This window comes from Bombina bombina, chromosome 5, assembly GCF_027579735.1.
Source record: "Bombina bombina isolate aBomBom1 chromosome 5, aBomBom1.pri, whole genome shotgun sequence".
NCBI lineage: Eukaryota > Metazoa > Chordata > Amphibia > Anura > Bombinatoridae > Bombina > Bombina bombina.
The window spans coordinates 23510806-23654984 of NC_069503.1; the positions used below are offsets into that span (position 1 = coordinate 23510806).

At 42.5% G+C, this 144179-nt stretch overlaps 1 protein-coding gene across 1 annotated transcript; it reads right to left on the reverse strand.

The window, feature by feature from the left end:
- Window positions 1-28412: 28412 nt before the first annotated feature.
- Window positions 28413-100477, reverse strand: EME2 (essential meiotic structure-specific endonuclease subunit 2). Its single transcript, XM_053713288.1, has 9 exons — window positions 100297-100477; window positions 95426-96028; window positions 93862-93998; window positions 66507-66599; window positions 66270-66394; window positions 65815-65920; window positions 61118-61233; window positions 32760-32949; window positions 28413-28768 (listed from the first exon to the last, which is right to left on the reverse strand). The coding sequence occupies exons 2-9, from the start codon at window positions 95988-95990 to the stop codon at window positions 28547-28549; spliced, it is 1554 nt and encodes a 517-aa protein (XP_053569263.1). The 5' UTR covers window positions 95991-96028; window positions 100297-100477; the 3' UTR covers window positions 28413-28546.
- Window positions 100478-144179: the final 43702 nt, after the last annotated feature.

Sequence of the window (144179 nt, forward strand, 5' to 3'; positions counted from 1 at the left end):
TGCAGTTATAGATTAGTCTTAATTGATATGATAAACATTAGAATGAAAATAAAATAATTATATTATATTAAGATAAAATAAACCACATTACATATTGTCCATAAATTCTCGATAGTATAAACGCGAGAGAAGCTGCACAGTAATTGTGATGGTTATGGCTAAGTGTCACTTCATATAAAATGCACTAGAGTCTCAAAACTACTAAAGTGCAACAAGTATCATACATACAGATAAACATAAAATATACCTCTATCTAATCAACCTCCCCTTAGTCTTAAATTGATATGAGGCTTTATGTTTGTGCTGTCCCCCCACTGCACGCTGCCACTGATGTTTTTATGTTTAAGGCATTTCATATTTTTTTTGCCCCCTCTCCATAATGCTCTAAAATTACACAGAGCACTTAATACCTGCTATCATGTACAAACATACGAAAAACACTGAACAAAACAAAAAAGTAGCAGCTTTAATTTGTTAACCACAAAGCGTCCCCCTAGTAACAAAAGTCAGTTATCAGAGAGCTTATACTTTAATTTTTTTTTTTTTATGTTCTGCCACTTGTTAAGCCCACTCCCCAGACCCCATCCCTGCTCCTGCCCACCACATATCACACTTTTGCTCAGTGAGGGGGGGGGGGGGTGTCCCTCTTTTGAAATTTGAAATGTTGATGATATTATGACCCTACATGCAGCCTTATAATATCCTTCTTCCCAGTACACTCATGTTCAGTATAACATGGCGGTTCTCCTTTAGATTTAGTCACTAGCATAGAAAAAGATAGCACAAGGTGATGCCATAGCCAAGGGAACAGCCGGCGCTCTGTGTGACTTGTGCATAGCAGGACCTGACCTCTCTGTCTGTCAGGGTTTTACCCTACTTTCGTTTGCTATTTGCTGCTGGCTGCCATCTTTACTCACCTGTTTCTCTCTGAATCTGCTCACTCACCTATCTATCTATCTATCTATCTATCTATCTATCTATCTATCTATCTATTGGGTACTTATAGAGCGCAAACTAATCACCCGTGAGGGTCTCAAGGCGCTAAGGGAAGGTAGATAGGAGGAAAGGGGGGAGGGGATGGGCGTTCAGTCGAAGAGCCAGGTTTTGAGGTCCTTTCTGAACTTTATAAGGGAGGTGGATTGTCTGAGGTGCAGCGGGAGGGTGTTCCATGTCTTTGCTGCTATGTGGGAGAAGGATCTTCCGCCCGCTGTGGCTTTGCTGATGCGGGGGATGACTGCAAGTGCTTGGTCGGCCGATCGTAGTTGTCTGGCGGGGGTGTAGAAATTTACGCGGTGGTTTATGTATTCGGGTCCGATGTTGTGTAGGGCCTTGAACGCGTGGGTAAGGAGCTTGAAGGTGATTCTCTTGTTGATGGGGAGCCAGTGAAGGTTCCTTAGGTGTTCTGTGATGTGGCATTGGAGGGGGATGTCGAAGATGAGTCTGGCTGAGGCGTTCTGGATACGTTGGAGTCTCTTTTGGAGTTTGATGGTGGAGCCGGCGTAGAGTACATTGCCATAGTCCAACCGGCTGCTGACAAGGGCGTGGGTGACTGTTTTCCTGGTTTCGGTAGGGATCCACTTGAAGATTTTTCGTAGCAGGTGGAGGATGTGGAAACATGTTGAGGTGATGGCATTGATTTGTTGGTTCATGGAGAGTGATGAGTCCAGGATGAAGCCTAGATTTCGGGCGTGGTCGGTTGGGGTTGGAGGGTGACCGAGGGCTGTGGGCCACCAGGAGTCATCCCATGCGGATTTATTGGGTCCGAGGAGGAGGACTTCAGTTTTGCCTGTGTTTAGTTTGAGCCGGTTGTCATTCATCCAGGCGGTGACTGCTGTGAGGCCTTTGTGGACGTTCTTTTTGGCGGTGGTGGGATCTCGGGTGAGTGAGATGATTAACTGGGTGTCGTCGGCATAGGAGACGATGTTGAGGTCGTGGCATCGGACGATGGCTGCGAGAGGGGCCATGTAGATGTTGAAGAGGGTGGGGCTAGGTGCCCTCTTATGGCCAAACTGTCCAAAGCTAAACGTTTGTTGCTCCGACATGCCAAATGGGCGCTATTTTTGTCTCGGTTCAATTATATGGCCTCCTACCTGCCTGGTAGTAAGAATGTTAGGGCTGATGCCCTCTCTTGACAATTTTCATCTCTGTCCATGGAGGATTCTGTACCCACTCCAGTTATACCTCCTGACCATATTTTGGCCACCATACGTAAAAATTTGACTTCTCCCTTGGGAGAGGAGATCCTGGCTTCACAAACCAATGCCCCTCCAGAGAAACCTGGTGGCAAGTGCTTTGTACCCGAGTATGTTATTACACACTTACCATTATCCTAAAGCTTCAGGTCACCTGGGCAAGAACCAAATGATTTGGTCTGTCACTCAACAATTCTGGTGGCCAGGTTTACATTCCGATGTTACTGCATATGTTGCCTCCTGCTCAGTCTGTGCGCAAAATATGACTCTTCAACGTCTTCCTGTGGATCTTTTTCAACCTATTGCTAATGGTGAGCGTCCTTGGATTCATCTATCCATGGACTATTGTCGACTTTCCTCTTTCCAATGGCAATACTGATATCCTTATGGTTGTTGACCGTTTTTCTAAAATGTCACATTGCATTCCCTTGAATAAACTGCCTACCGCTCAGGAGCTTGCTTCAATTTTTGCCTGTGAGGTCTTTCATTTACATGGATTACCCAAGGAGATAGTCTTGGACCGGGGTAGCCAGTTTGGCTCCAGATTTTGATGCTCCTTTTGTGCCCAAATGGGGATTCAGCTTTCCTTCTACTCGACCTATCATCCTCAATCCAATGGGGCTGCGGAACGGTCTAATCAAGCTCTGGAACTGTTCCTCCATTGCTGTCTCAGATCACCACAATAACTGGTCTGACCTGTTACCTTGGGCGGAGTTCGCTCGTAATAGTGCTATTAATGCTTCCTAACCAGTTGTCCCCGTTCATGCGAACTATGAGTTTCAAACATCCTTGTTGCCAAATTCGTTCATGTCTCAAGGTATTCCGGCTTAGGAGGAGCATCTCCGGCAACTCCGTTCCACTTGGGTGCAGATTCAGGATTGCCTTCGTCGGTCTATGCAGCGTCAAAAGTTCCAGGCTGTTCGTAGGCGTGTACCCGCACCTTCCTACCAGGTTGGGGAGAGGGTTTGGCTGCCTTTCAACAACTTGAACCTTTGTGTGCCATCCAATAAACTGGATCCCCGTTATGTTGGTCCTATTCGAATACTTTGACGGGTCAATCCTGTAGCCTATGCTCTCGACCTTCCTCCTGCAATGCGCATTTCCAATGTTTTTCACGTCTCCCTCTTGAAACCGTTGGTTTGTAATTGTTTTACCACTGTGTTGCCTCTTCCCCGTCCCATTTCTGTTGATAACCATGAAGAATATGAGGTCAGCAGCATTATTGACTATTGTATGTCCATGTGTAGCGTACAGTATTTGGTTCACTGGAGGGGTTTACGGTCCGGAGGAGCGTTCATGGGTTCCCTCCTCTATTGTTCATGCTCCCGCCCTCTTCCGTGCCCGGTTCCCCAATAAGCCTTTTGTCCTCCCGCGGGGGAGGGGTCGATGAGGGGGAGGATACAGTCAGGGTTTTACCCTGCTTTCGTTTGCAATTTGCTGCTGGCTGCTATCTTTACTAACCTGTTTCTCTCCGAATCTGCTGCAGAGTGTGTAACACTGCTCACTCACCTAGGCACCCTCTTATGGCCAAACTGGAGAACATCATCAGTGAGAGACATGTCGCAGTCTCAGCATTATGATGTCATCATTCCCTATTAAGTGCCTGGGTTCAGTCTGCCTTTGCCCTTGCAATTTTCAGACTTATTTGTAAGTTCCTGTGTATTACCTGGCTTGTCTGATGTCCCTTTGAGTTCCTGATCCCTGGCTCATTCCTGACTCTGCTGTTCTCTTAGTTCCTGATCCTGGCTCGTCTGACTACTCACTTTGGTTCCTGACCCGGCGCGTCTGACTACCAGCTCTGACTCCTGGCTTGTTGTTTGGCTTTTGGACTTATTTTTTGCTATTATTAATAAAGGTGTGATCATTTTTGTATTTCACGTCTCAGTCTGATTCCTGGTAACCTTACACTCTCTTTGTCTGCACGGTATTCTTGGACTTTTAGATCCCAGCCATGCGGCCTAGAAAGGATCCAGCTGCATCGGCCTAGATTTTAGGTGTGTCTGGCAGCCGTAAACAGTGTGGGGATGGATAAGTGGAGGCACGCACCCATGGATGTCCTGGGGGCTCCAAATCATGGTTTGTCGAGCCTGCTCTAATAATAAATGTGCACAGAGCTACTGACGTAGCAGGCAGAAGAGGGACCATTTGGGACTATGGGATATTTCACCGGGACAGACAGCAAAATTCAGGATAGTCCCACACAAATCGGGACAGTTTGGAGGTATGTCACTGGTGAAATAGTTCATTTCTATACAAGGAGCCATCTGAAGCAGATAGAATCTGTAAATCTAATAATAACGGCACTAAACATACTCACCAATCAGGTGACAGGCAATTATAAGCCAATTAGCAGATGCTAGGAGCAGTTAGAGAGCTATATAAACACTAGGGCCTCCATTACATATGCAGCGTCGCCCGCAAAATCCTCCGCCACTGGATTTTACGCGATTTTGGTATCACATATATGGCATAGCATACAAGTTACACGCATATATTTCTCCCTTTGGCCGTAATTTTTATCCCCATAGACTAACATAGAACAGCCGCGCAATTTGGTATCCAATATGCAGCGTAAGGACTTACGCGCGCAGAATTCAGAAAATCTACTCCATTCTCATCTCGCCACTTATTGCAGGCGCAGCAACCCTTGCACTGACTAAAAAAGAAACGTAACTCCCTGGAAGCCTTAACAAACACATACATTTAAGCAGCATCTCAAGGTTAAAGGGACAGTATACTATGATATTGGTTTTTTTAAGGTTTATTTGTGTATTTGAAATAGTTTGAGGCCACAACATAATCAAATGGATTGAGCTTGTAGGTACTTTATCACATTGTGGACATATACTTGCTTATTTACTTTAAATTTGTTCTCAAAACAATCAACAATACTTGGAGGAGAGAACAATGGGAAATCATAATTGTATTACCTTCATCTCTTTAGAACCCACTGGAGTGTAATTTATTCTAATGTTAAGACAGCTTGGCATTGATGCCAAAATATATAAAGGGACAGTCAAGTCCACAGAAAACCTTGTTTTAAATAGGGCATGTTATTTCAAACTACTTTCAGATTTAATTCTAACACTTGCTTTGTTTTCTTGGTATTTTTAGTTGAAAGCTAAACCTAGGATGGCTCATATGATAATTTCTAAGACCTTCTTGAAGGCCGCCTCTTTGCAATTGTGTCAAACCAATCACAAACAACACAACCTCACACCTTCATCCTTAAAACACCTGATAATGCCCACCCTATCAGTAACATCAGTATTATATATACCCATGTGTCAATTGATATTGGATGTGAGATACATTGATTTACATCTTAGAAGTGAATATTACTATATGTACCCTTCATAAACCACTATTGTGGATGTGAGTTATAGTACAAGAATATGTCATAAACAGGATAATATTACCTTTTTTTGCCATTTCCACACAGGTCATATTATATGTTTTAACAATATTAGTGCAATAAAACACACCTTACATGGATGTGTATGACAATTATATGGTAAATAACAGAGGACAAGATTTATGGTGAACTATAACAATATTTATTTATTTTTTGGCTTCTTGGATGAGGGAGCTAAGGTGACTGTAGTGGATTTCCTTGTTCTCCTGGTTTGAGAAGATTCTGGTGTTTCTGCTGGTGTGCTGGCCACAGATGATAGGCTGGAGGCAGTGTCCTGCTGGTGTGTAAAGTGCTCAACCAACACACCCAAGATTTTGTTCTCGCCATCTATTGTCCATTTGCATCTGCATATCAGACAGAATTCGCATCATCTGTGACTGGTTCTGAACACTTGCACTTAACGATGCTGCCATGTCCCTCTGTAGCTTGATATATGCACGCTATGTTTTATAAATATTATGATTAAGGGTCACACTTTTGATATGAACTACATATCCTAAATTGATTGCCATGTTTGTGTACACTTAATATTGTGTGGATATTATCATCTATTTGCAATTATTTGCTGATTTTTACTAAGGGTTGTGATTGATTGCAGGGGATATGGGAGGGTCCTGTATTTCCATTTAAGCACTGTTTTGTTCACTTTTAATTGTCTGAGAAAGGAGTGAATGCTCCGAAAACGTTCACATTAAAGTTTGCTGTGAGTTAAACCCAGAGAGTGCAATCATTGGACTATATATATATATATATATATATATACATATACATATATACATATATATATATATATATGAACAAGTGCGCATGGGCACGAAACGCGTCTGCGTGGAGATCAGCTCTAACACCTGATTGTTGTTGCTGCTGGCTCTTGTTGTTTGGATGTCTGTTTTACCATCCGTTTTAAAGAATACATTTTGATATTTTTTTAAGTAAGCCTTGCCTGGAGTCTACTATTCATCATACCCCTTCAGAGGGTGCTTCGTAATCCTAAATGGTATGAGCGCTATTCTTCGCTGTGTGATGTGTCTATTTCATTGGGGCGTGCTTAGCAGTTCCGCCCGGAGCAGCAGCCTATCGTAGGATCGTATTGTTATGGTTTGAGTACAAATGTATATCCTTAATTGCAGGACCACTCAGTCTCACACCAAACCTTAGGTTCATAAGATTAAACAAGAACCTTGTTTTTGCTCATTGATCTGAGGGTCACTGCTGCATGGATACAGAGTGATTGATTTACTTAGTAAGATGGTATAACGGTTAGCTGTTGCAACACTGGGGTGCATACACAGCCATATAATGTAATGGAGAAGTGCTGCACAATGGTTTTGTAGGGGAATGTAGTCAAGATGGTACATAGATGAATATCAGCCTATAGGTGATTACTGTTGCATCCTGTGAGTGTTCACACTTTAGGCAGACGTATATGTTTAACAAGGAATTAGTTCATATAACAATGCAGTTGAGTAACAAGACAGTTAGTATAACAATGCAGGTTATGTAACAAGACAGTTCATCAACTCAAGTTATTGCAAGATGACAGGCAGGTAATGGTTAATAACACTACAAGCTCAATTGTTGTGCTGCAGAGGTTAAACAGAGCGTGGAGTAGACAAAAGCAGCCACAGCATCAGAAATTAGTAACGGAAATAGAGGAAGTTCACAAGGATGCGGTAACTATTTTAAGCAGATATTATACTGTATGCAGGAGAAATAGCGCACTGTACGTTACCGCCTTGGTTGAGGAGAGAGACCGGAGCTTCAGAGAGAGAGGTCCGACAACACGCCCGTGCTGTATGTTTGTACACAGTGAATCCGGAGTGTGGAGATGACGTCAGACGCCACTAACGGCTACAGGTTGTAAAGCCGAATGCGTCTCAGATCCGTGTACATGCGCTGCACTAAACTGATGATGAGAGATCCAAGTTAACTTCACAAGCGAGGTAGAATTATTCTGTAAGAGCAGGAAGACAGGATACTTTGTAGTAGGGAGATCGTGGAAATCCAGTAACATGGATAGGAGCAAGGTGTCTTCGCTAGATCTTAGCCTGAGCCAAGTATACACAAATTACCAAGCATAGGTAGACAGGAGGAGGGTCCTTAAATAGGGATGTCAGGACTTGATCAGATGCAGTTAAAGGAACAGGAACGTACAGGAACATAACACGTATCAAGGGGGGGTGTCCCCGCCCACGCTCTATCGTGACGGTTCCCTGATCTCGCACCGGACTTACAGGGTCTCTGTGTAACTATATATATATATATATATATATATATATATATATATATATATATTGTTCAATGACCAATGAAAGAAGAACAAAATTTGCTATTTCTCTTGCAAGATGTATCGAGTCCACGGATTCATCCAATACTTGTGGGATATTCTCCGTCCCAACAGGAAGTGGCAAAGAGAGCACCCACAGCAGAGCTGTCTATATAGCTCCTCCCCTAACTCCACCCCCCAGTCATTCTCTTTGCCGGCTCTAAGCAATAAGGAAGGGTAAAGTGATTGTGGTGACAAAAATGTTCGTTTTTATTTTCTCAAGCAAGAGTTTGTTATTTTAAATGGTACTGGTGTGTACTATTTACTCTCAAGCAGAAAAGAGATGAAGATTTCTGCATGGAGGATGATGATCTTAGCATTTTTGTAACTAAGATCCACTGCTGTTCCCACAGAGGCTGACAGTATCCCCATGAGGGGAAGGGTAAGCTGTATTCAGAGACTTAGTGTGGAATTACCAGCTTGCATAAGGGCTAAATTAATCCTGGTTGACACTTATTTGGTTAAGAAGGCTAACATTTTTATTAGGAGTATTGGAAAACGTTTTTTGAGGGACTGTTGGAGGTTCATTTGGCTTATTTAAGGTTTTTTAACCCACATGGCTAGCTTGAAACACTTTAGTGTGTTTCTTTAAGGACCCACAGACATCGAGTGAGGTGGAAAGGGCCTAATTTCGCGCCTCAGATGCGCAGTTGTTTTTTCATTGCAAGTCATCAAGCTGCTACACCGGAGGATCCTGCTGTAATTTAAGGGCCAAAAAGAAGTATTTTTCCCACAAAATCAACCCCTAAGGGCAGGTAGGCGCCACAGCAGAGCTGTGGCAAGGAGCTGACTGTTTTTTTCCGGTTTTTGACGTTTGTCAATCCGGTTTTTACATTAAGGGGTTAAATGTTTATTTTGCTGGTGGGGCAATCTTACTAAAGCTTTATGAATACACTGTAAAAATTTCGAAAAGTTTGCTGCATTTTTAGACTGTTTTGCAGAACGTGTGCACTTTTTTTCTCTTAAAGGCACAGTACCGTTTTTTCTAACTGTTGTTTTTACTTTGAATAAAGTGTTTTCCAAGCTTGCTTGTTTCATTACTAGCCTGTTAAACATGTCTGACATCAAGGAAACTCCTTGTTCAATATGTTTAGAAGCCATTGTGGAACCCCCTCTTAGAATGTGTCCCACTTGTACTGATATGTCTATAATTTTTAAAGAGCATATTGTAGCCCTTAAAAATGTAGCGCTAGAGGATTCTCAGACAGAAAGAAATGAGGTTATGCCATCTAGTTCTCCCCAAGTGTCACAACCCGTAACGCCCGCACAAGTGACGCCAAGTACCTCTAGTGCGTCTAATTCATTTACCTTACAAGACATGGCAGCAGTTATGAATTCTACCCTCACAGAGGTTTTATCTAAACTGCCTGGGTTGCAAGGGAAGCGTGATAGCTCTGGGTTAAGAACAAATGCAGAGCTTTCTGACGCTTTAGTAGCCGTATCCGATATTCCCTTATAATGTTCTGAGGTAGGGATGAGGGATTTGCTGTCTGAGGGAGAGATTTCTGATTCAGGAAAGACGCTCCCTCAGACAGACTCTGATATGACGGCCTTTAAATTCAAGCTAGAACACCTCCGCTTGTTGCTCAGGGAGGTATTGGCGACTCTGGATGATTGTGACCCTATTGTGGTTCCAGAGAAATTGTGTAAAATGGACAAATACTTAGAGGTTCCTGTTTACACTGATGTTTTTCCGGTCCCTAAGAGGATTGCGGATATTGTTTCTAAGGAGTGGGATAGACCAGGTATACCGTTCGCTCCCCCTCCTACTTTTAAGAAAATGTTTCCCATATCTGACACCATGTGGGACTCGTGGCAGACGGTCCCTAAGGTGGAGGGAGCTGTTTCTACACTAGCTAAGCGTACAACTATACCTATTGAAGACAGTTGTGCTTTCAAAGATCCTACGGATAAAAAATTAGAGGGTCTCCTAAAGAAAATTTTTGTTCATCAAGGTTTTCTTCTCCAACCTATTGCATGCATTGTTCCTGTAACTACTGCAGCTGCTTTTTGGTTTGAGGCTCTAGAAGAGGCTCTCCAGGAGACCACCCCATTAGATGATATTCTGGATAGAATTAAGGCTCTTAAGCTGGCTAATTCTTTCATTACAGATGCCGCTTTTCAACTGGCTAAATTAGCGGTAAAAAATTCAGGGTTTGCCATTTTAGCGTGTAGAGCGTTATGGCTCAAGTCCTGGTCAGCTGATGTGTCATCAAAATCAAAGCTTTTGACCATCCCTTTCAAAGGAAAGACCCTATTCAGGCCTGAACTGAAGGAAATTATTTCAGACATCACTGGAGGGAAGGGCCATAACCTCCCTCAGGATAAAACAAATAAAATAAAGACCAAACAAAATAATTTTCGTTCCTTTCGAAACTTCAAGAGTGGTCCCGCTTCAGCTTCCCCTGCTGCAAAGCAAGAGGGAAATTTTGCTCAATCCAAGTCAGTCTGGAGACCTAACCAGGCTTGGAATAAGGGTAAACAGGCCAAGAAGCCTGCAGTTGCCTCCAAGACAGCATGAAGGGGTAGCCCCCGATCCGGGACCGGATCTAGTAGGGGGCAGACTCTCTCTCTTCGCTCAGGCTTGGGCAAGAGATGTTCACAATTCCTGGGCTTTAGAAATTGTTTCCCAGGGATATCTTCTGGACTTCAAAGATTCCCCCCCAAGGGGGAGATTTCACATTTCTCAATTGTCTGCAAACCAGATAAAAAGAGAGGCGTTCTTACGCTGTGTAGAAGACCTACATACCATGGGATTGATTCACCCGGTTCCAAGAGCGGAACAGGGGCAAGAGTTTGGAGGTATGTCACTGGTGAAATAGTTCATTTCTATACAAGGAGCCATCTGAAGCAGATAGAATCTGTAAATCTAATAATAACGGCACTAAACATACTCACCAATCAGGTGACAGGCAATTATAAGCCAATTAGCAGATGCTAGGAGCAGTTAGAGAGCTATATAAACACTAGGGCCTCCATTACATATGCAGCGTCGCCCGCAAAATCCTCCGCCACTGGATTTTACGCGATTTTGGTATTACATATATGGCATAGCATACAAGTTACACGCATATATTTCTCCCTTCGGCCGTAATTTTTATCCCCATAGACTAACATAGAACAGCCGCGCAATTTGGTATCCAATATGCAGCGTAAGGACTTACGCGCGCAGAATTCAGAAAATCTACTCCATTCTCATCTCGCCACTTATTGCAGGCGCAGCAACCCTTGCACTGACTAAAAAAGAAACGTAACTCCCTGGAAGCCTTAACAAACACATACATTTAAGCAGCATCTCAAGGTTAAAGGGACAGTATACTATGATATTGGTTTTTTTAAGGTTTATTTGTGTATTTGAAATAGTTTGAGGCCACAACATAATCAAATGGATTGAGCTTGTAGGTACTTTATCACATTGTGGACATATACTTGCTTATTTACTTTAAATTTGTTCTCAAAACAATCAACAATACTTGGAGGAGAGAACAATGGGAAATCATAATTGTATTACCTTCATCTCTTTAGAACCCACTGGAGTGTAATTTATTCTAATGTTAAGACAGCTTGGCATTGATGCCAAAATATATAAAGGGACAGTCAAGTCCACAGAAAACCTTGTTTTAAATAGGGCATGTTATTTCAAACTACTTTCAGATTTAATTCTAACACTTGCTTTGTTTTCTTGGTATTTTTAGTTGAAAGCTAAACCTAGGATGGCTCATATGATAATTTCTAAGACCTTCTTGAAGGCCGCCTCTTTGCAATTGTGTCAAACCAATCACAAACAACACAACCTCACACATTCATCCTTAAAACACCTGATAATGCCCACCCTATCAGTAACATCAGTATTATATATACCCATGTGTCAATTGATATTGGATGTGAGATACATTGATTTACATCTTAGAAGTGAATATTACTATATGTACCCTTCATAAACCACTATTGTGGATGTGAGTTATAGTACAAGAATATGTCATAAACAGGATAATATTACCTTTTTTTGCCATTTCCACACAGGTCATATTATATGTTTTAACAATATTAGTGCAATAAAACACACCTTACATGGATGTGTATGACAATTATATGGTAAATAACAGAGGACAAGATTTATGGTGAACTATAACAATATTTATTTATTTTTTGGCTTCTTGGATGAGGGAGCTAAGGTGACTGTAGTGGATTTCCTTGTTCTCCTGGTTTGAGAAGATTCTGGTGTTTCTGCTGGTGTGCTGGCCACAGATGATAGGCTGGAGGCAGTGTCCTGCTGGTGTGTAAAGTGCTCAACCAACACACCCAAGATTTTGTTCTCGCCATCTATTGTCCATTTGCATCTGCATATCAGACAGAATTCGCATCATCTGTGACTGGTTCTGAACACTTGCACTTAACGATGCTGCCATGTCCCTCTGTAGCTTGATATATGCACGCTATGTTTTATAAATATTATGATTAAGGGTCACACTTTTGATATGAACTACATATCCTAAATTGATTGCCATGTTTGTGTACACTTAATATTGTGTGGATATTATCATCTATTTGCAATTATTTGCTGATTTTTACTAAGGGTTGTGATTGATTGCAGGGGATATGGGAGGGTCCTGTATTTCCATTTAAGCACTGTTTTGTTCACTTTTAATTGTCTGAGAAAGGAGTGAATGCTCCGAAAACGTTCACATTAAAGTTTGCTGTGAGTTAAACCCAGAGAGTGCAATCATTGGACTATATATATATATATATATATATACATATACATATATATATATACATATATATATATATATGAACAAGTGCGCATGGGCACGAAACGCGTCTGCGTGGAGATCAGCTCTAACACCTGATTGTTGTTGCTGCTGGCTCTTGTTGTTTGGATGTCTGTTTTACCATCCGTTTTAAAGAATACATTTTGATATTTTTTTAAGTAAGCCTTGCCTGGAGTCTACTATTCATCATACCCCTTCAGAGGGTGCTTCGTAATCCTAAATGGTATGAGCGCTATTCTTCGCTGTGTGATGTGTCTATTTCATTGGGGCGTGCTTGGCAGTTCCGCCCGGAGCAGCAGCCTATCGTAGGATCGTATTGTTATGGTTTGAGTACAAATGTATATCCTTAATTGCAGGACCACTCAGTCTCACACCAAACCTTAGGTTCATAAGATTAAACAAGAACCTTGTTTTTGCTCATTGATCTGAGGGTCACTGCTGCATGGATACAGAGTGATTGATTTACTTAGTAAGATGGTATAACGGTTAGCTGTTGCAACACTGGGGTGCATACACAGCCATATAATGTAATGGAGAAGTGCTGCACAATGGTTTTGTAGGGGAATGTAGTCAAGATGGTACATAGATGAATATCAGCCTATAGGTGATTACTGTTGCATCCTGTGAGTGTTCACACTTTAGGCAGACGTATATGTTTAACAAGGAATTAGTTCATATAACAATGCAGTTGAGTAACAAGACAGTTAGTATAACAATGCAGGTTATGTAACAAGACAGTTCATCAACTCAAGTTATTGCAAGATGACAGGCAGGTAATGGTTAATAACACTACAAGCTCAATTGTTGTGCTGCAGAGGTTAAACAGAGCGTGGAGTAGACAAAAGCAGCCACAGCATCAGAAATTAGTAACGGAAATAGAGGAAGTTCACAAGGATGCGGTAACTATTTTAAGCAGATATACTGTATGCAGGAGAAATAGCGCACTGTACGTTACCGCCTTGGTTGAGGAGAGAGACCGGAGCTTCAGAGAGAGAGGTCCGACAACACGCCCGTGCTGTATGTTTGTACACAGTGAATCCGGAGTGTGGAGATGACGTCAGACGCCACTAACGGCTACAGGTTGTAAAGCCGAATGCGTCTCAAATCCGTGTACATGCGCTGCACTAAACTGATGATGAGAGATCCAAGTTAACTTCACAAGCGAGGTAGAATTATTCTGTAAGAGCAGGAAGACAGGATACTTTGTAGTAGGGAGATTGTGGAAATCCAGTAACATGGATAGGAGCAAGGTGTCTTCGCTAGATCTTAGCCTGAGCCAAGTATACACAAATTACCAAGCATAGGTAGACAGGAGGAGGGTCCTTAAATAGGGATGTCAGGACTTGATCAGCTGCAGTTAAAGGAACAGGAACGTACAGGAACATAACACGTATCAAGGGGGGTGTCACCGCCCACGCTCTATCGTGACGGTTCCCTGGTCTCGCACCGGACTTACAGGGTCTCTGTGTAACTATATATATATATATATATATATATATATTGTTCAATGACCAATGAAAGAAGAACAAAATTTGCTATTTCTCTTGCAAGATGTATCGAGTCCACGGATTCATCCAATACTTGTGGGATATTCTCCTTCCCAACAGGAAGTGGCAAAGAGAGCACCCACAGCAGAGCTGTCTATATAGCTCCTCCCCTAACTCCACCCCCCAGTCATTCTCTTTGCCGGCTCTAAGCAATAAGGAAGGGTAAAGTGATTGTGGTGACAAAAATGTTCGTTTTTATTTTCTCAAGCAAGAGTTTGTTATTTTAAATGGTACTGGTGTGTACTATTTACTCTCAAGCAGAAAAGAGATGAAGATTTCTGCATGGAGGATGATGATCTTAGCATTTTTGTAACTAAGATCCACTGCTGTTCCCACAGAGGCTGACAGTATCCCCATGAGGGGAAGGGGAAGCTGTATTCAGAGACTTAGTGTGGAATTACCAGCTTGCATAAGGGCTAAATTAATCCTGGTTGACACTTATTTGGTTAAGAAGGCTAACATTTTTATTAGGAGTATTGGAAAACGTTTTTTGAGGGACTGTTGGAGGTTCATTTGGCTTATTTAAGGTTTTTTAACCCACATGGCTAGCTTGAAACACTTTAGTGTGTTTCTTTAAGGACCCACAGACATCGAGTGAGGTGGAAAGGGCCTAATTTCGCGCCTCAGATGCGCAGTTGTTTTTTCATTGCAAGTCATCAAGCTGCTACACCGGAGGATCCTGCTGTAATTTAAGGGCCAAAAAGAAGTATTTTTCCCACAAAATCAACCCCTAAGGGCAGGTAGGCGCCACAGCAGAGCTGTGGCAAGGAGCTGACTGTTTTTTTCCGGTTTTTGACGTTTGTCAATCCGGTTTTTACATTAAGGGGTTAAATGTTTATTTTGCTGGTGGGGCAATCTTACTAAAGCTTTATGAATACACTGTAAAAATTTCGAAAAGTTTGCTGCATTTTTAGACTGTTTTGCAGAACGTGTGCACTTTTTTTCTCTTAAAGGCACAGTACCGTTTTTTCTAACTGTTGTTTTTACTTTGAATAAAGTGTTTTCCAAGCTTGCTTGTTTCATTACTAGCCTGTTAAACATGTCTGACATCAAGGAAACTCCTTGTTCAATATGTTTAGAAGCCATTGTGGAACCCCCTCTTAGAATGTGTCCCACTTGTACTGATATGTCTATAATTTTTAAAGAGCATATTGTAGCCCTTAAAAATGTAGCGCTAGAGGATTCTCAGACAGAAAGAAATGAGGTTATGCCATCTAGTTCTCCCCAAGTGTCACAACCCGTAACGCCCGCACAAGTGACGCCAAGTACCTCTAGTGCGTCTAATTCATTTACCTTACAAGACATGGCAGCAGTTATGAATTCTACCCTCACAGAGGTTTTATCTAAACTGCCTGGGTTGCAAGGGAAGCGTGATAGCTCTGGGTTAAGAACAAATGCAGAGCTTTCTGACGCTTTAGTAGCCGTATCCGATATTCCCTTATAATGTTCTGAGGTAGGGATGAGGGATTTGCTGTCTGAGGGAGAGATTTCTGATTCAGGAAAGACGCTCCCTCAGACAGACTCTGATATGACGGCCTTTAAATTCAAGCTAGAACACCTCCGCTTGTTGCTCAGGGAGGTATTGGCGACTCTGGATGATTGTGACCCTATTGTGGTTCCAGAGAAATTGTGTAAAATGGACAAATACTTAGAGGTTCCTGTTTACACTGATGTTTTTCCGGTCCCTAAGAGGATTGCGGATATTGTTTCTAAGGAGTGGGATAGACCAGGTATACCGTTCGCTCCCCCTCCTACTTTTAAGAAAATGTTTCCCATATCTGACACCATGTGGGACTTGTGGCAGACGGTCCCTAAGGTGGAGGGAGCTGTTTCTACACTAGCTAAGCGTACAACTATACCTATTGAAGACAGTTGTGCTTTCAAAGATCCTACGGATAAAAAATTAGAGGGTCTCCTAAAGAAAATTTTTGTTCATCAAGGTTTTCTTCTCCAACCTATTGCATGCATTGTTCCTGTAACTACTGCAGCTGCTTTTTGGTTTGAGGCTCTAGAAGAGGCTCTCCAGGAGACCACCCCATTAGATGATATTCTGGATAGAATTAAGGCTCTTAAGCTGGCTAATTCTTTCATTACAGATGCCGCTTTTCAACTGGCTAAATTAGCGGTAAAAAATTCAGGGTTTGCCATTTTAGCGTGTAGAGCGTTATGGCTCAAGTCCTGGTCAGCTGATGTGTCATCAAAATCAAAGCTTTTGACCATCCCTTTCAAAGGAAAGACCCTATTCAGGCCTGAACTGAAGGAAATTATTTCAGACATCACTGGAGGGAAGGGCCATAACCTCCCTCAGGATAAAACAAATAAAATAAAGACCAAACAAAATAATTTTCGTTCCTTTCGAAACTTCAAGAGTGGTCCCGCTTCAGCTTCCCCTGCTGCAAAGCAAGAGGGAAATTTTGCTCAATCCAAGTCAGTCTGGAGACCTAACCAGGCTTGGAATAAGGGTAAACAGGCCAAGAAGCCTGCAGTTGCCTCCAAGACAGCATGAAGGGGTAGCCCCCGATCCGGGACCGGATCTAGTAGGGGGCAGACTCTCTCTCTTCGCTCAGGCTTGGGCAAGAGATGTTCACAATTCCTGGGCTTTAGAAATTGTTTCCCAGGGATATCTTCTGGACTTCAAAGATTCCCCCCCAAGGGGGAGATTTCACATTTCTCAATTGTCTGCAAACCAGATAAAAAGAGAGGCGTTCTTACGCTGTGTAGAAGACCTACATACCATGGGATTGATTCACCCGGTTCCAAGAGCGGAACAGGGGCAAGAGTTTTACTCCAACCTGTTTGTGGTTCCCAAAAAAGAAGGAACTTTCAGACCAATCTTGGATCTCAAGAGTCCCGTCTTTCAAGATGGAGATTATTCTGCCACTGATCCAGGAGGGTCAATATATGACCACCGTGGACTTAAAGGATGCATATCTGCACATCCCTATCCACAGAGATCATCACCGTTTTCTCAGGTTCGCCTTTCTGGACAGACATTACCAGTTCGTGGCCCTTCCCTTCGGGTTGGCCACGGCTCCCAGAATTTTCACAAAAGTGCTAGGGTCCCTTCTAGCGGTTCTAAGACCGCGGGGCATAGCAGTGGCGCCTTATCTAGACGACATCTTAATTCAAGAGTCAACTTTCCAACTAGCCAAGTCTCACACGGACATCGTGTTGACTTTTCTGAGATCTCATGGGTGGAAGGTGAACATAAAAAAGCGTTCTCTCTTCCCTCTCACAAGAGTTTCCTTCCTAGGAACTCTGATAGACTCGGTAGAAATGAAAATATTTCTGACGGAGGTCAGGAAATTAAAACACGTAAACACCTGCCGAGCCCTTCATTCCATTCCTCGGCCGTCAGTGGCTCAGTGTATGGAGGTAATCGGACTAATGGTAGCGGCAATGGACATAGTTCCGTTTGCTCGCTTACGCCTCAGACCACTTCAACTACGCATGCTCGAACAGTGAAATGGGGATTATGCAGATTTATCTCCTCAGATAGATCTGGATCAGGAGACAAGTGATTCTCTTCTCTGGTGGTTATCACAGGTTCACCTGTCTCAGGGAATGTGTTTCCGCAGACCAGAGTGGGTCATAGTTACGACAGATGCCAGCCTGCTGGGCTGGGGTGCAGTCTGGAACTCCCTGAAAGCTCAGGGGTTATGGTCTCAGGAGGAGACTCTCCTCCCGATAAACATTCTGGAACTGAGAGCGAAATTCAATGCGCTTCAGGCGTGGCCTCAACTGGCTGCGGCCAAATTCATCAGATTTCATTCGGACATCACGACTGTTGCTTATGTCAATCATCAAGGGGGAACAAGGAGTTCTCTAGCGATGACAGAGGTTTCCAAAATAATCCGATGGGCAGAGACTCACTCTTGCCATCTTTCAGCAATCCACAGCCCAGTGGTAGAGAACTGGGAAGCGGATTTCCTAAGTCATCAGACGTTTCATCCAGGGGAGTGGGAGCTCCATCCGGAGGTGTTTGCCGAACTGATTCGGCTATGGGGCACACCAGAATTGGATCTGATGGCGTCTCGTCAGAACGCCAAGCTTCCTTGTTACGGGTCCAGGTCAAGGGATCCCAAGGCAGTGCTGATAGATGCTCTAGCAGTGCCCTGGTCCTTCAACCTGGCCTATGTGTTTCCACCATTTCCTCTCCTTCCTCGTCTGATTGCCAGAATCAAGCAGGAGAGAGCTTTGGTGATTTTAATAGCACCTGCGTGGCCATGCAGGACTTGGTATGCAGACCTGGTGGACATGTCATCCGTCCCACCATGGACTCTGCCGCTGAGGCAAGACCTTCTGATTCAAGGTCCATTCAAGCATCCAAACCTACTTTCTCTGCGTCTGACTGCTTGGAGATTGAACACTTGATTTTAGCAAAGCGTGGTTTCTCTGAATCGGTCATTGATACCTTGATTCAGGCTCGAAAGCCTGTCACCAGGAAAATCTATCATAAGATTTGGCGTAAATATCTTTACTGGTGTGATTCCAAGGGTTACTCATGGAGTAAGATCAGGATTCCTAGGCTATTATCTTTTCTCCAAGAAGGATTGGAGAAGGGATTATCAGCTGGTTCCTTAAAGGGACAAATATCTGCTTTGTCTATCCTTTTACACAAGCGTCTGGCGGATGTTCCAGATGTTCAGGCGTTTTGTCAGGCTTTAGTTAGAATCAAGCCTGTGTTTAAACCTGTTGCTCCGCCATGGAGTTTAAATTTGGTTCTTAAAGTTCTTCAAGGGGTTCCGTTTGAACCTATGCATTCCATAGATATTAAGCTCTTATCTTGGAAAGTTCTGTTTTTAGTAGCTATCTCTTCGGCTCGAAGAGTTTCTGAGTTATCTGCTTTACAGTGTTACTCACCTTATCTTGTTTTCCATGCGCATAAGGTGGTTTTGCGTACCAAACCTGGATTTCTTTCTAAGGTTGTTTCTAATAGGAATATCAATCAGGAAATTGTTGTTCCTTCTCTGTGTCCTAATCCTTCTTCCAAGAAGGAGCGTCTGTTGCACAACCTAGATGTGGTTCGTGCTTTAAAGTTCTACTTACAAGCAACTAAGGATTTCCGTCAAACATCTTCATTGTTTGTTGTCTATTCTGGACAGCGGAGAGGTCAAAAGGCTACGGCAACCTCTCTTTCTTTTTAGCTGAAAAGCATCATCCATTTGGCTTATGAGACTGCTGGCCAGCAGCCTCCTGAAAGGATTACAGCTCACTCTACTAGAGCGGTGGCTTCCACATGGGCTTTTAAAAATGAGGCTTCTGTTGAACAGATTTGTAAGGCGGCGACTTGGTCTTCGCTTCATAGTTTTTCCAAATTTTACAAATTTGATACTTTTGCTTCTTTGGAGGCTAATTTTTGGGAGAAAGGTTCTACAAGCAGTGGTGCCTTCCGTTTAGGTACCTGTCTTGTCCCTCCCTTCATCCGTGTCCTAAAGCTTTGGTATTGGTATCCCACAAGTATTGGATGAATCCGTGGACTCGATACATCTTGCAAGAGAAAACAAAATTTATGCTTACCTGATAAATTTAATTCTCTTGCAATGTATCGAGTCCACGGCCCGCCCTGTCTATTTAAGACAGGTAGTATTTTTTATTATAAAACTTCAGTCACCTCTGCACCCTATAGTTTCTCCTTTTTCTTCCTAGCCGTCGGTCGAATGACTGGGGGGTGGAGTTAGGGGAGGAGCTATATAGACAGCTCTGCTGTGGGTGCTCTCTTTGCCACTTCCTGTTGGGAAGGAGAATATCCCACAAGTATTGGATGAATCCGTGGACTCGATACATCGCAAGAGAAAGAAATTTATCAGGTAAGAATAAATTTTGTTTTTGTACTCTTTTTGTTTATGCAGTAAATGAGTATAAAAAATCTGTTAAAATTACATAAAATTTGGATTTTTCAAAGGGGAAGATAAGCCCAATGCGGCAATGTATGTAGGTTCCTACCCCTGTCCAAACTCTACCAGACAGATCAGAGTTACTTCAGTGACATTGTCATGTAGAGTGTAATAAGGCTGGGAATCTGACACGTGCAATGTAGTCTGTATATCTGGGCACTAATGATATCAATCACATGAGACCAAGCACACAAAACCAATCACATGATATCAATCACACGAGACGGTCGAGACCAATCACATGAGACCAATCACATGAGACCAATCACATGATATCAATCACATGCGACCAATCACATGCGACCAATCACACAAGACCAATAACACACATTTAGTTTTCTATTCTGACTTATTGTTTCAGTAAAACGACTGCCAGTTTATGTGCTGATTTTATATTTAGAAGTAGGTGATAAAATCAGGGATGTCTTTCACACCGGCCACAGAAAACATTTTTATAAATTCTTCTGACAATACATTTATATAAATAATACTCTTATGAGCGATTCTTTAGCAAAAGCGAATATTCTTATTGAACAATTATACCCTGGTTCACACACCTTATCTTTTCATTTGGAGAAGTTTGGGGTAGATATAATGTATTGGGGGCAGACTGTGGCCCCTGCTCTTGGGTTGGACAAATGCAGTGCGATGTAAAAAATGAAGATCTTATTGTATGTAATAATAAGAATATCAGGTAAATCCAAATCAATCCCCCACACCGTAAACTGTGTTTTATCTTTTCTGATGAACTTACATTACATGAGGCCAGTATGGCTTTGGACAAACACAATCCCTGCCTGCTCTGTGCAAGACAGGAGACATAGGCCCCCATTTAACAAAGCCTGGATGGACGGGCTTTGCTTCCGTGAACCTGTCCGCCGGGGATCACAGAAAGCAATACACTTGTGCAATGCCCCCCCCTGCTCACACTAGCCCCGGGTGAACATGACCAAGGTGACATTTAATCCCCCAGCTAACGACCGACTGATGAACTATGCTTCTTAACTGTTGGCTGCAGGCTCGCTCATATGCAGCTTGATAAATTAAGCCAATAATCACTACTGTGTCAGCCTCCTCTGTAGCACGGAGCAGACAGGAAGAGCTGATTACACCTCTAAATGACAACGACAGACACCATCATTTCTTATTAGTAATGCTTAAAGGGACAGTCTACACCTTGAACATCTTAAAGGCTTACCTTACATTAAGCTGCAAACAGCCTCCTGCCCCCTTTCTATGTCATGCAGCAGGAACGGTAAAAAAGTTATTGAAAAAACATAACTTATGTAAGAACATACCTGATAAATTCATTTCTTTCATATTGGCAAGAGTCCATGAGCTAGTGACGTATGGGATATACAATCCTACCAGGAGGGGCAAAGTTTCCCAAACCTCAAAATGCCTATAAATACACCCCTCACCACACCCACAATTCAGTTTAACGAATAGCCAAGCAGTGGGGTGATAAAGAAAGGAGTAGAAAGCATCAACAAAAGAAATTTGGAAATAATTGTGCTTTATACAAAAAATTATAACCACCATAAAAAGGGTGGGCCTCATGGACTCTTGCCAATATGAAAGAAATTAATTTATCAGGTAAGTTCTTACATAAATTATGTTTTCTTTCATGTAATTGGCAAGAGTCCATGAGCTAGTGACGTATGGGATAGCAATACCCAAGATGTGGAACTCCACACAAGAGTCACTAGAGAGGGAGGGATACAAATAAAAACAGCCATTTTCCGCTGAAAAAATTAATCCACAACCCAAAAAAATAAGTTTATTCTCATAAATGAAAGAAAAAAAATTAAAGCAAAAGCAAAAGCATCAAACTGAAACAGCTGCCTGAAGAACTTTTCTACCAAAAACTGCTTCTGAAGAAGCAAATACATCAAAACGGTAGAATTTAGTAAATGTATGCAAAGAGGACCAAGTTGCCGCTTTGCAAATCTGATCAACTGAAGCTTCATTCTTAAAAGCCCACGAAGTGGAGACTGATCTAGTAGAATGAGCTGTAATTCTCTGAGGCGGGGCCTGACCCGATTCCAAATAAGCTTGATGAATCAAAAGTTTCAACCAAGAAGCCAAGGATATAGCAGAAGCCTTCTGACCTTTCCTAGGACCAGAAAATAAAACAAATACACTGGAAGTCTTCCTGAAATCTTTAGTAGCTTCCACATAATATTTCAAAGCTCTTACCACATCCAAAGAATGTAAGGATCTTTCCAAAGAATTCTTTGGATTAGGACACAAGGAAGGGACAACAATTTCTCTATTAATGTTGTTAGAATTCACAACCTTAGGTAAAAATTGAAAAGAAGTCCGTAAAACTGCCTTATCCTGATGAAAAATCAGAAAAGGAGACTCACAAGAAAGAGCAGATAGCTCAGAAACTCTTCTAGCAGAAGAGATAGCCAAAAGGAACAACACTTTCCAAGAAAGTATTTTAATGTCCAAAGAATGCATAGGCTCAAATGGAGGAGCCTGTAAAGCTTTCAGAACCAAATTAAGACTCCAAGGAGGAGAAATTGATTTAATGACAGGTTTAATACGGACTAAAGCCTGTACAAAACAGTGAATATCAGGAAGTATAGCAATCTTTCTGTGAAATAAAACAGAAAGAGCAGAGATTTGTCCCTTCAAGGAACTTGCAGACAAACCCTTATCCAAACCATCCTGAAGAAACTGTAAAATTCTAGGAATTCTAAAAGAATGCCAAGAGAATTTATGAGAAGAACACCATGAAATGTAAGTCTTCCAAACTCTATAATAAATCTTTCTAGAGACAGATTTACGAGCTTGTAACATAGTATTAATCACTGAGTCAGAGAAACCTATATGACTTAGTACTAAGAGTTCAATTTCCATACCTTCAAATTTAATGATTTGAGATCCTGATGGAAAAATGGACCTTGAGACAGTAGGTCCGGCCTTAACGGAAGTGGCCAAGGCTGGCAACTGGACATCCGAACCAGATCCACATACCAAAACCTGTGTGGCCATGCTGGAGCCACCAGCAACACAAACGATTGTTCCATGATGATTTTGGAGATCACTCTTGGAAGGAGAATTAGAGGCGGGAAAATGTAAGCAGGATGATAACACCAAGGAAGTGTCAGCGCATCCACTGCTTCCGCCTGAACATCCCTGGACCTGGACAGGTATCTGGGAAGTTTCTTGTTTAGATGAGAGGCCATGAGATCTATCTCTGGAAGACCCCACATCTGAACAATCTGAGAAAACACATCTGGATGGAGAGACCACTCCCCTGGACGTAAAGTCTGACGGCTGAGATAATCCGCCTCCCAATTGTCTACACCTGGGATATGCACCACAGAGATTAGACAGGAGCTGGATTCTGCCCAAGCAAGTATCTGAGATACTTCTTTCATAGCTTGGGGAGTGTGAGTCCCACCCTGATGATTGACATATGCCACTGTTGTGATATTGTCTGTCTGAAAACAAATGAACGGTTCTCTCTTTAACAGAGGCCAAAACTGAAGAGCTCTGAGAATTGCACGGAGTTCTAAAATATTTATTGGTAATCTCGCCTCTTGAGATTTCCAAACCCCTTGTGCTGTCAGAGATGCCCAAACAGCTCCCCAATCTGAAAGACTCACATCTGTTGTGATCACAGTCCAGGTTGGCCGAACAAAAGAAGCCCCTTGAACTAAACGATGGTGAGCTATCCACCACGTCAGAGAGTGTCGTACATTGGGATTTAAGGATATTAATTGTGATATCTTTGTATAATCCCTGCACCATTGGTTCAGCATACAAAGCTGTAGAGGTCTCATGTGAAAATGAGCAAAGGGGATCGCGTCCGATGCTGCAGTCATGAGACCTAAAACTTCCATGCACATAGCCACTGAAGGGAATGACTGAGACTGAAGGTGCCGGCATGCTGCGACCAATTTTAAACCTCTCTTGTCTGTTAGAGACAGAGTCATGGACACTGAATATATCTGGAAGCCTAAAAAGGTGACCCTTGTCTGAGGAATCAAGAAACTTTTTGGTAAATTGATCCTCCAACCATGTTTCCGAAGAAACAACACTAGTTGATTTGTGTGAGATTCTGCAGAACGTAAAGACTGAGCTAGTACCAAGATATCGTCCAAATACCCTGTTCTCTGATTACAGAGAGTAGGGCACCTAGAACCTTTGAAAAGATTCTTGGAGCTGTTGCTAGGCCAAATGGAAGAGCAACAAATTGGTAATGCTTGTCTAGAAAAGAGAATCTCAGAAACTGATAATGTTCTGGATGAATCGGAATATGAAGGTATGCATCCTGCAAGTCTATTGTGGACATATAATGTCCTCGCTGAACAAAAGGCAGAATAATCCTTATAGTCACCATCTTGAAAGTTGGTACTCTTACATAACGATTCAAAATTTTCAGATCCAGAACTGGTCTGAATAAATTTTCCTTCTTTGGGACAAGGAATAGATTTGAATAAAACCCCAAACCTTGTTCCTGAAAAGGAACTGGCATGATTACCCCTGAAGATTCCAGGTCTGAAACACACTTCAGGAAAGCCTGAGCTTTTACTGGATTTGCTGGGATACGTGAGAGAAAAAAAATCTTCTCAGAGGAGGTCGTACTCTGAATCCTATTCGATACCCTTGAGAGACAATGCTCTGAATCCATTGATTTTGGACAGAATTTATCCAAATATGCTTGAAAAACCTTAATCTGCCCCCTACCAGCTGAGCTGGAATGAGGGCCACACCTTCATGCGGACTTAGGGGCTGACTTTGGTTTCTTAAATGGCTTGGATTTATTCCAATTGGAGGAAGGCTTCCAATTGGAAACAGATTCCTTGGGGGAAGGATTGAGTTTATGTTCCTTATTTTGATGAAAGGAACGAAAACGGTTAGAAGCCTTAGATTTACCCTTAGGTTTTTTAGCCTGAGGCAGAAAAACTCCCTTTCCCCCAGTGACAGTTGAAATAATAGAATCCAACTGAGAACCAAATAAATTATTACCTTGGAGAGAGATAGTAATCTAGATTTAGATGTCATATCAGCATTCCAAGATTTAAGCCACAAAGCTCTTCTAGCTAATATAGCTAAAGACATGGATCTAACATAAATTTTGATAATATCAAAAATGGCATCACAAATAAAATGATTAGCATATTGCAGTAAGCGAATAATACTAGATATGTCAGAATCCAATTCTTGTTGCGCTAAATTCTCCAACCAGAAAGTTGATGCAGCCGCAACATCAGCCAAAGAGATTGCAGGTCTGAGAAGATGACCTGAATATAAATAGGCCTTCCTTAGATAAAATTCAAGCTTCCTATCTAAATGATCCTTAAAGAAAGTACTATCTTCCATAGGAATAGTGGAACGTTTAGCAAGAGTAGAAATAGCCCCATCAACTTTGGGGATTTTTTCCCAAAACTCTATAGAATTTGCTTGTAAAGGATACAATTTTTTAAACCTTGAAGGAATAAAAGAAGTACCTGGCTTATTCCATTCCTTAGAAATCATATCAGAAATAGCCTCAGGAACAGGAAAAACCTCTGGAAAAACCACAGGAGGTTTAAAAACAGCATTTAAACGTTTATTAGACTGAACGTCAAGAGGACTGGTTACCTCAATATCCAAAGTAATTAACACTTCTTTTAATAAAGAACACATATACTCTATTTTAAATAAATAAGTAGATTTGTCAGTGTCAATGTCTGAGGAAGGATCTTCTGTATCAGATAGATCCTCATCAGAAGAGGATAAATTATTATGTTGTTGGTCATTTGAAATTTCATCAACTGAATGAGAAGTTTTAAAAGACCTTTTACGTTTATTAGAAGGTGGAAACGCAGACAAAGCCTTCTGGATAGAATCAGAAACAAATTCTTTAAAATTCATAGGTATATCATGTACATTAGAAGTTGAAGGAACTGCAACTGGCAATGTACTATTACTGATGGACACACTATCTGCATGTAAAAGTTTATCATGACAACTATTACAAATGACATTCGGCGAAATAATTTCCACAATCTTACAACAAATGCACTTAGCTTTGGTAGAACCGATGTCAGGCAGCAATGTTCCAGCAGAAACTACTGAGGCAGGATCAGATTGAGACATCTTGCAAAATGTAAAAGAAAAAACAACATATAAAGCAAAATGATCAATTTCCTTATATGACCGTTTCAGGAATGGGAAAAAAATGCAAATAGTATAGCCCTCTGATAGAGAAAAAGGCAAGAGGCAAACATCAATGGGGTATTAAAATAATGAAAAAGTTTGGCGCCAAGTATGACGCACAACGTAACTGAAAACTTTTTTGGCGCCAATAATAACCGGAAATGACACACTCGCGTCATTAATGACGCAACCGTGTGTAAGGCTTCGGCGTCAACTATGATGCCGGAAATGACAAAGTTGCGTCATAGACAGATTTTTCGCGCAAAAAAATTCTCACGCCAAGAATGACGCAATAAAGTTTAGCATTTGGCGCACCCGCGGGCCTAATACCGCCCGCAATTTGCAAGAAGTAGTCAATTGAAAAAAAGACTAAACCCCAGGTAAGAAAAAAAGTTCTTAAAAAATGTTTATATTCCCCAAATATGAAACTGACAGTCTGCAGAAGGAAATACATGAACCTGACTCATGGCAAATATAAGTACAATACATATATTTAGAACTTTATATAAATGCATAAAGTGCCAAACCATAGCTGGGGTAAAAAAACATACTTACCAAAAGACACCCATCCACATATAGCAGATAGCCAAACCAGTACTAAAACAGTTATCAGTAGAGGTAATGGTAAATTGAGAGTATATCGTCGATCTGAAAAGGGAGGTAGGAGATTAATCTCTACGACCGATAACAGAGAACCTATGAAATAGACCCCCGTTAGGGAAATCATCGTATTCAATAAGCTATACTTCCTTCACGTCCCTCTGACATTCGCTGTACGCCGAGAGGAATTGGGCTTCAACAATGCTGAGAAGCGCATATCAACGTAGAAATCTTAGCACAAACTTACTTCACCACCTCCATAGGAGGCAAAGTTTGTAAAACTGAATTGTGGGTGTGGTGAGGGGTGTATTTATAGGCATTTTGAGGTTTGGGAAACTTTGCCCCTCCTGGTAGGATTGTATATCCCATACGTCACTAGCTCATGGACTCTTGCCAATTACATGAAAGAAAAGTATATTGTCTCTGGCCACTTTGAAATGGCTGCCAAGCTCCGCCACTGATGACATAACAATCTGGGCTGCATATGGCAACCAATCACAAAAGGCTCACTAGTTGGATTCAGTAGACTGTTAATGCGGTTCAGCAGAGTGCATAGATGCAGCCCAGATCATGATGTCATCAGTGGTCGGAGCTTGGCAGCCATTTCAAAGTGGCCAGAAACAATATTCATTATAAAATAACTTTTTTACTGTTCCTGCTGCCTGATATAAAAAGGGGTGCAGGGGGGCTAATTGCAGATTAATCTAAGGTATGGCTTTAAGATGACTAAAGTGTAGACTGTCCCTTTAATGTTGAGCTTTGATACAATTTTCACTTTTCATAGTTTTTAAAAAGGTGAAAGGGACAGGAAACCCCAACATTTTATTTCATGATTCAGATACAACAAACAACTTTCCAATTAACTTCTATTATCAAATTTGCTTCATTCTCTTGTTATCCTTTGTTGAAGGAACAGCATTGCACTACTGAACACATCTAGTTAGCCAATCACAAGAGACAAATGTGTGCAGGCACCAATCAGCAGCAGCTCCCACTGGTGTAGGATATGTGCGTATTCTTTATTAACAAGGGACACCAAGAGAACAAAGCACATCTGAAAATAGAAGTGAATTTAAGCGTCTTAAAATGACCGGCTCTATCTCAATCGTAAAAGTTTAAGTTTGACTTTCCTATCCCTTTAAAAAGACAGTAAAGTGAGAACTAAACGTCATGATTTGGATAGAACATTACTTCTATTATGCAATGTGCTTTGTTCTCACAGTATCCTTTGTTGAGTAAATCTAGGTAGTTTGATATAATCTCAGGAGCGTGCATGTGTCTTTAGAGCACTATGACAGCAGTGTTTGCAACATTATTTATCGAAAGACACGTGCATGCTCCTGAACCTACCTACGTATGCTCTTAAACAAAGCATATCCAGACAATGGAGCAAATTTGATAATAGAAGTAAACTGGGAAATGTTATAAAATTGCTGCTCTGATTTATAAATATTTAATTTTACTGCCCCTTAAATATAAAATCTGAATAGTGAAAGCTACAATCTGAGGTTATAATTTATATTTAAAAGAACATTGTGTTATTATAAACAATAAACAGGAAGTCGTGTTCAGTGTGCAAGGACAGGAAGTGATATCATAACTTAAGGAATCATGTCGATGTCCCTTTAAAACAACCCTCTATGAAGAGCTGAGATCCAACACAAGCTCTGGGTTTGTACTCGTCATACACAACCAAACGCGGCGAGACAAGTCCGGGCCGATGCGCCTCTTCTTGTCGCGGTCATCGTCTCTGCAGTGCTCCTCGCTGTCCTCTCCTGTCCCTGGGTCACATTCTCGTGGGATTTGTAGGTCAGCGAGGAGAAGCATTCGCTCACGTTCTGTGTTACAGGCTGCGTACGCCTAGGGGTGCAGAGGGGTGGAAGTGAGGAAGCACAGAAAGGGAGGGAATCAGTCTTTATTCTACTTACAGTGTCTAGAAATGTTTAGTTAACAATTTATCTACAAATTCACCATCAAAGTCTATGGGAATCTTATTTATTTTTTTAAATACAAGCTTTACTGAGGTATTCAAAAGTACACAACAGAGTATGGAATGACAACATCAGAATGTATGGAATGACAACATCAGAAGTATAGAATGACAACATCAGAAGTATAGAATGACAAAATCAGAATGTATGGAATGACAACATCAGAATGTATGGAATGACAACATCAGAATGTATGGAATGACAACATCAGAATGTATGGAATGAACACATCAGAATGTATGGAATGACAACATCAGAATGTATGGAATGCCAACATCAGAATGTATGGAATGACAACATCAGAGTGTATGGAATGACAACATCAGAAGTATAGAATGCCAACATCAGAAGTATAGAATGACAACATCAGAATTTATGGAATGACAACATCAGAAGTATGGAATGACAACGTCAGAATGTATGGAATGACAACGTCAGAAGTATAGAATGACAACATCAGAATGTATGGAATGACAACATCAGAAGTATAGAATGACAACATCAGAATGTATGGAATGACAACATCAGAAGTATGGAATGACAACATCAGAAGTATGGAATGACAACATCAGAAGTATGGAATGACAACATCAGAATGTATGGAATGACAACATCAGAAGTATAGAATGACAACATCAGAATGTATGGAATGACAACATCAGAAGTATAGAATGACAACATCAGGATGTATGGAATGACAACATCAGAATGTATGGAATGACAACATCAGAATGTATGGAATGACAACATCAGAAGTATAGAATGACAACATCAGAAGTATAGAATGACAACATCAGAATGTATGGAATGACAACATCAGAAGTATGGAATGAGAACATCAGAAGTATGGAATGACAACATCAGAATGTATGGAATGACAACATCAGAAGTATAGAATGACAACATCAGAATGTATGGAATGACAACATCAGAAGTATAGAATGACAACATCAGAATGTATGGAATGACAACATCAGAATGTATGGAATGACAACATCAGAAGTATGGAATGAGAACATCAGAAGTATGGAATGACAACATCAGAATGTATGGAATGACAACATCAGAAGTATAGAATGACAACATCAGAATGTATGGAATGACAACATCAGAATGTATGGAATGACAACATCAGAAGTATAGAATGACAACATCAGAATGTATGGAATGACAACATCAGAATGTATGGAATGACAACATCAGAATGTATGGAATGACAACATCAGAAGTATGGAATGACAACATCAGAAGTATGGAATGACAACATCAGAATGTATGGAATGACAACATCAGAAGTATGGAATGACAACATCAGAAGTATGGAATGACAACATCAGAATGTATGGAATGACAACATCAGAATGTATGGAATGACAACATCAGAATGTATGGAATGACAACATCAGAAGTATGGAATGACAACATCAGAATGTATGGAATGACAACATCAGAAGTATGGAATGACAACATCAGAAGTATGGAATGACAACATCAGAAGTATGGAATGACAACATCAGAAGTATAGAATGCCAACATCAGAAGTATAGAATGACAACATCAGAATTTATGGAATGACAACATCAGAAGTATGGAATGACAACGTCAGAATGTATGGAATGACAACGTCAGAAGTATAGAATGACAACATCAGAATGTATGGAATGACAACATCAGAAGTATAGAATGACAACATCAGAATGTATGGAATGACAACATCAGAAGTATGGAATGACAACATCAGAAGTATGGAATGACAACATCAGAAGTATGGAATGACAACATCAGAATGTATGGAATGACAACATCAGAAGTATAGAATGACAACATCAGAATGTATGGAATGACAACATCAGAAGTATAGAATGACAACATCAGGATGTATGGAATGACAACATCAGAATGTATGGAATGACAACATCAGAATGTATGGAATGACAACATCAGAAGTATAGAATGACAACATCAGAAGTATAGAATGACAACATCAGAATGTATGGAATGACAACATCAGAAGTATGGAATGAGAACATCAGAAGTATGGAATGACAACATCAGAATGTATGGAATGACAACATCAGAAGTATAGAATGACAACATCAGAATGTATGGAATGACAACATCAGAAGTATAGAATGACAACATCAGAATGTATGGAATGACAACATCAGAATGTATGGAATGACAACATCAGAAGTATGGAATGAGAACATCAGAAGTATGGAATGACAACATCAGAATGTATGGAATGACAACATCAGAAGTATAGAATGACAACATCAGAATGTATGGAATGACAACATCAGAATGTATGGAATGACAACATCAGAAGTATAGAATGACAACATCAGAATGTATGGAATGACAACATCAGAATGTATGGAATGACAACATCAGAATGTATGGAATGACAACATCAGAAGTATGGAATGACAACATCAGAAGTATGGAATGACAACATCAGAATGTATGGAATGACAACATCAGAAGTATGGAATGACAACATCAGAAGTATGGAATGACAACATCAGAATGTATGGAATGACAACATCAGAATGTATGGAATGACAACATCAGAATGTATGGAATGACAACATCAGAAGTATGGAATGACAACATCAGAATGTATGGAATGACAACATCAGAAGTATGGAATGACAACATCAGAAGTATGGAATGACAACATCAGAAGTATGGAATGACAACATCAGAATGTATGGAATGACAACATCAGAATGTATGGAATGACAACATCAGAAGTATAGAATGACAACATCAGAATGTATGGAATGACAACATCAGAAGTATGGAATGACAACATCAGAAGTATGGAATGACAACATCAGAATGTATAGAATGACAACATCAGAAGTATGGAATGACAACATCAGAATGTATAGAATGACAACATCAGAATGTATGGAATGACAACATCAGAATGTATGGAATGACAACATCAGAAGTATGGAATGACAACATCAGAAGTATGGAATGACAACATCAGAATGTATGGAATGACAACATCAGAATGTATGGAATGACAACATCAGAATGTATGGAATGACAACATCAGAATGTATGGAATGACAACATCAGAATGTATGGAATGACAACATCAGAATGTAACTAACCATATTGTATCTACATAAAGAAAAACATAAGAAAAAGGAACATATTGAAGAGTTCATCATATCTGAATCATTTTAATGGGGTCAGAACGGGCCAAGGACACTGCTGAATGGTTAAACGACTGAATCATGACTTTTTGTTTAATGAGTCGTTAGGGGACTGTTTAATAGAACACATTTCTAACGTATTCAAAAACAAAAATAGTAAAAATATAGCATTTGTCTAAAAACAAAGTGACGTCTCCTAAACACAGACATTTAATAGCTATAAATACAAGTCTTAATGGGAAGACACAAAACTATTTCCTAGTCTGACACCCTCCTGTAAATCATACGTAATATATGTACTGCAAAGGATATGCACACAAAAATAGCAAAACTGGTATTTTAGAAAACGTTGCCTTATTTTGCAAGGGCATAAATATATTTATCTTATCTGCTCTGTGGCAGCCAATTACAGAAAGATATAAATGATAAAGCAAACACGGAGCAATCTCACCATCCCCTCTGGGGCAGAGTAAAACAACTAATTATATTATAAAGCTAAGTGATAACTCATGCCAGTGCATTGTATGGTGATTTTATTGTGCATGATTATGACTAATGGTGGAATTAATTTAATGGCCTTTTGTTCGGCCTTGCTGGATGGTCACTGCTGGCTACAGAAACCATTAACCATTTCACCCATACCGTAAGTGGGAGCCGGGCAATAACCCCAAGCAGTACATTACTGACCTGCAGGAGCAGCTGCGGAGACGGGTAGGCTTGTGCCACTGCTGCCGCCATTGCTGGGCTGACTCTGTTCAACTGCTGGATCTGTCTTCTCCATGTCAAAGGCAAACCTGAGATAGAGCCTTTAGGGCCCCAGCCTCGCCAGCTCCCTACTGAGGTGCAGAAGGAGAATGTCTGGGCTTCACAATGATTCCTGCACAGAAAGCAAAGGAGACAGATAATGTCCTAAAGGGACTCTCACAAAACATATTTAACATGATCACATTTTTTATTACACTACAACACACAGAAAAGCCACATCCCCCTCCTACAGTAATCTAAATACTCTGGGGTCACTTACTGATATGGGCGCTGGGCTAGGCTTTTAGTCACTGCACACACATCCCCCTCCTACACTAATCTGTATACGATTATACTCTGGGGTCACTTACTGATATGGGCGCTGAGTTACACATTTAGTCACTGCACACACATCCCCTCCTACACTAATCTGTATACGATTATACTCTGGGGTCACTTACTGATATGGGGCTGAGTTACACATTTAGTCACTGCACACACATCCCCTCCTACACTAATCTGTATACGATTATACTCTGGGGTCACTTACTGATATGGGGCTGAGTTACACATTTAGTCACTGCACACACATCCCCTCCTACACTAATCTGTATACGATTATACTCTGGGGTCACTTACTGATATGGGGCTGAGTTACACATTTAGTCACTGCACACACATCCCCTCCTACACTAATCTGTATACGATTATACTCTGGGGTCACTTACTGATATGGGGCTGAGTTACACATTTAGTCACTGCACACACATCCCCTCCTACACTAATCTGTATATGATTATACTCTGGGGTCACTTACTGATATGGGGCTGAGTTACACATTTAGTCACTGCACACACATCCCCTCCTACACTAATCTGTATACGATTATACTCTGGGGTCACTTACTGATATGGCGCTGAGTTACACATTTAGTCACTGCACACACATCCCCTCCTACACTAATCTGTATACGATTATACTCTGGGGTCACTTACTGATATGGGGCTGAGTTACACATTTAGTCACTGCACACACATCCCCTCCTACACTAATCTGTATACGATTATACTCTGGGGTCACTTACTAATACGGCGCTGAGTTACACATTTAGTCACTGCACACACATCCCCTCCTACACTAATCTGTATACGATTATACTCTGGGGTCACTTACTGATATGGGCGCTGGACTAGGCTTTTAGTCACTGCACACACATCCCCTCCTACACTAATCTGTATACGATTATACTCTGGGGTCACTTACTGATATGGGCGCTGGACTAGGCTTTTAGTCACTGCACACACATCCCCTCCTACACTAATCTGTATACGATTATACTCTGGGGTCACTTACTGATATGGGCGCTGGACTAGGCTTTTAGTCACTGCACACACATCCCCCTCCTACACTAATCTGTATACGATTATACTCTGGGGTCACTTACTGATATGGGGCTGAGTTACACATTTAGTCACTGCACACACATCCCCTCCTACACTAATCTGTATACGATTATACTCTGGGGTCACTTACTGATATGGGCGCTGAGTTACACATTTAGTCACTGCACACACATCCCCCTCCTACACTAATCTGTATGAGATTATACTCTGGGGTCACTTACTGATACGGCGCTGAGTTACACATTTAGTCACTGCACACACATCCCCCTCCTACACTAATCTGTATACGATTATACTCTGGGGTCACTTACTGATATGGGGCTGAGTTACACATTTAGTCACTGCACACACATCCCCTCCTACACTAATCTGTATACGATTATACTCTGGGGTCACTTACCGATATAGCACAGAGCTACACATTTAGTCACTGCACACACATCCCCTCCTACACTAATCTGTATACGATTATACTCTGGGGTCACTTACCGATATAGCACAGAGCTACACATTTAGTCACTGCACACACATCCCCTCCTACACTAATCTGTATACGATTATACTCTGGGGTCACTTACTGATATGGGGCTGAGTTACACATTTAGTCACTGCACACACATCCCCTCCTACACTAATCTGTATACGATTATACTCTGGGGTCACTTACTGATATGGCGCTGAGTTACACATTTAGTCACTGCACACACATCCCCTCCTACACTAATCTGTATACGATTATACTCTGGGGTCACTTACTGATATGGGGCTGAGTTACACATTTAGTCACTGCACACACATCCCCTCCTACACTAATCTGTATACGATTATACTCTGGGGTCACTTACTGATATGGGGCTGAGTTACACATTTAGTCACTGCACACACATCCCCTCCTACACTAATCTGTATACGATTATACTCTGGGGTCACTTACTGATATGGCGCCTGAGTTACACATTTAGTCACTGCACACACATCCCCTCCTACACTAATCTGTATACGATTATACTCTGGGGTCACTTACTGATTGGGCGCTGAGTTACACATTTAGTCACTGCACACACATCCCTCCTACACTAATCTGTATACGATTATACTCTGGGGTCACTTACCGATATGGGCGCTGAGTTACACATTTAGTCACTGCACACACATCCCCTCCTACACTAATCTGTATTAGATTATACTCTGGGGTCACTTACTGATATGGGGCTGAGTTACACATTTAGTCACTGCACACTACATCCCCTCCTACACTAATCTGTATACGATTATACTCTGGGGTCACTTACTGATATTGGGGCTGAGTTACACATTTAGTCACTGCTACACACATCCCCTCCAACACCTAATCTGTATACGATTATACTCTGGGGTCACTTACTGATATGGGCCTGAGTTACACAATTAGTCACAGCACACACATCCCCTCCTACACTAATCATGTATACGATTATACTCTGGGGTCACTTACTGATATGGGGCTGAGTTACACATTTAGTCACTGCACACACATCCCCCTCCTACACTAATCTGTATACGATTATACTCTGGGGTCACTTACTGATATGGCGCTGAGTTACACATTTAGTCACTGCAACACACATCCCACCTCCTACACTAATCTGTATACGATTATACTCTGGGGTCACTTACTGATATGGGGGCTGAGTTACACATTTAGTCACTGCACACACATCCCCTCCTACACTAATCTGTATACGATTATACTCTGGGGTCACTTACTGATATGGGCGCTGAGTTACACATTTAGTCACTGCACACACATCCCCTCCTACACTAATCTGTATACGATTATACTCTGGGGTCACTTACTGATATGGCGCTGAGTTACACATTTAGTCACTGCACACACATCCCCTCCTACACTAATCTGTATACAGATTATACTCTGGGGTCACTTACTGATATGGGGCCTGAGTTACACATTTAGTCACTGCACACACATCCCCTCCTACACTAATCTGTATACGATTATACTCTGGGGTCACTTACTGATATGGGCGCTGGGCTAGGCTTTTAGTCACTGCACACACATCCCCTCCTACACTAATCTGTATACGATTATACTCTGGGGTCACTTACTGATATGGGGCTGAGTTACACATTTAGTCACTGCACACACATCCCCTCCTACACTAATCTGTATACGATTATACTCTGGGGTCACTTACTGATATGGGGCTGAGTTACACATTTAGTCACTGCACACACATCCCCTCCTACAACTAATCTGTATACGATTATACTCTGGGGTCACTTACTGATATGGGGCTGAGTTACACATTTAGTCACTGCACACAATCCCCCCCTCCTACACTAATCTGTATACGATTATACTCTGGGGTCACTTACTGATATGGGGCTGAGTTACACATTTAGGTCACTGCACACACATCCCCTCCTACACTAATCTGTATACGATTATACTCTGGGGGTCACTTACTGATATGGGCGCTGAGTTACACATTTAGTCACAGCACACACATCCCCTCCTACACTAATCTGTATACGATTATACTCTGGGGTCCACTTACTGATATGGGGCTGAGTTACACCTTTAGTCAACAGCACACACATCCCCTCCTACACTAATCTGCTATACGATTATACTCTGGGGCTCACTTACTGATATGGGGCTGAGTTACACATTTAGTCACTGCACACACATCCCCCTCCTACACTAATCTGTATACGATTATACTCTGGGGTCACTTACTGATATGGGGCTGAGTTACACAATTTAGTCACTGCACACACATCAATCTACCCTAATCTGTATACGATTCTACTTGGGAGTCACTTATGATATGGGGACTGATTACACATTTAGTCACCTGCACACAAGCTTCCCCTCCTACACTAATCTGTATTCGATTAACTCTGGGGTCACTTACTGATTTATGGGCGCTGGTTACACTTTTAGTCACTGAACAAACATCCCTCCTACACTAATCTGTATTCGATTTTACTCTGGGGTCATTACTGATATGGGGCTGAGTTACCACATTTAGTCACTGACACACATCCCCTCCTACACATAATCTGTTATACGATTATACTCTGGGGTCATCTTACTCGATATGGGCGCTGAGTTACTCTTTCAGTCACTGCACTCACATCCCCTCTATCACCTAATCTGTATACGATTATACTCTGGGGTCACTTACTGATATGGGCGCTGAGTTACACATTTAGTCACTGCACACACATCCCCTCCTACACTAATCTGTATACGATTATACTCTGGGGTCACTTACTGATATGGGGCTGAGTTACACATTTAGTCACTGCACACACATCCCCTCCTACACTAATCTGTATACGATTATACTCTGGGGTCACTTACTGATATGGGCGCTGAGTTACACATTTAGTCACTGCACACACATCCCCTCCTACACTAATCTGTATACGATTATACTCTGGGGTCACTTACTGATATGGGGCTGAGTTACACATTTAGTCACTGCACACACATCCCCTCCTACACTAATCTGTATACGATTATACTCTGGGGTCACTTACTGATATGGGGCTGAGTTACACATTTAGTCACAGCACACACATCCCCTCCTACACTAATCTGTATACGATTATACTCTGAGGTCACTTACTGATATGGCGCTGAGTTACACATTTAGTCACTGCACACATCCATCCTCTACACTACTTGTATACTATTACTACTATGCGGGTCCACTTACAGATCATGCGGCTGAGTTACACATTTAGTCTACTGCACCACACATCCCTACTACACTAATCTGTATCCGCATTAATACTCTGGGGTCACTTAATGATATGGGCTGAGTTACCACATTTAGTCACTGCCACACACATCCTCCCTACACTCATCTGTATACGATTTTTTACTCTGGGGTCACTTACTGATATGGGTCTGAGTACACATTTAGTCACTGCACACACATATCCCCCCTACTACATACTCTGTATACGGATTATACTCTGGGGCTCACCTATACTGATATGGGACTTTGGGAAAAAGTACAACATTTAGTCACAGCACACACATCCCCCTCCTACACTAATCTGCTATCGAAGTATACATCGGGGTCACTTACTGAAATGGGCGCTGAGTTACACACTTTAGTCACTGCCACAACATCCCTCCTACACTAATCTGTATACGACTTATACTCTGGGGTCACTTACTGATATGGGCGCTGAGTTACACATTTAGTCACTGCACACACATCCCCTCCTACACTAATCTGTATACGATTATACTCTGGGGTCACTTACTGATATGGGGCTGAGTTACACATTTAGTCACTGCACACACATCCCCTCCTACACTAATCTGTATACGATTATACTCTGGGGTCACTTACTGATATGGGGCTGAGTTACACATTTAGTCACTGCACACACATCCCCTCCTACACTAATCTGTATACGATTATACTCTGGGGTCACTTACTGATATGGGGCTGAGTTACACATTTAGTCACTGCACACACATCCCCTCCTACACTAATCTGTATACGATTATACTCTGGGGTCACTTACTGATATGGGCGCTGAGTTACACATTTAGTCACAGCACACACATCCCCTCCTACACTAATCTGTATACGATTATACTCTGGGGTCACTTACTGATATGGGGCTGAGTTACACATTTAGTCACTGCACACACATCCCCTCCTACACTAATCTGTATACGATTATACTCTGGGGTCACTTACCGATATGGGCGCTGAGTTACACATTTAGTCACTGCACACACATCACCTCCTACACTAATCTGTATACGATTATACTCTGGGGTCACTTACTGATATGGGCGCTGAGTTACACATTTAGTCACTGCACACACATCACCTCCTACACTAATCTGTATACGATTATACTCTGGGGTCACTTACTGATATGGGGCTGAGTTACACATTTAGTCACTGCACACACATCACCTCCTACACTAATCTGTATACGATTATACTCTGGGGTCACTTACTGATATGGGGCTGAGTTACACATTTAGTCACTGCACACACATCCCCCTCCTACACTAATCTGTATACGATTATACTCTGGGGTCACTTACTGATATGGGGCTGAGTTACACATTTAGTCACTGCACACACATCCCCTCCTACACTAATCTGTATACGATTATACTCTGGGGTCACTTACTGATATGGGGCTGAGTTACACATTTAGTCACTGCACACACATCCCCTCCTACACTAATCTGTATACGATTATACTCTGGGGTCACTTACTGATATGGGGCTGAGTTACACATTTAGTCACTGCACACACATCCCCTCCTACACTAATCTGTATACGATTATACTCTGGGGTCACTTACTGATATGGGGCTGAGTTACACATTTAGTCACTGCACACACATCCCCTCCTACACTAATCTGTATACGATTATACTCTGGGGTCACTTACTGATATGGGCGCTGAGTTACACATTTAGTCACTGCTCACACATCCCCCTCCTACACTAATCTGTATACGATTATACTCTGGGGTCACTTACTGATATGGCGCTGAGTTACACATTTAGTCACTGCACACACATCCCCCTCCTACACTAATCTGTATACGATTATACTCTGGGGTCACTTACTGATATGGCGCTGAGTTACACATTTAGTCACTGCACACACATCCCCTCCTACACTAATCTGTATACGATTATACTCTGGGGTCACTTACTGATATGGGCGCTGAGTTACACATTTAGTCACTGCACACACATCCCCCTCCTACACTAATCTGTATACGATTATACTCTGGGGTCACTTACTGATATGGCGCTGAGTTACACATTTAGTCACTGCACACACATCCCCTCCTACACTAATCTGTATACGATTATACTCTGGGGTCACTTACTGATATGGGCGCTGAGTTACACATTTAGTCACTGCACACACATCCCCTCCTACACTAATCTGTATACGATTATACTCTGGGGTCACTTACCTGATATGGGGCTGAGTTACACATTTAGTCACTGCACACACATCCCCTCCTACACTAATCTGTATACGATTATACTCTGGGGTCACTTACTGATATGGGGCTGAGTTACACATTTAGTCACTGCACACACATCCCCTCCTACACTAATCTGTATACGATTATACTCTGGGGTCACTTACTGATATGGGGCTGAGTTACACATTTAGTCACAGCACACACATCCCCTCCTACACTAATCTGTATACGATTATACTCTGGGGTCACTTACTGATATGGGGCTGAGTTACACATTTAGTCACTGCACACACATCCCCTCCTACACTAATCTGTATACGATTATACTCTGGGGTCACTTACTGATATGGGCGCTGAGTTACACATTTAGTCACTGCACACACATCCCCCTCCTACACTAATCTGTATACGATTATACTCTGGGGTCACTTACTGATATGGGGCTGAGTTACACATTTAGTCACTGCACACACATCCCCTCCTACACTAATCTGTATACGATTATACTCTGGGGTCACTTACTGATATGGGGCTGAGTTACACATTTAGTCACTGCACACACATCCCCTCCTACACTAATCTGTATACGATTATACTCTGGGGTCACTTACGATATGGGCCTGAGTTACACATTTAGTCACTGCACACACATCCCCTCCTACACTAATCTGTATACGATTATACTCTGGGGTCACTTACTGATATGGGGCTGAGTTACACATTTAGTCACTGCACACACATCCCCTCCTACACTAATCTGTATACGATTATACTCTGGGGTCACTTACTGATATGGGGCTGAGTTACACATTTAGTCACAGCACACACATCCCCTCCTACACTAATCTGTATACGATTATACTCTGGGGTCACTTACTGATATGGGGCTGAGTTACACATTTAGTCACTGCACACACATCCCCTCCTACACTAATCTGTATACGATTATACTCTGGGGTCACTTACTGATATGGGCGCTGAGTTACACATTTAGTCACTGCACACACATCCCCTCCTACACTAATCTGTATACGATTATACTCTGGGGTCACTTACTGATATGGGGCTGAGTTACACATTTAGTCACTGCACACACATCCCCTCCTACACTAATCTGTATACGATTATACCTCTGGGGTCACTTACTGATATGGGCGCTGAGTTACACATTTAGTCACTGCACACACATCACCCTCCTACACTAATCTGTATACGATTATACTCCTGGGGTCACTTACTGATATGGGACTTGAGTTACACATTTAGTCACTCGCACACACATCCCCCTCCTACACTAATCTGTATACGATTATACTCTGGGGGTCACTTACTGATAGTGGGGCTGAGGTTACACATTTAGTCATCACTGCACACACATCCCCTCCGTACACTAATCTGTATACGATTCATACTACTGGGGCTCACTTACTGATATGGGGTCTGAGTTACACATTTAGTCACTGCGACACACATCCCCCTCTACACTAATCTGTATACGATTATACTCCTGGGGTCACTTACTGATATGGGGCGCTGAGTTAACACATTTAGTCACTGCCACACATCCCCTCATACACTAATCTGTATACGATTATACTCTGGGGTCACTTACTGATATGGGCCTGAGTTACACATTTAGTCACTGCACACACATCCCCTCATACACTAATCTGTATACGATTGTATACTCTGGGGTCACTTACTGATATTGGGCTGAGTTACACTTTAGTCACTGCACACACATCCCCCTCCTACACTAATCTGTATACGATTATACTCCTGGGGTCACTTAACTGATATGGGGCTGAGTTACACATTTAGTCACTGCACACACACTCCCCTCCTACACTAATTCTGTATACGATTATACTCTGGGGTCACTTACTGATATGGGCGCTGAGTTACACATTTAGTCACTGCACACACATCCCCTCCTACACTAATCTGTATACGATTATACTCTGGGGTCACTTCTACTGATATGGGCGTGAGTTACACATTTAGTCACTGCACACACATCCCCTCCTACACTAATCTGTATACGATTATACTCTGGGGGTCACTTACTGATATGGGGCCTGAGCTACACCATTTAGTCACTGCACACACATCCCCCTCCTACACCTAATTCTGTATACGATTATACTACTCTGGGGTCACTTACTGATATGGGCGCTGAGTTACACATTTAGTCACTGCACACACCATCCCCTCCAACACTAATCTGTATACGATTATACTCTGGGGTCCACTTACTGATATGGGGCTGAGTTACACATTTAGTCACTGCACACACATCCCCCTCCTACACTAATCTGTATACGATTATACTCTGGGGTCACTTACTGATATGGGCGCTGAGTTACACATTTAGTCACTGCACACACATCCCCTCCTACACTAATCTGTATACGATTATACCTCTGGGGTCACTTACTGATATGGGGCTGAGTTACACATTTAGTCACTGCACACACATCCCCTCCTACACTAATCTGTATACGATTATACTCTGGGGTCACTTACTGATATGGGGCTGAGTTACACATTTAGTCACTGCACACACATCCCCTCCTACACTAATCTGTATTATATTATACTCTGGGGTCACTTACTGATATGGGCTGAGTTACACATTTAGTCACTGCACACACATCCCCTCCTACACTAATCTGTATACGATTATACTCTGGGGTCACTTACTGATATGGGGCTGAGTTACACATTTACGTCACTGACACACAATCCCCTCCTACCACTAATCTGTATACGATTTATACTCTGGGGTCACTTTACTGATATGGGGCTGAGTTACACATTTTAGTCACTGCACACACATCCCCTCTACCCTACACTAATCTGTATACGATTATACTATGGGGTCACTTACTGATATGGGGCTGACGTTACACATCATTAGTTACCTGCACACACATCCCTCCTACACTAATCTGTATACGATTATACTCTGGGGTCACTTACTGGATAGGGGGCTGAGTTACACATTTAGTCACTGCACACACATCCCCTCCTACACTAATCTGTATACGATTATATCTGGGGTCACTTACTGATAGGGGGCTGAGTTACACCATTTAGTCACTGCACACACTCATCTCCCCTCCTACACTAATCATGTATACGATTATACTATGGGGTCACTTACTGATATGGCGCTGAGTTACACAATTTAGGTCACTGCACACCACCATCCCCTCATACACTAATCTGTATACGATTATACTCTGGGGTCACTTACTGATATGGGGCTGAGTTACACATTTAGTCACTGCACACACATCCCCTCCTACACTAATCTGTATACGATTATACTCTGGGGTCACTTACTGATATGGGCGCTGAGTTACACATTTAGTCACTGCACACACATCCCCTCCTACACTAATCTGTAATACGATTATACTCTGGGGTCACTTACTGATATGGGCGCTGAGTTACACATTTAGTCACTGCACACACATCCCCTCCTACACTAATCTGTATACGATTATACTCTGGGGTCACTTACTGATACGGCGCTGAGTTACACATTTAGTCACTGCACACACATCCCCTCCTACACTAATCTGTATACGATTATACTCTGGGGTCACTTACCGATATGGGCGCTGGGCTAGGCTTTTAGTCACTGCACACACATCCCCTCCTACACTAATCTGTATACGATTATACTCTGGGGTCACTTACTGATATGGGGCTGAGTTACACATTTAGTCACTGCACACACATCCCCTCCTACACTAATCTGTATACGATTATACTCTGGGGTCACTTACCGATATGGGCGCTGGGCTAGGCTTTTAGTCACTGCACACACATCCCCTCCTACACTAATCTGTATACGATTATACTCTGGGGTCCCTTACCGATATGGGCGCTGAGTTACACATTTAGTCACTGCACACACATCCCCTCCTACACTAATCTGTATACGATTATACTCTGGGGTCACTTACTGATATGGGCGCTGAGTTACACATTTAGTCACTGCACACACATCCCCTCCTACACTAATCTGTATACGATTATACTCTGGGGTCACTTACTGATATGGGCGCTGAGTTACACATTTAGTCACTGCACACACATCCCCTCCTACACTAATCTGTATACGATTATACTCTGGGGTCACTTACTGATATGGGGCTGAGTTACACATTTAGTCACTGCACACACGTCCCCTCCTACACTAATCTGTATACGATTATACTCTGGGGTCACTTACTGATATGGGCGCTGAGTTACACATTCTAGTCACTGCACACACATCCCCTCCCTACACTAATCTGTATACGATTATTACTCTGGGGTCACTTTACTGATATGGGGCTTGAGTTACACATTTCAGTCCACTGCACACACACCCCCTCCTACACTAATCTGTATACGATTTACTCTGGGGGTCACTTACTGATATGGGGGCTGAGTTACACATTTAGTCACAGCAACCCACTCCCCCTCCTACACTAATCTGTATACGATTATACTCTGGGGTCACTTACTGATATGGGCGCTGAGTTACACATTTAGTCACTGCACCACATCCCTCCTACACTAATCTGTCATACGATTATACTCTGGGGTCACTTACTGATATGGGCGCTGAGTTACACATTCTAGTCATCAGCACACACATCCCCTCCTACACTAATCTGTATACATTTATACTCTGGGGTCACTTACTGATATCGGGGCCTGAGTTACACATTTAGTCACTGCACACACATCCCCCTCCTACACTAATCTGTATACGATTATACTCTGGGGTCACTTACTGATATGGGGGCTGAGTTACACATTTAGTCACTGCACCTACACATCCCCTCCTACACTAATCTGTATACGATTATACTCTGGGGTCAACTTACTGATTTGGGGCTGACGTTACACATTTAGTCACTGCACACACATCCCCTCCTACACTAATCTGTATACGATTAATACTCTGGGGTCACTTACTGATCAATGGGGCCTGAGTTACACATTTAGTCACTGCACACACATCCCCTCCTACACTAATCTGTTTACGATTATACTCTGGGGTCACTTACTGATATGGGCGCTGAGTTACACATTTAGTCACTGCACACACATCCCCTCCCTACACTAATCTGTATACGATATACTCTGGGGTTCACTTACTGATATGGGCTCTGAGTTACACATTTAGTCACTGCACACACATCCCATCCTACACTAATCTGTATACGATTATACTCTGGGGTCACTTACTGATATGGGGCTGAGTTACACATTTAGTCACTGCACACACATCCCCTCCTACACTAATCTGTATACGATTATACTCTGGGGTCACTTACTGATATGGGGCTGAGTTACACATTTAGTCACTGCACACACATCCCCTCCTACACTAATCTGTATACGATTATACTCTGGGGTCACTTACTGATATGGGCGCTGAGTTACACATTTAGTCACTGCACACACATCCCCCTCCTACACTAATCTGTATACGATTATACTCTGGGGTCACTTACTGATATGGGGCTGAGTTACACATTTAGTCACTGCACACACATCCCCTCCTACACTAATCTGTATACGATTATACTCTGGGGTCACTTACTGATATGGGGCTGAGTTACACATTTAGTCACAGCACACACATCCCCTCCTACACTAATCTGTATACGATTATACTCTGGGGTCACTTACTGATATGGGGCTGAGTTACACATTTAGTCACTGCACACACATCCCCTCCTACACTAATCTGTATACGATTATACTCTGGGGTCACTTACTGATATGGGCGCTGAGTTACACATTTAGTCACTGCACACACATCCCCCTCCTACACTAATCTGTATACGATTATACTCTGGGGTCACTTACTGATATGGGGCTGAGTTACACATTTAGTCACTGCACACACATCCCCTCCTACACTAATCTGTATACGATTATACTCTGGGGTCACTTACTGATATGGCGCTGAGTTACACATTTAGTCACTGCACACACATCCCCTCCTACACTAATCTGTATACGATTATACTCTGGGGTCACTTACTGATACGGCGCTGAGTTACACATTTAGTCACTGCACACACATCCACCTCCTACAACTAATCTGTATACGATTATACTCTGGGGTCACTTACTGATATGGGCGCCTGAGTTACACATTTAGTCACTGCACACACATCCCCCTCCTACACTAATCCTGTATACGATTATACTCTGGGGTCACTTACTGATATGGGGCTGAGTTACAACATTTAGTCACTGCACACAACATCCCCCTTCCTACACTAATCTGTATATGATTATACTCTGGGGGTCACTTACTGATATGGCGCTGAGTTACACTTTTAGTCACTGCACACACATCCCCCTCCTACACTAATCTGTATACGATTATACTCTGGGGTCACTTACTGATATGGGCGCTGGGCTAGGCTTTTAGTCACTGCCACACCACGTCCCCTCCTACACTAATCTGTATACGATTATACTCTGGGGTCAATTACTGATATGGGGCTGAGTTACACATTTAGTCACTGCACACAAATCCCCCTCCTACACTAATCTGTATACGATTATACTCTGGGGTCACTTACTGATATGGGCGCTGAGTTACACATTTAGTCACTGCACACACATCCCCTCCTACACTAATCTGTATACGATTATACTCTGGGGTCACTTACTGATATGGGGCTGAGCTACACATTTAGTCACTGCACACACATCCCCTCCTACACTAATCTGTATACGATTATACTCTGGGGTCACTTACTGATATGGCGCTGAGTTACACATTTAGTCACTGCACACACATCCCCTCCTACACTAATCTGTATACGATTATACTCTGGGGTCACTTACTGATATGGCGCTGAGTTACACATTTAGTCACTGCACACACATCCCCTCCTACACTAATCTGTATACGATTATACTCTGGGGTCACTTACTGATATGGGGCTGAGTTACACATTTAGTCACTGCACACACATCCCCCTCCTACACTAATCTGTATACGATTATACTCTGGGGTCACTTACTGATATGGGCGCTGAGTTACACATTTAGTCACAGCACACACATCCCCTCCTACACTAATCTGTATACGATTATACTCTGGGGTCACTTACTGATATGGGGCTGAGTTACACATTTAGTCACTGCACACACATCCCCTCCTACACTAATCTGTATACGATTATACTCTGGGGTCACTTACTGATATGGGGCTGAGTTACACATTTAGTCACTGCACACACATCCCCTCCTACACTAATCTGTATACGATTATACTCTGGGTGTCACTTACTGATATGGGGACTGAGTTACACATTTAGTCACTGCACACACATCCCCCTCCTACACTAATCTGTATACGATGTATACTCTCGGGGTCACTTATCTGATATGGGGCTGAGTTACACATTTAGTCACTGCACACACACATCCCCTCCTACACTAATCTGTATACGATTATACTCTGGGGTCACTTACTGATATGGTGTGCTGAGTTACACATTTAGTCACAGCCACACACATCCCCTCCTACAACTAATCTGTATACGATTATACTCTGGGGTCACTTACTGATATGGGGACTGAGTTACACATTTAGTCTATGCACACACTCCCCCTCCTACACTAATCTGTATACGATTATACTCTGGGGTCACTTACTGATATGGGGCTGAGTTACAATTTAGTCCACTGCAACACATCCCCTCCTACTAAATCTGTACTACGATATTATACCTCTGGGGTCACCTTACTGTATGGGCGCTGAGTTTACACATTTAGTCACTGCACACACATCCCCTCCTACACTAATCTGTATACGATTATACTCTGGGGTCACTTACTGATATGGGGCTGAGTTACACATTTAGTCCACTGCACACACATCCCCTCTACACTAATCTGTATACGATCTATACTCTGGGGTCACTTACTGATATGGGGCTGAGTTACACATTTAGTCACTGCACACACATCCCCCTCCTACACTAATCTGTATACGATTATACTCTGGGGGTCACTTACTGACCTATGGCGCTGAGTTACACATTTAGTCACTGCACACACATCCCCCTCCTTACACTAATCTGTAATACGATTATACTCTGGGGTCTCACTTATGATATGGGGCTGAGTTACACATTTAGTCACTGCACATCATCCCCTCCTACACTAATCTGTTTACGATTATTACTCTGGGGATCACTTACTGATATGGCCGCCTGAGTTACACATTTAGTCACTGCACACACATCCCCTCCTACACTAATCTGTATACGATTATACTCTGGGGTCACTTACTGATACGGCGCTGAGTTACACATTTAGTCACTGCACACACATCCCCTCCTACACTAATCTGTATACGATTATACTCTGGGGTCACTTACTGATATGGCGCTGAGTTACACATTTAGTCACTGCACACACATCACCTCCTACACTAATCTGTATACGATTATACTCTGGGGTCACTTACTGATATGGGCGCTGAGTTACACATTTAGTCACTGCACACACATCACCTCCTACACTAATCTGTATACGATTATACTCTGGGGTCACTTACCGATATGGGCGCTGGGCTAGGCTTTTAGTCACTGCACACACATCCCCTCCTACACTAATCTGTATACGATTATACTCTGGGGTCACTTACTGATATGGGGCTGAGTTACACATTTAGTCACTGCACACACATCCCCCTCCTACACTAATCTGTATACGATTATACTCTGGGGTCACTTACTGATATGGGGCTGTGTTTAACATTTAGTCACTGCACACACATCCCCTCCTACACTAATCTGTATACGATTATACTCTGGGGTCACTTACTGATCATGGGCGCTGGGCTAGGCTTTTAGTCACTGCACACACATCCCCTCCTACACTAATCTGTATCGATTATACTCTGGGGTCACTCTACTGATATGGCGCTGAGTTACACATTTAGTCACTGCACACACATCCCCTCCTACACTAATCTGTATACGATTATACTCTGGGGTCACTTACTGATATGGGCGCTGAGTTAGTCATTTAGTCACTGCACACACATCCCCTCCTACACTAATCTGTATACGATTATACTCTGGGGTCACTTACAGATATGGGGCTGAGCTAGCACATTTAGTCACTGCACACACATCCCCCTCCTAACACTAATCTGTATACGATTATACTCTGGGTCACTTACTGATATGGGCGCTGAGTTACACATTTAGTCACTGCACACACATCCCCCTCCTACACTAATCTGTATACGATTATACTCTGGGGTCACTTACTGATATGGGGCTGAGTTACACATTTAGTCACTGCACACACATCCCCTCCTACACTAATCTGTATACGATTATACTCTGGGGTCACTTACTGATATGGGCGCTGAGTTACACATTTAGTCACTGCACACACATCCCCTCCTACACTAATCTGTATACGATTATACTCTGGGGTCACTTACTGATATGGGGCTGAGTTACACATTTAGTCACTGCACACACATCCCCCTCCTACACTAATCTGTATACGATTATACTCTGGGGTCACTTACTGATATGGGGCTGAGTTACACATTTAGTCACTGCACACACATCCCCTCCTACACTAATCTGTATACGATTATACTCTGGGGTCACTTACTGATATGGGGCTGAGTTACACATTTAGTCACTGCACACACATCCCCTCCTACACTAATCTGTATACGATTATACTCTGGGGTCACTTACTGATATGGGCGCTGAGTTACACATTTAGTCACTGCACACACATCCCCCTCCTACACTAATCTGTATACGATTATACTCTGGGGTCACTTACTGATATGGCGCTGAGTTACACATTTAGTCACTGCACACACACCTCCCCCTCCTACACTAATCTGTATACGATTATACTCTGGGGTCACTTACTGATATGGGGCTGAGTTACACATTTAGTCACTGCACACACATCCCCTCCTACACTAATCTGTATACGATTATACTCTGGGGGTCACTTACTGATATGGGCGCTGAGTTACACATTTAGTCACTGCACACACATCCCCTCCTACACTAATCTGTATACGATTATACTCTGGGGTCACTTACTGATATGGCGCTGAGTTACACATTTAGTCACTGCACACACACATCCCCCTCCTACACTAATCTGTATACGATTATACTCTGGGGTCACTTACTGATATGGGGCTGAGTTACACATTTAGTCACTGCACACACATCCCCTCCTACACTAATCTGTATACGACTTATACTCTGGGGTCACTTACTGATATGGGGCTGAGTAGTTACCACATTTAGTCCCTGCACACACATCCCTCCTACACTAATCTGTATACGAATTAATACTCTGGGGGTCACTTACTGATATGGGGCTGAGTTACACATTTAGTCATCTGCAACACCACATCCCCCTCCTACACTACTCTGTATACGACTATTACTCTGGGCGTCACACTTACTGATATGGGGCTGCAGTTACACATTTAGTCCACTGCCACACACATCCCCCTCCTACCACTAATCTGTATACGATTATACTCTGGGGTCACTTACTGATACTGGCGTCCTGAGTTACACATTTAGGTCACTGCACACACATCCCTCCTACACTAATCTGTATACGATTATACTCTGGGGTCCCTTACTGATACTGGGGCTGAGTTACACATTATTCCTGCACATACATCCCCTCCTACACTAATCTGTATACGATTATACTCTGGGGACACTTACTGATATGGGCGCTGAGTTACCACATTTAGTACACTGCACCACACATCCCCCTCCTACACTAATCTGTATACAGATTATACTCTGGGGTCACTTACTGATATGGGGCTGAGTTACACATTTAGTCACTGCACACACATCCCCTCCTACACTAATCTGTATACGATTATACTCTGGGGTCACTTACTGATATGGGGCTGAGTTACACATTTAGTCACTGCACACACATCCCCTCCTACACTAATCTGTATACGATTATACTCTGGGGTCCACTTACTGATATGGGGCTGGAGTTACACATTTAGTCACTGCACACACATCCCCTCCTACACTAATCTGTATACGATTATACTCTGGGGTCACTTACTGATATGGGCGCTGAGTTACACATTTAGTCACTGCACACACATCCCCTCCTACACTAAATCTGTATACGATTATACTCTGGGGTCACTTACTGATATGGGCGCTGAGTTACACATTTAGTCACTGCACACACATCCCCTCCTACACTAATCTGTATACGATTATACTCTGGGGTCACTTACTGATATGGGGCTGAGTTACACATTTAGTCACTGCACACACATCCCCCTCCTACACTAATCTGTATACGATTATACTCTGGGGTCACTTACTGATATGGGGCTGAGTTACAATTTAGTCACTGCACACACATCCCCTCCTACACTAATCTGTATACGATTATACTCTGGGGTCACTTACTGATATGGGCGCTGAGTTACACATTTAGTCACTGCACACACATCCCCCTCCTACACTAATCGTATACAGATTATACTCTGGGGTCACTTACTGATATGGGGCTGAGTTACACATTTAGTCACTGCACACACATCCCCCTCCTACACTAATCTGTATACGATTATACTCTGGGGTCACTTACTGATATGGGCGCTGAGTTACACATTTAGTCACTGCACACACATCCCCTCCTACACTAATCTGTATACCGATTATTCTCTGGGGTCACTTACTGATATGGCGCTGAGTTACACATTTAGTCACTGCACACACATCCCCTCCTACACTAATCTGTATACGATTATACTCTGGGGTCACTTACTGATATGGGGCTGAGTTACACATTTAGTCACTGCACACACATCCCCCTCCTACACTAATCTGTATACGATTATACTCTGGGGTCACTTACTGATATGGGGCTGAGTTACACATTTAGTCACTGCACACACATCCCCTCCTACACTAATCTGTATACGATTATACTCTGGGGTCACTTACTGATATGGGGCCGGAGTTACACATTAGTCACAGCACACACATCCCCTCCTACACTAATCTGTATACGATTATACTCTGGGGTCACTTACTGATATGGGGCTGAGTTACACATTTAGTCACTGCACACACATCCCCTCCTACACTAATCTGTATACGATTATACTCTGGGGTCACTTACTGATATGGGGCTGAGTTACATTTAGTCACAGCACACACATCCCCTCCTACACTAATCTGTATACGATTATACTCTGGGGTCACTTACTGATATGGGGCTGAGTTACACATTTAGTCACTGCACACACATCCCCTCCTACACTAATCTGTATACGATTATACTCTGGGGTCACTTACTGATATGGGCTGAGTTACACATTTAGTCACAGCACACACATCCCCTCCTACACTAATCTGTATACGATTATACTCTGGGGTCACTTACTGATATGGGGGCTGAGTTACACATTTAGTCACTGCACACACATCCCTCCTACACTAATCTGTATACGATTATACTCTGGGGTCACTTACTGATATGGCGCTGAGTTACACATTTAGTCACTGAACACACATCCCCTCCTACACTAATCTGTATACGATTATACTCTGGGGTCACTTACTGATATGGGTCTGAGTTACACATTTAGTCACGGCACACACATCCCCTCCTACACTATCTGTATACGATGTATACTCTGGGGTCACTTACTGATATGGGCGCTGAGTTACACATTTAGTCACTGCACACACATCCCCCTCCTACACTAATCTGTATACGATTATACTCTGGGGTCACTTACTGATATGGGGCTGAGTTACACATTTAGTCACTGCACAACATCCCCTCCTACACTAATCTGTATACGATTATACTCTGGGGTCACTTACTGATATGGGCGCTGAGTTACACATTTAGTCACTGCACACACATCCCCTCCTACACTAATCTGTATACGATTTATACTCTGGGGTCACTTCTGATATGGGGGCTGAGTTACACATTTAGTCACTGCACACACATCCCCTCCTACACTAATCTGTATACGATTATACTCTGGGGTCAACTTACTGATATGGGCGCTGAGTTACCATTTAGTCACTGCACACACATCCCCTCCTACACTATTCTGTATACGATTTTACTCTGGGGTCACTTACTGATACGGGCGCTGAGTTACACATTTAGTCACTGCACACACATCCCCTCCTACACTAATCTGTATACGATTATACTCTGGGGTCACTTACTGATATGGGGCTGAGTTACACATTTAGTCACTGCACACACATCCCCTCCTACACTAATCTGTATACGATTATACTCTGGGGTCACTTACTGATATGGGGCTGAGTTACACATTTAGTCACTGCACACACATCCCCTCCTACACTAATCTGTATACGATTATACTCTGGGGTCACTTACTGATATGGGCGCTGAGTTACACATTTAGTCACTGCACACACATCCCCCTCCTACACTAATCTGTATACGATTATACTCTGGGGTCACTTACTGATATGGGCGCTGAGTTACACATTTAGTCACTGCACACACATCCCTCCTACACTAATCTGTATACGATTATACTCTGGGGTCACTTACTGATATGGGGCTGAGTTACACATTTAGTCACTGCACACACATCCCCTCCTACACTAATCTGTATACGATTATACTCTGGGGTCACTTACTGATATGGGCGCTGAGTTACACATTTAGTCACTGCACACACATCCCCTCCTACACTAATCTGTATACGATTATACTCTGGGGTCACTTACTGATATGGGGCTGAGTTACACTTTAGTCACTGCACACACATCCCCCTCCTACACTAATCTGTATACGATTATACTCTGGGGTCACTTACTGATATGGGCGCTGAGTTACACATTTAGTCACTGCACACACATCCCCTCCTACACTAATCTGTATACGATTATACTCTGGGGTCACTTACTGATATGGGCGCTGAGTTACACATTTAGTCACTGCACACACATCCCCCTCCTACACTAATCTGTATACGATTATACTCTGGGGTCACTTACTGATATGGGGCTGAGTTACACATTTAGTCACTGCACACACATCCCCCTCCTACACTAATCTGTATACGATTATACTCTGGGGTCACTTACTGATATGGCGCTGAGTTACACATTTAGTCACTGCACACACATCCCCTCCTACACTAATCTGTATACGATTATACTCTGGGGTCACTTACTGATATGGGGCTGAGTTACACATTTAGTCACTGCACACACATCCCCTCCTACACTAATCTGTATACGATTATACTCTGGGGTCACTTACTGATATGGGCGCTGAGTTACACATTTAGTCACTGCACACACATCCCCCTCCTACACTAATCTGTATACGATTATACTCTGGGGTCACTTACTGATATGGGCGCTGAGTTACACATTTAGTCACTGCACACACATCCCCTCCTACACTAATCGTATACAGATTATACTCTGGGGTCACTTACTGATATGGCGCTGAGTTACACATTTAGTCACTGCACACACATCCCCTCCTACACTAATCTGTATACGATTATACTCTGGGGTCACTTACTGATATGGGCGCTGGGCTAGGCTTTTAGTCACTGCACACACGTCCCCTCCTACACTAATCTGTATACGATTATACTCTGGGGTCACTTACTGATATGGGCGCTGAGTTACACATTTAGTCACTGCACACACATCCCCCTCCTACACTAATCTGTATACGATTATACTCTGGGGTCACTTACTGATATGGGCGCTGAGTTACACATTTAGTCACAGCACACACATCCCCTCCTACACTAATCTGTATACGATTATACTCTGGGGTCACTTACTGATATGGGGCTGAGCTACACATTTAGTCACTGCACACACATCCCCTCCTACACTAATCTGTATACGATTATACTCTGGGGTCACTTACTGATATGGCGCTGAGTTACACATTTAGTCACTGCACACACATCCCCTCCTACACTAATCTGTATACGATTATACTCTGGGGTCACTTACTGATATGGCGCTGAGTTACACATTTAGTCACTGCACACACATCCCCTCCTACACTAATCTGTATACGATTATACTCTGGGGTCACTTACTGATATGGGGCTGAGTTACACATTTAGTCACTGCACACACATCCCCTCCTACACTAATCTGTATACGATTATACTCTGGGGTCACTTACTGATTTTGGCGCTGAGTTACACATTTAGTCACTGCACACACATCCCCTCCTACACTAATCTGTATACGATTATACTCTGGGGTCACTTACTGATACGGCGCTGAGTTACACATTTAGTCACTGCACACACATCCCCTCCTACACTAATCTGTATACGATTATACTCTGGGGTCACTTACTGATACGGCGTGAGTTACACATTTAGTCACTGCACACACATCCCTCTCCTACACTAATCTGTATACGATTATACTCTGGGGTCACTAACTGATATGGGGCTGAGTTACACATTTAGTCACTGCACACACATCCCCTCCTACACTAATCTGTATACGATTATACTCTGGGGTCACTTACTGATATGGGGCTGAGTTACACATTTAGTCACTGCACACACATCCCCTCCTACACTAATCTGTATACGATTATACTCTGGGGTCACTTACTGATATGGGCGCTGGGCTAGGCTTTTAGTCACTGCACACACATCCCCCTCCTACACTAATCTGTATACGATTATACTCTGGGGTCACTTACTGATATGGGGCTGAGTTACACATTTAGTCACTGCACACACATCCCCCTCCTACACTAATCTGTATACGATTATACTCTGGGGTCACTTACTGATATGGGGCTGAGTTACACATTTAGTCACTGCACACACATCCCCTCCTACACTAATCTGTATACGATTATACTCTGGGGTCACTTACTGATATGGGCGCTGAGTTACACATTTAGTCACAGCACACACATCCCCTCCTACACTAATCTGTATACGATTATACTCTGGGGTCACTTACTGATATGGGGCTGAGTTACACATTTAGTCACTGCACACACATCCCCTCCTACACTAATCTGTATACGATTATACTCTGGGGTCACTTACTGATATGGGGCTGAGTTACACATTTAGTCACTGCACACACATCCCCTCCTACACTAATCTGTATACGATTATACTCTGGGGTCACTTACTGATATGGCGCTGAGTTACACATTTAGTCACCTGCACACACATCCCCTCCTACACTAATCTGTATACGATTATACTCTGGGGTCACTTACTGATATGGGGCTGAGTTACACATTTAGTCACTGCACACACATCCCCTCCTACACTAATCTGTATACGATTATACTCTGGGGTCACTTACTGATATGGGCGCTGAGTTACACATTTAGTCACTGCACACACATCCCCCTCCTACACTAATCTGTATACGATTATACTCTGGGGTCACTTACTGATATGGGCGCTGAGTTACACATTTAGTCACTGCACACACATCCCCTCCTACACTAATCTGTATACGATTATACTCTGGGGTCACTTACTGATATTGGGCGCTGAGTTACACATTTAGTCACTGCACACACATCCCCTCCTACACTAATCTGTATACGATTATACTCTGGGGTCACTTACTGATATGGCGCTGAGTTACACATTTAGTCACTGCACACACATCCCCTCCTACACTAATCTGTATACGATTATACTCTGGGGTCACTTACTGATATGGGCGCTGAGTTACACATTTAGTCACTGCACACACATCCCCTCCTACACTAATCTGTATACGATTATACTCTGGGGTCACTTACTGATATGGGCGCTGAGTTACACATTTAGTCACTGCACACACATCCCCTCCTACACTAATCTGTATACGATTATACTCTGGGGTCACTTACTGATATGGGGCTGAGTTACACATTTAGTCACTGCACACACATCCCCCTCCTACACTAATCTGTATACGATTATACTCTGGGGTCACTTACTGATATGGGGCTGAGTTACACATTTAGTCACTGCACACACATCCCCTCCTACACTAATCTGTATACGATTATACTCTGGGGTCACTTACTGATATGGGCGCTGAGTAAAACATTTAGTCACTGCACACACATCCCCTCCTACACTAATCTGTATACGATTATACTCTGGGGTCACTTACTGATATGGGCGCTGAGTTACACATTTAGTCACTGCACACACATCCCCTCCTACACTAATCTGTATACGATTATACTCTGGGGTCACTTACCGATATGGGCGCTGGGCTAGGCTTTTAGTCACTGCACACACATCCCCTCCTACACTAATCTGTATACGATTATACTCTGGGGTCACTTACTGATATGGGCGCTGGGCTAGGCTTTTATTCACTGCACACACATCCCCTCCTACACTAATCTGTATATGATTATACTCTGGGGTCACTTACTGATATGGGCGCTGAGTTACACATTTAGTCACTGCACACACATCCCCTCCTACACTAATCTGTATACGATTATACTCTGGGGTCACTTACTGATATGGGGCTGAGTTACACATTTAGTCACTGCACACACATCCCCTCCTACACTAATCTGTATACGATTATACTCTGGGGTCACTTACTGATATGGCGCTGAGTTACACATTTAGTCACTGCACACACATCCCCTCCTACACTAATCTGTATACGATTATACTCTGGGGTCACTTACTGATATGGGGCTGAGTTACACATTTAGTCACTGCACACACATCCCCTCCTACACTAATCTGTATACGATTATACTCTGGGGTCACTTACTGATATGGGGCTGAGTTACACATTTAGTCACTGCACACACATCCCCTCCTACACTAATCTGTATACGATTATACTCTGGGGTCACTTACTGATACGGCGCTGAGTTACACATTTAGTCACTGCACACACATCCCCTCCTACACTAATCTGTATACGATTATACTCTGGGGTCACTTACTGATATGGGGCTGAGTTACACATTTAGTCACTGCACACACATCCCCTCCTACACTAATCTGTATACGATTATACTCTGGGGTCACTTACTGATATGGGGCTGAGTTACACATTTAGTCACAGCACACACATCCCCTCCTACACTAATCTGTATACGATTATACTCTGGGGTCACTTACTGATATGGGGCTGAGTTACACATTTAGTCACTGCACACACATCCCCTCCTACACTAATCTGTATACGATTATACTCTGGGGTCACTTACTGATATGGGGCTGAGTTACACATTTAGTCACTGCACACACATCCCCTCCTACACTAATCTGTATACGATTATACTCTGGGGTCACTTACCGATATGGGGCTGAGTTACACATTTAGTCACTGCACACACATCCCCTCCTACACTAATCTGTATACGATTATACTCTGGGGTCACTTACTGATATGGGGCTGAGTTACACATTTAGTCACTGCACACACATCCCCTCCTACACTAATCTGTATACGATTATACTCTGGGGTCACTTACTGATATGGCGCTGAGTTACACATTTAGTCACTGCACACACATCCCCTCCTACACTAATCTGTATACGATTATACTCTGGGGTCACTTACTGATATGGGGCTGAGTTACACATTTAGTCACTGCACACACATCCCCTCCTACACTAATCTGTATACGATTATACTCTGGGGTCACTTACTGATATGGGGCTGAGTTACACATTTAGTCACTGCACACACATCCCCTCCTACACTAATCTGTATACGATTATACTCTGGGGTCACTTACTGATATGGGGCTGAGTTACACATTTAGTCACTGCACATACATCCCCTCCTACACTAATCTGTATACGATTATACTCTGGGGTCACTTACTGATATGGCGCTGAGTTACACATTTAGTCACTGCACACACATCCCCTCCTACACTAATCTGTATACGATTATACTCTGGGGTCACTTACTGATATGGCGCTGAGTTACACATTTAGTCACTGCACACACATCCCCCTCCTACACTAATCTGTATACGATTATACTCTGGGGTCACTTACTGATATGGGCGCTGGGCTAGGCTTTTAGTCACTGCACACACGTCCCCTCCTACACTAATCTGTATACGATTATACTCTGGGGTCACTTACTGATATGGGGCTGAGTTACACATTTAGTCACTGCACACACATCCCCTCCTACACTAATCTGTATACGATTATACTCTGGGGTCACTTACTGATATGGGGCTGAGTTACACATTTAGTCACTGCACACACATCCCCTCCTACACTAATCTGTATACGATTATACTCTGGGGTCACTTACTGATATGGCGCTGAGTTACACATTTAGTCACTGCACACACATCCCCTCCTACACTAATCTGTATACGATTATACTCTGGGGTCACTTACTGATATGGCGCTGAGTTACACATTTAGTCACTGCACACACATCCCCCTCCTACACTAATCTGTATACGATTATACTCTGGGGTCACTTACTGATATGGGGCTGAGTTACACATTTAGTCACTGCACACACATCCCCTCCTACACTAATCTGTATACGATTATACTCTGGGGTCACTTACTGATATGGGGCTGAGTTACACATTTAGTCACTGCACACACATCCCCTCCTACACTAATCTGTATACGATTATACTCTGGGGTCACTTACTGATATGGGCGCTGAGTTACACATTTAGTCACTGCACACACATCACCTCCTACACTAATCTGTATACGATTATACTCTGGGGTCACTTACTGATATGGCGCTGAGTTACACATTTAGTCACTGCACACACATCCCCCTCCTACACTAATCTGTATACGATTATACTCTGGGGTCACTTACTGATATGGGGCTGAGTTACACATTTAGTCACTGCACATACATCCCCTCCTACACTAATCTGTATACGATTATACTCTGGGGTCACTTACTGATATGGGGCTGAGTTACACATTTAGTCACTGCACACACATCCCCTCCTACACTAATCTGTATACGATTATACTCTGGGGTCACTTACTGATATGGGGCTGAGTTACACATTTAGTCACTGCACACACATCCCCTCCTACACTAATCTGTATACGATTATACTCTGGGGTCACTTACTGATATGGCGCTGAGTTACACATTTAGTCACTGCACACACATCCCCCTCCTACACTAATCTGTATACGATTATACTCTGGGGTCACTTACTGATATGGGGCTGAGTTACACATTTAGTCACTGCACACACATCCCCTCCTACACTAATCTGTATACGATTATACTCTGGGGTCACTTACTGATATGGCGCTGAGTTACACATTTAGTCACTGCACACACATCCCCTCCTACACTAATCTGTATACGATTATACTCTGGGGTCACTTACTGATATGGGGCTGAGTTACACATTTAGTCACTGCACACACATCCCCTCCTACACTAATCTGTATACGATTATACTCTGGGGTCACTTACTGATATGGGGCTGAGTTACACATTTAGTCACTGCACACACATCCCCTCCTACACTAATCTGTATACGATTATACTCTGGGGTCACTTACTGATATGGGCGCTGAGTTACACATTTAGTCACAGCACACACATCCCCTCCTACACTAATCTGTATACGATTATACTCTGGGGTCACTTACTGATATGGGCGCTGAGTTACACATTTAGTCACTGCACACACATCCCCTCCTACACTAATCTGTATACGATTATACTCTGGGGTCACTTACTGATATGGGGCTGAGTTACACATTTAGTCACTGCACACACATCCCCTCCTACACTAATCTGTATACGATTATACTCTGGGGTCCCTTACCGATATGGGCGCTGGGCTAGGCTTTTAGTCACTGCACACACGTGCTGCCCCAGCTCCTTCCACGTATCCAGAAATAAGACTTCAGTGTTGAAGAAAAGCTGTACGTAGACCAGAGCCTGGAAATAACCACAAACTAATTACAGAGGATTAGTGCACATGCAACTCAAGGGCACAATATGTTTTCTTTTATATACAAAGCACGTGGTTAATCTTACAATAAATTTGTTTATCTAACTGTCCCGCAGAATAGAACAACGTTGGCAAGTCACCTTGCAGCCCCTTAAAGGGACAGGAATCTTTCATGATTTGGATAGAACGTACAATTTAAAACAATTTTCCACTTTACTTCCATTATCAAATTTGCTTTGTTCTCTTGTTATCGTTTGCTGAAGGAACAGCATTGCACTACTGACAGGAAGCTGAACACATCTAGTCAGCCAATCACAAGAGACAATTGTGTTCAGGCACCAATCAGCAGCAGCTCCCACTAGTGTAGGATAAGTGCGTATTGTTTTTCAACAAGGGATACCAAGAGAACAAAGCACATTTAAAAATAGAATTTAATTTAAAAGTGTCTTAAAATGACCGGATCTGTCTGAATCATGCAAGTTTAATTTTGACTTTCCTATCCCTTTAAAGGGACATTAAAGCCAACATTTTTCTTTTATGATTTGGATAGAGAAAAGAACAACTGTTTCCTTCTATTATCTAATTTGCTTTAGTCTCTTGGTTGAATAAGCAGTTATGCACTACTGGGAGCTAGCTAAACACACTGGGTGAGCCAATGACATGAGGCCTATATGTCCAGCCACCAATCAGCAGCTCCTGAGCCTACCTAGGTATCATATTTAACAAAGGATACCAAGAGATCTAAATTAAACAATAACAGAAGTAAATTGGAAAGATGTTTAAAATCACAAGCTCTGTCTGAATCATGAAAGAATAAATTTGGGTTTCCTGCCTCTTTCAGGCCGGTGTGGCAGTACGTCTGAAGATTAACTACATGCTTGTGCACAGTATAGCCACATTCTTGTCCCCTGCTAGTAACTATACACGGTCTAAATGTTCAGCCTTGTAGCTCACCTTACCATCCCCTGCTAGTAACTATACACGGTCTATATGTTCAGCCTTGTAGCTCACCTTACCATCCCCTGCTAGTAACTATACACGGTCTATATGTTCAGCCTTGTAGCTCACCTTACCATCCCCTGCTAGTAACTATACACGGTATATATGTTCAGCCTTGTAGCTCACCTTACCATCCCCTGCTAGTAACTATACACAGTCTATATGTTCAGCCTTGTAGCTCACCTTACCATCCCCTGCTAGTAACTATACACGGTCTATATGTTCAGCCTTGTAGCTTACATTACCATCCCCTGCTAGTAACTATACACGGTCTATATGTTCAGCCTTGTAGCTCACCTTACCATCCCCTGCTAGTAACTATACACGGTCTATATGTTCAGCCTTGTAGCTCACCTTACCATCCCCTGCTAGTAACTATACACGGTCTATATGTTCAGCCTTGTAGCTCACCTTACCATCCCCTGCTAGTAACTATACACGGTCTATATGTTCAGCCTTGTAGCTCACCTTACCATCCCCTGCTAGTAACTATACACAGTCTATATGTTCAGCCTTGTAGCTCACCTTACCATCCCCTGCTAGTAACTATATACGGTCTAAATGTTCAGCCTTGTAGCTCACCTTACCATCCCCTGCTAGTAACTATACACGTTCTATATGTTCAGCCTTGTAGCTCACCTTACCATCCCCTGCTAGTAACTATACACGGTCTAAATGTTCAGCCTTGTAGCTCACCTTACCATCCCCTGCTAGTAACTATACACGGTCTATATGTTCAGCCTTGTAGCTCACCTTACCATCCCCTGCTAGTAACTATATACGGTCTAAATGTTCAGCCTTGTAGCTCACCTTACCGTCCCCTGCTAGTAACTATACACGGTCTATATATTCAGCACTGTAGCTCACCTTACCATCCCCTGCTAGTAACTATACACGGTCTAAATGTTCAGCCTTGTAGCTCACCTTACCGTCCCCTGCTAGTAACTATACACGGTCTATATATTCAGCACTGTAGCTCACCTTACCATCCCCTGCTAGTAACTATACACGGTCTATATGTTCAGCCTTGTAGCTCACCTTACCATCCCCTGCTAGTAACTATATACGGTCTAAATGTTCAGCCTTGTAGCTCACCTTACCATCCCCTGCTAGTAACTATACACGTTCTATATGTTCAGCCTTGTAGCTCACCTTACCATCCCCTGCTAGTAACTATACACGGTCTAAATGTTCAGCCTTGTAGCTCACCTTACCATCCCCTGCTAGTAACTATACACGGTCTATATGTTCAGCCTTGTAGCTCACCTTACCATCCCCTGCTAGTAACTATATACGGTCTAAATGTTCAGCCTTGTAGCTCACCTTACCGTCCCCTGCTAGTAACTATACACGGTCTATATATTCAGCACTGTAGCTCACCTTACCATCCCCTGCTAGTAACTATACACGGTCTATATGTTCAGCCTTGTAGCTCACCTTACCATCCCCTGCTAGTAACTATACACGGTCTATATGTTCAGCCTTGTAGCTCACCTTACCATCCCCTGCTAGTAACTATACACGGTCTATATGTTCAGCCCTGTAGCTCACCTTACCATCCCCTGCTAGTAACTATACACGGTCTATATGTTCAGCCTTGTAGCTCACCTTACCATCCCCTGCTAGTAACTATACACGGTCTATATGTTCAGCCTTGTAGCTCACCTTACCATCCCCTGCTAGTAACTATACACGGTCTAAATGTTCAGCCTTGTAGCTCACCTTACCATCCCATGCTAGTAACTATACACAGTCTATATGTTCAGCCTTGTAGCTCACCTTACCATCCCCTGCTAGTAACTATACACGGTCTATATATTCAGCCCTGTAGCTCAACTTACCATCCCCTGCTGGTAACTATACACGGTCTATATGTTCAGCCTTGTAGCTCACCTTACCATCCCCTGCTAGTAACTATACACAGTCTATATGTTCAGCCTTGTAGCTCACCTTACCATCCCATGCTAGTAACTATACACAGTCTATATGTTCAGCCTTGTAGCTCACCTTACCATCCCATGCTAGTATACAGTCTATATGTTCAGCCTTGTAGCTCACCTTACCATTCCCTGCTAGTATCTATACACAGTCTATATGATCAGCCTTGTAGCTCACCTTACCATCCCATGCTAGTAACTATACACAGTCTATATGTTCAGCCTTGTAGCTCACCTTACCATTCCCTGCTAGTATCTATACACAGTCTATATGATCAGCCTTGTAGCTCACCTTACCATCCCCTGCTAGTAACTATACACGGTCTATATGTTCAGCCTTGTAGCTCACCTTAACATCCCCTGCTAGTAACTATACACGGTCTATATGTTCAGCCTTGTAGCTCACCTTACCATCCCCTGCTAGTAACTATACACAGTATATATGTTCAGCCTTGTAGCTTACATTACCATCCCCTGCTAGTAACTATACAAATCTATATGTTCAGCCTTGTAGCTCACCTTACCATCCCCTGCTAGTAACTATACACAGTATATAATGTTCAGCCTTGTAGCTCACCTTACCATCCCCTGCTAGTAACTATACACAGTATATATGTTCAGCCTTGTAGCTCACCTTCCCATCCCCTGCTAGTAACTATACAAAGTCTATATGTTCAGCCTTGTAGCTCACCTTACCATCCCCTGCTAGTAACTATACACAGTCTATATGTTCAGCCTTGTAGTTCACCTTACCACCCTCTGCTACTAACTATACACAGTCTATATGTTCAGCCTTGTAGCTCACCTTACCATCCCCTGCTAGGAACTATACACGGTCTATATGTTCAGCCTTGTAGCTCACCTTACCATCCCCTGCTAGTAACTATACACAGTATATATGTTCAGCCTTGTAGCTCACCTTCCCATCCCCTGCTAGTAACTATACAAAGTCTATATGTTCAGCCTTGTAGCTCACCTTACCATCCCCTGCTAGTAACTATACACAGTCTATATGTTCAGCCTTGTAGCTCACCTTACCATCCCCTGCTAGTAACTATACACGGTCTATATGTTCAGCCTTATAGCTCACCTTACCATCCCCTGCTAGTTACTATACACGGTCTATATGTTCATGTCAGGGTTTTTTCCCTGTTGTGTTTGCCATGTGCTGCTGGCAGCCATTTTATTCACCTCTCTTCCTGACTATGGTGCATTGTGGGGGATGCTGCTCAATTCCTGCACTTCCTTTTATGGCCAGACTGGTGTGCATCATCCATGTGAGACAGGATTCAGTCTCAGAATTGTGATGTCATCAATTATTATTTAAAGGGCCTCTGTTCAGTATGCTTTGCCTTTGCGTTGTCTCAGACCTGTTTGTGAGAGTTCCTGTGTATTACCTGGCTGCCTGACGTCCTTCCTGGTTCCTAATCCCTGGCATGGTCCTGACTCTGCAGTTTTCCTTGATCCTGATTCCGGCTCGTCTGACTATTCGTATATATGTTCAGCCTTGTAGCTCACCTTACCATCCCCTGCTAGTAACTATACACAGTATATATGTTCAGCCTTGTAGCTCACCTTACCATCCCCTGCTAGTTACTATACACAGTCTATATGTTCAGCCTTGTAGCTCACCTCTGCAATCTGATGTCTGCTCACATAATTATCTGATCTGCTTCTTTCGCTGCCATATTCCTCTGCCTGCCCTAAAGACTCCATGTGATGGGACAACTTCTGACACCTGCAGGTACAGAGACAGAAACATATCTTAATTTACAGACACAGCACTCATCAATGTCATATCATGAGATGCTGTAGACTGAACCCCAAAGCAATTCCCTCTAGGGCAAAGAAGACTAATTAGCGCTGCGGAATCTGTTGGCGCTCTACAAATAACCGATAATAATAATAATAATAATAATCTGGACACCCCTGATGTTTCAGAACTACATTTCCCATGATGCTCAAATAGACTGCAGAGTGCCTCATGGGAAATGTAGTTCCAAAACATCTGGATTGCCAAGCTTAGCCATCAATCACTGCTCTATGGTTTTAAAGTTACAATCAGTTTTAAAGCTGTTACTACTCACAATCGGTAATCATGGAATCCCAAGACCACTACGGTAACTTTCTTTTCAGACAGTTGAGCTGAAATTCCAAAAACAGACTCTATGGTCTCCCTGCTCTGTTGACCAATGCGAGAGCTTCTCGGTACCTAAGTTACAGAAAGACGCAGCAGCAAATAAAGTAACAAACAGTAGTGTGATTTTGTGTGATCCGTCAAGAGAAGTTATTACACATCTACCAGTTGCACCTATGAATAATACCTGAGCAAAAGATCTGATGTTTCTCAAGAAATCATTCGGCTCTACCAAAAGGATCAACTCATCTTCTTCTCCCTGTTGCAACTCAACTCCCTCCTGCAATAAACACAAGATGGCTCCAGTGTGAGATCAAACACACAAGGTGGTCTCATGTTGATATAAATCTAGTTTTAGTGTGCAAAAAAGCAGTTAAGACCTAACATCTCATCAAAATATCTATAATTGTTTATAGTGGGTCCCATATTAAGTTCCTGACACATTTTTTTCCCAAAAATATTTTTGTTGGATCAGAAAAAAAATGACAACTACTTGGATAGTTCCAGTACTTTCATAGGACATTTGTAGATTGTGTCATTTAAACTCAATACATTTAGATCAGTCACAGGCAGCACGTTTTATTATAAGTGCTGTATTTGAGTCCGTGGAATACTAAAACCATCTGAACTGTACCTTAAGGGTAAAGCTTTCTATACCTTACCCACTAGGCGATGACCATACTCTTAACAACCCAATAAACCCAAATAAAAACTCAGACACCAGTTATGGGAGAAAAACCCCTTCCCCATCCGGGAACAAGGGTTGTATTTATTTAAAAAAGTAACTTAATCTTAACTTAAATAACTTAATAAATTAACGTTGGTTGGCAAGATCTTCCCTGTCCTACAACTCCTAATAAAGGGATGTGACTGCCCTAAAGGAATGGGGGCGCCCCATTCCGGCAGCCTGGAGGGCTTTTTAGGAGGGATCGTGCAGGGAGCCACTGAGCGTCAGTCTTTGAATGTGCTCACGTGTCCCCCTCCTCTTTCACCCTGTGTAAAGGTCTTACCTGGTTTGGACTCTGTAGCAGAGATATATGCTCACCCTTACAGGTATCACAGCCCAAAGTGATCAGGTAAGAAAACCACCTGGGCTGTAAATAAATGCACGGGGGCTGTGTGCAAAAAACAAGGATCTGAGTATGCTGTACAAACAAGGGTAAAGCCAAGAGAGTAGTCAAGGTATTGCAGAGATCAAAGGAAGCCAGAGGTGCAGGTAAACTATGAACAGAGCCGGGGTCACAAGCCAGGGTCTGTCTTGGGGATTCAGGAGCAAAGACACCTAAACAGTAAACAACAAACTGACCCTGAGTACAGAAATAGGCAGGGTTATATAGCCAGATAATGAGCTGCTAATTGGTAGGAAGTCCCAGGTAAGCCTGACTGACAATTATAAATGAGCACAGGTGATCCAGGCAAAGCAATATCCAGAGTCCAGTCCCAGTGCTGCAGGCAGGATAAGGAAAGGTAATGAAAGGTTTACACACACACAAATAGAGAGAAGCAGCCGTGGCTTAGAGGCAAGAGAACAAGCCTAGGATAAGAGAGGTCCCAGGTTCAAGTCCCTCGCTGAAGGGGCAACCACGCCTGGCTGTCTGCATGGAACAGTGGGAACCGTTCCATGCAGACGGCCCCACGGGCGTGAAAAGGCTGGGTACAGACCACTTTGAGTTTGGGAGTAAAGTCAACCTCATCATCGGACATGTCAAGGATGTCATCTGGCAGGATGGCGACTCTCGCATAGGTATCCAGACCTAAAAGTTGGTCATCTACATTACTGGGAAACACTGTACCAATAGTGGCCTTGGCAGCTTTATTCCTATTCTTTTTGTTTTTGGCTGCTGTCGAAGTACTTGCAGCTTGTAATTTTTTCTCGAACATCACAAGATCGTGCTTGCAAACAAGAGTACCAATCGAGGCATAAGTGCAGTCAGGTGGCAGTACTTTGTCAGGACAGAATGTAATGCTGGTGCTTGCCGGTACAGAAGTGATGATAGTTTCAGGATTAGGCAAATCATCAGAAAGTTGATAAGACGCTTCAGGAGCAAGAGGTAGAGGCCTAACCGAGGTCTCAGGGACTTCAGGACTAGCAAGAGCAGGTTCCGTAGGTCTACAGGAAATAACAGTTTTAGAGGTTAGTAGACTCTTCTGAACAGCAAAAATGGACAGCCATGAAAGCAACCTTGGCACCTCACAGAATTGCATGTAGAACAAAGAGGGTGAACAAAAACAGTGCCCGTTTGGAGAGCTGGAGGCCGAGGTGGGCGAATAGGGCAATTGGAGATTAAGTGCCCTCTTTCCCCACAGTAAAAGCAAGGGACATGGCTCCTCCTTCTTGCTCTTTCTTGGGAAGCCTGCCTATTACGGATTACCCCTATCTATATAGACTCCTCAATGTCCTGGGAACGAGTATATGATTCATCAGGAGCATCAAGGTTTGCCGGTGAATACTGGTAAAAAGCATCTGTCAGTGTGCCAGGAATCAGACTGAGATGAGAAGTGCAAAAATAATCACACCTTTATTAACAGCAAAAAAATAATAAAAAGTCCATAAAACAAATAATAAGCCAGGAATCAAAACCAGAGCTGGTATTCAGATGAGCCGAGTCAGGAGCCAAAGCGAATAGTCAGACACGCCGAGTCAGGAGCCAAAGCGTGTAGTCAGACGAGCCGGAATCAGGAACAAGGAGAACAACAGAGTCAGGAACAAGCCAGGGATCAGGAACCAGGAGGGACGTCAGACAGCCAGGTAATACACAGGAGCTCTCACAAACAGGTCTGAGACAACGCAAGGGCAAAGCATACTGAACAGAGGCCCTTTAAATAATAAGTGATAACATCACAATTCTGAGACTGCATCCTGTCTCACACTGATGATGAACACCAGTCTGGCCATAAAAGGAAGTGCAGGAAATGAGCAGCATCACACAGTATGCACCAGAGTAGCAAGAGAGGTGAGTAAAATGCAGCACATGGCAAACAAAAGAGGGAAAAAACCCTGACAGCATCCCAGTCACGAGGAAGCTGTGATCTGTGTGAACGTGGAACAGTCCTAGGAACCTTAGTTTGCCTTGTGGTAGTACACCGAGTGGCCATGGCTGTTATGAAAGCCCCCCACAGGACTCTTAGCCATGAGCATCTGGTGTGCCCATTTTTTGATCTGCCCAGAAAGCAGGTTGATGGCTGAGTGGACCATAATGAAGTCAGTTGCATACATATGAGGCTTTAAGGCAAACAACAGCTTACAATCTACCTTAAAGACCAAGAAGAAGGAACAGCTACCATCAAATCTCTCGGGTAATAATACAAAAGGTTTACGATACGCTGGTTCTGGGACTAGGTGTACCGTACCTTTAAGAGCACAAAAGTCCCGCTGCAAATCCAAAACAGTCTGAGACAAGTTGGATACCTGCTGGGTCAGGGCAGTGAGCATCCTGTTTATCTATGCAGGCTCCATAATGGTCATTATGTAAAGGTCTTACCTGGTTTGGAGTCTGTAGCACAGATATGTGCTCACCCTTACAGGTATCATAGCCCAAAGTGATCAGGTAAAACCACCTGGGCTGTAAATAAATGCACGGGGGCTGTGTGCAAAAACCAAGGATCTGAGTATGCTGTACAAACAAGGGTAAATCCAATACCAAACACACACATACACAAACACACACATACATACATATACACATGTATACACACACAAACACACACATTTATACACACACACATACACACAAACATACACATGTATACATACACACACACACACACACATACATACACACACACATGCATGCATACACATGTATACATACACACATGTATACATACACACACACATACACACACATACATACACATACATACAGAGAAGCAGCCGTGGCTTAGAGGCAAAAGAACAAGCCTAGGATAAGAGAGGACCCAGGTTAAAGTCCCTCGCTTGCCCCCAAAGGGGCGACCACACCTGTCTGTCTGCATGGAACGGTGGGAACCGTGACACCCTGCCAGGCTGAGCCTACCGCAGATTTGAAGCACCCCGCTGCAACAGGATGCATGACGCCATCCTCCTAGAAGTAAGACTGGAGTTGAGGGACCCCCAAACTGCTAAGACAACGGTTCCTCGGTCAAAAGACTGTTAGTTCCAAAGGAGGGTCCCTAAGAGCACAATAACAGCACTTTGGTTTTATTAAGGTTCGAATGAATATTCAGCCCCCAGCCAAAGTGAGACTATTGCCGGCATCTCTGTAGTCTGCTGTCAACCAAGACGTGGCTACTGGCTCAGTACTGTATTAGAATGGGCCAAGGGACAAGAACAGGTTAGTGGCCCTACTTCCTGCCTGCAGACACTAATATAGGGTCTGCAACATCAGCTAATACACTTACTCAGACAAAAGTTAACCCTTAAAGGGCCATGATACCCAAATGTTGAAACACTTTGAAAGTGATGCAGGATAGCTGTAAAAAGCTAACTAGAAAATATCACCTGAACATCTCTATGTAAAAAAGAAAGATATTTTACCTCAAAAGTTCCTCAGTAGCCACATCCCATTGTAAAGGACATTAAGCAGCAAATCAGTATGTCTGTCCCGGGACAGCCAAGGGAGTGAGCTTCGTGCACACTCATGTTATTTCCCTATTCAGTTTAAGGAAGTTTACTATGAAATCTCATGATATTAAGTGAAATCAACTGATGCTGATTGGTTGCTGTTCACTTCTTCATTTTTTAAAAAAAATTTCACCTGCAGTTGAAGTATAACTTTTTACACAGAACTTTATCTGGTGAGCTAAGGAAATTGTGAGGTAAAATATTTTCTTTTTTTACATAGAGATGCTCAGGTTATATTTTCCTGTCAGTGTTTTACAGTTATACTGCATCAGTTTCAAGTCATTTAGCATTATGTCCCTTTAAGTTGCTCTCCACTTTCCTTAACCCTACGTGGAACCAACATCACTGTGTTAGGGGGGTGGGGGAGCGTGGATTAAGAGGAATAGAGAGTTAGTGCAGGTGTTCTGTGCGCTAAAGTAGCAGAAGACAACGACCTGCAGACAGACTTGAGAGATTACTTCCGAGGACAGAATGGGGCCACATGAGACGTTGCCATTTTCCCGGCAGAGAAAAGGATGAGACTGCATGAGACGTGGCTACTGGCTCAGTACTGTATTAGAATGGGCTCTGACATTTTAAAGGGACAATTTACACCTTTAATTTGCTTCATTCCCATGATATTCTGTGTTGAAGAGATACCTAGGTAGGCATCTGGAGCACTATATGACAGGAAATAGTGCTGCCCTCTAGTGCTACAGAAATGGGCTGTCTCCTAAGCATATGTCCCTGCTTTTCAACAAAAGATACAAAGAGAATAAAGTAAAATTGATTATTCTAGAAGTAAACTAGAAAGAGGTTTATAATTGCTCTATCTGAATCTCACCCCTTTAAGTATAGGCTGCTGAAAAGCTGTGTAAACACAGTCAGAAGAAAAAAATACACTCTCATTGGGGTTATGAGAGATACGTAATGTTAATAAGTGTGCTGAAATTTCCTATACAAAAATAAACATAAATAAGTCATTTCTTGTACATTTTATGCTCTGCAGCTAATCATTGGAAGCACATTAAGTGAAAACTGTTTTTGTAATGCTCGTGGGATAATCCACTATCAGACCGAACTCGGCCAGTAGTCTACTTATCCCGGCGTCAAACCGGAATGATAGGGAATATCCCAGAGCAGAGAAAGTTCGCAAGATGAGGTAAGCTGCACTCACCACAGGCAGGATGGTCTTCAGCGGTAACAGGCAGGGAGTCAAAGAAGACAGTTCGGGGGTACACCACAAGAAGGGTCAGGCAGGCAGGATTTGACAACGGTAAAGCAGTCCAAGGGTAAACCACTAGAGTGGTCAGGACAGGCAGGATTTGACAACGGTAAAGCAGTCCAAGGGTAAACCACTAGAGTGGTCAGGCAGGCAGGGTTTGGCAACAGTGAGGCTATCCAGAACAATAGGGGTTAATCAAGCAGAGTGGTCAGACCAGCAGAGTTCAGCAGCAGTATATCAATCCAGCAATATTGGGGTTAACAGGTAGAGTGGTCAGACAAGCAGAGTTCAGCAGCAGTATATCAATCCAGCAATATAGGGGTTAACAGGTAGAGTGGCCAGACAAGCAGAGTTCAGCAGCAGTATATGAATCCAGCAATTTAGGGGTTAACAGGCAGAGTAGTCAGACAGCCAGAGTTCAGCAGCAGTATCAATCCAGCAATTTAGGGGTTAACAGGCAGAGTAGTCAGACAGCCAGAGTTCAGCAGCAGTATATCAATCCAGCAATTTAGGGGTTAACAGGCAGAGTTCAGCAGCAGTACCAATCCAGCAATATAGGGGTTAACAGGAAGAGTTCACCAGCAGTATATCAATAATATAATCAGAGAAGCACACAAAGTAACACCTATACTTGGGCAGTGATTGATCGTTTTTGAGAAACTTACATAGACGCAGGATTCGCGCCACAGGTGTCCGATCAGCATCAGAGAGAGAGATGAGCATGCAGCGATGACATCAGCGTTGCACGCATCCGAACCCGACACAGCCCCTGGCAACAAGCAGGGAAGGAGACGCCGCGCCCCTAGCCACGGCTAGAGCGGCGTGACAGTTTTACAGTACACTGTACCTTGAAACAGCTACTAAATGTCCAATACACTTTATGGAAACATATTTTCACTGTTGAGCTTTACTAAACATGAGAGAACTTGATAGATTTAAATAAAATTGGTCCCAGAATATGTTTGTAATACGTTTGTAATTTCATGGGCTAGTAGTATTTAGAGAACAAACCGTTGGTAGTTGCAATATCATAAGGCCAACGATATATGTTCATAAAAAACATAATTTATGCTTACCTGATAAATTCCTTTCTCCTGTAGTGTAGTCAGTCCACGGGTCATCCATTACTTATGGGATTATATCTCCTCCCTAACAGGAAGTGCAAGAGGATCACCCAAGCAGAGCTGCTATATAGCTCCTCCCCTCTACGTCATACCCAGTCATTCGACCAAAACCAAACGAGAAAGGAGAAACTATAGGGTGCAGTGGTGACTGGAGTTTAATTTAAAATTTAGACCTGCCGTAAAAACAGGGAGGGCCGTGGACTGACTACACTACAGGAGAAAGGAATTTATCAGGTAAGCATAAATTATGTTTTCTCCTGTTAAGTGTAGTCAGTCCACGGGTCATCCATTACTTATGGGATACCAATACCAAAGCTAAAAGTACACGGATGACGGGAGGGACAGGCAGGACCTCTACACGGAAGGAACCACTGCCTGAAGAACCTTTCTCCCAAAAACAGCCTCCGAAGAAGCAAAAGTGTCAAATTTGTAAAATTTGGAAAAGGTGTGAAGTGAAGACCAAGTTGCAGCCTTGCAAATCTGTTCAACAGAGGCCTCATTTTTAAAGGCCCAAGTGGAAGCCACAGCTCTGGTAGAATGAGCTGTAATTCTTTCAGGAGGCTGCTGTCCAGCAGTCTCATAGGCTAAACGTATTATGCTACGAAGCCAGAAAGAGAGAGAGGTAGCCGAAGCCTTTTGACCTCTCCTTTGTCCAGAATAAACGACAAACAGGGAAGAAGTTTTGTCGAAAATCTTTAGTTGCCTGCAAATAAAATTTCAGGGCACGGACGACGTCCAGATTGTGCAGAAGTCGTTCCTTCTTTGAGGAAGGGTTAGGGCACAATGAAGGAACAACAATCTCTTGATTGATATTCCTGTTGGTGACTACCTTAGGTAAGAACCCAGGTTTAGTACGCAGAACTACCTTGTCTGAATGAAAAATCAGATAAGGGGAATCACAATGTAAGGCTGATAACTCAGAGACTCTTCGAGCCGAGGAAATAGCCATTAGGAATAGAACTTTCCAAGATAACAGCTTGATATCAATGGAATGAAGGGGTTCAAACGGAACACCCTGTAAAACATTAAGAACTAAGTTTAAGCTCCATGGCGGGGCAACAGTTTTAAACACAGGCTTAATCCTGGCCAAAGCCTGACAAAAAGCCTGAACGTCTGGAACTTCAGACAGACGCTTGTGCAAAAGAATGGACAGAGCTGAGATCTGTCCCTTTAACGAACTAGCAGATAAACCCTTTTCTAAGCCTTCTTGTAGAAAAGACAATATCCTAGGAATCCTAACCTTACTCCATGAGTAACTTTTGGATTCGCACCAATGTAAGTATTTACGCCATATTTTATGGTAAATTTTCCTGGTAACAGGTTTCCTAGCCTGTATTAAGGTATCAATCACTGACTCCGAGAATCCACGCTTTGATAGAATCAGGCGTTCAATCTCCATGCAGTCAGCCTCAGAGAAATTAGATTTGGATGTTTGAAAGGACCCTGAACCAGAAGGTCCTGTCTCAGAGGCAGAGACCATGGTGGACAGGACGAAATGTCCACTAGATCTGCATACCAGGTCCTGCGTGGCCACGCAGGCGCTATTAGAATCACCAATGCTCTCTCCTGCTTGATCCTGGCAATCAGACGAGGAAGTATCGGGAAGGGTGGAAACACATAAGCCATGTTGAAGACCCAAGGTGCTGTCAGAGCATCTATCAGAAACGCTTCCGGGTCCCTGGATCTTGATCCGTAACAAGGAAGCTTGGCGTTCTGGTGAGACGCCATGAGATCCAGATCTGGTTTGCCCCAACGCCGAAGCAGTTGTGCAAATACCTCCGGGTGAAGTTCCCATTCCCCCGGATGAAAAGTCTGGCGACTTAGGAAATCCGCCTCCCAGTTCTCCACGCCTGGGATGTGGCTCGCTGACAGGTGGCAAGAGTGAGACTCTGCCCAGCGAATTATCTTTGAGACTTCCATCATCGCTAGGGAACTCCTTGTCCCTCCCTGATGGTTGATGTAAGCCACAGTCGTGATGTTGTCCGACTGGAACCTGATGAACCTCAGAGTTGCTAGCTGAGGCCAAGCCAGAAGAGCATTGAGAACTGCTCTCAATTCCAGAATGTTTATTGGAAGGAGACTCTCCTCCTGAGTCCATGATCCCTGAGCCTTCAGGGAATTCCAGACAGCGCCCCAACCTAGTAGGCTGGCGTCTGTTGTTACAACTGTCCAGTCTGGCCTGCTGAAGGGCATTCCCCTGGACAGATGTGGCCAAGAAAGCCACCATAGAAGAGAATCTCTGGTCTCTTGATCCAGATTCAGCATAGGGGACAAATCTGAGTAATCCCCATTCCACTGACTTAGCATGCACAATTGTAGTGGTCTGAGATGCAGGCGCGCAAATGGTACTATGTCCATTGCCGCTACCATTAAGCCGATTACCTCCATGCATTGAGCCACTGACGGGTGTTGAATGGAATGAAGGACACGGCAAGCATTTAGAAGTTTTGTTAACCTGTCTTCTGTCAGGTAAATTTTCATTTCTACAGAATCTATAAGAGTCCCCAAGAAAGGAACTCTTGTGAGTGGCCTTAGAGAACTCTTTTCTACGATCACCTTCCACCCATGCCAGAACCAACTCTGTATGAGACTTGGCAGTCTGGAAACTTGACGCTTGTATCAGAATGTCGTCTAGGTACGGAGCTAACGAAATTCCTCGCGGTCTTAGTACCGCCAGAAGAGAGCCCAGAACCTTTGTAAAGATTCTTGGAGCCGTGGCTAACCCGAAGGGAAGAGCTACAAACTGGTAATGCCTGTCTAGGAAGGCAAACCTTAGGTACCGATAATGATCCTTGTGGATCGGTATGTGGAGGTAGGCATCCTTTAAATCCACTGTGGTCATGTATTGACCCCTTTGGATCATAGGTAAGATTGTCCGAATAGTCTCCATTTTGAACGATGGAACTCTTAGGAATTTGTTTAGGATCTTTAAGTCCAAAATTGGTCTGAAGGTTCCCTCTTTCTTGGGAACCACAAACAGATTTGAATAAAATCCTTGTCCGTGTTCCGACCGCGGAACTGGATGGATCACTCCCATTAGTAAAAGGTCTTGTACACAGCGTAGAAACGCTTTTCTCTTTAGCTGGTTTGTTGACAGCCTTGAAAGATGAAATCTCCCTTTTGGAGGAGAAGCTTTGAAGTCCAGAAGATATCCCTGAGATATGATCTCTAAAGCCCAGGGATCCTGGACATCTCTTGCCCAAGCCTGGGCGAAGAGAGAAAGTCTGCCCCCCACTAGATCCGTTTCCGGATCGGGGGCCCTCACTTCATGCTGTCTTAGGGGCAGCAGCAGGCTTTCTGGCCTGCTTGCCCTTGTTCCAGGACTGGTTAGGTTTCCAGCCCTGTCTGTAGCGAGCAACAGTTCCTTCCTGCTTTGGGGCTGAGGAAGTTGATGCTGTTCCTGCCTTGAAGTTACGAAAGGCACGAAAATTAGACTGTCTAGCCCTTGGTTTGGCTCTGTCTTGAGGCAGGGCATGACCCTTACCCCCAGTAATGTCAGCGATAATTTCTTTCAAACCGGGCCCGAATAATGTCTGCCCTTTGAAAGGTATGTTAAGCAATTTAGATTTAGAGGTTACATCGGCTGACCAAGATTTAAGCCACAGTGCTCTGCGCGCTTGAATGGCGAATCCTGAATTCTTAGCCGTAAGTTTAATTAAGTGTACTACGGCATCGGAAATAAAATGAATTGGCTAGCTTAAGTACTCTAAGCTTGTCTGTAATTTCATCCAATGTAACTGAGTTAATGTTCTCTTCCAGAGACTCAAACCAGAATGCCGCAGCAGCCGTGATAGGCGCAATGCATGCAAGGAGTTGTAATATAAAACCTTGTTGAACAAACATTTTCTTAAGGTAACCCTCTAACTTTTTATCCATTGGATCTGAAAAAGCACAGCTATCCTCCACCGGGATAGTGGTGCGCTTAGCCAGAGTAGAAACTGCTCCCTCCACCTTAGGGACCGTCTGCCATAAGTCCCGTGTGGTGGCGTCTATTGGAAACATTTTTCTAAATATAGGAGGGGGTGAAAAAGGCACACCGGTTCTATCCCACTCCTTGTTAATAATTTCTGTAAGCCTCTTAGGTATAGGAAAAACATCAGTACACACCGGTACCGCCTAGTATCTATCCAGCCTACACATTTTCTCTGGAATTGCAACCGTGTTACAATCATTCAGAGCCGCTAATACCTCCCCTAGCAATACACGGAGGTTTTCAAGCTTAAATTTAAAATTTGAAATGTCTGAGTCCAGTTTACTTGGATCAGATCCGTCACCCACAGAATGAAGTTCTCCGTCCTCATGTTCTGCATATTGTGACGCAGTATCAGACATGGCTCTAATATTATCAGCGCACTCTGTTCTCACCCCAGAGTGGTCGCGTTTACCCCTAATTTCTGGCAATTTACATAATACTTCAGTCATAACATTAGCCATGTCTTGCAAAGTGATTTGTATGGGCCGCCCTGATGTACTTGGCGCCACAATATCACGCACCTCCCGAGCGGGAGACGCAGGTACTGACACGTGAGGAGAGTTAGTCTGCATAACTTCCCCCTCGTTGTCTGGTGAAATTTTCTTTACATGTACACTTTTATTTAAAGTAGCATCAATGCAATTAGTACACAAATTTCTATTGGGCTCCACATTGGCCTTTAAACATATTGCACAAAGTTTCCTCTGTGTCAGACATGTTTAACAGACTAGCAATGAAACTAGCAAGCTTGGAAAAAACTTTTGAAATAAATTTTCAAGCAATATAAAAAACGTTACTGTGCCTTTAAGAAACACTAATAAACTGTCACAGTAGAATTACAATGAACCAAATTTGTTATAGCAACCAAATTTTCACAATAAATGCAATAAGTTAGCAAAGGATTGCACCCACCAGCAAATGGATGATTAACCCCTTAATACCCAAAAACGGATAACAGATATAAAAAAAAAACGTTTTATCACAGTCAAAAAGCACAGTCTCACAGGTCTGCTGTGAGTGATTACCTCCCTCAAAACTAGTTTTGGAGACCCCTGGGCTCAGTAGAGACGTCCTGGATCATGGAGGAAGGAATAGGAAGACTGTGAGTGAATTCTTACTGCGCAAGAAAGCGCCAAAATAGGCCCCTCCCACTCATATTATAGCAGTGGGGAAGCTCAGCAAACTGAAAGTATTCATAAATAACGACAGCCATGTGGAAAAATAATGCCCAAAAATTTTTATCACCAAGTACCTCAGATAAAAACGATTAACATGCCAGTAAAAACGTTTTAAAATAAAATTATGAAATGATACTAATAAGCCTGCTGCTAGTCGCTTACACTGCAGTGGGGGCTCAAGTATAAGTTAAATGTACACAGTATTTTCTTAGTGAAGTTCCATTCCCCAGAAATACCTCAGTGTAACATACATACATATCAGCCTGATACCAGTCGATATTACTGCATTTAAGGCTGTCCCCTGATCTGAAGTTACCTCTCTCCTCAGAATGGCCGAGAACAGCAAATAAATCTTAGTTACGACCGCTAAGATCATACATAAACTCAGGTAGATTCTTCTTCTAATGCTGCCTGAGAAAAAACAACACACTCCGGTGCTGTTTAAAATAACAAACTTTTGATTGAAGATATAAAAACTAATTTTAATAACCACAGTCCTCTCACACGTCCTATCTATTAGTTAGGTGCAAGAGAATGACTGGGTATGACGTAGAGGGGAGGAGCTATATAGCAGCTCTGCTTGGGTGATCCTCTTGCACTTCCTGTTAGGGAGGAGATATAATCCCATAAGTAATGGATGACCCGTGGACTGACTACACTTAACAGGAGAAAGAGCTATCAACTATTTATTCAGGTAGTCTGCACTTGTAATGTATTTATACCATTATCCGTATTATATTATTTATAGCATTATCCGTATTATATTTATACCATTATCTGTATTATATTATTTATACCATTATCCGTATTAAGTTTATACCATTATCCATATTATATTATTTATACCATTATCCATATTATATTTATACCATTATCCATATTATATTATTTATACCATTATCCATATTATATTTATACCATTATCCATATTATATTTATACCATTATCCATATTATATTATTTATACCATTATCCATATTATATTTATACCATTATCCATATTATATTATTTATACCATTATCCATATTATATTTATACCATTATCCATATTATATTTATACCATTATCCATATTATATTATTTATACCATTATCTGTATTACATTATTTATACCATTATCCGTATTACATTATTTATACCATTATCCGTATTACATTATTTATACCATTATCCGTATTACATTATTTATACCATTATCCGTATTATATTTATACTATTATCTATATTATATTATTTATACCATTAACCATATTATATTATTTATACCATTATCCGTATTACATTATTTATACCATTATCCATATTATATTATTTATACCATTAACCATATTATATTATTTATACCATTATCCGTATTTTATTTATACCATTATCCGTATTATATTTATACTATTATCCATATTATATTATTTATACCATTAACCATATTATATTATTTATACCATTATCCGTATTTTATTTATACCATTATCCGTATTATATTTATACTATTATCCATATTATATTATTTATACCATTAACCATATTATATTATTTATACCATTATCCATATTACATTATTTATACCATTATCCGTATTATATTTATACTATTATCCATATTATATTATTTATACCATTATCCGTATTATATTATTTTTACCATTATCCGTATTTTATTTATACCATTACCCATATTATATTTATACCACCAATAAATGCTTCACAAACAGAAGGGGTGTGTATATATTAGTCTGCAAAGCGCAACTTTACAATATAATTATTTTATGCATAAACTAGGATATAATAATTGGTCCTTCAACAAAAATGTTAACATTACAGCGATAATGGGTTTGTCTCTATAATCTTAGTAGAGAGGAAGTCTTAGCTGTTATTTTATTCAGTCTCTAAAACGTCTTTCAAAAACAAAGGTTGGGACTGTCTCCTAAATATTCAGTTTTGTCTAAAAGTCTATATATTAATTTGTCACCTCAGTATTATGTTGTATGTTTAGTAAAACAGCTACTAGAGTTTGGACAGCTACTAGAATAAGATTCATGAAAATGAGTATAGAAAAAAGGGATATGTATACCGTCTATATGCAGTAAATCGAATGTATGCTTATCAAAAACTCTCCAGCTTGGAGTGAAATCATTATGCAGCTTTATCAGGGGAAAAACTCAATGAATTGTCTAAAAAAGGGCATAAACTGAAAGTCCCAGAGAGATGAAAGCTGCCTCCTATAGAAAATAATGAAGGGTGCAGAATCTCACAGTGGAGAGCAAGGTTAACAGGAGAGCACATGGCACTCAAATAAATGCTCAGTTTGCAGCAAACACAAATTAAACTGAAATGTTTACACTGCAGTTTAACCTGTTTGCTTCTAGTTTAGTAACAGTACTTTTCTTTCTATTAAAAAAGTGTATTCTGAAACATAGCAGCAACAATTGCTTTATAAAGACTAAAACTTATTTTTTTCCCCAAACAACTAATATAATTTAGAAAAAAAAATACGTCTGCAAATATTCAAAGTCTCTGAGTTGCTGTGACAAGCCAGATCGTAAATGGTTTCAAATTATGACAAATTGTGTAAAAAAAAAAAAAACCTTATAGCCTTGAACTGAAAGAGTAGAGATTTTCCTTCCTTGTCCATGTGGGTAAGTATGGTTTCTGGATTACTACATTTAGAGAATTATAATTTCCTTGTACAAAGAGATAGTGAAACATACACCGATATGTCTTAAATTTGGGATGGGTATATAAGGACACAATTGAGACAAACTTCTTTTTAGCAAATTGATAGTATGGTGAGTTGTAAGTGATCCTCTTAAATGAGCATATGTGCCCCTCCCTCTTATCCTCTACCAGGGCTCAACAAACCCAGCAGCCAGGGAGCCATTCACTCCTAGAATTTTACTCCTGGCTCCTAATTTAAATTTAAACTATAAAAGAATGTCTGGCTCCTACAGATTCTCAATGCTCCTAAATTTTAAACAGATTTGCTGCCCCTGCTCTGCAGTTCGTTTGACTAAATAATAAGTGGAGTGTTGATTCTTTTTGTTCATACATTTGTTATGAAATACTTAAAAATGGTTGCAATATATTCTGTAATTCAATGTTATAATTTTATCATTGTCATTTGTGTACAACAATCTGTAACATAACAACTCAATAAATACTGGAAGTTAAAAACATAAAATGCCTCTGCATATTAATCTCAGGCTAATATTGGCTTTGATGCAACATTCTACCTCACATTTATTTAGTGTTTAATGTCTCTTTAAGGTGCTGTCCTGCAAAATTCAAACTTAAAATAAACAGATTTAACATAACTTTTGTTCTCATGCAAAAAATATTTGTAACGTTTAAGTTGTGCTCTGTCCTAAGCAAGACAGTGTTCTCTGTTTCTTTAAAGGGACACTGAACCCAATTTTTTTCTTTCATGATTCAGACAGAGCATGCAATTTTAAGCAACTTTCTAATTTAGACTCAAGACAGAGTATTCGCAGCGCAACTAAAAAAGAAGAGAGGGTGGGACAGGATTTAATGATCAGGTATACAGATAAAAAAGCAATAAATGTAATACTAGATATTTAACAGTATATATATCCCCAAATACAACTCAAACACAAACAGAGGGGAATAATATTACCACTTCCACAGGCTGAGTGTAAGAGTATTAGCTAGAGTCCAGAAATGTCCATTAATAGCTGTGTATTTCAGCTGTTTCCCAGGAGATTCCTAGGTGCTTGATCCACGGGCTGCAGCTACATTCAGAGGCGTGTCACCCAACACTCTCTATGCAACAATCCTATAGAAAAAGAAACAAGTGCAAGCCCATGGACAGCACTTGTTTATTGGTGCTGTCCAATCAGCAAGGACAACCCAGGTTGTTCACCAAAAATGGGCCAGCATCTAAACTTACATTCCTGCTTTTCAAATAAATATACCAAGAGAATGAAGAAAATTTGATAATAGCAGTAAATTAGAAAGTTACTTAAAATTGCATGCTCTATCTGAATCATGAAATAAAAAATTTGGGTTCAGTGTCACTTGAAGGCTGTGGGTTTGACTCCTAACTAAGCTCTAGATGACGGTACCTCTAACTTACTACACAGGCCCAGTCTAAGGACATCTCTCTTCTCTATGTGACCCCGATACCTCTAACTTACTACACAGGCCCAGTCTAAGGACATCTCTCTTCTCTATGTGACCCCGATACCTCTAACTTACTACACAGGCCCAGTCTAAGGACGTCTCTCTTCTCTATGTGACCCCGATATCTCTAACTTACTACACAGGCCCAGTCTAAGGACGTCTCTCTTCTCTATGTGACCCCGATACCTCTAACTTACTACACAGGCCCAGTCTAAGGACGTCTCTCTTCTCTATGTGACCCCGATATCTCTAACTTACTACACAGGCCCAGTCTAAGAACATCTCTCTTCTCCATGTGACCCCAATATCTCTAACTTACTACACAGGCCCAGTCTAAGGCTATCTCTCTTCTATATGTGACACTGATATCTCTAACTTACTACACTGGTCCAGTCTAAGTACGTCTCTCTTCTCCATGTGACCCTGATATCTCAAACTTACTACACAGGCCCAGTCTAAGTACATCTCTCTTCTATATGTGACACTGATATCTCTAACTTACTACACAGGCCCAGTCTAAGAACATCTCTCTTCTCTATGTGACCCCAATATCGCTAACTTACTACACAGGCCCAGTCTAAGTACGTCTCTCTTCTCTATGTGACACTGATATCTCTAACTTACTACACAGGCCCAGTCTAAGAACATCTCTCTTCTCTATGTGACCCCAATATCGCTAACTTACTACACAGGCCCAGTCTAAGTACGTCTCTCTTCTCCATGTGACCCTGATATCTCTAACTTACTACACAGGCCCAGTCTAAGAACATCTCTCTTCTCCATGTGACCCCGATACCTCTAACTTACTACACAGGCCAGTCTAAGGCCATCTCTCTTCTATATGTGACACTGATATCTCTAACTTACTACACAGGCCCAGTCTAAGGCCATCTCTCTTCTATATGTGACACTGATATCTCTAACTTACTACACAGGCCCAGTCTAAGGCCATCTCTCTTCTATATGTGACACTGATATCGCTAACTTACTACACAGGCCCAGTCTAAGGACGTTTCTCTTCTCCATGTGACCCTGAAACCTCTAACTTACTACACAAGCCCAGTTTAAGGACGTCTCTCTTCTATATGTGACACTGATATCTCTAACTTACTACACAGGCCCAGTCTAAGGGCATCTCTCTTCTCCATGTGACCCTGAAACCTCTAACTTATTACACAGGCCCAGTTTAAGGACGTCTCTTCTATATGTGACACTGATATCTCTAACTTACTACACAGGTCCAGCCTAAGGGCATCTCTCTTCTCCATGTGACCCTGAAACCTCTAACTTACTACACAAGCCCAGTTTAAGGACGTCTCTCTTCTATATGTGACACTGATATCTCTAACTTACTACACAGGCCCAGTCTAAGGCCATCTCTCTTCTATATGTGACACTGATATCTCTAACTTACTACACAGGCCCAGTCTAAGGGCATCTCTCTTCTCCATGTGACCCTGAAACCTCTAACTTACTACACAGGCTCAGTTTAAGGACGTCTCTCTTCTATATGTGACACTGATATCTCTAACTTACTAAAGTACAAAGTCAATTGACTCAGCACACAACGGTCCCTGTGCCAGCCACTCAAGAGACCCACTCTAGTCTCTAAAGTAATATCCAAACACACTCCAAAACGAGTAGCAGCAAACAATTGTGTTTATTGGGTACAACACAGCATTAACAGCAACGTTTCGGTATTGCTACCTTATTCATGCTAAACATCATACTGCAATGATTCTATTTAAACCTAAACACCACTAGGTGGCGCTGCAGGTTCAACTTCCTATTAACTCTTTACATCAAAAATATTTTATACATCAAAAAACATTAAAAAACTCTATATTATATTAATTATAATTAAATTACAAAAACAAATATTTATAGAATCATGTTATTTTCTCAAATACAGATTAATTTATGAAAAAATACAAAATTAATTCATAAAAAATTATTATAGAAAGACAGACATATCCAGATCTTTATTTAACCCATTTGGTTCCATAGTGCCTAATTTCCAAATCCAGAAACTTTCTCTCTGTTTAAGGAGAAGTTCTCTATTCCCTAACCTTCTTGGTATTTCTATTTTCTCAATAATTTGAAAGCGCAATTGCCCAATTGAATGGCCCATTTCTACAAAATGTTGAGCTACTGGCGCTTTAAAATTCTTAATTCGAATAGAGCTTTTATGTTCAATTATCCTATCTTTGATAGTTCTGGTCGTCTCTCCGACGTAGCCACGCCCACAGGGGCATTTAATTAAATAAACCACATAAGTGGTTAAGCAAGTATGAAAGCCATTAATTTTAAACTTTTTTCCCGTAGTTGGATGCACAAATGTGGGCCCTTTAATCATGTTGTTACAACAAGAGCATCCCAAACAGGGATAACTCCCTTCATTCTTACTTTTAATGAATTTTTGTGTTGACTTAATATTTGTCCCTATATCTGCTCTAACTAATTGTTGTTTCAAATTAAAACTCTGTTTATACGCTGGCATGGGTAAGTTCTTAAATTCTTTAATTTGGGGGTTACATTCAGAGAGTATAGACCAATGTTTTCTCAGGATATATTGGATTTGGTTAGACTGGGAATTAAATTCAGATACAAATATGAGGCGATCCTCTTTATTATTTTCCTTCTGTTTAGTTTTAAGTAAACCTTCTCTAGGAACAGAAAGTGCATGATTAATTTCAGCTTCTAATATATCTGATGGGTATCCTCTTTTAGAAAATCTGTCTGCCATTTCTATCATTCTTTTTCTTACTAGATTTTCATCAGTAATAATTCTGCGGGCTCGTAAGAACTGACTACGGGGAAGAGCCTTCAGGAGGGATCCAGGATGGGCACTATCAAAGTGCAATAAACTATTCCTGTCTGTTTCTTTTCTAAATAAGTCAACCTTCAACTCTCTTCCTTCCTTAATAATCCTAGTGTCAAGAAAAGCAATATTACTCTCACTCCAAGTTAGCTTAAATTTTATGTGGCCAGATGCTCCATTTATATCCTCCACAAATCTAAGTAGGGATCCAACGTCGCCCCACCATATCCCAAAGATATCATCGATATAGCGCCACCAACAGGCGCCATACCGATGAAATCCAGGATTGGAAAAAACAAACTTTTCTTCGAATACATTCATAAAAATGTTAGCGTAATTCGGGGCGACGTTGGACCCCATTGCAGTCCCTTGTATCTGAAGAAAAAATTCATCTCCAAATAAAAAGTAATTACAATAAAGAATTAATTCTAATAGCTGAAGGAGAAAGTGAACCTGGGCTTTAGAATAGTTTTTATCCATATCTAACACCATCTTAACTGCACCCATACCGCTCTCGTGAGTAATTGATGTATATAAACTTTCTACATCTAAACTATATAGAATAAACTTGTCAGATTCAAAAACCAAGGTGTCTATCTTTCTTAAAAAGTCACTTGTGTCTTTCAAAAAAGAATTGGATATTTCAACAAATGGTCTAAGAATACGGTCTAGAAAGATAGACACATTGGTCAAGATAGACTGATTACTAGCCACAATTGGGCGGCCTGGGGGTTCAAGTAAATTTTTATGCACTTTTGGAAGTGTATAGAGCACAGGAGTGCAAGGGTGCTCTATATATAGAAATTTAAACAAATCTTTACCAATAAGACCATAGTTCAATGCTCTCTGACATATTTTTTTCAACTCATTCTGAATCAGGAATACAGGGTTATTTGGCAATTTCTTGTACACATCGGACTTACTTAATTGTTGTTTAATTTCTTCCACATAGTAATTCTTATCTAGGGCTATAATCGCCCCGCCCTTATCAGCACGCTTCAAAATAATGTCATCCCTCGCTTTTAAAGTTTTTAAAGCAGCTACATTCTTTGCATTAAAGTTACTTTTTTGTTTTTTAGTGTAACCAAATTTATTAGATACAGGACTACACCTTTCATTATGTTTCTTTTTGTCAGTGTCGGCTTGTAATTTAGCTATATCATGTTCTACAAGATTAATGTATGTCTCTATGCTATGGTTGTTTTGTGGTGGTAAAAAAGTGCTTTTATTTTTTAAACCAAGCTTAGGTAGATTAAATACAGACTGTTCAGATTCTAATTTAGTACTCTGTTGCAGATTACACATAAACCCTTTTAACCTTAAATTACGGTAGAACTTAAATAAATCTTTGCTAAGTTGGAAAAAGTCACAATCTCTTCTGGGACAGAAGGACAGTCCTTTATTAAGAGTGCACAGTTCATCTTGCAAAAGTTCAGCCTTGGAAATATTAATCACTGTATCTTCTACTTCTTTATCACTAGCAAACAAATTAGCAGCTACCTTTAAGACCTTACCCGGCCCGGCATTTACTTGCCCCTTCTCGGTCTCAATTGCTTTTTCTTTTCTTTCTCTTTTTTCTGATCGGCGGTGTTTCCGGCCGCCACGCCAATGTCGGATTCGGAGTCCCCCGGTGACGTATCGGAGGATCCGGTGCTACTTCCACTCTTCATGGGGTAACGATTCCTACGCCTTTGGAAACCGGAAGCTTGTCTTCTGCTTACTCCTTCCGGATCATACTTCCAACGGTAAACCCTATTTTGAAGGTAATCGTTCTCATCTCTTGAAAACTTTGATCTTTTTCGTTCTTCTATTACCTTTTTCAGGTCTTCAATTTTAGAGTTCACCTCTTTTAGTAGTTTCGTTGCTTCATTAAGAGATAGTCCGCTCTTGATTTCAGCCTCCATAGATGCCAATTTCTCATCCTGCTCTGCAATCTCTGCATTCAGGCAGTCGACAGTAAGTACCATCAAATCCATAGAGCACTTGTTTAAGATATGTTCAAATCTCTCGTAGTAGGTTGTATTCTCTTTCATTAGAGTTGGACGTGTGCTCATTCTGAGCCCTCTAGGGATTCTTTTCACCCTGTGATATTCCGCAAGGGTGGCGGCATGCAAATCATAGGCTACTCTGTTTTTCTGTAATCTTTCGAAATCCTTTGCAATCGATTCAGAAGGTGCTGTTTTTAGGAAATCTCTTGATCCTTTAGTCAAAGTTGTAATGCGAGCTGCTTCTACATCTGTATATGAGAAAGTCTTTAACTCTTGTTGTGTAGTATCCATGTTCCAAAATCACAGGTAAATTCCTTATCAGGACCAAGGTGCACGAGTCGAGTGGATACAGTATCCAAAGTACAAAGTCAATTGACTCAGCACACAACGGTCCCTGTGCCAGCCACTCAAGAGACCCACTCTAGTCTCTAAAGTAATATCCAAACACACTCCAAAACGAGTAGCAGCAAACAATTGTGTTTATTGGGTACAACACAGCATTAACAGCAACGTTTCGGTATTGCTACCTTATTCATGCTAAACATCATACTGCAATGATTCTATTTAAACCTAAACACCACTAGGTGGCGCTGCAGGTTCAACTTCCTATTAACTCTTTACATCAAAAATATTTTATACATCATTGTATTTATTGTAATTACTTTTTATTTGGAGATGAATTTTTTCTTCAGATACAAGGGACTGCAATGGGGTCCAACGTCGCCCCGAATTACGCTAACATTTTTATGAATGTATTCGAAGAAAAGTTTGTTTTTTCCAATCCTGGATTTCATCGGTATGGCGCCTGTTGGTGGCGCTATATCGATGATATCTTTGGGATATGGTGGGGCGACGTTGGATCCCTACTTAGATTTGTGGAGGATATAAATGGAGCATCTGGCCACATAAAATTTAAGCTAACTTGGAGTGAGAGTAATATTGCTTTTCTTGACACTAGGATTATTAAGGAAGGAAGAGAGTTGAAGGTTGACTTATTTAGAAAAGAAACAGACAGGAATAGTTTATTGCACTTTGATAGTGCCCATCCTGGATCCCTCCTGAAGGCTCTTCCCCGTAGTCAGTTCTTACGAGCCCGCAGAATTATTACTGATGAAAATCTAGTAAGAAAAAGAATGATAGAAATGGCAGACAGATTTTCTAAAAGAGGATACCCATCAGATATATTAGAAGCTGAAATTAATCATGCACTTTCTGTTCCTAGAGAAGGTTTACTTAAAACTAAACAGAAGGAAAATAATAAAGAGGATCGCCTCATATTTGTATCTGAATTTAATTCCCAGTCTAACCAAATCCAATATATCCTGAGAAAACATTGGTCTATACTCTCTGAATGTAACCCCCAAATTAAAGAATTTAAGAACTTACCCATGCCAGCGTATAAACAGAGTTTTAATTTGAAACAACAATTAGTTAGAGCAGATATAGGGACAAATATTAAGTCAACACAAAAATTCATTAAAAGTAAGAATGAAGGGAGTTATCCCTGTTTGGGATGCTCTTGTTGTAACAACATGATTAAAGGGCCCACATTTGTGCATCCAACTACGGGAAAAAAGTTTAAAATTAATGGCTTTCATACTTGCTTAACCACTTATGTGGTTTATTTAATTAAATGCCCCTGTGGGCGTGGCTACGTCGGAGAGACGACCAGAACTATCAAAGATAGGATAATTGAACATAAAAGCTCTATTCGAATTAAGAATTTTAAAGCGCCAGTAGCTCAACATTTTGTAGAAATGGGCCATTCAATTGGGCAATTGCGCTTTCAAATTATTGAGAAAATAGAAATACCAAGAAGGTTAGGGAATAGAGAACTTCTCCTTAAACAGAGAGAAAGTTTCTGGATTTGGAAATTAGGCACTATGGAACCAAATGGGTTAAATAAAGATCTGGATATGTCTGTCTTTCTATAATAATTTTTTATGAATTAATTTTGTATTTTTTCATAAATTAATCTGTATTTGAGAAAATAACATGATTCTATAAATATTTGTTTTTGTAATTTAATTATAATTAATATAATATAGAGTTTTTTAATGTTTTTTGATGTATAAAATATTTTTGATGTAAAGAGTTAATAGGAAGTTGAACCTGCAGCGCCACCTAGTGGTGTTTAGGTTTAAATAGAATCATTGCAGTATGATGTTTAGCATGAATAAGGTAGCAATACCGAAACGTTGCTGTTAATGCTGTGTTGTACCCAATAAACACAATTGTTTGCTGCTACTCGTTTTGGAGTGTGTTTGGATATTACTTTAGAGACTAGAGTGGGTCTCTTGAGTGGCTGGCACAGGGACCGTTGTGTGCTGAGTCAATTGACTTTGTACTTTGGATACTGTATCCACTCGACTCGTGCACCTAGGTCCTGATAAGGAATTTACCTGTGATTTTGGAACATGGATACTACACAACAAGAGTTAAAGACTTTCTCATATACAGATGTAGAAGCAGCTCGCATTACAACTTTGACTAAAGGATCAAGAGATTTCCTAAAAACAGCACCTTCTGAATCGATTGCAAAGGATTTCGAAAGATTACAGAAAAACAGAGTAGCCTATGATTTGCATGCCGCCACCCTTGCGGAATATCACAGGGTGAAAAGAATCCCTAGAGGGCTCAGAATGAGCACACGTCCAACTCTAATGAAAGAGAATACAACCTACTGCGAGAGATTTGAACATATCTTAAACAAGTGCTCTATGGATTTGATGGTACTTACTGTCGACTGCCTGAATGCAGAGATTGCAGAGCAGGATGAGAAATTGGCATCTATGGAGGCTGAAATCAAGAGCGGACTATCTCTTAATGAAGCAACGAAACTACTAAAAGAGGTGAACTCTAAAATTGAAGACCTGAAAAAGGTAATAGAAGAACGAAAAAGATCAAAGTTTTCAAGAGATGAGAACGATTACCTTCAAAATAGGGTTTACCGTTGGAAGTATGATCCGGAAGGAGTAAGCAGAAGACAAGCTTCCGGTTTCCAAAGGCGTAGGAATCGTTACCCCATGAAGAGTGGAAGTAGCACCGGATCCTCCGATACGTCACCGGGGGACTCCGAATCCGACATCGGCGTGGCGGCCGGAAACACCGCCGATCAGAAAAAAGAGAAAGAAAAGAAAAAGCAATTGAGACCGAGAAGGGGCAAGTAAATGCCGGGCCGGGTAAGGTCTTAAAGGTAGCTGCTAATTTGTTTGCTAGTGATAAAGAAGTAGAAGATACAGTGATTAATATTTCCAAGGCTGAACTTTCGCAAGATGAACTGTGCACTCTTAATAAAGGACTGTCCTTCTGTCCCAGAAGAGATTGTGACTTTTTCCAACTTAGCAAAGATTTATTTAAGTTCTACCGTAATTTAAGGTTAAAAGGGTTTATGTGTAATCTGCAACAGAGTACTAAATTAGAATCTGAACAGTCTGTATTTAATCTACCTAAGCTTGGTTTAAAAAATAAAAGCACTTTTTTACCACCACAAAACAACCATAGCATAGAGACATACATTAATCTTGTAGAACATGATATAGCTAAATTACAAGCCGACACTGACAAAAAGAAACATAATGAAAGGTGTAGTCCTGTATCTAATAAATTTGGTTACACTAAAAAACAAAAAAGTAACTTTAATGCAAAGAATGTAGCTGCTTTAAAAACTTTAAAAGCGAGGGATGACATTATTTTGAAGCGTGCTGATAAGGGCGGGGCGATTATAGCCCTAGATAAGAATTACTATGTGGAAGAAATTAAACAACAATTAAGTAAGTCCGATGTGTACAAGAAATTGCCAAATAACCCTGTATTCCTGATTCAGAATGAGTTGAAAAAAATATGTCAGAGAGCATTGAACTATGGTCTTATTGGTAAAGATTTGTTTAAATTTCTATATATAGAGCACCCTTGCACTCCTGTGCTCTATACACTTCCAAAAGTGCATAAAAATTTACTTGAACCCCCAGGCCGCCCAATTGTGGCTAGTAATCAGTCTATCTTGACCAATGTGTCTATCTTTCTAGACCGTATTCTTAGACCATTTGTTGAAATATCCAATTCTTTTTTGAAAGACACAAGTGACTTTTTAAGAAAGATAGACACCTTGGTTTTTGAATCTGACAAGTTTATTCTATATAGTTTAGATGTAGAAAGTTTATATACATCAATTACTCACGAGAGCGGTATGGGTGCAGTTAAGATGGTGTTAGATATGGATAAAAACTATTCTAAAGCCCAGGTTCACTTTCTCCTTCAGCTATTAGAATTAATTCTTTATTGTAATTACTTTTTATTTGGAGATGAATTTTTTCTTCAGATACAAGGGACTGCAATGGGGTCCAACGTCGCCCCGAATTACGCTAACATTTTTATGAATGTATTCGAAGAAAAGTTTGTTTTTTCCAATCCTGGATTTCATCGGTATGGCGCCTGTTGGTGGCGCTATATCGATGATATCTTTGGGATATGGTGGGGCGACGTTGGATCCCTACTTAGATTTGTGGAGGATATAAATGGAGCATCTGGCCACATAAAATTTAAGCTAACTTGGAGTGAGAGTAATATTGCTTTTCTTGACACTAGGATTATTAAGGAAGGAAGAGAGTTGAAGGTTGACTTATTTAGAAAAGAAACAGACAGGAATAGTTTATTGCACTTTGATAGTGCCCATCCTGGATCCCTCCTGAAGGCTCTTCCCCGTAGTCAGTTCTTACGAGCCCGCAGAATTATTACTGATGAAAATCTAGTAAGAAAAAGAATGATAGAAATGGCAGACAGATTTTCTAAAAGAGGATACCCATCAGATATATTAGAAGCTGAAATTAATCATGCACTTTCTGTTCCTAGAGAAGGTTTACTTAAAACTAAACAGAAGGAAAATAATAAAGAGGATCGCCTCATATTTGTATCTGAATTTAATTCCCAGTCTAACCAAATCCAATATATCCTGAGAAAACATTGGTCTATACTCTCTGAATGTAACCCCCAAATTAAAGAATTTAAGAACTTACCCATGCCAGCGTATAAACAGAGTTTTAATTTGAAACAACAATTAGTTAGAGCAGATATAGGGACAAATATTAAGTCAACACAAAAATTCATTAAAAGTAAGAATGAAGGGAGTTATCCCTGTTTGGGATGCTCTTGTTGTAACAACATGATTAAAGGGCCCACATTTGTGCATCCAACTACGGGAAAAAAGTTTAAAATTAATGGCTTTCATACTTGCTTAACCACTTATGTGGTTTATTTAATTAAATGCCCCTGTGGGCGTGGCTACGTCGGAGAGACGACCAGAACTATCAAAGATAGGATAATTGAACATAAAAGCTCTATTCGAATTAAGAATTTTAAAGCGCCAGTAGCTCAACATTTTGTAGAAATGGGCCATTCAATTGGGCAATTGCGCTTTCAAATTATTGAGAAAATAGAAATACCAAGAAGGTTAGGGAATAGAGAACTTCTCCTTAAACAGAGAGAAAGTTTCTGGATTTGGAAATTAGGCACTATGGAACCAAATGGGTTAAATAAAGATCTGGATATGTCTGTCTTTCTATAATAATTTTTTATGAATTAATTTTGTATTTTTTCATAAATTAATCTGTATTTGAGAAAATAACATGATTCTATAAATATTTGTTTTTGTAATTTAATTATAATTAATATAATATAGAGTTTTTTAATGTTTTTTGATGTATAAAATATTTTTGATGTAAAGAGTTAATAGGAAGTTGAACCTGCAGCGCCACCTAGTGGTGTTTAGGTTTAAATAGAATCATTGCAGTATGATGTTTAGCATGAATAAGGTAGCAATACCGAAACGTTGCTGTTAATGCTGTGTTGTACCCAATAAACACAATTGTTTGCTGCTACTCGTTTTGGAGTGTATCTCTAACTTACTACACAGGCCCAGTCTAAGGGCATTTCTCTTCTCCATGTGACCCTGAAACCTCTAACTTACTACACAGGCTCAGTTTAAGGACGTCTCTCTTCTATATGTGACACTGATATCTCTAACTTACTACACAGGCCCAGTCTAAGGGCATCTCTCTTCTCCATGTGACCCTGAAACCTCTAACTTACTACACAGGCTCAGTTTAAGGACGTCTCTCTTCTATATGTGACACTGATATCTCTAACTTACTACACAGGCCCAGTCTAAGGGCATCTCTCTTCTCCATGTGACCCTGAAACCTCTAACTTACTACACAGGCTCAGTTTAAGGACGTCTCTCTTCTATATGTGACCCCGATATCTCTAACTTAGTACACAGGTCCAGTCTAAGGACATCTCTCTTCTCTATGTGACCCCGATATCTCTAACTTATTACACAGGTCCAGTCTAAGGACATCTCTCTTCTCTATGTGACCCCGATATCTCTAACTTACTACACAGGCCCAGTCTAAGGACATCTCTCTTCTGTATGTGAACCGGATACCTCTAACTTACTACACAGGTCAAGTCTAAGGACATCTCTCTTCTATATGTGACACTGATATCTCTAACTTACTACACAGGTCCAGCCTAAGGGCATTTCTCTTCTCCATGTGAAGCTCCGAGGTACAGCGTGAGGCTCAATTGAATAATTATACCCAGAGGATTGAAAGGCTTCACACAGATCTTCAGAACCGGCATCTTCAAGAATACCTGGGGTAGAGAATAAAAAATGTGAGAACTTTAAATGAACAGTTATAAAAGTCAATTAAACTCAAAATTTAACAACAAATAAGATGTTTCATTCCTGAAAGTATAACATTATTGCTGTATCAATTCAGTTTGCTGTAAAATGCATTTAAAAATTCTGCTTCCTTCGCTCGAGTTAATTCTGTTAGCTACTTTTCTATGTGATCCCCCCCCCCATCGTATCTCTGTAGTCATTTGGTCTCAAAGGACACTAAAGTCAAAATTACACTTTAATAACTCAAGAACATATCATTTTAAATAACTTTTCAATTTATTTCCATCAAATTTTGCAAAAATCTTTTTATATACACAGATTCTCAGCCACCAGCTCCCACTGAGCATGAGTACCCAGTGTATATGTATAGGCATTTGTGATTGGCTGTTGGCTATCACATGATACAGGGGGCAGGGAAAATGGAAGTAACTAACAGGGAATAGTGTTTCCATCTAGTGTTAATCTTGATAATATTTAACATTGAAGCAAAACTGCTGCCATATAGTACTGCAGCCACGTGCACACTACTGAGCTAACTTTTCTGCTTTTCAACAAAGGATAACAAAAAACGAAGAAAATTTGATACTAGAAGAAAATTGAAAAACTGTTTAAAATTGTATGTTCTATCTGAATCATAAAAATGTGGGCTTTCTGTCTCTTTCATAAGCTGTTTAGGTTTGACTTATTGTGTACACATAAATATAGATTTAGCATTAGTTCTTTAGACCAGTCATGTACCTATGTAATCTTGTCTGGAAACTGAGAAATCACTTCTGCCCTTTATCAGGCAGTAAACAACAATACAATTATAAAACAATACATTTTCATGCATTCACAAGGCGGTATTCCTAAATAAAGACTCTTCGTCTGTACTATATGGTTCATACAAGAAGGACCGTTACAAAATGTAAATCATCTCTTAAACAGATCACCAGATTCTAAAAAAGTATAGTTAGTTTTAAAGTGATATGATAAAGCAATTTTAAGCAACTTTCTAATTTTCTTCTACTATAACATTTTCTTTATTCTCTTGGTATCTTTATTTGAAAAGCAGGATATATAAGCTTAGGAGCCAGCCCATTTTTGGCTCAGCACCCTTGGTAGCACTTGCTGATTGGTGGTGGCTAAATGTAGCAACCAGTCAGTAAGCACTACCCTGTGTGTTAAACAAAAAATGGGACAGCTCCTAAGCTTATATTCCTGCTTTTTAAATAAAGATAACAAGAGAATGAAGAAAAATTGATAAAAGGACTAAATTAGAATAATGAAAGAACAAAAAATTGGGTTTCATATCCCTTTAAGAACATATAATCACATTATTTTCTACTTGTTAGAGAAGATAAACTGTTGCTTTTACTCTCAAGCACACAGTAGCTGTGAGATTAACTTGACTTACGCGTATCCACCTGTATGGTCACGTACTTCACACACTGATCCGGTCTCAGAAGCTTCATAGCTGATGCGTGTTCTTTTCGCTTCTGCATCTCCGTCTTTTCCAAATCTTTTTTCTTCTCTTTTTCTTTTCTCTGTAACTCTCTCTCCGACTTTTGAAGATCCTTTTTCCTTTCTTTTTCCTGCTTTTTGAGCTCCCTTTCCCTTCTTCTCTTATCAGCGTGTTCCCGTTCGGTCTCCAGTTCCTCTAGACTTTTCTTCTTCCTTGAACCCTTGCTTGGGCTAGGAGTGGTGGAAACTGGAAGTGGTATGGCCAAGACAGATGCATGGCCTCCAGCAGAGGACACAGTGGCTTTGATGGAGGAATTTAGTCCTTGGTCATAATCAGTTTCTCTTTCTACGGTTTCTAACTTGATGCTAAGACTCTTGTTCTCCTCTGTTTGGACATTATGCGGCTCCTCCTCATTCTCAGAATCCGATATCTCCCAGTTGGTTGTCCTTCTGGAAATCCTCTGTATTGATGCACAAGAATCCCCTTTTGACACTGCCTCTTTTTGTTTGGTCTCCATATTTATTCTTCCCTTCTTTAGAAGCTAAATTAAGTTCCCTGAGTAATAGAAATTGCCAATATAAAATAAATGGAACCCTTTTTAAAGAAAGCTTTACAAAACAGGGATTCTGGTATTATCTATCACTAAAGTTGTAGTGTGGGTACAAACAATGATTAGCAATTGTGTATATAAGGCACTTATTGCAAAAAAAATAAATAAAAGTACACAGTTAAAAATAAGCCAATTAGATTCCAAAAGTATCAATTGTGAAATTAAAGAACTGGCTACCTAATCTGCAACTGTCATAATACAAATGATTTACTGTCCACATAGAGTTGTCACACAATTTATTTCCTACCGTACATCTTTGTTATATATAGCAAGTCCTGAAAAGTAATTAGCAGCTTCAGGTAACCATATGTCAGTAAGTGAAGAATACAAGATGCATTTATATTTCCAAATAAAGATCCCAAGAGTGTTTAATACACAGTAACAATGAATGAATGTACCAGAGGCTATAAAGTAACAATGAATGAATGTGCCAGGGGCTATAAAGTAATAATGAATGAATGTGCCAGGGGCTATAAAGTAACAATGAATGAATGTGCCAGAGACTATAAAGTAACAATGAATGAATGTGCCAGAGGCTATAAAGTAACAATGAATGAATGTGCCAGAGGCTATAAAGTAACAATGAATGAATGTGCCAGAGGCTATAAAGTAACAATGAATGAATGAATGTGCCATGGGCTATAAAGTAACAATGAATGAATGTGCCATGGGCTATAAAGTAACAATGAATGAATGAATGTGCCAGAGGCTATAAAGTAACAATGAATGAATGAATGTGCCATGGGCTATAAAGTAACAATGAATGAATGAATGTGCCATGGGCTATAAAGTAACAATGAATGAATGAATGTGCCATGGGCTATAAAGTAACAATGAATGAATGAATGTGCCATGGGCTATAAAGTAACAATGAATGAATGAATGTGCCATGGGCTATAAAGTAACAATGAATGAATGTGCCATGGGCTATAAAGTAACAATGAATGAATGAATGTGCCAGAGGCTATAAAGTAACAATGAATGAATGAATGTGCCATGGGCTATAAAGTAACAATGAATGAATGAATGTGCCAGAGGCTATAAAGTAACAATGAATGAATGTGCCAGAGGCTATAAAGTAACAATGAATGAATGTGCCAGAGGCTATAAAGTAACAATGAATGAATGTGCCATGGGCTATAAAGTAACAATGAATGAATGAATGTGCCAGGGGCTATAAAGTAACAATGAATGAATGAATGTGCCAGGGGCTATAAAGTAACAATGAATGAATGAATGTGCCAGAGGCTATAAAGTAACAATGAATGAATGAATGTGCCAGAGGCTATAAAGTAACAATGAATGAATGAATGTGCCAGAGGCTATAAAGTAACAATGAATGAATGAATGTGCCAGGGGCTATAAAGTAACAATGAATGAATGTGCCAGGGGCTATAAAGTAACAATGAATGAATGTGCCAGGGGCTATAAAGTAACAATGAATGAATGTGTCAGGGGCTATAAAGTAACAATGAATGAATGAATGAATGTGCCAGGGGCTATAAAGTAACAATGAATGAATGAATGAATGTGCCAGGGGCTATAAAGTAACAATGAATGAATGAATGTGCCAGGGGCTATAAAGTAACAATGAATGAATGAATGTGCCAGGGGCTATAAAGTAACAATGAATGAATGTGCCAGGGGCTATAAAGTAACAATGAATGAATGTGCCAGGGGCTATAAAGTAACAATGAATGAATGAATGTGCCAGGGGCTATAAAGTAACAATGAATGAATGAATGAATGTGCCAGGGGCTATAAAGTAACAATGAATGAATGAATGTGCCAGAGGCTATAAAGTAACAATGAATGAATGAATGTGCCAGAGGCTATAAAGTAACAATGAATGAATGAATGTGCCAGAGGCTATAAAGTAACAATGAATGAATGTGCCAGAGGCTATAAAGTAGCAATGAATGAATGTGCCAGGGGCTATAAAGTAACAATGAATGAATGAATGTGCCAGAGGCTATAAAGTAACAATGAATGAATGAATGTGCCAGAGGCTATAAAGTAACAATGAATGAATGAATGTGCCAGAGGCTATAAAGTAACAATGAATGAATGTGCCAGGGGCTATAAAGTAACAATGAATGAATGTGCCAGGGGCTATAAAGTAACAATGAATGAATGAATGTGCCAGGGGCTATAAAGTAACAATGAATGAATGAATGTGCCAGGGGCTATAAAGTAACAATGAATGAATGAATGTGCCAGGGGCTATAAAGTAACAATGAATGAATGAATGTGCCAGGGGCTATAAAGTAACAATGAATGAATGAATGTGCCAGGGGCTATAAAGTAACAATGAATGAATGTGCCAGAGGCTATAAAGTAACAATGAATGAATGTGCCAGGGGCTATAAAGTAACAATGAATGAATGAATGTGCCAGGGGCTATAAAGTAACAATGAATGAATGTGCCAGGGGCTATAAAGTAACAATGAATGAATGAATGTGCCAGGGGCTATAAAGTAACAATGAATGAATGTGCCAGAGGCTATAAAGTAACAATGAATGAATGTGCCAGGGGCTATAAAGTAACAATGAATGAATGAATGTGCCAGGGGCTATAAAGTAACAATGAATGAATGAATGTGCCAGGGGCTATAAAGTAACAATGAATGAATGTGCCAGGGGCTATAAAGTAACAATGAATGAATGAATGTGCCAGGGGCTATAAAGTAACAATGAATGAATGTGCCAGGGGCTATAAAGTAACAATGAATGAATGAATGTGCCAGGGGCTATAAAGTAACAATGAATGAATGTGCCAGGGGCTATAAAGTAACAATGAATGAATGTGCCAGGGGCTATAAAGTAACAATGAATGAATGAATGTGCCAGGGGCTATAAAGTAACAATGAATGAATGTGCCAGGGGCTATAAAGTAACAATGAATGAATGAATGTGCCAGGGGCTATAAAGTAACAATGAATGAATGAATGTGCCAGGGGCTATAAAGTAACAATGAATGAATGAATGTGCCAGGGGCTATAAAGTAACAATGAATGAATGAATGTGCCAGGGGCTATAAAGTAACAATGAATGAATGAATGTGCCAGGGGCTATAAAGTAACAATGAATGAATGTGCCAGAGGCTATAAAGTAACAATGAATGAATGTGCCAGGGGCTATAAAGTAACAATGAATGAATGTGCCAGAGGCTATAAAGTAACAATGAATGAATGAATGTGCCAGGGGCTATAAAGTAACAATGAATGAATGTGCCAGAGGCTATAAAGTAACAATGAATGAATGTGCCAGGGGCTATAAAGTAACAATGAATGAATGAATGTGCCAGGGGCTATAAAGTAACAATGAATGAATGTGCCAGAGGCTATAAAGTAACAATGAATGAATGTGCCAGGGGCTATAAAGTAACAATGAATGAATGAATGTGCTAGGGGCTATAAAGTAACAATGAATGAATGTGCCAGGGGCTATAAAGTAACAATGAATGAATGAATGTGCCAGGGGCTATAAAGTAACAATGAATGAATGAATGTGCCAGGGGCTATAAAGTAACAATGAATGAATGTGCCAGAGGCTATAAAGTAACAATGAATGAATGTGCCAGAGGCTATAAAGTAACAATGAATGAATGTGCCAGAGGCTATAAAGTAACAATGAATGAATGTGCCAGGGGCTATAAAGTAACAATGAATGAATGTGCCAGAGGCTATAAAGTAACAATGAATGAATGTGCTAGGGGCTATAAAGTAACAATGAATGAATGAATGTGCCAGGGGCTATAAAGTAACAATGAATGAATGTGCCAGAGGCTATAAAGTAACAATGAATGAATGTGCCAGAGGCTATAAAGTAACAATGAATGAATGTGCCAGAGGCTATAAAGTAACAATGAATGAATGTGCCAGGGGCTATAAAGTAACAATGAATGAATGTGCCAGGGGCTATAAAGTAACAATGAATGAATGTGCCAGGGGCTATAAAGTAACAATGAATGAATGTGCCAGGGGCTATAAAGTAACAATGAATGAATGTGCCAGGGGCTATAAAGTAACAATGAATGAATGTGCCAGGGGCTATAAAGTAACAATGAATGAATGTGCCAGGGGCTATAAAGTAACAATGAATGAATGTGCCAGGGGCTATAAAGTAACAATGAATGAATGTGCCAGGGGCTATAAAGTAACAATGAATGAATGTGCCAAGGGTGATGCCACAGACATTACTAATAACTAACCTGACCCCTCTAGCAGAATGATGATGATGTTTGAGGGTCAGACACCCAGCAGATCAGCACAGACATATTATTATTATTATTAGTAGTATAAAGCTCTCAGCATAATGATGTCACTACCACAATAGCTCATTAAGCAGCGATTAACCCCTTGTGCTCCAGTGCTAGTCCAAGTCTTAGCAATGATCCAACTCACTAAGGGTCACGTGACCATCACTGACAGCTCTGTCTGCAGCGCGATTCCTGGTATAAATCTCAACTTTCGCATGCGCAGTTTTGACTTGCGTGGAGACGTTAAAAATAACCACGTGACATTGTTGTGTTGGTTACTTGAATAGAAAGCGACGAATGGTTTTATTGCGGTGAAGTTTTGCGTCATTTAACTGGGACGGTTGTTTGAAGTCATTAACGTCATCAGTGTGCGACGACCTGTTTATTCTGGTTTCCGCCAGTACTGTAGTAGCAGCGCTGAGCAACCCCTAGAGTCGGCCAAAGGCAGCTGCTGAGTACAGGGGGCAGAGGGATCAATACAAGAATAGGAACTAGCTAGAGAGCGTTATAAGCCGAGGTGCACACTTGCATGACAGCAGCCAGCGCCTAAACCCCCGGTACTGATCCCTGACACAGCAGCAGGTTACCCGGGCGCGCACCTATCTGTGGTACGGGGCTAAAACCACGTATAGTGCTGCAGCTGGAGTTACCAGGTGTCCTCCGCAATACCCCAAAGCTAGGAACTGGGGGGGATGCGGGTAAATATATATATATAGTTATTTTAAAAGCATTATATATACATAAATGGGGGTTCATTTATTTATATATATACATAGTTATTTTATGTATAGTTAGTAAAAACATTATATGCACATATATACATAAATCGGTTTTATATGTATTAACAGTTATTAAAAGCATTATATATACATAAATGGGGGTTAATTTATATTTACAGTTATTAAAAGCATTATATATACATAAATGGGGGTTAATTGATATATTTACAGTTATTAAAAGCATTATATATACATAAATCGGGGTTAATTTATATTTACAGTTATTAAAAGCATTATATATACATACATGGGGGTTAATTTATATATTTACAGTTATTAAAAGCATTATATATACATACATGGGGGTTAATTTATATATTTACAGTTATTAAAAGCATTATATATACATAAATGGGGGTTAATTTATATTTACAGTTATTAAAAGCATTATATATACATAAATGGGGGTTAATTTATATATTTACAGTTATTAAAAGCATTATATATACATACATGGGGGTTAATTTATATTTACAGTTATTAAAAGCATTATATATACATAAATGGGGGTTAATTGATATATTTACAGTTATTAAAAGCATATTTAAATAAATGGGAGTTAATATATATTTACAGTTATTAAAAGCATTATATATATACATACATGGGGGATAATTTATATATATAAAACATAGTTATTTTATGTATAGTTAGTAAAAACATATACACATATATACATAAATCGTGTTTATATGTATTAACAGTTATTAAAAGCATTATATATACATACATGGGGGTTAATTTATATTTACAGTTATTAAAAGCATTATATATAAATAAATGGGGGTTAATTTATATATTTACAGTTATTAAAAGCATTATATATACATAAATGGGGGTTAATTGATATATTTACAGTTATTAAAAGCATTATATATACATAAATGGGGGTTAATTTATATATTTACAGTTATTAAAAGCATTATATATACATACATGGGGGTTAATTTATATATTTACAGTTATTAAAAGCATTATATATACATACATGGGGGTTAATTTATATTTACAGTTATTAAAAGCATTATATATACATACATGGGGGTTAATTTATATTTACAGTTATTAAAAGCATTATATATACATAAATGGGGGTTAATTTATATTTACAGTTATTAAAAGCATTATATATACATAAATGGGGGTTAATTGATATATTTACAGTTATTAAAAGCATTATATATACATAAATGGGGGTTAATTTATATTTACAGTTATTAAAAGCATTATATATACATACATGGGGGTTAATTTATATATTTACAGTTATTAAAAGCATTATATATACATACATGGGGGTTAATTTATATATTTACAGTTATTAAAAGCATTATATATACATAAATGGGGGTTAATTTATATTTACAGTTATTAAAAGCATTATATATACATAAATGGGGGTTAATTTATATATTTACAGTTATTAAAAGCATTATATATACATACATGGGGGTTAATTTATATTTACAGTTATTAAAAGCATTATATATACATAAATGGGGGTTAATTGATATATTTACAGTTATTAAAAGCATATTTAAATAAATGGGAGTTAATATATATTTACAGTTATTAAAAGCATTATATATATACATACATGGGGGATAATTTATATATATAAAACATAGTTATTTTATGTATAGTTAGTAAAAACATATACACATATATACATAAATCGTGTTTATATGTATTAACAGTTATTAAAAGCATTATATATACATACATGGGGGTTAATTTATATTTACAGTTATTAAAAGCATTATATATAAATAAATGGGGGTTAATTTATATATTTACAGTTATTAAAAGCATTATATATACATAAATGGGGGTTAATTGATATATTTACAGTTATTAAAAGCATTATATATACATAAATGGGGGTTAATTTATATATTTACAGTTATTAAAAGCATTATATATACATACATGGGGGTTAATTTATATATTTACAGTTATTAAAAGCATTATATATACATACATGGGGGTTAATTTATATTTACAGTTATTAAAAGCATTATATATACATACATGGGGGTTAATTTATATTTACAGTTATTAAAAGCATTATATATACATAAATGGGGGTTAATTGATATATTTACAGTTATTAAAAGCATTATATATACATAAATGGGGGTTAATTGATATATTTACAGTTATTAAAAGCATTATATATACATAAATGGGGGTTAATTTATATATTTACAGTTATTAAAAGCATTATATATACATAAATGGGGGTTAATTTATATATTTACAGTTATTAAAAGCATTATATATACATAAATGGGGGTTAATTTATATATTTACAGTTATTAAAAGCATTATATATACATAAATGGGGGTTAATTGATATATTTACAGTTATTAAAAGCATTATATATACATAAATGGGGGTTAATTTATATATTTACAGTTATTAAAAGCATTATATATAAATAAATGGGGGTTAATATATATTTACAGTTATTAAAAGCATTATATATAAATAAAAATGGGGGTTAATTTATATATTTACAGTCATTAAAAGCATTATATATAAATAAATGGGGGTTAATTTATATATTTACAGTTATTAAAAGCATTATATATAAATAAATGGGGGTTAATTTATATATTTACAGTTATTAAAAGCATTATATATAAATAAATGGGGGTTAATATATATTTACAGTCATTAAAAGCATTATATACACAAACATGCACACCTGGAAAACTTACTTTTACCATTAACCCTTCCGTAATGTTCAATTTGTCTACAATGAAACAAGGTTTCTATGTAGACAAATTAAAATCTTGTGCAAGCGATCGCGAGATTTCAGTTATGGGATCAGGTCAGGGGGTGTCCCTATGACGGTAGGCACGCACTCCAGACCGCAATCAAATCCAGGAAGCGCCGTTGGCTTCAGCACAGCCAAATGACTATGACGTTTTATTCCGTCTTAACGGCACTAAAGCTCAGCGCAGTTAGGACGGAATCAAATGCCACAACAGCTTTAAAAGGTTAAAGGGAAATCACTAGCTCAAAATTTTACCAGATTATTTAGATAAATATATTCATTTTACTGTTAAAAAAAAAAAAGAGAGAAAATTAAAATATTAACCCTCCTTTTAAGGCTGAATAGGCCATTTAAGATTGTATTGCAGTATAAGTAAGTTTATAAATCATAATACAGAAACTCTATCTATAGAAGGAGAGTTAATAGGTGCGCCTATACAACAAATATAAGAATGGGATATTATGTTATTGTGAGATACAATAATAAAATCAATATGCCATAAAATTGACCTGGTATAAATTTCTGATAAAAAAACTACAAAATTAATATAAAAATATATATAAAAATATTAAAATAATAAATATAAAATCTATGTATATGATATAAGTCTCTTAGGGTTGACTTGGGAATAGATATTCAAGTGTCTCTTGTATTTCTTCAGATCTCTTGTTTGGAGCTAATATTGCATAAATGTCCCAAGTGGTGTGGGAACGAAAATGCAGTCTGCTCTTCAGAAGTGAGATGGCCACTCACTATGATGGTAAACCTATGAACAAACAGAAAAAAAAGAAGGCGCCCCATAGCGTAGTCTGTTCAAATACAAGTTGTGGAGTATATGTATAGATAGAATGCACTCACATTTAGTGAAGCACTATCAAGTGCTGTATTAGCAGGCCAGACATTTCAGAGTTCTCTGGCTAACTCTCCTCCCATGAAACACTAACACCCTCTAGCTGTGAAAAACTGTCAAATGCCTTCAGATAAGAGGCAGCCTTCAAGGATTTAGAAATGAGCATATGAGCCTATCTAGGTTTGGCTTTCAACAAAGAATACCGCGAGGTGCATCACATGTATTTAAAGACACACTAAATACATTTCACGTACCTCCCTCTAATTATGGGTGCCATAAACCAATTAGAGACATATGTAGCAGGTTTCGCCTTGAGAAGTCAACATGTGTGTTTCAAGCTCTGAGAATTAGAAATTGCTTGATTTCCAGAGCTAAATTACATGAAAAGGGACAAAATAAATAATGAAAATATATTGGCTGTGCTACACAGGGAGGGAAGGTGCGCTGGCTGTGCTACACAGGGAGGGAAGGTGCGCTACCTGCACTACACAGAGAGGGAAGGTGCACTGCCTGCGCTACATAGAGAGGGAAGGTGCGCTACCTGCGCTACACAGAGGGAAGGTGCGCTGCCTGGGCTACACAGAGAGGGAAGGTGCGCTGCCTGGGCTACACAGAGAGGGAAGGTGCACTGCCTGCGCTACACAGAGAGGGAAGGTGCGCTACCTGCGCTACACAGAGAGGGAAGGTGCGCTACACAGAGAGGGAAGGTGCGCTGCCTGCGCTACACAGAGAGGGAAGGTGCGCTGCCTGCACTACACAGAGGGGGAAGGTGCGCTACCCGCGCTACACAGAGAGGGAAGGTGCGCTACACAGAGAGGGAAGGTGCGCTGCCCGCGCTACACAGAGAGGGAAGGTGCGCTGCCCGCGCTACACAGAGAGGGAAGGTGCGCTGCCTGCGCTACACAGAGAGGGAAGGTGCGCTGGCTGCGCTACACAGAGAGGGAAGGTGCGCTGGCTGCGCTACACAGAGAGGGAAGGTGCGCTGCCCACGCTACACAGAGAGGGAAAGTGCGCTGCCTGCGCTACACAGAGAGGGAAGGTGCGCTGGCTGCGCTACACAGAGAGGGAAGGTGCGCTGCCCACGCTACACAGAGAGGGAAAGTGCGCTGCCTGCGCTACACAGAGAGGGAAGGTGCGCTGCCTGCGCTACACAGAGAGGGAAGGTGCGCTGCCTGCGCTACACAGAGAGGGAAGGTGCGCTGCCTGCGCTACACAGAGAGGGAAGGTGCGCTGCCTGCACTACACAGAGGGGGAAGGTGCGCTGCCTGCGCTACACAGAGAGAAGGTGCGCTGCCTGCACTACACAGAGAGGGAAGGTGCTCTACACAGGTGCGCTGGCTGCACTACACAGAGAGGGAAGGTGCGCTGGCTGTGCTACACAGGGAGGGAAGGTGCGCTGCCCACGCTACACAGAGAGGGAAGGTGCGCTGCCTGCACTACACAGAGGGGGAAGGTGCGCTACCTGCGCTACACAGAGGGAAGGTGCGCTGCCTGGGCTACACAGAGAGGGAAGGTGCGGTACACAGAGAGGGAAGGTGCGCTGCCTGGGCTACACAGAGAGGGAAGGTGCGCTGCCTGCGCTACACAGAGAGGGAAGGTGCGCTGCCTGCGCTACACAGAGAGGGAAGGTGCGCTGCCTGCGCTACACAGAGAGGGAAGGTGCGCTACACAGAGACATGATGATATATAAAAAAATCAGTGCACCAAAATACCTGTGAAAAAAAATGTATATAAACATATAGTGCATAAAAATTATTAAGATATAAATAACCTATAAGTAAATATATTACTAATGCAAAATATACATGGTATTATAATCTACCACAAATAAAATGTGACATGTGTAGTAAAAAACCAAACCACACCACTGCAGGTAAGTGATGGGAATAAAAATGGACAGTTCAATAAGTCCAAAATCCAAATCCTGAATCTGGAACGGATGGCAAGCTGCTTCTTCAAATTTCTTGTTGGTGTCCCAAGATGTTAAACTCTGCAGAAGTAAATAATAAAAAAAGAAGGCGCCACCATAGTGCACAATCAGATGTATAGAACACGCCAATAAAACAAGTAAGACCGTACTTACAAGATATATGACACTTGAGAAGTGTCACAACCGCCTTCTGGACTGTTATAGAGTCGTCCAGCTAGCTCCCACTGGTAAGTTCCTGATATCCTTCTTGACGTGAGAGCGGCAATGAAAAAGAAACCTGTATCCAGCATCAATTTCACAGAGCAGGCTCGTCCTGTAATAGCCAATATTGCTAGAGATACAATGTATCAGGGGAAAAGGAGATAGAAAATAGTTTGTGGCAAAGTCTTGTAAAAGCAAACAGACTTTATTTTTAGTACAAAAGCACAACGTTTCTCGGTCTCTCCTGACCGTTTCCTCAGGTGCAATATACATAATGATTTAAACCACAAACTTTTATTGCCGCATTCTCGGCGTCTCCTAAAGTGGACAGCGCATGCGTGAAGGTGTAACAACTGTATAGAGCTTCCATTGGTAGCTTGATAGCCAATGATATGAGCATAAATGCTCAAGCCTCTGAGTATAATCAAATCGTAAGCGCTTACAGGCTAAAACTTCTATTGGTAACTTAGGCCTAGATTTGGAGTTTGGCGTTAGCCGTGAAAACCAGCGTTAGAGGCTCCTAACACTGGTTTTAGGCTACCTCCGGTATTTGGAGTCACTCAAAATAGGGTCTAACGCTCACTTTTCAGCCGCGACTTTTCCATACCGCAGATCCCCTTACGTCAATTGCGTATCCTATCTTTTCAATGGGATCTTTCTAACGCCTGTATTTAGAGTCGTGTCTGAAGTGAGCGTTAGACATCTAACGACAAAACTCCAGCCGCAGGAAAAAAGTCAGTAGTTAAGAGCTTTCTGGGCTAACGCCGGTTCATAAAGCTCTTAACTACTGTACTCTAAAGTACACTAACACCCATAAACTACCTATGTACCCCTAAACCGAGGTCCCCCCACATCGCCGCCACTCGATTAAATTTTTTAACCCCTAATCTGCCGACCGCCACCTACGTTATCCTTATGTACCCCTAATCTGCTGCCCCTAACACCGCCGACCCCTGTATTATATTTATTAACCCCTAACCTGCCCCCCACAACGTCGCCGCCAGCTACCTACACCTATTAACCCCTAATCTGCCGACCGCAAAGCGCCGCCACCTACGTTATCCTTATGTACCCCTAATCTGCTGCCCCTAACACCGCCGACCCCTGTATTATATTTATTAACCCCTAACCTGCCCCCCACAACGTCGCCGCCAGCTACCTACACCTATTAACCCCTAATCTGCCGCCCGGACCGCACCGCTATTATAAAGTTATTAACCCCTAATCCGCCTCACTAACCCTATAATAAATAGTATTAACCCTTAATCTGCCCTCCCTAACATCGCCGACACCTAACTTCAAACATTAACCCCTAATCTGCCGACTGGAGCTCACCGCTATTCTAATAAATGTATTAACCCCTAAAGCTAAGTCTAACCCTAACACTAACACCCCCCTAAATGAAATATAATTTAAATCTAACGAAATAAATTAACTCTTATTAAATAAATTATTCCTATTTAAAGCTAAATACTTACCTGTAAAATAAATCCTAATATAGCTACAATATAAATTATAATTATATTATAGCTATTTTAGGATTTATATTTATTTTACAGGTAACTTTGTATTTATTTTAACCAGGTACAATAGCTATTAAATAGTTAAGAACTATTTAATAGCTAAAATAGTTAAAATAATTACAAAATTACCTGTAAAATAAATCCTAACCTAAGTTACAATTAAACCTAACACTACACTATCAATAAATTAATTAATTAAATAAACTACTTACAATTACCTACAATTAACCTAACACTACACTATCAATAAATTAATTAAATACAATTCCTACAAATAAATACAATTAAATAAACTAGCTAAAGTACAAAAAATAAAAAAGAACTAAGTTACAAAAAAATAAAAAAATATTTACAAACATAAGAAAAATATTACAACAATTTTAAACTAATTACACCTACTCTAAGCCCCCTAATAAAATAAAAAAGCCCCCCAAAATAAAAAAATGCCCTACCCTATTCTAAATTACTAAAGTTCAAAGCTCTTTTACCTTACCAGCCCTGAACAGGGCCCTTTGCGGGGCATGCCCCAAGAAGTTCAGCTCTTTTGCCTGTAAAAAAAAACATACAATACCCAAGCCCCCCAACATTACAACCCACCACCCACATACCCCTAATCTAACCCAAACCCCCCTTAAATAAACCTAACACTAAGCCCCTGAAGATCTTCCTACCTTGTCTTCACCTCACCGGGTTCACCGATCTGTCCAGAAGAGCTCCTCCGATGTCCTGATCCAAGCCCAAGCGGGGGGCTGAAGAGGTCCATGATCCGGCTGAAGTCTTCATCCAAGCGGGGCAGAAGAGGTCTTCCATCCGATTGAAGTCTTCATCCAAGCGGGATCTTCTATGGTCATCCATCTGGAGCGGAGCGGCAGGATCCTGAAGACCTCCGACGCGGAACATCCATCCTGGCCGACGACTGAACGACGAATGACGGTTCCTTTAAATGACGTCATCCAAGATGGCGTCCCTCGAATTCCGATTGGCTGATAGGATTCTATCAGCCAATCGGAATTAAGGTAGGAATATTCTGATTGGCTGATGGAGTCAGCCAATCAGAATCAAGTTCAATCCGATTGGCCGATCCGATCAGCCAATCGGATTGAGCTCGCATTCTATTGGCTGATCGGAACAGCCAATAGAATGCGAGCTCATTCTGATTGGCTGATTGGATCAGCCAATCGGATTGAACTTTTGATTCTGATTGGCTGATTGGATCAGCCAATCGGATTGAACTTGATTCTGATTGGCTGATTCCATCAGCCAATCAGAATATTCCTACCTTAATTCCGATTGGCTGATAGAATCCTATCAGCCAATCGGAATTCGAGGGACGCCATCTTGGATGACGTCATTTAAAAGAACCGTCATTCGTCGTTCAGTCGTCGGCCAGGATGGATGTTCCGCGTCGGAGGTCTTCAGGATCCTGCCGCTCCGCTCCGGATGGATGACCATAGAAGATCCCGCTTGGATGAAGACTTCAATCGGATGGAAGACCTCTTCTGCCCCGCTTGGATGAAGACTTCAGCCGGATCATGGACCTCTTCAGCCCCCCGCTTGGGCTTAGATCAGGACATCGGAGGAGCTCTTCTGGATCGATCCGTGAACCTGGTATGGTGAAGATAAGTTAGGAAGATCTTCAGGGGCTAAGTGTTAGCTTATTTAAGGGGGTTTGGGTTAGATTAGGGGTATGTGGGTGGTGGGTTGTAATGTGGGGGGGGGGGTATTGTATGTTTTTTTTTACAGGCAAAAGAGCTGAACTTCTTGGGGCATGCCCCGCAAAGGGCCCTGTTCAGGGCTGGTAAGGTAAAAGAGCTTTGAACTTTAGTAATTTAGAATAGGGTAGGGCATTTTGTTATTTTGGGGGGCTTTGTTATTTTATTAGGGGGCTTAGAGTAGGTGTAATTAGTTTAAAATTGTTGTAATATTTTTCTTATGTTTGTAAATATTTTTTTATTTTTTGTAACTTAGTTCTTTTTTATTTTTTGTACTTTAGATAGTTTATTTCATTGTAGTTATTTGTAGGAATTGTATTTAATTTATTTATTGATAGTGTAGTGTTAGGTTTAATTGTAGATAATTATAGGTATTTTATTTAATTAATTTATTGATAGTGTAGTGTTAGGTTTAATTGTAACTTAGGTTAGGATTTATTTTACAGGTAAATTTGTAATTATTTTAACTATTTTAGCTATTAAATAGTTCTTAACTATTAAATAGCTATTGTACCTGGTTAAAATAATTACAAAGTTGCCTGTAAAATAAATATTAATCCTAAAATAGCTACAATGTAATTATTATTTATATTGTAGCTATATTAGGATTTATTTTACAGGTAAGTATTTAGCTTTAAATAGGAATAATTTATTTAATAAGAGTTAATTAATTTCGTTAGATTAAAATTATATTTAACTTAGGGGGGTGTTAGTGTTAGGGTTAGACTTAGCTTTAGGGGTTAATCCATTTATTAGAATAGCGGTGAGCTCCGGTCGGCAGATTAGGGGTTAATAATTGAAGTTAGGTGTCGGCGATGTTAGGGAGGGCAGATTAGGGGTTAATACTATTTATTATAGGGTTAGTGAGGCGGATTAGGGGTTAATAACTTTATTATAGTAGCGCTCAGGTCCGCTCGGCAGATTAGGGGTTAATAAGTGTAGGCAGGTGGAGGCGACGTTGTGGGGAGCAGATTAGGGGTTAATAAATATAATATAGTACATAGGGATTATGTAGCGGCGGTTTACGGAGCGGCAGATTAGGGGTTAATAATAATATGCAGGGGTCAGCGATAGCGGGGGCGGCAGATGAGGGGTTAATAAGTGTAAGGTTAGGGGTGTTTAGACTCGGGGTACATGTTAGGTGCAGACGTAGGAAGTGTTTCCGCATAGCAAACAATGGGGCTGCGTTAGGAGCTGAACGCGGCTTTTTTGCAGGTGTTAGGTTTTTTTTCCAGCTCAAACAGCCCCATTGTTTTCTATGGGGGAATCGTGCACGAGCACGTTTTTGAGGCTGGCCGCTTGCGTAAGCAACTCTGGTATCGAGAGTTGAAGCTGCGTTAAAAATGCTCTACGCTCCTTTTTTGGAGCCTAACGCAGCCTTTATGTGGACTCTCAATACCAGAGTTATTTTTATGGTGCGGCCAGAAAAAAGCCGGCGTTAGATTTTCGGGTCGTTACCGACAAAACTCCAAATCTAGCCGTTAATAACCAATGATATGAGCACAAATGCTCGAGCTACTGAGTATAATTAAATCTTAAGCGCTTTGGTGGCTAAGTTGGAATTTGTCGATAGTTATATTTATATTACCATTCGGTCTCTCTTAGTGGTACACCTACACCTCCATTTTAACCCTTGACAAACATTTGGGTAAAACGGAGTGCCTCTTCTTGCATAAGGACTACCTACAAAATACAATTACCTGTATAACTAACATAGCTAAAAAACACTATTTCCTGTATACATCTTGCTAGATAAATTCATAGTTACTAAATATAAGGTGCGCTGCCTGCGCTACACAGAGAGGGAAGGTGCGCTGCCTGCGCTACACAGAGAGGGAAGGTGCGCTGCCTGCGCTACACAGAGAGGGAAGGTGCGCTGCCCGCGCTACACAGAGAGGGAAGGTGTGCTGTCCGCGCTACAAAGGGAGGGAAGGTGCGCTGCCCGCGCTACACAGGGAGGGAAGGTGCGCTGCCCGCGCTACACAGGGAGGGAAGGTGCGCTGCCCGCGCTACACAGAGAGGGAAGGTGCGCTACACAGAGAGGGAAGGGGCGCTACACAGAGAGGGAAAGTGCAGTGCCTGCTCTACACAGAGAGGGAAGGTGCGCTACACAGAGAGGGAAGGGGCGCTGCCTGCGCTACACAAAGAGGGAAGCTGCGCTGCCCGCGCTACACAGTGAGGGAAGGTGCGCTGCCTGCGCTACACAGAGAGGGAAGGTGCGCTACACAGAGATGGAAGGTGCGCTGCCTGTGCTACACAGAGAGGGAAGGTGCGCTGCCTGCGCTACCCAGAGAGGGAAGGTGCGCTGCCTGCGCTACCCAGAGAGGGAAGGTGCGCTGCCTGCGCTACCCAGAGAGGGAAGGTGCGCTGCCTGCGCTGCACAGAGAGGGAAGGTGCGCTGCCTGCGCTACACAGAGAGGGAAGGTGCGCTGCCCACGCTACACAGAGAGGGAAGGTGCGCTGCCCGCGCTACACAGAGAGGGAAGGTGCGCTGCCTGCGCTACACAGAGAGGGAAGGTGCGCTGCCTGCGCTACACAGAGAGGGAAGGTGCGCTACACAGGGAGGGAAGGTGCGCTGCCCGCGCTACACAGGGAGGGAAGGTGCGCTGCCCGCGCTACACAGAGAGGGAAGGTGCGCTGCCAGCGCTACACAGAGAGGGAAGGGGCGCTACACAGAGAGGGAAAGTGCAGTGCCTGCTCTACACAGAGAGGGAAGGTGCGCTACCTGCGCTACACAGAGAGGGAAGGTGCGCTGCCCGCGCTACACAGAGAGGGAAGGTGCGCTGCCCGCGCTACACAGAGAGGGAAGGTGCGCTGCCCGCGCTACACAGAGAGGGAAGGTGCGCTACACAGAGAGGGAAGGTGCGCTGCCCGCGCTACACAGAGAGGGAAGGTGCGCTGCCCGCGCTACACAGAGAGGGAAGGTGCGCTGCCCGCGCTACACAGAGAGGGAAGGTGCGCTGCCCGCGCTACACAGAGAGGGAAGGTGCGCTGCCCGCGCTACACAGAGAGGGAAGGTGCGCTGCCCGCGCTACACAGAGAGGGAAGGTGCGCTGCCCGCGCTACACAGAGAGGGAAGGTGCGCTGCCCGCGCTACACAGAGAGGGAAGGTGCGCTGCCCGCGCTACACAGAGAGGGAAGGTGCGCTGCCCGCGCTACACAGAGAGGGAAGGTGCGCTGCCCGCGCTACACAGAGAGGGAAGGTGCGCTGCCCGCGCTACACAGAGAGGGAAGGTGCGCTGCCCGCGCTACACAGAGAGGGAAGGTGCGCTGCCCGCGCTACACAGAGAGGGAAGGTGCGCTGCCCGCTCTACACAGAGAGGGAAGGTGCGCTGCCCGCGCTACACAGAGAGGGAAGGTGCGCTGCCCGTGCTACACAGAGAGGGAAGGTGCGCTGCCCGCGCTACACAGAGAGGGAAGGTGCGCTGCCCGCGCTACACAGAGAGGGAAGGTGCGCTGCCCGCGCTACACAGAGAGGGAAGGTGCGCTGCCCGCGCTACACAGAGAGGGAAGGTGCGCTGCCCGCGCTACACAGAGAGGGAAGGTGCGCTGCCCGCGCTACACAGAGAGGGAAGGTGCGCTGCCCGCGCTACACAGAGAGGGAAGGTGCGCTGCCCGCGCTACACAGAGAGGGAAGGTGCGCTGCCCGCGCTACACAGAGAGGGAAGGTGCGCTGCCCGCGCTACACAGAGAGGGAAGGTGCGCTACACAGAGAGGGAAGGTGCGCTACACAGAGAGGGAAGGTGCGCTGCCCGCGCTACACAGAGAGGGAAGGTGCGCTGCCCGCGCTACACAGAGAGGGAAGGTGCGCTGCCCGCGCTACACAGAGAGGGAAGGTGCGCTGCCCGCGCTACTCAGAGAGGGAAGGTGCGCTGCCCGCGCTACACAGAGAGGGAAGGTGCGCTGCCCGCGCTACACAGAGAGGGAAGGTGCGCTGCCCGCGCTACACAGAGAGGGAAGGTGCGCTGCCCGCGCTACACAGAGAGGGAAGGTGCGCTGCCCGCGCTACACAGAGAGGGAAGGTGCGCTGCCCGCGCTACACAGAGAGGGAAGGTGCGCTGCCCGCGCTACACAGAGAGGGAAGGTGCGCTGCCCGCGCTACACAGAGAGGGAAGGTGCGCTGCCCGCGCTACACAGAGAGGGAAGGTGCGCTGCCCGCGCTACACAGAGAGGGAAGGTGCGCTGCCCGCGCTACACAGAGAGGGAAGGTGCGCTGCCCGCGCTACACAGAGAGGGAAGGTGCGCTGCCCGCGCTACACAGAGAGGGAAGGTGCGCTGCCTGCGCTACACAGAGGGGGAAGGTGCGCTACCCGCGCTACACAGAGAGGGAAGGTGCGCTACACAGAGAGGGAAGGTGCGCTGCCTGCGCTACACAGAGAGGGAAGGTGCGCTGCCTGCGCTACACAGAGAGGGAAGGTGCGCTGCCTGCGCTACACAGAGAGGGAAGGTGCGCTGGCTGCGCTACACAGAGAGGGAAGGTGCGCTGGCTGCGCTACACAGAGAGGGAAGGTGCGCTGCCCACGCTACACAGAGAGGGAAAGTGCGCTGCCCGCGCTACACAGAGAGGGAAGGTGCGCTGGCTGCGCTACACAGAGAGGGAAGGTGCGCTGCCCACGCTACACAGAGAGGGAAGGTGCGCTGCCTGCGCTACACAGAGAGGGAAGGTGCGCTGCCTGCGCTACACAGAGAGGGAAGGTGCGCTGCCTGCGCTACACAGAGAGGGAAGGTGCGCTGCCTGCGCTACACAGAGAGGGAAGGTGCGCTGCCTGCACTACACAGAGGGGGAAGGTGCGCTGCCTGCGCTACACAGAGAGAAGGTGCGCTGCCTGCACTACACAGAGAGGGAAGGTGCTCTACACAGGTGCGCTGGCTGCACTACACAGAGAGGGAAGGTGCGCTGGCTGTGCTACACAGGGAGGGAAGGTGCGCTGCCCACGCTACACAGAGAGGGAAGGTGCGCTGCCTGCACTACACAGAGGGGGAAGGTGCGCTACCTGCGCTACACAGAGGGAAGGTGCGCTGCCTGGGCTACACAGAGAGGGAAGGTGCGGTACACAGAGAGGGAAGGTGCGCTGCCCGGGCTACACAGAGAGGGAAGGTGCGCTGCCCGCGCTACACAGAGAGGGAAGGTGCGCTGCCCGCGCTACACAGAGAGGGAAGGTGCGCTGCCCGCGCTACACAGAGAGGGAAGGTGCGCTGCCCGCGCTACACAGAGAGGGAAGGTGCGCTGCCCGCGCTACACAGAGAGGGAAGGTGCGCTGCCCGCGCTACACAGAGAGGGAAGGTGCGCTGCCCGCGCTACACAGAGAGGGAAGGTGCGCTGCCCGCGCTACACAGAGAGGGAAGGTGCGCTGCCCGCGCTACACAGAGAGGGAAGGTGCGCTGCCCGCGCTACACAGAGAGGGAAGGTGCGCTGCCCGCGCTACACAGAGAGGGAAGGTGCGCTGCCCGCGCTACACAGAGAGGGAAGGTGCGCTGCCCGCGCTACACAGAGAGGGAAGGTGCGCTGCCCGCGCTACACAGAGAGGGAAGGTGTGCGCTACACAGAGAGCGAAGGTGCACTACACAGAGAGGAAAGGTGCACTGCCCGCGCTACACAGAAAGGGAAGGTGCGCTGCCCGCGCTACACAGAAAGGGAAGGTGCGCTGCCCGCGCTACACAGAAAGGGAAGGTGCGCTGCCTGCGCTACACAGAGAGGGAAGGTGCGCTGCCCGCGCTACACAGAGAGGGAAGGTGCGCTACACAGAGAGGGTAGGTGCGCTGCCCGCGCTACACAGAGAGGGAAGGTGCGCTGGCTGCGCTACACAGAGAGGGAAGGTGCGCTGCCCACGCTACACAGAGAGGGAAGGTGCGCTGCCCGCGCTACACAGAGAGGGAAGGTGCGCTGCCTGCGCTACTCAGAGAGGGAAGGTGCGCTGCCTGCGCTACTCAGAGAGGGAAGGTGCGCTGCCTGCGCTACACAGAGAGGGAAGGTGCGCTACACAGAGAGGGAAGGTGCGCTGGCTGCGCTACACAGAGAGGGAAGGTGCGCTGGCTGCGCTACACAGAGAGGGAAGGTGCGCTGGCTGCGCTACACAGAGAGCGAAGGTGCACTACACAGAGAGGAAAGGTGCACTGCCCGCGCTACACAGAAAGGGAAGGTGCGCTGCCCGCGCTACACAGATAGGGAAGGTGCGCTGCCCGCGCTACACAGAAAGGGAAGGTGCGCTGCCTGCGCTACACAGAGAGGGAAGGTGCGCTGCCCGCGCTACACAGAGAGGGAAGGTGCGCTGCCCGCGCTACACAGAGAGGGTAGGTGCGCTGCCCGCGCTACACAGAGAGGGAAGGTGCGCTGGCTGCGCTACACAGAGAGGGAAGGTGCGCTGCCCACGCTACACAGAGAGGGAAGGTGCGCTGCCCGCGCTACACAGAGAGGGAAGGTGCGCTGCCTGCGCTACTCAGAGAGGGAAGGTGCGCTGCCTGCGCTACTCAGAGAGGGAAGGTGCGCTGCCTGCGCTACTCAGAGAGGGAAGGTGCGCTGCCTGCGCTACTCAGAGAGGGAAGGTGCGCTGCCTGCGCTACACAGAGAGGGAAGGTGCGCTGGCTGCGCTACACAGAGAGGGAAGGTGCGCTGGCTGCGCTACACAGAGAGGGAAGGTGCGCTGGCTGCGCTACACAGAGAGGGAAGGTGCGCTGCCCACGCTACACAGAGAGGGAAGGTGCGCTGCCCGCGCTACACAGAGAGGGAAGGTGCGCTGCCCGCGCTACACAGAGAGGGAAGGTGCGCTGCCTGCGCTACACAGAGAGGGAAGGTGCGCTGCCTGCGCTACTCAGAGAGGGAAGGTGCGCTGCCTGCGCTACACAGAGAGGGAAGGTGCGCTGCCTGCGCTACACAGAGAGGGAAGGTGCGCTGCCTGCGCTACACAGAGAGGGAAGGTGCGCTGCCTGCGCTACACAGAGAGGGAAGGTGCGCTACCCGCGCTACACAGAGAGGGAAGGTGCGCTACACAGAGAGGGAAGGTGCGCTACACAGAGAGGGAAGGTGCGCTGCCCGCGCTACACAGAAAGGGAAGGTGCGCTGCCCGCGCTACACAGAAAGGGAAGGTGCGCTGCCCGCGCTACACAGAGGGAAGGTGCGCTGCCCGCGCTACACAGAGGGAAGGTGCGCTGCCCGCGCTACACAGAGAGGGAAGGTGCGCTGCCCGCGCTACACAGAGAGGGAAGGTGCGCTGCCCGCGCTACACAGAGAGGGAAGGTGCGCTGCGCGCGCTACACAGAGAGGGAAGGTGCGGTACACAGAGAGGGAAGGTGCGCTGCCTGCGCTACACAGAGAGGGAAGGTGCGCTGCCCGCGCTACACAGAGAGGGAAAGTGCGCTGCCCGCGCTACACAGAGAGGGAAAGTGCGCTGCCCGTGCTACACAGAGAGGGAAGGTGTGCTGCCCGCGCTACACAGAGAGGGAAGGTGCGCTGCCCGCGCTACACAGAGAGGGAAGGTGCGCTGCCCGTGCTACACAGAGAGGGAAGGTGCGCTGCCCGCGCTACACAGAGAGGGAAGGTGCGCTGCCCGCGCTACACAGAGAGGGAAGGTGTGCGCTACACAGAGAGCGAAGGTGCACTACACAGAGAGGGAAGGTGCACTGCCCACGCTACACAGAAAGGGAAGGTGCACTGCCCGCGCTACACAGAAAGGGAAGGTGCGCTGCCCGCACTACACAGAAAGGGAAGGTGCACTGCCTGCGCTACACAGAGAGGGAAGGTGCGCTGTCAGCGCTACACAGAGAGGGAAGGTGCGCTGCCCGCGCTACACAGAGAGGGAAGGTGCGCTGCCCGCGCTACACAGAGAGGGAAGGTGCGCTGCCCGCGCTACACAGAGAGGGAAGGTGCGCTGCCCGCGCTACACAGAGAGGGAAGGTGCGCTGCCCGCGCTACACAGAGAGGGAAGGTGCGCTGCCCGCGCTACACAGAGAGGGAAGGTGTGCGCTACACAGAGAGCGAAGGTGCACTAACAGAGAGGGAAGGTGCACTGCCCGCGCTACACAGAGAGGGAAGGTGTGCGCTACACAGAGAGCGAAGGTGCACTACACAGAGAGGGAAGGTGCGCTGCCTGCGCTACACAGAGAGGGAAGGTGCGCTACCCGCGCTACACAGAGAGGGAAGGTGCGCTACACAGAGAGGGAAGGTGCGCTACACAGAGAGGGAAGGTGCGCTGCCCGCGCTACACAGAAAGGGAAGGTGCGCTGCCCGCGCTACACAGAAAGGGAAGGTGCGCTGCCCGCGCTACACAGAGGGAAGGTGCGCTGCCCGCGCTACACAGAGGGAAGGTGCGCTGCCCGCGCTACACAGAGGGAAGGTGCGCTGCCCGCGCTACACAGAGAGGGAAGGTGCGCTGCGCGCGCTACACAGAGAGGGAAGGTGCGGTACACAGAGAGGGAAGGTGCGCTGCCTGCGCTACACAGAGAGGGAAGGTGCGCTGCGCGCGCTACACAGAGAGGGAAGGTGCGGTACACAGAGAGGGAAGGTGCGCTGCCTGCGCTACACAGAGAGGGAAGGTGCGCTGTCCGCGCTACACAGAGAGGGAAGGTGCGCTGTCCGCGCTACACAGAGAGGGAAGGTGCGCTGCCCGCGCTACACAGAGAGGGAAGGTGCGCTGCCTGCGCTACACAGAGAGGGAAGGTGCGCTGTCCGCGCTACACATAGAGGGAAGGTGCGCTGTCCGCGCTACACAGAGAGGGAAGGTGCGCTGCCCGCGCTACACAGAGAGGGAAGGTGTGCGCTACACAGAGAGCGAAGGTGCACTACACAGAGAGGGAAGGTGCACTGCCCGCGCTACACAGAAAGGGAAGGTGCGCTGCCCGCACTACACAGAAAGGGAAGGTGCGCTGTCCGCGCTACACAGAGAGGGAAGGTGCGCTGTCCGCGCTACACAGAAAGGGAAGGTGCGCTGCCCGCGCTACACAGAAAGGGAAGGTGCGCTGCCTGCGCTACACAGAGAGGGAAGGTGCGCTGCCTGCACTACACAGAGAGGGAAGGTGTGCTGCCTGCGCTACACAGAGAGAAGGTGCGCTGCCTGGGCTACAAAGAGAGGGAAGGTGCGCTGCCTGGGCTACAAAGAGAGGGAAGGTGCGCTGCCTGGGCTACAAAGAGAGGGAAGGTGCGCTGCCCGCGCTACACAGAGAGGGAAGGTGCGCTGCCCGGGCTACACAGAGAGGGAAGGTGCGCTGCCTGGGCTACACAGAGAGGGAAGGTGCGCTGCCTGGGCTACACAGAGAGGGAAGGTGCGCTGCCTGGGCTACACAGAGAGGGAAGGTGCGCTGCCTGCGCTACACAGAGAGGGAAGGTGCGCTGCCTGCGCTACACAGAGAAGGAAGGTGCGCTGCCTGTGCTACACAGAGAGGGAAGGTGCGCTGCCTGCACTACACAGAGAGGGAAGGTGTGCTGCCTGCGCTACACAGAGAGGGAAGGTGCGCTGCCACGCACCTTAGAGGGAACATTGGTGCTGACTATTTAAAATACTGTTATTTATACGGCAGTGATGGCGCCATTGTGTGAATGTGCTAGCGATGTGTTGTTTTTTGGTTTTAATGGGAAACATTTACAAATGATCAGTAAGTTTTAGCTTTAAATGCAATCTAACAATCCAAATCTTTCTAACACATAACAAATAGCTATTAATATATATCAATTAACAAATATTTTAATTCACCTGTCAAATAAGGAAGTGCCGTCAACCACACAATCAGCTGTTTACAAAGCATTTCACACTTGTGAAAGAGAAACTGCCTAAATTTGAAATTGTGCAATAACCAGCGTTTCTCAAGTGTGTTTTTGGGGATAAAGTTATCTATTAGTTGTAAAAATGGGCATGATCCGCGGCATTGGCTATTTTCAGCACTGTATATATTCTTACAACTGGTTACATTTGTACAAAAGAACAACACAAATATATGTGCAACTGTAACCAGCGCCAAAAAGAGCCAAATTCTGCAGGCTGTGTCATATAGTAAACAAAAGCCACATTGCACATTCCTACTAGTGTCTGAGTTGACCATTAGGTTGAATTCCTGAGACATTTTTCTCTACAAAATACCGTAGATGTGTTTAACCTTAATCGAGGCAGATTGGTGGGAGACACATGTTTCTCCTGATATTAATTAGTCAAATTTGTGCATAACAGGGATCAGATGTTTTAAGTTCGCATTTCCATAAATTGGTTTTGCATTGAACTTTATTGGGGGGGGGGTCTTTATTTTGTCTTGTTTTCTCACATTACAGTTATCGTCCGTTATCGCCAGCTCAGTCCGTGCAACCATAGTAGAAAGTCACTATTTAGTACCTCACTATAAAACATTTCCAGTTGACCTTCATGACTGAACTATTTGAGGTAATAAATGTCTTTAATAGTCGCTTCCAATCGGGTCCCTTATTCACTGCACCATAAAGACATCCTCCATCTTTTCATATGTAAATGTTGCACATCTGATTTGTTAACCCCTTAGTGACCGAGGACGTGCAGGGTACGTCCGAAAAAAAAGGCAGTACGTCCTCGGCTAAAGTGAGTGCTGGAAGCGATCAAGATCGCTTCCAGACACTCTTACAGTACTGCAGGGATGCCTCGATATCCAGGCATCCTGCAGTACTGTTCGGGAGTGCCGGGACCGGATTGATCACTCCCCCTTGAGTGATCACTTCCGGTTTTGCTCCACGTAAAGCCTGGCAGTATAGCAGAGCATCGGAAGTGATCAGACACGCTTCCGATGCTCTGCTTGTGTGCTAAGTGCCTCGTGGGTCGAGGCACTTAGGCTATAAATAAAAAACAAACAAAAAAAAAAAACGGTTAATAAAATAAAAAAGCCGCTATATAGCCCCCCTCCCCCATGAGGCTTCCAAAATGGCGATGCCCAGTGCATCATGGGGCCTCTGGGGGTGTCCCTAGCCTGCCTCATCATAGGGGCAAGCTAGGGTCACCCAATCTGAGCCTTCCCACACACAAAAAAAATAATTAATAATAAAATCTCCCATTTGTCTGATCAAGTCAATATTTGTAAATATTGAGTCTGATCAGTGTGGATCTCCCTCCCTTTCATCACTTGCGATTTTGTTGGAGAGAGAGAGAGAGACCTGTATTTAGCAGAGAGATATTTATTTCTTTTATTTGTTTAAAATTTAAAAATGCAAAGGCTCTTTTCAGAGCCATTAACCCCTAGCTTGCCAGTGATCACTATAAAGCACTTGCAGTAGCATAGCTGCACTTTTTTTGCTGTCTGTACATTTTTTTAGTGGTTCATTTTTTTGTTGTATTTTTTTAAACACCCAAAGGCTCTTTTCAGAGCCATTTAGCTAATTTAATTTCCAGAGTATTTAACCCCTAGCTTGCCAGTGATCACTATAAATCACTTGCAGTAGCATAGCTGTACTTTTTTGCTGTCTGTGCATTTTTTTAGGGGTTAATTTTTTTGTTGTACTTTTTTTTAAAAACCCAAAGGCCATTTAGTTAATTAATTTTGTTTTGTTTTTCTGTGACAGATACAATAATGTCACAGAAAACATATAGTGCTGAGGAGGCACTCTATGTCTGACTCAGACCCCAATTTTGACCCTGCCATATGCTCAGATACATCATTAGATGCAGTCTCAACTGATAGTGATGTATCTGTGGCTGCTAGCCCCCCTATTAAGGGATAAGGTCCCGAAAACGTTGCCCTCTTTTTTGTCTTTTTGGAATAAATAATTATTGGAATTTGCTGTCACCTGCTTGATTTTTTTTTTTGCTGCCAGCCCCCCTGCCAGAAGGAGGCGTGTTGCTGCCATTGCCGCTGAAGAGTGGGTAATGCCTCATCTCCAGAGGCCAGATATCCCACCCTTCACAGCAAATGCTGGCATAAATATAGATGTGGCAGGTTTTAGCCTCCAACAGTTTCTGGAGGTGTTTCTGGGCGATGATGTATTGGTGAACATTGTCGCCCAAACTAATTTATATGCCCATCAGTACTGTGCTGCAAAACCTGACTCATATTTGGCAAAGCAGCAATGGGCCCCCATCGATGTGACAGAATTTAAAAAATTCTGGGCAGTGAATATGCTGATGGGCATCATAAAGAAACCCTCCATTCGCTCCTACTGGAGCAGTAGCCCCATCTGCTCTACCCCCATTTTCTCCCAGAGTATGTCGAGGCAGAGGTATGAAATGATTCTGCATTTCATGCACTTCAGCGACAACAGCCTGTGTGCCCCCCTAGGGAGCATCCCTAATTTGTTGTATAAAATCCGCCCCCTGATTACCCACTTTTCTGCCAGGTTTGCAGAGGCTTATACACCTGGAAGGAATATATGCGTTGATGAATCCCTGATGAAGTATAAGGGAAGGCTGGGATTCAAGCAGTATATTCCTTCCAAGCGCTCCAGGTATGGGGTAAAGGTGTATAAGCTCTGTGACAGCGAGACTGGGTATACTCAGGCCTTCCGAGTGTATGAGGGAAAGGATAGCCACCTTGACCCTCCAGGTTGCCCAGAACATATGGGAACCACTGGCAAGATTGTCTGGGACCTGATATTACCCGTAATGAACAAAGGGTATCACTTGTACTTAGACAATTATTATACAAGTGTCCTTTTGTTCAAGCTACTGTATTGCTTTGATACAGTAGCTTGCGGTACAATTAAAAAGAACCGCGCAGGTTTCCCAGGACAGCTTGTACGCACCCGGCTACGAAGGGGGGAGACCTCAGCTCTGCGCCAAGAGGAGCTGTTGGCACTTAAGTACAGAGACAAGAAGGATGTATACCTTCTTACCACCATCCACACAAAGAGGACGGTGGCGGTTTCTGTACGTGGCAGAGCTGAGATCATAAGGAAGCCAGTGTGCATCAAGTCTTATAACCGGTATATGGGTGGGGTTAATCTGGCAGATCAGCTGCTGCAGCCCTACCTAATTATGCGGAAGACAAGGGCCTGGTACAAAAAGGTTGCAATTTACCTAATGCAGATTGCAACCCACAATGCTTTTTTGTTGTTCAAAAAAGCAAACCCCAGAATGAAACAGACTTTTTTACAATTTCAGCTCCAGATCATTTCGGGGATTTTGTACCATGATGCACCTGCTCCCCGGGCGGTGATGGGAGAGAGCAGAGTTGGGGCTACTCATTTTATTTTTAAAATCCCCCCTACTGCCGCAAAGCAGAGACCACAAAAAAAATGCAGAGTCTGTACCAAGAGGGGGAAGAGAAGGGACACCATATATCACTGTCCTGATTGCCCTGGACAGCCTGCACTCTGCATTGGGGACTGCTTCAAGCGGTACCAAACAATGGTCAATTTTTAAAAAATAAATACATTTGCTGTTATTTTTTTTTTGGTTATGTTTACTGTTAAAAAAAAAATTGTTATTTTTTTACTTTTAATGTGCCAGATTTTTACATTTCACTAATCTATTTTTTTTCTAAAATGGGGCTTTTTTTTTTTTTTTTACCAAAACCCCTCTCAAACCTATGCATGAGGGACATAGGTGTTCTCAGGGTGCCTTGCAGAAAACAACCTGAAGTATGTTTTTGTAATAACTTACAACAGTCTCTCCTACATCATAGTCAAAAAGCAATGTGTATGTAAAAATGAAAATTGAAAAATAACCACCATACACTTTCTCCAATTTTTTGGGCTAAAACGGTTGCTTCAAAGGCATCAAAGCACTCCATATACAATACCTTGGGGTGTCAACATTTCAAAAATATACACTTTCATGGCAATAAATAAAAGTGGGGTATGCGATAGGCCCTAAACTAAAGATAGGCCTATCAGAAGAAATACTCTCACTTTTAATAACTAAAATCACAAGTCATAAAATTGTAACATAACCTTCCAAAATCCTGGCAAACCTATGCATGGGGGGCATAGGTGTACTCAGGGTGCCTTGCAGAAAACAACCTGAAGTGTGTTTTTGCAATAACTTACAACAGTCTCTCCTAAATCATAGTCAAAAAGCAATGTGTGTGTAAAAATGAAAATTTAAAAATTACCACCATACATTTTCTCCAATTTTTTGGGCTAAAACGGTTGCTTCAAATGCATCAAAGCACACCATATACAATACCTTGGGGTGTCAACTTTTCAAATATATGCACATTCATGGAAACAAATAAATTGGGGTATGTTAAAAGCCCCCCAAAAAGACAATAGGCAAAGAAAATATGTTAAATGTGAAAAAAAATCACAAACGCATGTCGGACATTTGGAATTACACCCCCCAAACAAGCCAAGAAACCTATGCATAGGTGGTATCACTGTACTCAGGAGATGTTGGTGAACACATATTGGGGTCTTCTTTGGCAATAACACATAACAGGAGCTGAGAATTCATGTCTAAAGTACAATGTGTGTGAAAAATAACACAAAACAATGACTACCCAAAAGTTTGACAAAGACTGGTGGTTGAAATAGTGCATGTAACGTGTTAAAATACCAGCATTTGAAATACCCTAGGGTGTCTACTTTTCAAAAATATATGGTTTGATGGGGGTAATTTACATTGACCAGCTTCAGAAATGTCCCAAATAGGACATGGGTGCATGATGACAGATATGAAAATTCCAAGTTAAAAAACTGGAATGCGCTCTCTAAAAATAAGAGCTTTTAGCCCCCCGAGAACCCGACACACCTATACATGGGTGGTATCACTGTACTCAGGAGATGTTGCTGAACACATATTGGGGTGTTATTTGGCAGTAACCCTTAACGTTCTCAGTAAATGTATTCTTGAATTGCTATTTTGTCAAAAAATCACCATTTTTTTTTTCTTTTCAAACTTTGGCATAGATTGGTGGTAAAATAGTTGCATGGAAAGAGTCAAAATACCCCATGTTTAATACCTTAGGTTGTGTTCTTTTAAAAAATATACATGTGAAGGGATATTCAGGGATTCCTGACAGATATCAGTGTTCCAATGTAGCTATAGCTATTTTTGAAAAAAAAAAAATGGTTTGGAAATAACAAAGTGCTACTTGTACTTATGGCCCTATAAGTTACAAAAAAAGCAAAGAACATGTAAACATTGGGTATTTCTAAACTCAGGACAAAATTTAGAAACTATTTAGCATGGGTGTTTTTTGGTGGTTGTAGAAGTGTAGGAGATTTTGGGGGTCAAAGTTAGAAAAAGTGTGTTTTTTTTCCCCTCATATTTTTTATTTATTTTTATAGTAAATTATAAGATATGATGAAAATAATGGTATCTTTAGAAAGTCCATTTAATGGCGAGAAAAACGGTATATAATATGTGTGGGTACAGTAAATGAGTAAGAGGAAAATTACAGCTAAACACAAACACCGCAAAAATGTAAAAATAGCCCTGGTCCCAAACGGACAGAAATGGAAAAGTGCTCTGGTCACTAAGGGGTTAATAAAGTACAAACTGATCTCAAGGATGGGCCACTATGCTAGAGATTATTACCAATAACTGATACTGGCAGAGGGCTGTTCTGCATTTTTATTGTGTTCTCAATGTTTTAATCTAAAAGCTGGGTAACCTGTAAGTGTTTATAAGTAATAAAACGTCTTATAGTTGTAATAAAATGTCTGTCTAACGGGAGATGAAACCCAAAAAGGTTCTTTTGTGATTCAGACAGAGCATAAAAAAAGTTCTCATTTTACTTCTTTGTTCAGATGATATTCTGTGTTGAAGAGATACAGTGGTTGGCATCTGTAGCACAATATGGCAGGAAATAGTGCTGCCATATAGTGCTCTTGCAAAAGGATAGGATACGTCCTGTTTTTTTAGCAAAAGATACCAAGAGAACAAATATAATAATAGAAGTAAATAAAATATGTGTTTAAAGGGCCAGTTATAATACTATAGTAATTAGAATAGCTAAATTAACAAGTGCATAATAAAAAGACAATGCAATAACACTCACTCTGGATTTCAAATAAGCAGATTTTTTTAAGACAAATGTATGTTTTCCCCATTTGCTGGCTCCCTGTATCATGTGACAGCCATCAGCCAATCACAGTCTTTAGGAACTAATAATATGCCATCAATGAGGCCTAGAGATTCCTTAGTCCCCACATTTTCAAGCCCAGAAGCCTTCTTTATTTAAATAAAAAACAACAACATTGAATTTAATAGCCAGGTGATCACAGTAGAGGCATGTAGGGACCCCTAAGTGAAGATCAAAGTTATACCCAAAGGCCCTTTTCTCTTGTAAGGTGTATCCAGTCCACGGATTCATCCATTACTTGTGGGATATTCTCCTTCCTAACAGGAAGTGGCAAAGAGAGCACACAGCAGAGCTGTCTATATAGCTCCCCCTCTAGCTCCACCCCCCAGTCATTCTCTTTGCCGGCTCTAAGCAATAGGGTCTCTCTCAGAAGGGTAAAGTGAATGTGGTGTTAGAATTGTAGTTTTTATTTTCTACAATCAAAAGTTTGTTATTTTAAATGGTACCGGTTTGTACTATTTACTCTCCTTCAAAAAAGAGATGAAGATTTCTGCAGGGAGGAAAATTATTTTAGCATGTTGTAACTAAAATCCACTGCTGTTCCCACAAAGGACTGAGGAGTACCAGAAAACTTCAGTTGGGGGGAACGGTTTGCAGGTTAGGCTGCAATAAGGTATGTTCAGTCATTTATTTCTAGACAAGACTGTGATAATGCTAGAAAAGGACTGATAAGATCCCCATGTGGGAAGGGTAAGCTTTATTCAGAGACTAAGTATGGAATTACCAGCTTACATAACAGGGCTAATTTATGCTGGTTGACACTATTTTATGGCAAGTTGACACTTTTTTATGGCAAACAGTTTTTATTAGAAAATATCGTTTTTTGGGACACTTTGAAGGCCCCTTTGGGTTTCTTACAGGGGTTGTTACCCACATGGCTAATATTATAACTCTTAGGAGTGTTTTCTTAGGCCTCACTGCACCGGAGTAGGGTGGGAGGGGCCTAATTTTGCGCCTCAGATGCGCAGTTAGTTTGACTAGATCTTCAGGCTGTGTTCACATGGAGGCTCCTGCTACTGTTTGAGGACCCATAAGAAGCTTTTTCCCCGTAAATCTGACTCCTAAGGGAAGGTAGGGCCACAGCAGAGCTGTGGCAAGGTGCTAAATTTGTGTTAACCAGTCTGTTAGCTTACTATTGATCTGGTTTGGGCATTAAGGGGTTAATCGTTTTTCTTGCTAGTTGTGCAATCTTACCAATGCTTTAGGTACATATTGTGAAAATTTCAAAAAGTTTGGTGCATTTTTCACTGTTTTGGAAAATTGTGTGCCTTTTTTATCTCTTAAAGGCACAGTAATGTTTTTTGCAAAGTGTGTTTTTACTTGATTTAAGTGATTTCTAAGCCTGTTTGTCTTACTACTAGTCTGTTAAACATGTCTGACACCAAGGAAAATTCTTGTTTAATGTGTTTAGAAGCCATGGTGGAACCACCTCTCAAAATGTGTCCCACTTGTATTGATATGTCTATACACTTTAACCCCTTAAGGACCAAGGCCATTTTTCAATTTCTTTCCCTTAAGGACCAGGGCTATTTTTACATTTCTGCGGTGTTTGTGTTTAGCTGTAATTTTCCTCTTACTCATTTACTGTACCCACACATATTATATACCGTTTTTCTCGCCACTAAATGGACTTTCTAAAGATACCATTAAATAAAAAACAGATAAAAAACAACCATGCTAAATAGTTTCTAAAATTTGTCCTGAGTTTAGAAATACCCAATGTTAACATGTTCTTTGCTTTTTTTGCAAGTTATAGGGCAATAAATACAAGTAGCACTTTGCTATTTCAAAACCACTTTTTTTCAAAATGAGCGCTAGTTACATTGGAACCTTGATATCTGTCAGGAATACCTAAATATCCCTTGACATGTATATATTTTTTTTTTAGAAGACATCCCAAAGTATTGATCTAGGCCCATTTTGGTATATTTCATGCCACCATTTCACCGCCAAATGCGATCAAATAAAAAATTTTTTTCAATTTTTCACAAATTTTTTCACAAACTTTAGGTTTCTCACAGAAATTATTTACAAACAACTTGTGCAATTATGGCATAAATGGTTGTAAATGCTTCTCTGGGATCCCCTTTGTTCAGAAATAGCAGAATTATATGGCTTTGGCGTTGCTTTTTGGTAATTAGAAGGCTGCTAAATGCCACTGCGCACCACACGTGTTTTATGCCCAGCAGTGAAGGGGTTAATTAGGGAGCATGTAGGGAGCTTGTAGAGTTAATTTTAGCTTAAGTGTAGTGTAGTAGACAACCCAAAGTATTGATCTAGGCCCATTTTGGTATATTTAATGCCACCATTTCACCGCCAAATGCGATCAAATTTAAAAAAAACGTAATTTTTTTTCGCAATTTTAGGTTTCTCACTGAAATTATTTACAAACAGCTTGTGCAATTATGGCACAAATGGTTGTAAATGCTTCTCTGGTATCCCCTTTGTTCAGAAATAGCAGACATATATGGCTTTGGCGTTGCTTTCTGGTAATTACAATGCCGCTAAATGCTGCTGCGCATCACACGTGTATTATGTCTAGCAGTGAAGGGGTTAATTAGGGATCTTGTAGGGAGCTTGCAGGGTTAATTTTAGCTTTAGTGTAGAGATCAGCCTCCCACCTTACACATCAGACCCCCTGATCCCTCCCAAACAGCTCTCTTCCCTCCCCCACCCCACAATTGTCCCTGCCAGTACTAAAATAAAAGGTATCTTTTTTTTTTTTTTTTTTTTTTTGGGAGCATATTTACATATGCTGCTGTGTAAGATCCCTCTTAGCCCCAAACCTCCCTGATCCCCCCCCAAACAGCTCTCTAACCCTCCCCCTCTACATTATTGGGAGCCATCTTGGGTACTGGCAGCTATCTGCCAGTACCCAGTTTACAAAAAAAAATGTATATTTTTTATATTTTCCCCACTTTTCTGTAGTGTAGCTTCCCCCCCCCAAGACTAAACCCCCACCCCCTCCCAGATCAGTTCAATAAAATTATTTAAACCTATTTATTCCCCCTCTCTCCCTCTAAACAGAAACCACACTGTTCCATAGTGTAATGGTTCCCACCCGCTCCTTCCCCGTGCACGCGCCCGCCCGCCTCCCCTGTGCGCGCGTCCGTGCGTGCCCCCCCAGCAATCCCGCCCACGATCCCGCCCACCGGTAAGCCATCGATCGCCGCCCACCCACCTCCCACGTCTGCTCCCACCCACCAACGATCGCGGCATCGATGTCCGGTGCAGAGAGGGCTCTCTGCATCGGATGGGGAAAAATGTTATTGCAGTGATGCCTCGATATCGAGGCATCACTACAATAACCGGAAAGCGGCTGGAAGCGATCAGGATCGCTTCCAGCCGATTTCAACCCCAACGTCGTATAGGGTACGTCGCTGGTCTTTAAAGACCAGTTTGTGCAAGACGTACCCTGTACGACGCGTGTCGTTAAGGGGTTAAAGACCATATTGTTGCACTTAAAAATGTGCCCCAAGATGATTCTCAGACAGATGGTAATGAGGTTAGCCCGTTGACCTCTCCCCAAGTGTCACAACCAGTTACGCCCGCTCAAGCGACGCCTAGCACCTCTAGCGCGTCTAACTCTTTTACCTTACAAGATTTGGCGGCAGTTATGGATAATACCCTTTCAGTATTTTTATCTAAGCTGCCCGTGTTACCTGCAAAGCGTGATAGCTCTGTTTTAAGAACAGATTATGAGCATTCTGACGCTTTAGTAGCCGTATCCGATATACACTCACAACGCTCTGAAATGGGGGCGAGGGATGTGCTGTCTGAGGGAGACATTTCCGATTCAGGAAAGGTTGCTCCTCAGACAGACTCGGATACGTTGGCTTTTAAATTTAAACTAGAACACCTCCGTTTATTGCTCAGGGAGGTATTAGTTACTCTGGATGACTGTGACCCTTTGGTGGTTCCAGAGAAATTGTGTAAAAAAATGGACAAGTACCCAGAAGTTCCTGTTTACACTGATGTGTTCCCGGTCCCTAAGAGGATCGCGGATATAGTAACAAGGGAGTGGGATAGACCAGGTATTCCGTTTGTCCCCCCTCCTGTTTTTAAGAAAATGTTCCCCATATCGGACACCATGTAGGACTCGTGGCAGACGGTCCCTAAGGTGGAGGGGGCTGTTTCTTCACTGGCTAAACGCACAACCATACCTATTGAGGACAGTTGTGCTTTTAAAGACCTTATGGATAAAAAATTAGAGGGTCTACTTAAGAAAATATTTGTTCATCAAGGTTTTCTTCTCCAACCTATAGCGTGCATTGTTCCTGTAACTACTGAAGCTGCTTTCTGGTTCGAGGCGCTGGAAGATGCGCTCCAGACGGAGACCTCATATGAGGACATTATGGACAGAATTAAGGCTCTTAAGCTGGCTAATTCTTTTATCACGGATGCTGCTTTCCAACTAGCTAAGTTAGCGGCGAAGAATTCAGGTTTCGCCATTCTGGCGTGCAGGGCGCTATGGCTAAAGTCCTGGTCAGCCGATGTGTCGTCAAAATCCAAACTACTGAACATCCCTTTCAAAGGAAAGACCCTTTTCGGGCCTGAATTGAAAGAGATTATCTCAGAAATCACTGGGGGAAAAGGACATGCTCTCCCTCAGGACAAGTCCTTTAAGACTAAGAACAAACAAAATAATTTTCGTTCCTTTCAAAATTTCAGGAGCGGTCTTGCTTCATCCTCCCCTGCTGCAAAGCAAGAGGGTAACACTTCACAACCCAGGGCAGCCTGGATACCTTACCAGGGCTGGAACAAGGGTAAACAGGCCAAGAAGCCTGCAGCTGCCTCCAAGACAGCATGAAGGGGTAGCCCCCGATCCGGGACCGGATTTAGTGGGGGGCAGACTCTCTCTTCCCTCAGGCCTGGGCAAGAGACGTACACGATCCCTGGGCCTTAGAGATTGTGTCCCAGGGATATCTTCTAGAATTCAAGGACTCCCCTCCAAGGGGAAGGTTCCACATTTCTCGTTTGTCTACAGACCAGACAAAGAAAGAGGCGTTCTTATGCTGTGTAGAAGACCTACATACAATGGGAGTGATCCACCCAGCTCCAATTGTGGAACAAGGGCTGGGTTTTTACTCAAACCTGTTTGTGGTTCCCAAAAAAGAAGGAACTTTCAGACCAATCCTGGATCTCAAAATTCTAAACAAATTCCTCAGAGTCCCATCATTCAAGATGGAGACCATTCGGAAAATCTTACCATTGATCCAGGGGGGTCAATATATGACTACCGTGGATCTAAAGGATGCGTATCTGCACATTCCTATCCACAGAGATCATCACCAGTTTCTCAGGTTCGCCTTTCTGGACAAGCATTATCAGTTCTTGGCTCTTCCTTTCGGGTTGGCCACTGCTCCCAGAATTTTCACAAAGGTGCTAGGGTCCCTCCTGGCGTTCTAAGACCGCGGGGCATATCGGTGGCACCTTACCTAGACGACATCTTAATTCAGGCGTTGACTTTCCAAAGAGCCAAGTCTCACACGGAAATTGTATTGGCCTTTCTGAGGTCTCACGGGTGGAAAGTGAACATCAAAAAGAGTTCTCTCTCCCCCTCACAAGAGTTCCATTCCTAGGAACCCTAATAGACTCGGTAGAAATGAAAATATTTCTGACGGAGGTCAGAAAGTTAAAACTCTTAACTACTTGCCGAGCTCTTCATTCCATTCCTCGGCCGTCTGTAGCTCAGTGCATGGAGACAATCGGACTAATGGTAGCGGCAATGGACATAGTCCCTTTTGCACGGATACACCTCAGACCACTGCAACTATGCATGCTCAAACAGTGGAATGGGGATTATGCAGATTTGTCTCCTCAAATACAGTTGGACCAGGAGACCAGAGATTCTCTTCTCTGGTGGTTGTCTCAGGATCACCAGTCTCAGGGAATGTGTTTCCGCAGACCAGAGTGGATCATCATAACGACCGACGCCAGTCTATTGGGCTGGGGTGCAGTCTGGGACTCCCTGAAAGCTCAGGGCTTATGGTCTCGGGAAGAAGCTCTTCTCCCGATAAACATTCTGGAACTGAGGGCGATATTCAACGCTCTTCAGGCATGGCCTCAGCTACAGGGAGTGCAGAATTATTAGGCAAGTTGTATTTTTGAGGATTAATTTTATTATTGAACAACAACCATGTTCTCAATGAACCCAAAAAACTCAAAGCTGAATATTTTTGGAAGTAGTTTTTAGTTTGTTTTTAGTTTTAGCTATTTTAGGGGGATATCTGTGTGTGCAGGTGACTATTACTGTGTATAATTATTAGGCAACTTAACAAAAAACAAATATATACCCATTTCAATTATTTATTTTTACCAGTGAAACCAATATAACATCTCAACATTCACAAATATACATTTCTGACATTCAAAAACAAAACAAAAACAAATCAGTGACCAATATAGCCACCTTTCTTTGCAAGGACACTCAAAAGCCTGCCATCCATGGATTCTGTCAGTGTTTTGATCTGTTCACCATCAACATTGCGTGCAGCAGCAACCACAGCCTCCCAGACACTGTTCAGAGAGGTGTACTGTTTTCCCTCCTTGTAAATCTCACATTTGATGATGGACCACAGGTTCTCAATGGGGTTCAGATCAGGTGAACAAGGAGGCCATGTCATTAGATTTTCTTCTTTTATACCCTTTCTTGCCAGCCACGCTGTGGAGTACTTGGACGCGTGTGATGGAGCATTGTCCTGCATGAAAATCATGTTTTTCTTGAAGGATGCAGACTTCTTCCTGTACCACTGCTTGAAGAAGGTGTCTTCCAGAAACTGGCAGTAGGACTGGGAGTTGAGCTTGACTCCATCCTCAACCCGAAAAGGCCCCACAAGCTCATCTTTGATGATACCAGCCCAAACCAGTACTCCACCTCCACCTTGCTGGCGTCTGAGTCGGACTGGAGTTCTCTGCCCTTTACCAATCCAGCCACGGGCCCATCCATCTGGCCCATCAAGACTCACTCTCATTTCATCAGTCCATAAAACCTTAGAAAAATCAGTCTTGAGATATTTCTTGGCCCAGTCTTGACGTTTCAGTTTGTGTGTCTTGTTCAGTGGTGGTCGTCTTTCAGCCTTTCTTACCTTGGCCATGTCTCTGAGTATTGCACACCTTGTGCTTTTGGGCACTCCAGTGATGTTGCAGCTCTGAAATATGGCCAAACTGGTGGCAAGTGGCATCTTGGCAGCTGCACGCTTGACTTTTCTCAGTTCATGGGCAGTTATTTTGCGCCTTGGTTTTTCCACACGCTTCTTGCGACCCTGTTGACTATTTTGAATGAAACGCTTGATTGTTCGATGATCACGCTTCAGAAGCTTTGCAATTTTAAGAGTGCTGCATCCCTCTGCAAGATATCTCACTATTTTTGACTTTTCTGAGCCTGTCAAGTCCTTCTTTTGACCCATTTTGCCAAAGGAAAGGAAGTTGCCTAATAATTATGCACACCTGATATAGGGTTTTGATGTCATTAGACCACACCCCTTCTCATTACAGAGATGCACATCACCTAATATGCTTAATTGGTAGTAGGCTTTCGAGCCTATACAGCTTGGAGTAAGAAAACATGCATAAAGAGGATGATGTGGTCAAAATACTCATTTGCCTAATAATTCTGCACTCCCTGTAGCTGCGGCCAAATTCATCAGATTTCAGTCGGATAACATCACGACTGTAGCTCACATCAACCATCAAGGGGGAACAAGGAGCCCCCTAGCAATGATAGAAGTAACCAAAATAATCAGGTGGGCGGGGGATCACTCTTGCCACCTCTCAGCAATTCACATCCCAGGAGTAGAGAACTGGGAGGCGGATTTTTTAAGTCATCAGACTTTTCATCCGGGGGAGTGGGAACTCCACCCGGAGGTATTTGCCCAGCTGACTCAGCTATGGGGCACTCCGGAATTGGATCTGATGGCGTCCCGTCAGAATGCCAAACTTCCTCTTTATGGGTCCAGGTCCCGGGATCCCCAGGCGGTGTTGATAGATGCTCTAGCAGCGCCTTGGTCCTTCAATCTGGCCTATGTGTTTCCACCGTTTCCCCTCCTTCCTCGTCTGGTGGCCAGAATCAAGCAGGAGAGGGCGTCGGTGATTCTAATAGCGCCTGCGTGGCCACGCAGGACATGGTATGCAGACCTAGTGGACATGTCATCCATTCCACCATGGACTCTGCCAATGCGGCAGGACCTTCTACTTCAAGGTCCTTTCAAACATCCAAATCTAATTTCTCTGCGTCTGACTGCTTGGAGATTGAACGCCTAATTCTATCTAAGCGTGGTTTCTCTGAGTCGGTTATCGATACCCTGATTCAGGCTAGAAAGCCTGTCACCAGAAAAATCTACCATAAGATTTGGTGAAAATATCTTTGTTGGTGCGAATCCAAGGGTTACTCATGGAGTAAGATTAGGATTCCCAGGATATTGTCTTTTCTCCGAGAAGGATTGGAGAAAGGATTGTCAGCTAGTTCATTAAAGGGACAGATATCTGCTTTGTCTATTCTTTTACACAAACGTCTGGCGGAAGTACCAGACGTTCAAGCGTTTACTCAGGCTTTAGTCAGAATCAAGCCTGTTTATAGACCTGTGGCTCCGCCATGGAGTCTGAATTTAGTTCTTTCAGTTCTGCAAGGGGTTCCGTTTGAACCTTTACATTCCATAGATATTAAGCTTTTATCTTGGAAAGTTTTGTTTTTGGTAGCTATCTCTTCTGCTCGAAGAGTTTCAGAGTTATCTGCTTTACAGTGTGACTCACCTTACTTGGTGTTCCATGCAGATAAGGTAGTTTTGCGTACCAAACCCGGTTTTCTTCCTAAGGAAATTGTTGTTCCTTCTCTGTGTCCTAATCCTTCTTCGAAGAAGGAACGTCTGTTACACAATCTTGATGTGGTTCGTGCTTTAAAGTTCTATTTACAAGCAACTAAGGATTTCAGACAAACAACTTTATTGTTTGTTATCTATTCTGGTAAGAGGAGAGGTCAAAGGCGACTGCTACCTCTCTTTCCTTTTGGCTGAAAAGCATCATCCGTCTGGCCTATGAGACTGCTGGCTAGCAGCATCCTGAAACAATTACTGCTCATTCTACCAGAGCAGTGGCTTCCACATGGGCTTTTAAGAATGAGGCTTCTGTTGAACAGATTTGTAAGGCAGCGACTTGGTCTTCGCTGCATACTTTTTCCAAATTTTACAAATTCAATACTTTTGCTTCTTCGGAGGCTATTTTTGGGAGAAAAGTGTTACAAGCAGTGGTGCCTTCCGTTTAAGGTACCTGTCTTGTTCCCTCCCTTCATCCGTGTCCTAAAGCTTTGGTATTGGTATCCCACAAGTAATGGATGAATCCATGGACTGGATACACCTTACAAGAAAAAACAGAATTTATGCTTACCTGATAAATGACTTTCTCTTGTGGTGTATCCAGTCCACGGCCCGCCCTGGCTATTAAGTCAGGTAGATTTTTTTGTTTAAACTACAGTCACCACTGCACCCTATGGTTTCTCCTTTTTCTTCCTAACCTCCGGTCGAATGACTGGGGGGTGGAGCTAGAGGGGGAGCTATATGGACAGCTCTGCTGTTTGCTCTCTTTGCCACTTCCTGTTAGGAAGGAGAATATCCCACAAGTAATGGATGAATCCGTGGACTGGATACACCACAAGAGAAAGTAATTTATCAGGTAAGCATAAATTCTGTTATTTATATGAGAATAAACCATTTTTTGGACTCCAGAGTTTAGAGTGGGCGACTATTGTTTTCAACCTTGTTTATTAAAATTTGAATAAGAATTGTAGAATATATGTCTGTGTATATATATATATATATATATATATATATATATATATGTGTGTGTGTGTGTATATATATATATATATAGATATAGATATAGATATGTGTGTGTGTATGTATATATATATATATATATATATATATATATATATACTGTGTATGTGTGTGTGTGTATATATATATATATATATATATATATGTGTGTGTGTATATATATATATATATATATATATATATATATGTGTGTGTGTGTATATATATATATATATATATATGTGTGTGTGTGTGTGTGTATATATATATATATATATATATATATATATAGATATATGTGTGTGTGTATATATATATATATATATATATATATATATATATATATATATATATATAGATATATGTGTGTGTGTGTGTTTCTCACTTAAAAATATACCTACAAAAGGGCTTTAATGGGAGCAGCATTTAAAAAACTCCAAAACAGCTCAGCAGAAGGGTGGGAAATGGTTCAGCAGTTAAGTGTCAGGGTGCCAGGAATCAGACTGAGACGAGAAGTGCAAAAAAATCACACCTTTATTAATAGCAAAAAATAATAAAAAGTCCACAAGTCAAATAACAAGCCAGGAATCAAAACCAGAGCTGGTAGTCAGACAAGCCGAGTCAGGAGCCAAAGCGAGTAGTCAGACGAGCTGGAATCAGGAACAAGGCGAACAGCAGAGTCAGGAACAAGCCAGAGATCAGAAACCAGGAGGGACGTCAGACAGCCATGTAATACACAGGAGCTCTCACAAACAGGTCTGAGACATTGCAAGGGCAAAGCATACTGAACAAAGGCCCTTTAAATAATAAGTGATGACGTCACAATTCTGAGACTGCATCCTGTCTCACATGGATGATGTAAACCAGTCTGGCCATAAAAGGAAGTGTAGGAAGTGAGCAGCATCTCCCAGAATGCACCAAAGTCAGCAAGAGAGGTGAGTAAAATGGCTGCCAGCCGTACATGGCAAACAAGGCAGGAAAAAACTCTGACAGTACCCTTCCCTCAATGACCCCTCCCCCGCGGGAGGACAAAAGGCTTATTGGGGAAACAGGCATGGAAGGCACGGAGGAGGGCGGGAGCATGAACATCAGAGGAGGGAACCCATGAACGCTCCTCTGGACCATAGCCCCTCCAATGAACCAAATACTGTACGCGGCCCCTGGACATACGAGAGTCAATAATGCTGCTGACCTCATACTCCTCATGGTTGTCAACAAAGGACGGGGATGAGGCAACACAGTGGTAAACCGATTACAAACCAATGGTTTCAAGAGGGAGACATGAAAAACATTGGAGATGCGCATTGCAGGAGGAAGGTCAAGAGCGTAGGCCACAGTATTGACCCGTCAAAGTATTCGAAAAGGACCAACATAACGGGGAGCCAGTTTATTGGAAGGCACACGAAGGTTCAAGTTGCAGGAGGACAGCCAAACTCTCTCACCAACCTGGTAGGAAGGTGCAGGCAGACGCCTACGATCAGCCTGGAACTTTTGGCGCTGCATTGAATGATGAAGGCAATCCTGAATCTGCACCCACGTGGAACGGAGTTGCCGGATATGCTTCTCCAAAGCCGGAATACCCTGAGACATGAATGAATCGGGCAACAAAGATGGTTGAAACCCATAATTCGCCATGAACGGGGATAACTTGGAGGAAGCATTAATAGCACTATTACGGGCAAACTCTGCCCAAGGTAACAGTTCAGACCAATTATTGTGGTGATCTGAGACATAGCAACGGAGGAACTGTTTCAGAGCTTGATTAGACCGTTCCGCAGCCCCATTGGATTGAGGGTGATATGCCGAAGAGAAGGAGAGCTGGATCCCCATTTGAGCACAAAAGGAACGCTAAAATCTGGAGACAAACTGGCTACCCCGGTCCGACACTATCTCCTTGGGTAACCCATGTAAACGGAAGACCTCACGGGCAAAAATTGAAGCAAGCTCCTGAGCGGTAGGCAACTTCTTCAAGGGAATGCAATGTGACATTTTAGAAAAACGGTCAACCACAATAAGGATAACAGTAATGTCATTGGAAACAGGGAGCTCGACAATGAAGTCCATGGAAAGATGTGTCCAAGGACGCTCACCATTAGCAATATTTTGAAGAAGACCCACAGGAAGACGTCGAGGAGTCTTATTCTGTGCACAAACTGAGCAGGAGGCAACATACACAGCAACATCAGAATGAAGACCTGGCCACCAGAATTGTCGAGTGACAGACCAAATCATTTGGTTCTTGCCTGGGTGACCTGCGGCTTTAGGATTGTGGTAAGTGTGCAAAAGTTTAGTTCGAAGATTCTCAGGAACAAAACACTTACCACTAGGTTTCTCAGGAGGTGCATTGGTTTGTGCAGCCAGGATCTCCTCCCCCAAGGGAGAAGTCAAATTAGTACGTATGGTAGCCAAAATATGGTCAGGAGGTATAACTGGAATAGGTACAGACTCCTCCTTGGACATAGGTGAAAATTGTCGAGAGAGGGCATCAGCCCTAACATTCTTACTACCAGGCAGGTAGGAGACCACATAATTAAACCGAGACAAAAATAGCGCCCATCTGGCCTGTCGGGGCGACAAACGTTTTGCTTCAGATAGATAAGTTAAATTCTTGTGGTCAGTGAGAATGAGCACTGGCACGCTAGTACCCTCGAGAAGATGCCTCCATTCCTTGAGTGCCAAAATTATGGCCAGTAATTCCCTGTCGCCAATTTCATAATTGCACTCCGCTGGAGACAATTTCTTAGAGAAGAAACCACACGGATGCAAGGAACCATCAGGTGTAGGACGTTGAGACAAGAGGGCACCTACTTCAGTCTCAGACGCATCGACCTCAAGAACGAAAGGCAGGACAGGGTTAGGATAAGCCAGAACTGGAGCGGCAGCAAAGGCAGTCTTAAGACTATCAAAGGCCTTAATGGCAGTAGGTGACCAATGGAGTGGATCATTCTCTTTACGGGTCATGTCTGTGATAGGTTTGACCAAGGAAGAAAAGTTTTTAATAAACTTTCTATAGTAATTGGCGAACCCCAAAAAACGTTGAATAGACCGAAGACCAACTGGGCGAGGCCACTGCAGAACTGCAGATAACTTGTAAGGATCCATGGTGAACCCTGCAATGGAGATAACATAACCTAGGAAGGTTACTTGAGTCTGATGGAACTCACATTTCTCAAGTTTACAAAACAGGCCATTCTCACGTAGTCTCTGAAGAACCCGTGTAACATCAGAACGATGAGCCTCAAGTGTGGGTGAGTGTATGGGGATGTCGTCTAAGTACACCACAACACACTGTTGCAACATATCTCGTAGGACATCATTAATAAATTCCTGGAAAACAGCAGGAGCATTACATAGGCCAAAGGGCATTACAAGATACTCATAATGCCCGCTCCTGGTGTTAAATGCTGTTTTCCATTCGTGGCCCTCCTTGATCCTAACGAGATTGTACGCTCCTCTCAAATCAAGTTTAGTAAAGACCATAGCTCCCTTGAGGCGGTCAAAGAGTTCCGTAATGAGCGGAATAGGGTAAGCATTTTTAATATTAAGACCCCTATAATCGATGCATGGTCTTAACTCGCCACCCTTTTTCTTCACAAAGAAGAAGCCAGCCCCTGCAGGAGAGTAGGATTTGCAGATGATCCCCCACGACAGAGCATCGGAAACATACTCCTCCATAGCACAATTCTCCGTAACAGATAGAGGGTAAACCCGGCCCCGAGGAGGACTGGCTCCGGGTTGCAGGTCTATGGCACAATCGTAAGGCCGGTGAGGAGGCAGCGTACCGGCACGCACCTTGTCAAAAACGTCTAGGAACTCTCGGTACTCCTCTGGCAATTGATATAGCGAAGAAGTGCACAAGACTTTAACTGGTTTCTGAAGACAAGTGGAAATACATTGCGGAGACCACTACAAAATTTCGGACCTGCGCCAGTCGAGACTGGGATTGCGCTTTCAGAGCCAGGGATAACCCAGAACAACCGGAAAATGGGGAGAGTTAATCACCTGGAACTGGAGGATTTCAAAATGGAGAACCCCAACAGCCATGGATAACGGAGCAGTTTCGTGAGTAACGAGTGCGGGCTGAAGGGGCCTGCCATCAATGGCCTCAATAGCGAGCGGAATGGACCGAGGCAAAACAGGTATGGAGTGCTTTGATACAAACAAACAGAGAATGCAGCAGCATAGATATAATACCAATTTTATTCTGGCACAAACAAAGTCCACAACGTTTCGGGTGTTACCCCTTAATCATGTGAATACATAATGGCACTTGAATCTGTCCTTATATACCTATACACAGGTGTAATCAAATAGTAATTAACAACTTGTTAGTAAATTTACAATTTCTCAATAATGTTACACCCTCTAGTGGTTATTTATGTCATTACAACATTAAATTTGCACATTTTCATTATCCTTCAACAAATGGTATAAAAAGAACAAAGTGCACAAAAAAATGACTTAAAAACAGATTTAAAATCATGGAAGGCAGATATTAACACGAATCACATCAGAGTAAAAGGAATACTATCCTTTTAACAGAATCTAGGAAATCCTAAAAAGTTTTTTAGTAAAAAAGTGTCCAATCTAGATCTCTATTCATCCCTTTTGGCAGCAACGTCCCCAACTTAAAGATCCAAAAAGCCTCTCTTTTCTTTAATAGTTTTTCCCTATTACCTCCTCTCCTAGGTCTATGCACTTGTTCTATGATCTGAAACCTAAGTTGAGAAATGTTATGTTTAGCCTTAATAAAATGTTGGGCAACAGGGGCCTCTAAATCCCCCCTCCTGATACTGGATTTGTGTTCATTCATCCTTTCACAGGCTTTACGTGTCGTCTCACCCACATAGAGGAGCCCACATGGGCATTTAATCAGATAGATTATATATTCACTATTGCAAGTGCAAAAGCAATTTATGTCAAATTTTTTTCCGGTATGCGGGTGAAAAAAAACGGCTCCTTTAATCATATTACTACAACTAAAGCAACTAAGACAGGGATAACACCCCTTATTGGCCCTAGTGATATATCTGGTACCCCCTGACTTAGCAGTACCAATATCACTGCTAATAAGCTTATCTTTAAGGGAGGGTGCCCGTCTAAATGCAGGCATAAAAAATTCTTTAAAGGCCTTTATGTCAGGGTTACACTCGCCCAAAATATGCCAATGTTTCCTAAGGATACTAACAACTTTATTACTGTGCTTATTGTATTCGGTGACAAAAGTAATTCTGTCACCCTTATTCTTATCCTTATTGGCATTTTTGTGATAAAGGATGTCATGTCTCGTCCTAACATCTACCTTATCCAGATTGGATTTAATCACTGTATCAGGATAGCCCCGTTCTCTAAATAACTGACCCATTTCCTTGAGTCTTTGGCTAGACAAATCAGGATCAGAAACGATTTTCTTAACACGTAGGAATTGACTATAGGGAAGAGAATTCAACAGTGCCGGTGGATGGGCACTCTCATATCGCAATAGATTATTGCGATCAATCTTTTTCTTATATATATCAGCCTTCAAAGAATTCTCTTCTCTATAGATAGAGGTATCAAGGAATTCTATACGCTCCTCACTCCAAGTTAGGGTAAATTGTATATATCTAGAACAGCTATATACAATTTACCCTAACTTGGAGTGAGGAGCGTATAGAATTCCTTGATACCTCTGATTAAATCCAATCTGGATAAGGTAGATGTTAGGACGAGACATGACATCCTTTATCACAAAAATGCCAATAAGGATAAGAATAAGGGTGACAGAATTACTTTTGTCACCGAATACAATAAGCACAGTAATAAAGTTGTTAGTATCCTTAGGAAACATTGGCATATTTTGGGCGAGTGTAACCCTGACATAAAGGCCTTTAAAGAATTTTTTATGCCTGCATTTAGATGGGCACCCTCCCTTAAAGATAAGCTTATTAGCAGTGATGTTGGTACTGCTAAGTCAGGGGGTACCAGATATATCACTAGGGCCAATAAGGGGTGTTATCCCTGTCTTAGTTGCTTTAGTTGTAGTAATATGATTAAAGGAGCCGTTTTTTTTTCACCCGCATACCGGAACATTTTTTGACATAAATTGCTTTTGCACTTGCAATAGTGAATATATAATCTATCTGATTAAATGCCCATGTGGGCTCCTCTATGTGGGTGAGACGACACGTAAAGCCTGTGAAAGGATGAATGAACACAAATCCAGTATCAGGAGGGGGGATTTAGAGGCCCCTGTTGCCCAACATTTTATTAAGGCTAAACATAACATTTCTCAACTTAGGTTTCAGATCATAGAACAAGTGCATAGACCTAGGAGAGGAGGTAATAGGGAAAAACTATTAAAGAAAAGAGAGGCTTTTTGGATCTTTAAGTTGGGGACGTTGCTGCCAAAAGGGATGAATAGAGATCTAGATTGGACACTTTTTTACTAAAAAACTTTTTAGGATTTCCTAGATTCTGTTAAAAGGATAGTATTCCTTTTACTCTGATGTGATTCGTGTTAATATCTGCCTTCCATGATTTTAAATCTGTTTTTAAGTCATTTTTTTGTGCACTTTGTTCTTTTTATACCATTTGTTGAAGGATAATGAAAATGTGCAAATTTAATGTTGTAATGACATAAATAACCACTAGAGGGTGTAACATTATTGAGAAATTGTAAATTTACTAACAAGTTGTTAATTACTATTTGATTACACCTGTGTATAGGTATATAAGGACAGATTCAAGTGCCATTATGTATTCACATGATTAAGGGGTAACACCCGAAACGTTGTGGACTTTGTTTGTGCCAGAATAAAATTGGTATTATATCTATGCTGCTGCATTCTCTGTTTGTATCTATTTTGGGGTTTGCAGGAACCCTGCAGCGTGCATTGGGCATTTAAGGGTGCTGGACTTTGGATTGTGTGCTTTGATACAAAAGCACTGTCAATGAAAAAGCCCGCAGCACCAGAGTCGACAAGAGCCTGGGTGACTATGGAGGAGTCCACCCAGGAAAGGACAACCGTGACCAAAGGTTCCAGGGGACAAGGATAAACCACCTAAGGTCTGCCCCCGACAGGACCTTAGGTGTGAGCGTTTCCCGGCCGTGTAGGACAAGACTTCAAAAGGTGGCCCTGTAACCCACAATGGAGGCAGAGCCCCTCCCTCCTCCTAAAGGCCCTCTCCGCCGCGGAGAGACGTGTGAATCCCAACTGCATCGGCTCAGCAGTACCTGGTGACTCGGGACCAGGAGGCATGGGAGGAGAGGGAGGCATGGGTGGGAACGAACACGTAGGAAACAACGGTACAGGAGGCTTCCGCAAGCGCTCCTTGAAAGAAGGCCTCTCACTTAGTCTGATGTCAATTAGGATAAAAAAAGACACCAATGCCTCGAGATCTTCTGGTAAATCTCTGGCAGCAACTTTGTCTTTAATCGCATCAGAGAGCCTATGAAAGAAGGAGGCAACAAGGGCTTCATTGTTCCAGCCTACCTCTGCTGCAAGCGTACGGAACTCAATTGCATACTGAGCAACAGATCTTGTACCTTGCTGAATGGACATGAGTCGTTTAGCAGCAGAGGAGGAGCGAGCCGGAACATCAAATACCCTTCGAAAGGAGGCCACAAATTCAGGGTAATTTGAAATCACAGGTTTATTAGTCTCCCACAAGGGATTAGCCCAGGCAAGAGCTGTGTCAGAGAGTAACAAGATGAGAAATCCCACCTTAGCTCTGTCAGAGAGAAACGCCTGAGGTAGGTAACATCTCAAAGTAAATGCCCACCTGGTTCAAAAACCCTCTGCACTGATTAGGATCGCCTCCATATCGCTGAGGTAGAGGTGCAGAGCCGGACAAGCTCCTGGTTGGACTAGGTGCATCAGTGGAAACAGGAGCAGCCATAACTTGCGGGACACTTTGGTCCATATGTGCAGTGCGAGTCAGCAGGGTTTGCAGGGCTAGTGCAAATTGATCCAAGCGGTGATCCTGTTCATCCATCCTGCAAATTATGGCAGGTAAAGGTGAATTATTAGTACCATCAGGATTCATGGCCCTTGCGTAATCTCAGGGTGCCAGGAATCAGACTGAGACAAGAAGTGCAAAAATAATCACACCTTTATTATTAGCAAAAAATAATAAAAAGTCCACAAGTCAAATAACAAGCCAGGAGTCAAAACCAGAGCTGGTAGTTAGACGATCCGAGTCAGGAGCCAAAGCGAGTAGTCAGACGAGCCGGAATCAGGAACAAGGAAAACAACAGAGTCAGGAACAAGCCAGGGATCAGGAACCAGGAAGGACGTCAGACA

Coding starts and splice junctions, on each gene's coding strand:
- EME2 (XM_053713288.1), bottom strand. CDS start 95,990: ATGGAGACCAAACAAAAAGAGGCAGTGTCAAAAGGGGATTCTTGTGCA. Junction 66,600..93,861: donor CCTTAGGCTGGACCTGTGTA/GTAAGTTAGAGA, acceptor TGTTTATTGCAG/GAGGGAGTTGAGTTGCAACA. Junction 28,769..32,759: donor CTCCGCAGCTGCTCCTGCAG/GTCAGTAATGTA, acceptor CTGCACCCCTAG/GCGTACGCAGCCTGTAACAC.